Genomic DNA, 144,179 nt, shown 5'->3' on the forward strand with positions numbered 1-144,179 from the left:
GGTGTCAAAAGTGCAACAGGGTGCACAATGGACCGACATGCTCTAATGAGACCACCATATGCTACTATAGTGGCATGAGAGGTCACTTTGCTTGAGACTTCTTTAGGAAGCAGAGTGGTGAAGGACGACAACAACCTGGGAGGACTCAACCCCAACGATAACCACAACAACAATAGCAGCACCAACAACAACAACAATTCACCAGCAGAACCAGGTGCCAAGACGTGTGTATGCAGCCATGACAGATCAGATGCAGTTGAATGATCTGGTCCAAGGTACAATTCTTGTGGTCGGACAAGATGCTTTAGTCCTGATCGATAGTGGGTCTACTCACTCTTTTGTCTCAGTAGATTATGGTAATCAATTGGGATTACCGATAGAACTACTTGTTTTTGCTGTCGATGTTCGTACCCCGGTTGGGAATACTTCTTTGTGTGTTTTTCATATTCGAAATGTTAGTATAGAGTTGTCAAGGCAAGTCTTACTTGCTGACCTAGTCATACTCGATATGAAGGATTACAATGTCATATTGGGTATGGATTGGTTATTCAAACATTATGCTAGTATTCTGTGTCGAAAATGGAAGGTTGTGATTTTGAGACCCGATGTCTCATAGATTATGTTCAGGATACCCCAACTTACCTTGTGTAGTCGTATCATCTCTGTAATGAAGGCTCAGAGATGTTTGGATAGAGGACACACTACCTTCTTAGTTAGTGTGGTTGGGAAAGATTCTGAAGTTCCGTTGATAGAAGACTTTAAGGTAGTCAAGGAGTTTTCAAACATTTTTTCTGAAGATCTACCAGGACTTTCGCCAGTAAGAGAAGTGGAGTTCGGTATCGACTTGTTGCTCTGGATAACATCGATTTCTAAAGCAGCCTATCGTATGGCGCAAGCTCAGCTTAAAGAACTTAAGAAACAATTACAAGAGTTGGTGGATCGCGAATTTATTAGGCCAAGTGTTTCTCCTTGGGAAGCATGAGTGTTATTCATTAAGAAGAAAGATGGTTCGATGAGGTTGTGCATAGACTACTGCTTGCTCAACCAAGTTACCATTATGAATAAGTACCTGTTGCCCAAGATTGAGGATTTGTTCAACCAATTACACAGAGCAAGGATATTTTCAAAGATTGATCTTCATTTCGGCTACCATCAGCTTCGAGTGAAGGATGTCGATATTCAGAAGACCGCTTTTCAGATGAGATATGGTCACTATGAGTTTGTGGTGATGCCATTCAGGCTTACAAATGCCTCGACCACATTCATAGATTTGATGAATTGAGTGTTTTACCCTTACCTTAATTTTTTCGTTATTATCTTTATAGGCAATATTTGGGAATGTCTAGCTGAGGCTAGGTCATATAGGCCACATGAAAAGAAACTAGATTCAAGAATGGTTAGCTACTATTTTGTTGGGTATTCTGAAATATCTATGGGTTATAAATTTTATAACCCTGTAAATAAGTCATTTTTTAAGATGAAAAACACGTGTTTCTTTGAGGATACTGAGTTTGGTATGAGTGATCAGGTAAAAGACATTGCTTTTGAAGAAGAATTTGTTTCTCTTCCTACAGTTGTTGCTGACAATGATTAGATTTTAATTTCTGATATTGTTCAAACAAATCCAAAACAAGGCAATGTTCAGGATCTCCCTGTCCAAAATCAAGTTTTTTATTCTAGAATACGAACTCAACAACCTCAAGAAACACCTCAAGTAACTCAAGAACAAGTGTCATTAAAGAAATCTACTGGAGAGAAGAAGGACAATTCTAAATGATTATATTGTTTTTCTCCAAGAACAAGGGGGTGATAATGGCTTAAGGGAAGATGATCCAATCAACTTTCACCAAGCTATATAGAGTTCTAACTCTCAAAAGTGGATAAATGTCATGTATGAGGAGATTAAATCCATGAAAAACAATGACATATGGGATCTTGTCACATTACCTGAAGGTGTGAAGCCCATTTGTTGCAAATGGATATTTAAAACTAAGAGGGATTCAATGGATAATATATAAAGATATAAAGTCCATTTTGTTGCAAAAGTATTTACTCAAAGGGTAGGCATTGACTATATAAAAACTTTCTCTCCAGTTTCAACAAAAGACTCCTCCAGAATTATGATGGTACTTGTGGCTCATTATGATTTAAAGCAATATCAGATGGATGTAAAGACTGCATTCCTTAATGGTGACATTGATGAGACAATATATATGGTGCAACTAGAATATTTTGTCTCAGGCGATACAAAAAAAATGGTTTGCAATTTAAAAAAAAAATCATGTATGAACTTAAGGAGGCTTCCCGTCAATGGCGTCATAAATTTCATCAAGTTGTTCTCTCATTTGATTTTGAGATGAATGTGGTTGATGAATGTATATACCATAAGTTCAGTGGGGGTAAATATATTTTCGTGGTTTTATATATCGATGACATATTACTTGTTAGTAATGATATAGGCATATTGCACAAAACTAAAAGATTTTTGACAAAGAAATTTGAAGTGAAAGATCTTGGTGATGCCTCTTTTGTATTAGGAATTCAGATGCACCGAGATCATTCTCAGGATATTCTTGGATTATCACAAAAGAGCTATATCAAAAGAGTTCTTGACAGATTTGGCATGAAGGATTATAAACTAGGTGACACCCCTGTTGCTAAGGGAGATAAGTTTAGTCTCGCTCAGTACCCTAAACACCAGTTTGAAGTTAAGGATATGAAGAAGATTCCCTATGCATCTACTGTGGGGAGTCTTATGTATGCTCAAGTGTGTATACGTCCGGATATAACATACATTGTTGGAATGTTAGACAGATATCTAAGTAACCCAGTATTGATCATTGGAAAGTAGCCAAGCAGGTTATGTGATACTTGCAAAGAATAAAAGATTACATGCTCACATACAGGAAGTCAGATCAGTTAGAGATCATTAGGTATTCTAATTTTGACTTTGCCGGATGCCAAGACAGTTGCATATCCACATCATGTTATATATATTTTTTTGCCAGAGGAGCTATTTCTTGAATGAGTGTCAAGCAGACACTCATTACATTTTCGACTATGGCAGCAGAGTTTGTAGCCTGTTACGAGGCATCCAATTATAAAATATGGTTACACAATTTTGTCATTGGGCTGCAAATTTTGGATAATATTGAAAAACTGCTAAAGTTGCTTTGTGACAGTAATTTGGCAATGCTATATTCCAACAATAATCGAAGCTCGTTGAAGTTAAAGCATATTGATATCAAGTTCCTTGTTGTTAAATAACTAACACATAATGGTTAGATATCTATAGAACATATTGCACAAACTTCATGATTGTGGATCCGCTTACCAAAGGTTTATCACCCAAGGTCTTTCACGAGCATACTGCTTGAATGGGTGTCATGTCATTTAATGAAATGCTGGTTTAGTGGGAGTTTGTATTTAGACATTTTATGATATAATAAAGTTTCATTTTACTACTTCAGTATAAAGTTGAAGTTTCAGTTTTATTCTGTTCTCATTTCTTGTGATCTCACTAAAGAATAAGGCAAGACCAGTTGAAAATAGGCATATTTAGATCACATTACATATAATTTCTATGCTTCACATTCATACCTGATCTATGTCTTGGTTACGTCAATATACATAATCATTGATGGGTCTAATTGGGATGTTTGTAATAAAGACCACTTTGGTTCTATGTGTAATATAACATATTTTCATACCTAGTCATCTTTCTGGTTTTTCAAAAATTTGGTTGTCTGGGAGAAAAATTGTTTAAACCTCTATTTTAACTGATGCTTTTGAGTCTGAGCTTGGCCCATGTCTCATCGATAAGGTCGAGGCGAGCCAATTGAAGCATAAGAAAGAGTTTTGTTTTTGACCTTTAAATTTAAGCAAAATGTAAATAAAATTTGAGTTATTTTCAGGCTAAATTTAGAATTTAATATTCATGTAATATGTCATTGGATGTGTCTCAGAATTTTGAGCGCAACGATATTTTATTTTTCTTGATTCGGGCTACAGTTGGCTAAAAAAATGTAATTTTTAAAATATTGAGCAGTTTATCGATCTGGATCCGAAGTTGGATTGAATTGGATCCAATGCATATGATCCAAATTATTATGGATTTGGATCTTATTTAAGACCCATTTTTATCTAGATCCCGATCTAAATTTATTTTGTGTATGGGTTTAGATTTTGGATTCGGATCCAGACCCAAATCTATGTCCAATAAAAATTTAGCTTTAAATTCAATTTAAAGCTTTAAATTATAGCTAACTGGAGTTAGGAAGACTCTTAAAGTAATTAAACCAACTTTGAAAATTTGAAATTTATTTAATTAATTATTAAATAATTACTAATATTTATTTATTTAATTAAATTATATTAATTCCAAAAAAATGATTTAGGGCTGATTAGGACTTATTAAAAGAGTCCTCATACTTACCTAAGAAGACTCAAGAAGGATTACAAAAGGATTTTTAGAAATTTGAAAAGTTTTGAAAAAAAGTCAACAAGAGGAGTTTTGAAAATTTTGGAAACAAGGAGAGAAAGTTCCAAAATTTTGGAAACTCTCATTCTCCAACCCATTTAGGGAGGGCTGGAGAAGAGGGGGCATCATCCCCTTTCACTCTCTATATATAAAAAAAAGAGGGAAAAGGAAAGAAAGAAAACAAAAAGAGAGAGAAGAGAGAGAGAAAGAGAGGAAGGAAGAGAAGAAAAGAGAGGAAGGAGGAAGAAGAAGGAGGAGCCCTCTTCTCCAGCCGTCCGATATTTTCCACCATTGATTTTGTTTTTTTTCTTGATTCTCGCAAAGGTATGGGTTTCCTCTATTGAATCAAGTGGAAAATCCAATGTAGATAGATTTTTCATGCATGATTTAGATGTAAATCCATGGAAAATGGAGTAGATCCATATGCCTACTCTATAATACATGAAAATGAATTCATGGATCCTCTTCCATGGATTCATTTTCGATGACATTCACCATTTTTAAAATAAATTTTTGCGTATGTATCTTTTATCCTAAACAAAATTTTATTTTATTTTAAAGATGGCTTTTAAGCACTTGTTTCGTAGTAGATTCAAATCCTACTATTTCCCCAATGTACAAGTTGTTCGATGCATGTAGTCATGTGAAAGAAATTATAATTATGCATGCATGTCATATTAAGGAATCTAAATATGCATACTTAAATAAAAATATTAATGAGCATATGGTAGCATACTTGTCTTGGATCATGTATGGGAATGTATACCTCTCATGTTGCATGTTAACGTGCATATGAGAATACATTTGATGCACGAAATCAATCATGCCTAAATCTGAGATTTATTAGTACATGGATACATTAGAGTAAATCTGCTGACCTAAGCATACTGTTGTTTAAAATTACATATGAAAGTATATTGTATGGACATATTCATATGATTGTTTACTTGGAATGAAATACAGTATATGTATACGTTGCTTCAAGTAAATAGGAGTAAATCTGCATGTGTGGAGTGTGAGGTTGTATACACATGCTGTCTCCAGTTATAAAAGGGGATTTCTATGTTTTTTTTAAAAAAAAGGAAAATTTTAGTTGGATTGTCGGGTAGGCTGACTGTCAGGCCAATCGAATAAGGTCTGACAAGCCCTACTAGTTTTGGCTGGGGTTTGGTCGGGCTGGACCAGACCCGACCTCATGCTGGGTAGGCACTTGGTAGCCTAGCCGAGTAGCTTGGCTGGGCATGCCGGGCCCTTGCCTGCCCAGTCCAGCCTGCGGCTGAACCAGCGCAGGCTTGGTAGTTTTCTGCCAAGTCTGCTCAGCTGGTTGGGTTCAACTGGGCCTGAACCGAACCCCAATTAACTGGGTCTTCTGGGTGGAGTGGGTTGTTTTAAAAAAAAAGCAAAAAGGTTTATTTGGAAGGTTTGGGGGGCTTTATGGCCAGATCGGGCCAGCTTGCCTAGCATCGTCAGGCCTGTTCTAACAGGTCTGACTTGGTGCTGCAGGGCCCAGCCGAGTGGGCTAGGCCAGACAACAGGTGGTTACAAAAAAAATATTGCGTTGTGAATCATGCATAACTAAATAGATATATGCATACTCATGCACACTTGACATATGATTCAGTACAAGCATGCAAGACAGAGTGGAATCATGTATTTATATGCATGCTTGAGTGATGAAATTTCCATATACATGCAACCTAAGTTGAACATGTGTATGCGTGCCTCATTGAATCTAAATATGTATATGTTTGCATGTTATATATATATATATATATATATATATATATATATATATATATATATATATATATATATATATATAAGGGTTCTGATGGGCTGGCTGTCAGGCCAGCCGAATCTGGACTGACATGCCAGACCCTGCCAGGCGTGGCTGGGGTCTAGTCAGGCTGAACCAGACCCAACTTGGTGATGGTTGGGCACCTGGCAGCTCAACCGAGTGGCTTGACTGGGCATGCCAGGCCGTGTTGGGCCCAATCCAGCCTGCGACTGTGCTAGTGCAGGCCTGACAACTTACTGCCAGGCTGTGTGAGGTTTGCTCCAGGTCAGACTCAGCTGATTAGGTTAAGCTGGGCCCAAATTGAACCCCAGTCGACCCAGTCGGTTGGGTACAATGTTTGTTTTATCAGAAAAAAATAAATAAAGAATATACACACACATACATACATACATACATACATATATATATATATATTCTTGTGAGCCCAATCTAAAAGTCAGGGTTCTTTGTTTATAAAACATTTTAGAATTTCATTACGTGTATGCATTACGAGTTTTATACGTGCTGAGGGTGGAGTTTTCGTATACCTCGACGTGGTATGATATGCTAAAACTATGCGTTATTACCACTTGCACTTAAGAGCATGTTTACACATGGTATTGATTTGTTTTTGGCATGTGTAAACATCTAAATGTTCATATGCTCTAATTGAGACGTAGCGTATTTGAAAGTACGAATGCAGATGGTTAGATAATATGCATGTTAAGAATTTTTAGATTGTTCATTTATGACAATGGGGCTGGTTTTAGGCATGTAAAAGAATGATATGTCTTGCATACTTATGTTGTCCATGGAATGCACATGTGTATTAGTAGTGTGTATTGTTTTTGTGCGTGTGCATACATAAAATCGATGAGTGCTGGCATGTAGTTAATGACATGCATTGGTCCCCATGTTTACTTGCATTGATTCATGAATAAAAGCATGCAATTGACATGAATACATGCATTAAATGAAATCATGTATTGGACATGAACATGAGTATTGAGTGAAAGTATGCTATTGACTTGATTATGCATAATGAATGGAAGCATGTAGTTGATTGAATATGTGCATTAAATGAAAGCGTGCACTTGTCACTATCATATGAATTGAATGTAAACATGCTGCTAAATATTCTTGTTTCATGCGCATAGTTGAGATTCGCATATATGAACGTGCATTTAGAAAACATATAATTTATTTCATATATGGCATGTTGTTATGGTTTTTGCATATGGTGCATCGATGATCAAAATAAATCATCGTAGGACTCGAGCTTTGGTTTGCTATCTCTTTATTTATTTTACATGCATCATAAAAATCACATTAATATTGTTCCACTGTATTACACTGTTCTATGCTTTTCCGCAGGCGGTAGTCCCGTGATGGTTCTCACAGGAGAATATGCGAGCTTGTGCTTTTGTTTGCATATTGATTTATAAGTTAAAGAATTAATTATTAATAATAAATAAAAAAATAGTATAATATACGTTATGAGATCTCTCATCATTAGAATGAGAATCTTAGAATTTTAGTTTTGGGGGACCACGAGGATACAAAAGCTCTGTATGCATTATTGATTATCCCTGAACCCGATATTGATGTTCTTTCTCTTGACCACGGTTTTAGGGAGAGTCTATCACTTTACCTAGGGGTGGTGTGTAGACACAACTGTTGTTTTGGTATGCCAAGAAAAGTGACACTTGTGGATGAGTGATCCCTGATGTCCTGACATTAGATGGGTGGTCTAATGTTACAAAAGCTATTTCTATCGATGGCTAAGTTTGGAACCAAGTAATAAAATACAACTTGTGTGCTAAGTTACCCTAGGAACCCTACTTGACCTTGTAAAATTTTACCTGTTTGGTGTATCAACGAGTAACGGTAATTAAAAAGAGAAACTTAAATTATATGCATTTAATAAGGGTATGCATATAAAAAAAAACTCTAATAAAAGATAATAATTTACTTATGCATTACACTGAAATTAAGAATGTTTCTACTATGCATTAGATCATGCATATTTACTTGTGATATATGGATAAATGCATTATATGTATTTTCTTTTGCATAACATCATGTCTTTAATGCTTAATTAATGTTTCCTCTTATTTAGAAATTGTTTCAAGTTACTTACATGATTGCCAAATTATGAAACTGTCATAATTGCATTTCCTCTAAATTATTGCATGAATTCTTATTTATATTTTTTATGCTCATTTATTTCATTAAAGAGATTTGTATATAAAATTTCTTTGATTTCTGAGACTCCTACTTTTGTGATTTTCACAGTCACAAGGGATCAGTGAAGTAACTTGCTTCTAGGGAAGCTACGAGCGCTACACGGTTGCTAGATAACTTCATAGAGGGATAACATGACTCTGTTTTTCTATACTTTTTTCTTACATTTAATTGTCTATGCACTCTGATTTCTTATGCAGTTGTCTCATGACTATTATTTCTTAATTAATAAAATTTGGTTTGCTATGGTTTGGACGATAAGTATAAGATCTCTTGTGGTTGGTTGAGTTATCCAATTGTGAGTGAAACTGTAAAGGCCGAGTCTCTGGAAATATTTCTGCAATGGTTAAAAAAAATTTGTGCACTTTTTCTTGGGTATGAGTTGGGGTCGTTACACTATGTTGACATAATCAATTGACCAGATTGTTAGAGATGTCATCTAATAAGACCGTATTTTTTGAGCTCATAATGTTATAATGCATGATTGTAATGTGACATATGCGACCCAAATGAAGATTATTAGATAAATCGTGCAGACCTACCTATGTTTAATCATACATTATAAATTATCTAAGGTTAAGGCCCATATAAAGTGATCTTATACGATTAGGCCATATGACATCTCATAGAGTATGTTTATATCATGTGTAAAGACCTCATGTGCCCTCATTTGTCAAATTTTGATTTTTATGACGGGCTAAATTGAAAATAGACTATAAGGTTGTTAAAATTAGGTTATGGTCCCCAAAATCATATATAGTGACTGATCTCTTTTTCTTCCTCATCAAGGAAGAAAACTGTTTCTCTCTCATTAGATTTAGAGAAGAAGTAAATGCCACATATAGAGGTTCTGAAAGATCAAACCTGTCAAGATCTATCAGAGCAACAATGGATTCAGGTACACTTCTGCATTACGTTTCGTTTATGTTCTTTTTAATAATTTATCACGAACAAGTTTAACGATCAAATAAAGTATTTTCTCGAATTTTAAATCCAACAAAAAGAACATATAAGCTAAGTTTGGTTGTCCGAAATGGTGACTTGAAATGTATTTACCTCTCACCGAATCATTGTTTATCTTTGATCTTGCTTATGTATGAGTCCCTTGCTTTGTGCTTACAGTCTATGATGAGAGTTTTTATGCTTATTTTGTATATTTATCTGAATGTGAATATATAATTGTGATCTTGCTTATTTTGTATATTTATCTGATTGTGATCAAAGGCAATATCTGAAGTATTTCATACCCCAAGTTTGACGAACAATGTCATCAATTACAACTGACTTCTGTGTGATAATTAAGAGCTATTTGGTTAGTATGTCGTAGCTGAAACTGATAGAATACTAGATAGCTAGGTCGGAATTTCATACTGAGTCCGGTCTGACAAGTTTCTTGCTGCACATGCCTTTGAAGGTTGCAATGTGATCTGCCCTTAGTGAAGCCTTGGCTGGTTGATATATAGATTAGCTTGTGCTTGCCTTTTTTTTATTAACAGGACTATAGTGTAGACCTAGTGTTTTTGATTTGTCTCTTTGATATCAGTCGTGGTCACCTATGTGTTTTTAGTTTTCTTTGGTTGTTTGTCATCAACTAGTGTCATACTGTTTCACGTGCAGTTGCAGGCACTAAAAAGAACATAAATCAGTTAGCGTGGGAGAAAAAATAAGTGATGGGTATGCTAGTGGTGTCAAACAGATAATTCCAAATCGATATTCAGGGTAAAAACTCCATTTTCAACAACAACAACAACAACTACGCCTTCATCCCAAAACAATTGGGGTCAGCGATATGAACCAAAAAAGAAATTCATTTTGGGTCTTCCACATGAATCCTTTTCCTCCAATCATTTCTATCCAACGCCATGTCCTCGGTGAGGTTCAAAGCATTCATATCCTTTCCTATCATCTCCATCCAAGTCTTCCTAGGCCTACCCCGACCTCTTTTAACTAATATATTTTCCCATTTCTCCAACCTTCTAACTGGAGCATCATTAGGCCTTCGCCGAATATGTCCAAACCACCGTAAACGATTCTCTCGCATCTTATTTTCAATGGGTGCAACACCTACCTTCTTACGTATCTCTTCGTTCCGAATCTTATCTTTTATTGTATTTCCACACATCCATCTAAGCATCCGCATCTCAGCTACACTCATTTTTTGAATATGATGTCTCTTGGCAGCCCAACATTCCGTACCATATAGTAAAGCGGGTCTAATAGTCGTCCTATAAAACTTTCCCTTCAACCGCAATGGCATTCTACGATCGCACAGCACTCCAGTAGCACTTTTCCATTTCATCCACCCAACCTTTATCCTATGATTTACATCTCCATCAATTTCTCCATACTTTTGAATGATGGATCCCAAATATTTGAAATAATCATTCACCGGTATATCTTGCTCACCAAGCTTCACTACACTCCCATCACTACTTCGTTGCTTACTAAACCGACATTCCATATATTCAGTCTTACTCTTACTCAACTTAAAACCTCTAGCTTCCAATGTCTGTCTCCATAATTCTAACTTAGCATTAACCCCAGCTCTAGACTCATCAATCAAAACTCCATTTTATTTGAGGTAAAAATCCAATTTCAAATTCAGGGCAAAAATTCATGATTTTAGATATAATTTCTTAGTTGAATCATATCTGGGCAAAAAACCATAATAAACTTGTTAAAACATGTAAAATAATGAATGAATAGCATAGCATTTGAGTACGGTCCATGACTGTCCAATAATGAATGTAAAATATGATCCAAAATGAAGTAATTCAACCCATTATCCATGACTGTCCAATTTATCCGGCATCAAACAACTGATATTTTGAAACATAGCATAGCATTTGAGTACGGTCCAAACAAGCATTGGATTTAGAACAATTATTAGGGAACTAATGTTCTGTTTTATCCTTTTAGTTCATTTCGTCCAACCCTGGACAAGCCATCAAACATACCCTTAAACCCGATCTGCTCTTCCGAAGAGGTCACGACCATCCGGTTAAATACAAATTCTTTTTTTTTTAGCATGCAGTGGATATGGCGTCATGCGCGGTAGCAGAAGCTTTGGGCGCGTTCTATGCAACTCAGCCAGGCAAACCATTTTACTACTCATGCAACAAGGTGAGTGGGACAAAGCGGCAGAATGAGGAGTAGGAGAGTTACAAGTATACAGATAGACGAGACCCACGGCCCAAAGGGCAGAAAAATGTCTGCATGATTAAAAAAAAAAAACCCGTGGCTGTTCCTCTATTTGGTGGGTTGGTTGGTTGATTGGATGCGATGATGACAAGAGAGGGCGCTGAACTAAGCGAAGCGAGACATGGCAGGTCTTTCGGGCGTCTTCTCGCCGTCATGCCGCGCAACGTGCAGCCTTCCCTCCGTCTTGCACTTCTCGCGGTGGCCCGAGCTATTGAGCGCCACGAGCACCCGCCACCCTCTTTCGCTTCTCGTCCGCGCCAGTGCCACAACCGCACTCGAAACGCCTGTCAGTCTCCTTCTCCTTTTCCTTTCTTCTTCCTCTTGTAGCATTGCTCTTCACGTTCTAATTGCGCGACAAAGTGAAATTCTGTTGGTTTCATTCGTTTTAGTTTAGATTGCTGTTTTTTCCTTTTTCTCTTCTTTCCTTTCTTCTCACCTTTTTGCTTTCTCCATATGATCATGTTGCTCTTTCATCCGGACTTTGATTTGAACGAGTTCGAGAACATAAATATGTTTATATATAGGCATTGGGTTACTAGAGTTCGTTGCAGTTTGCGTAGGGCTTTGTTGCAATTTTCTCATGGAGGATTGGTATATGATTCGTGTTGGAAATGATCTGAATCTCGAAAAGGTATTTGTGGGGTATGTTTCCGGGGTTGATGGATGGGTGGGAATTTGTGACTTTGTGAATGCGTTGGTTCATAATTCAAACTCCCCAGGAAGTGGGTCTGTGAAGGAGTTCAGGAGTTGGCTTTTCTCCATTCCAAATATGAGAGATTCCAAGAATTGGGCCCTTAGCTTATCTCCAACACCAAATTCCCACCAATTCCTGTCTCCCAAACAGGCATTTGGTTTGCAAACGGCATAGAAGTAAGCAAAAGTTGGAACATGGTGTTTTGATGAAGTATAACGATTGAAGGGAATAAGAGGTTAGGTTCGTAATGGGAGTTCTTTTTGGAAGCTTTAGCGAAGTAGGAAGAATCAGTTTTGGTATAACTTGGTGAATAAATCATTCATGGTTTCAAGTTATTCTTGGGTAATTGGTGTTTGGTGAAAGTATTGCACGGGAGACTTTTGCTGTGGAAGGGTGTTCTTTAGTGTTGGTAACGATAAAATAATATATCTTGTGGATCTTATAAACAAAAAAACTTGGTGAGATGAGACTTTTGACAAACTTATTTTTGTTTATAAGTTTATAATTATAAATATGGTTCACTTCTTTGTAAGGATAAGCCTCCTCCTTAGAACCATGATGATCACCTCACACTTGATGCCTCTATTCCTGGTAGTGTAATTGTGCTAGTTATTGCTTATGAATTTATGCTGTTGTTAAATCCTCAATTCGCCCTTGACATTTTAATTTTTCTGCAATGCAAAGGTTTCAGCACTTCATGAGCGTATTGATCATTTGATTTCAATTAATCACAAGTCGTATAGATATTTCACATTTCAAGTGGATCTCAACGATGATCCATGGTCATGGGCATGGTGTAATGTGAGATGCAGGCTATGTCACATGGCATGGAGTGGCTAAAAGGACACAAACACACTAAATTTGTTTGTGTAATTTATTATTTAGTGTTACACAAGAGGACACAAAGCAGTAGTAAATTGGAGTATCCTTGTGAGTTAAGTCACAAGTTGATGGGTGCTGCACACACACATGCACGCATGGAGGCATATGCATATAGGCAAGCCTCTATGTCAGAGGCTAGATATGCAGATTGGTTACCTTTGTATGAATTGGTAACGGTGCAAAGATCAGGATGATGATGGTGGTGATGATGATTAGCAGCTTTGAGATTATGATTCTTGAAATTTTTCTTCAAAGAAGCAAAAAATCCAGTACCAATGCCAGTTGTTTTCTTGTCAACATTCTCATTTACGGGACCATGCTAAGCTCCATTTCCCATTAGGTTATATCTTCCAAATAGCTTCAGACACCATTCTCTCACACACCAACTTAGGATTGCTACGACTTTATCCTTCTCATGTCACCGGCCAATCCTCTACCCTTTTTTGCCGTTGGAAACTTTCTCTTGCCTGCTACTTCTGGTTTAACCTCCTGGAAGAGGTCAAATAGTTTCTTTCTTTCATTATTTGCTTTCCTTTGTACAAGATGAGCATTTGGTTTAGATAGCACGATATACCTCATCAATTACAAATACTTCTTCCCCTTTATTGATTTTATATATTTTGTCCATGGTTTTAAATTCTTTGGCTGCATTCCTTTTCTTGTAATGGGCCTTTCCTACCACATTTAATATCACATAGGTGTGGGTGTGGACACGACACCTTAAAAAAATTGGGTGCGGGGAGGGAAAGGGGACCGTCTAGCACAAGGGCAGTCCAAAATCAACAGGTGATTTTGAACCGTCCGATTGTTCTCCCTCTCTCTCTCTCTCTACACTATCCTCCCTTTCGAACTCACTCCCACCTTGTCCCTCCTCCACTTGTCAAGAACCACCATGGTAATAGGTGGCCACCTATGATCAGCCGCCTAGCGATGTCCGACCACCAGCTACTGCTTGCCAGAGATAGATTTTCACCCTTTTTCTTTGTTGGGTCTTAGGGTAGCCACCATGGGCGGTTGGTGGCTTGAAACAACTTTTTCTCACTCAAAACAAGAGAAAGACCCTTACCTTAACCGTAGAATCGAGAAAAACCGAAAAACGATGGGTTGATTGGAGAAGAAGCCTTCTTCTTCTTCCTCCTTCCTCCTCTCTTTCTTCCTTTTTTCCTCTTTCTTTCTCTCTCTCTCTCTCTCTCTCTTTCCCTCTATTTTTTTTGAACCTTATATAGACCATTAGGGGGTGATGCCCCCCCCTCTCGAGCCCCTTCTAGATGGGCTGGAGAGAGAGAGCCTTCCCTTTTTGGGACTCTCACTCTCACTTTCCTAAATTTTTAAAACATCTTTAAGTTGACTTTTCAAAGTTTCTTTCTTAATTCAATTAGACTTTCTCAAACTTTCTTTAGCTTTCTAAAGACCATTTAGGATTCTACTAAGGAGTCCTAATTAGTTTCTAAAAATTGAAATTCGGAATTAGACAATGCCGCAAAAGGGATAGACATAGGATAGATCCTAGAATTAAGTGGTGGGCACTGAAAGGAGCTAAACAAGGAATGTTTGTAGAGCAGGTAGTTAAGGAAGTTGATTGGTGTCTCGAGGAGGATTCAGAATCAATGTGGAATAAGATAGCGGGTGGTATGAGAAAAGTAGCTAAGGAGGTATTGGGTGAGTCTAAAGGCGGTGCACCACTAGGTAAGGATACATCATGGTGGAACGAGGATGTCAAATTAGCTATTAAGGTTAAAAGAGAGTGTTATAGAAATCTAAGTAAGAGTCGTGATAGTGAGAATTTGGAGAAGTATATGATAGCAAAGAAGGAAGCTAAAAAAGTTGTTCGAAACGCGAGGGCTAAGGTATATAAGGAGGTTTATGACAAGTTGGATACCAAAGAAGGCGAGAAGGATATTTATAGGCTTGCAAAGATGAGAGATAGGAAATCGAAGGATTTGGGTATGGTTAGATGTATCAAAGATGAAACGCAAAGGGTTTTAGTCAAAGATGAGGAGATTAAGGAGAGATGGAAAGATTATTTTGATAAGCTATTTAATGATAGTCATGCTCAAGATCTTGGAGACTTCTCCATTCCTTTTCATGAGATAAATCGTGACTTCATGCGCAAGATTCAAAAGAAAGAAATTGCAGAGGCTTTGAAGAAAATGAAATCAAGAAGGGCAGTTGGCCCATATGGTATACCTATCGAGGCTTGGAAATGCTTGGGAGAGAAAGGTTTAGAATGGTTGACAAATCTTTTTAACTTGATTTGGCGAACAAATAAGATGCCTAATGAGTGGAGGAAGAGTACTTTGGTGCCTTTATATAAGAATAAGGGTGATATACAAGATTGCACAAACTATCGTGGTATAAAACTCATGAGTCATACTATGAAACTTTGGGAGAGGGTGATTGAGTCTAGGTTGAGGAAGGTTGTCATGATATCGGAGAATCAATTTGGTTTTATGCCTGGAAGATCAACTATGGAAGCTATACATCTTCTTAGACAACTTATTGAAAGATATAGAGAGAGGAACAAAGATTTGCATATGGTTTTTATTGATTTAGAGAAGGCATACGATAGAGTACCTAGGGACGTTCTCTGGTGGACAATGATGAAGAAAGGTGTTTCTCTCAAGTACATTAGTATAATTAAAGATATGTATGAAGGAGTAGTAACCAATGTCCGCACTTGTGGAGGGGTGACAACCAATTTTCCGATAACGGTTGGGTTACATCAAGGATCTGCTTTAAGCCCTTTCCTATTTGCGATAGTGATGGATGAGCTTACGAGATCAATTCAAGAAAATGTACCGTGTTGTATGTTGTTTGCTGATGATATTGTTTTGATTGATGAGTCTAGAGCTGGGGTTAATGCTAAGTTAGAATTATGGAGACAGACATTGGAAGCTAGAGGTTTTAAGTTGAGTAAGAGTAAGACTGAATATATGGAATGTCGGTTTAGTAAGCAACGAAGTAGTGATGGGAGTGTAGTGAAGCTTGGTGAGCAAGATATACCGGTGAATGATTATTTCAAATATTTGGGATCCATCATTCAAAAGTATGGAGAAATTGATGGAGATGTAAATCATAGGATAAAGGTTGGGTGGATGAAATGGAAAAGTGCTACTGGAGTGCTGTGCGATCGTAGAATGCCATTGCGGTTGAAGGGAAAGTTTTATAGGACGACTATTAGACCCGCTTTACTATATGGTACAGAATGTTGGGCTGCCAAGAGACATCATATTCAAAAAATGAGTGTAGCTGAGATGCGGATGCTTAGATGGATGTGTGGAAATACAATAAAAGATAAGATTCGGAACGAAGAGATACGTAAGAAGGTAGGTGTTGCACCCATTGAAAATAAGATGCGAGAGAATCGTTTACGGTGGTTTGGACATATTCGGCGAAGGCCTAATGATGCTCCAGTTAGAAGGTTAGAGAAATGGGAAAATATATTAGTTAAAAGAGGTCGGGGTAGGCCTAGGAAGACTTGGATGGAGATGATAGGAAAGGATATGAATGCTTTGAACCTCACCAAGGACATGGCGTTGGATAGAAATGATTGGAGGAAAAGGATTCATGTGGAAGACCCAAAATGAATTTCTTTTTTGGTTCATATCGCTGACCCCAATTGTTTTGGGATGAAGGCGTAGTTGTTGTTGTTGTTGTTGTTGTAATAATTAAATATCTGGAAACTTCCAGAGGGTACCTTATCCCTTTGGGAGTCTTTTTAACTCTAAATTAACTTTAGTTTAAATATAAAAGTGAATTTAAATCTGGACTTTCATTGGGCATGGGTTTTGGATCCTGATTCGGATCCAAGATCCAAATCCATATCCAAAATCTAAAATCCAAAATCCAAAATCCAAAATCCAAAATCCAATTGGGTCCTGGGCTGGATCAATTCCAGATTAATATGGGTCTTGGATAGAGTCCAGATCCATATTAATTTTGATTAAATACACTGGATCCAATCCGATCCAAATCCGGCCCCGACCCGTCGATGTAGTCCTTTTTTGAAAAATTGCGATTTTTGGGCCAACCGTAACCCGAATTCAGAAAAATAAAATATCGTTACACTCATAATTTCAAGACGCATCCAACGATATATAACTCGAATTTCGCTTCTGAATTTTGCCTAAAAATAACCCGAATTTCGCTTGAATTTAAAGGTTGAAAATAAAACTTTTTCTCACATTTTAAGTGGCTCATTTAGGCCTTGTCGATGAGACCTAGGCCAAGCCCAGACTCAAAAGCCTTGACCTAAAATCGAGAATCTACCGATTTTTCCTCTATACTTAGCCAAATTTCTGAAAGATCTCAAAATAACTAAGTGTCAAAATATGCGATATTACATCTCTACCCCCTTAAAAAAATCATTTATGTAATTAGAACGTACCTAAAATGTGTGGGTAGTGTTGACGCATATTCGCCTCAGGCTCCCAGGTGCACTCATCCAGTCCGTAATGCTGCCAACGCACCTTTATGAACGGAATCGTCCTACTACGAAGCATCCTCTCCAGGCGATCCACTATCTTAACTGACTTTTGTTCTGTTGTCAAGTCAGGCTGTATCTCGATCGCCTCATAGTGAATCACATGTGAGGGGTCAGGTATATACTTCCTCAACATCGAGATATGAAAAACGTCGTGGATCATCGAAAACTGAGGAAGTGCCACACGGTACACGATCTCCTCAACCCGTTAAAGGATCTCAAAAGGTCCCACATACCAAGGACTCAACTTCCCCTTCTTCCCGAACCGGAAGACACTTTTCGTAGGAGAGATTCGTACGAACACGTGATCGCCTACGTCGAAACTGAGCTCCCTACACCGTTGATCAACATAGCTCTTCTGCCTGCTCTGTGCTGCGACTAACCTCTGTCGGATTAAACATACCTGGTCCGCATAATGCTGGATGAAATCTTGAGACTCCACTGCTTTCACTCCAACCTCATCCCAGCACATGGAGAATCTACATGGTCTGCCATACAGAGCTTCGTACGAGGCCATACCAATACTGACATGAAAACTGTTGTTGTACGAGAACTCTGCAAGCTTCACATGATTGTCCCAATCCAAAACGCACACTCTCAACATGTCCTCGAGTGTTTGAATCGTACATTCCGTCTATGGATGGAAAACTGTGCTGAACTTCAACGTAGTGTTAAGGGTCTTCTGAAGCTGGCGCTAGAACCGAGACGTAAAACGAGGGTATCGATCTAACATTATCGAACACGACACCCCGTGAAGTCTAACTATCTCATCCACGTAGAGATCAGCCAAATTCTCTAAGCTCTGACTAATCCTGATAGAAAGAAAGTGGGCACTCTTCGTTAGTCTGTCCACTATCATCCAGATGGCATCGTGCTGTCGTCGGGTTCTCGGCAACCCTACAATGAAATCCATCGATATATCATCCCACTTTCACTCTGGGATATCTAGTGTCTGTAGAAGTCCACAAGGCCTCTGGTGCTCGATCTTCACCTGCTGACAGGTGAGACATCAGGACACAAATTCATCGATGTCCCGCTTCATCCCATTCCACCAATAAGTTCTCTGAAGATCTTTTAACATCTTGGTGGAATCAGGGTGACAGAATATCTAGACCTATGGGCCTCACTCATCAGCTCCTCCTGCAGTGCCTTCAGGACTCACCATCTGTCTCCGAACATGATGGTCCCATCCTCCCCTCGACGAAACTGCGCTTTTGGCTTCTAGGCACGCATAACTTCTCAAAATCTGGATTGACTAACTGAAGCTCCTCGATCCGATCTATAATCTCTGGTCGAGCCTGCGTCCCAACACAAACGATGTGTCCTGAGTCATCCACAAATGGCTGTCATCTGACAAACTCCTTGATCATATCCCAACTATGCTCTATCAGACTGGCTGCCGTGACCGACGCCTTCCTGCTAAGCGCATCCGCCACCATGTTCACTTTATCAGGATTGTAGGCGATAGAGAAATCGTAATCCTTCAGGAACTCCAACCACCTACGCTGCATCAAATTCAAATCACGTTGAGTGAATATGTACTTGAGGCTCTTGTGATCGGACAAGACCTCGAACTGCTCTCCATATAAGTAGTGGCGCCAGATCTTCAGCGCGAAGACCACTACCGCTAACTCCAAGTCATACGTGGGGTAATTCTTCTCGTGCACCTTTAGCTGCCGAGAAGTATACGCGATGACCTTTCCGTGCTGCATAAGAATACAACTAAGTCTGGTCCCTAAAGCATTGTTGTATACTACGAATCCACCCATCCCAGAAGGCAACGTCAAAACCGGGGCCGTGGTCAACCTCTTCTTTAGCTCCTGAAAGCTCTCCTCACATCGAGGTGACCAGTCGAACTTCACCTTCTTCTACAATAGTCAAGTCATCGAGGCAGCTATACGCGAGAAGTCTTGGATGAATCGACGGTAGTAACCCATCAATCCCAAGAAACTCTTGATGTTAGACACGTCTTCGGTTGCTCGCATGATAATACGGCCTACACCTTGGTTGGATCGACCTCAACGCCTTTCACAGAAATCACATGATCGAGAAATATCACTCTATCGAGCCAAAACTCACACTTCAAGAACTTAACATAAAGTTGATGTTCTCTCAGTGTCTACGCTCTCGGTGCTCCTCCACGCTCTCTGAGTATATAAGAATATTGTCGATGAACACTATGACAAAAGAATCCAACCACAAACTAAAGACCCGATTCATGAGGTCCATAAATGCTGCAGGGGCATTGGTGAGTCCAAAAGACATCACCAGGAACTCATAATGCCCATATCTGGGGCTGAAGAAGCAGCTGCAGGAGCTTCTTGACAAAGGCTTTATTAGGTCAAGTGTATCTCCTTGGGGTGCACCGGTCTTCTTTGTCAAGAAGGATGGTTCCATGCGGCTTTGTATTGATTACCGCATGCTGAACCAAGTGACGATGAAGAACAAGTACTCCTTGCTTAGGATCGATGGTCTGTTTGATCAGTTGAGAAAACTTTCAGAGGGTACCTTATCTCTCTGGGAGTCTTTTTAACTCTAAATTAACTTTAATTTAAATATAAAAGTGAATTTAAAGCTAGATTTTTGTTGGGCATGGGTTTTGGATCTGAATCCGGATCTAAGATCCAAATTCATATCCAAAATACAATTGGATCCTGGGCTGAATCAATTTCAGATTAATATGGGTCTTGGATAGAGTTTAGTTCCATATTAATTTGGATCAAATACATTGGATCCAGTCTGATCCAAATCCGGATTCAGCTCGTCGAGGCGGTCCTTTTTTTGAAAAATTGTGAACTGTATTTTGCCCGAAAATAACCTGAATTTCACTTGAATTTAAAAGTTGAAAATAAAACTTTTTCTCACGTTTTAAGTGGTTCGTTTAGGCCTTGTCGATGAGGCCTGGGCCAAGCCCAGACTCAAAAGCCTCGACTTAAAATCAAGAATCTACCAATTTTTCCTCTATACTTAGCCAAATTTCTGAAAGATCTCAAAATAACTAAGTGTGAAAATATGCGATATTACAAAACATGTTCTTGCCATTATTGCACAACACCTCATGATTATGTTTGTGATGCCTAAGAAGACGGTTAACAGATTGCAAAAACCATTTCAAAAATTTCTATGGGCTTGTAGCAAGGATGGTAACACAAGAGGTCTAGTGAGTTGGCAAACAGTCTCACTACCTATGGAAATTGGTGGGCTTGGCATCCGAGATCTCCATCGCACCAATACAACCTTTATTATTAAGTGGTGGTGGGTGATAATGTACAAAAGATAGCATGGTAGCCAAGTGCCTGAAGGAGAAATATGGCATATACAGATGGCCATGGGAATCGATACAGGATACAAGATGGAAAAATGGTTTGGGTTTTTTGAAGGGGCTTGTCTCAGTTTTACGGTCTTTTCTAGAATACATTAAGCTGTACTTGGGTGATGGAGGCTCTGCGAGCTTTTGGTGGGATGTTTGGTTGGAAGACCAGACCTTGCGAGATTGTTTTCCCAATCTATTTCGTGTGGTGACTGAAATTAACCAGTCGGTTGCCACTATGTGGTCTGAGAATGTGGGTTGGTGCTTTGATTTCAGAAGAACACCATCACCTGCAGCAATTTGTGAGCAACAATCCTTTATTGCACTCTCCTCTATTGTATCTATGCGAGATAAGGATGATAAGGTCCTTTGGAAGCTTTTTTCCGATGGGAGCTTTTCGGTGAAGTTTTGTTACCGAGCACTTTGTCCAGCTGCAGTAGGTTATCTCCCTAAGGGGGCTCTTTGGGGTGAGGGCCTCCCGCCGAGAGGGTCAACATTTGCATGGTTAATCTTGTTGGACAAGGTTAAAACTGATTCCTTTCTAAAATCAAGGGGATTCCATCTTGCGAGTAGATGTAGAATGTGCAACTTTTGTGAGGAAACGACAAATCACTTATTTAATGATTGCGAATTCATAAGGGTCATACAACAAGAAGTCTGGGGGGAGCCAGATCGACCTTTAGCAACCAACAATTCCTTTAGAGATATTCTGTTCCCATGTGATTTCCATGGGAAGGGCTCCAAATGGGTCCATGTGCGTCGTTGTTGGCTCTTGATAGCATGGTGGGCAATCTGGTTGGAGAGGAACATGCTGTCTTTCAACGGATGCTCCAAGCCATTGGGGGTCGTCCTTGGCATGACACAATGGGAGCTAAGACGTCACAAATTGAAATGGCCTGATTCGGATTTGAGCTGGATTAATCTCCCCCAGTTCAATTGTTACATGACAATGAGAATGATATTCGCATGTTTTTAATTTTCTGATTATTTGTATTACTTGGCCTTAGGGTGACACCTCGTCCCTATGTATGCGATGTACTGATTATTCTTATACCAATGAAATGTTTATTTTCCTTCAAAAAATATGGATCTACAATCTCAGTCATACCCTAACTCGAACCTGTACCTAGATGAAATTGGGTCAAGTGTGGGTCCAGTATTCAGATTCAATTTAAACAGGTCTATTTAAGTCCCGATTTGTTGACCCAATTTATACCCAAAACTGTTAACCCGTGTGGATCCGCAAGTTTGGTCATACCACACTTGGACTTGCACTTGAATCAAGTTGGGTCCAGTTCAGATCTAATTTGAAACCTGATTCTAAATTGGGTCTGACAAGATGGAGTCCAAAGCTGGCCGAGAGAGAGCACGTGGTAAAGCTACTTTACTGTCATCTTTTCATTTGTAATTTTGGTAAGCATACTGCTTCCTTTTTGGGATGGAAACCCCAGATTTTTTTTTTATATTTTATATTTTATATTTGGCTTTTTTGTCATGTTCTTTAAATCAGCAGACTCCTTCAGTTTGGGGTGACAACCCTGGAAAGAAAAAACGGCGTAAACGTTCACGCTTGTGTGTGCGTGTGTGTAGATATAGATATAAATATTCATGTTTGATGCTTTCAAATTTTAATATTTAACATTTCATGTAGCAACTCTTTTCCATTTCAGAATCTCAAGTTGAATGGAAAGACCAATAGGAGCATTGATATTTTAGCTTGCCCTATATGCTATAACAGCTTTAGAAGAGAAGACAATGTTGATCGAAATACGTAAGTTGTTTATGTAATAAATAATCGTACAATTCAAAAGGCTTCTTTCTCTGCTAATATTTTTAGAAAGTCAAACATCAAGAATGTTTAAGTTCGTTTTGCATTGATAACACCCAAATGGTTCTTGGGAGAGTGCAGGATCTCCTCATCAAGATCTAGTGCTTATTGCGAGAAGTGCAGAAAAGCTTATTCTAATGAGGATGTATTCCTAGACTTGGTCGTTGCTAGCGATTCAAGTGAATATAGTGAATTACAGCCATTATTCTCAGAGATTTTCCGGTATGTTGTTACAAGTTACACTTCAATTAGGATCATGTGCCTGCACAATTTTGTGCTTTACAAATTATCATTTATTAGAACATGCTGCTCTGCTTTTGAAAAGGAAGCAAGTGATGTGCAAATATGGTGATCAAGGCATAATTGTAGTAATGGAAGGACAAAATTACACAATTTTCCTCTACGCTTTTAATGTTTACAAAGAAGATAACCAGTTCTTTTTCCTCTTTTCTCTTGCCTTTTCAATGCCAAAATTTGGCATTTCCTTATAGGAGCATCATATATTTGTCTAAAGACTCTAGACATTTACTTTTAGCTCTTGAATCATCTTAGGATTTGTTGCTGACATAATTGTTATAATTTTGTCTATATATACATTCTTACCTCTGGTGCATGTAATAAATTCAAAGGCCACTCTGTCATAGAGAAACAAACACAAATGCACCCGTTTTTTGGATAAAATCTTTTATCTGGACAATAGTCCTCTTTGGATAAGATCCTTAACAAATTTAGTAGAACCACAACCACACTGAGTATCAAGAAAAGACCAATCTTGTTATTTAGTGGCAGGTTGTAGCCAAATTGTGAGTGACCTACTTGTGTAAATTTCTCTCCATTTGTTTTTTCTGCATGGGCACCACAAGGCGTTCAACGTGTTTTGGTTAAAACAAAGCCACATTATCACTGCATACAAGAAAATTACAGTAACAAATAAGTGAAATGGTTTGGTCAAATATATTAATATAAGACTTATGGCTACATTAATGTTGTAAAAGTTGTAATTGTGTATTAGAAGGGTCTAAGATATGGGTTTATCACCATATTGTATCGTATTATAAAATATATCACAAAAGAATTTAAAAAATTGAAAACAATAAAAAATAAAAAATTTAGAAAATCATAAAATTAAAAAAAGAAAGCATATTTCAACATTGAAACTACTAGAAGTAGAACATCAAATAAATCAAATGAACCTACATATAGACTACTAGAACATATTGAATAACAAGTAGTAACTACTAAGACAAAGTAATATACTTACTATAATAGTCACATTAAATCATTAACAAGTCTAAAGTATGAACTTTGGATACAACAGTAACAATGTTCTAGTGATTTATTAATCAAATAACAAAAGAAAAAAAATCCTTCAATTCTACATTGCTTCATTAGTCATGACAAAAACAATACTAGAATGAGCAATCTTCTTCTTCTGAGCCATTCCTTTCCAACTCCTCCTTTAGCTCAGGCCTTGCGTAATCATTCCCCTCTTTTTCAAGTTCAACTGGAAAATTAGCTTTCAGTTGCCTCTGATCAGCATTGTCTTTCAAGATGCCTGACTCTTCTTGCACCTAATCATTCAATCTACCTGTATTGTCAATTTTGTTGTGGTCACAACAGCTCCTATGGAGTCTCTTTGATTCTTTTTGTATGTCTACAAAATGCAAATAATGTATGTATCTTAATGTTACTGATATAAACATTAAAACATTATAAGTTTACCACAACAACAACTACGCCTTCATCCCAAAACAATTGGGGTCGGCGATATGAACCAAAAAAGAAAATCATTCTAGGTCTTCCACATGAATCCTTCTCCTCCAATCATTTCTATCCAATGCCATGTCCTTGGTGAGGATCACAACATTCATATCCTTTCCTATCATCTCCATCCAAGTCTTCCTAGGCCTACCCCGACCTCTTTTAACTAATATATTTTCCCATTTCTCCATCCTTCTAACTGGAGCATCATTAGGCCTTCACCGCATATGTCCAAACCACCGTAAACGATTCTCTCTCATCTTATTTTCAATGGGTGCAACGCCTACCTTCTTACGTATCTCCTTGTTCCGAATCTTATCTTTTATTGTATTTCCACACATCCATCTAAGCATATGCATCTCAGCTACACTCATTTTTTGAATATGATGTCTCTTGGCAGCCCAACATTCCGTACCATATAGTAAAGCGGGCCTAATAGTCGTCCTATAAAACTTTTCCTTCAACCGTAATGGCATTCTACGATCGCACAGCACTCCAGTAGCACTTTTCCATTTCATCCACCCAACCTTTATCCTATGATTTACATCATCAATTTCTTCATACTTTTGAATGATACAAACAAACAACAAACAACAACTACGCCTTCATCCCAAAACAATTGGGGTTGGCGATATGAACCAAAAAAGAAAATCATTCTGGGTCTTCCACATGAATCCTTCTCCTCCAATCATTTTTATCCAATGCCATGTCCTCGGTGAGGTTCAAAGCATTCATATCCTTTCCTATCATCTCCATCCAAGTCTTCTTAGGCCTACCCCGACCTCTTTTAACTAATATATTTTCCCATTTCTCCATCCTTCTAACTGGAGCATCATTAGGCCTTCGCCGAATATGTCCAAACCACCGTAAACGATTCTCTCTTATCTTATTTTCAATGGATGCAACGCCTACCTTCTTATGTATCTCCTCGTTTCGAATCTTATCATTCATGTATTATACTTTTGAATGATAGATCCCAAATATTTGAAACAATCATCCACCGGTATTTCTTGCTCACCAAGCTTCACTACACTCCCATCACTACTTCGTTGCTTACTAAACCGACATTCCATATATTCTGTCTTACTCTTACTCAACTTAAAACCTCTTGCTTCCAATGTATGTCTCCATAATTCTAACTTAGCATTAACCCCAACTCTAGACTGATCAATCAAAACAATATCATCAACAAACAACATACACCACGGCACATTTTCTTGAATTGATCTCGTAAGCTCATCCATCACTATAGCAAATAGGAAAAGGCTTAAAGCAGATCCTTGATGTAACCCAACCGTTATAGGAAAATTGGTTGTCACCCCTCCACAAGTGCAGACATTGGTTACTACTCCTTCATACATATCTTTAATTATTCTAATGTACTTGAGATAAACACATTTCTTCATCATTGTCCACCAGAGAACGTCCCTAGGTACTCTATCGTATGCCTTCTCCAAATCAATAAAAACCATATGCAAATCTTTATTCCTCTCTCTATTTCTCTCAATAAGTTGTCTAAGAAGATGTATAGCTTCCATAGTTGATCTTCCAAGCATAAAACCAAATTGATTCTCCGATATCATGACAACCTTCCTCAACCTAGACTCAATCACCCTCTCCCAAAGTTTCATAGTATGACTCATGAGTTTTATACCATGATACTTTGTGCAATCTTGTATATCACCCTTATTCTTATATAGAGGCACCAAAGTACTCTTCTTCCACTCATTAAGCATCTTATTTGTCCGCCAAATCTTGTTAAAAAGATTTGTCAACCATTCTAAACCTTTCTCTCCCAAGCATTTCCAAGCCTCGATAGGTATACTATCTGGGCCAACTGCCCTTCTTGATTTCATTTTCTTTAAAGCCTCTGCAATTTCTTTCTTTTGAATCTTGCGCATGAAGTCACGATTCATCTCGTGAAAAGGAATGAAAAAGTCTCCAAGATCCTGAGCATGACTTTCATTAAATAGCTTATCAAAATAATCTTTCTATCTCTCCTTAATCTCCTCATCTTTGACTAAAACCCTTTGCGTTTCATCTTTAATACATCTAACCATACCCAGATCCCTCGATTTCCTATCTCTCATCTTTGCAAGCCTATAAATATCCTTCTCGCCCTCTTTGGTATCCAACTTATTATAAATCTCCTTATATACCTTATCCCTCACGTTTTGAACTACTTTTTTAGCTTCCTTCTTTGCTATCATATACTTCTCCAAATTCTCATTATCACGACTCTTAGATTTCTATAACACTCTCTTTTAACCTTAATAGCTAATTTGACATCCTTGTTCCACCATGATGTATCCTTACCTAGCGGTGCACCGCCTTTAGACTCACCCAATACCTCCTTAGCCACCTTTCTCATGCCACCCGCTATCTTATTCCACATTGATGTTGAATCATACTCAAGACACCAATCGGCTTCCTTAACTACCTGCTCTATAAAACTTTCCCTAAAACAATATAAGTTTGAGAATATAAAATAGTAAGATTACCTTTTGTCTTTCTTATAAGTAACAAATACAAGATCATTTAATTATGAGTACCCCAGCTGATTTGTTGACTTGGTGTGGATGTGCTAAAAAACCCTTAATTTTTCTAGTACCCATTAGTATTGCATGTCTGGCTCAATGTACATTAAGCAAAGGGGCACAACTTGGGAACATCTGCACCAAATCTATTCCACCATTGATTTGAACAAGAAAAAAAAGATCATAAATTCGTAATTCAAGGCACATAGCACACAAAAAAAATCAAACATAGTTACATTGCATTTTAAATTCATATTATATTTCATTCCAAATGCATAGATGGTCGCATTAAGTCACAAGATTGGAGAAATAGTCACGTAATGGATTGCATTTTACCTTCTAAAATCCCTTTACCTTTGGTTATAAGTGTATAACTATATATTAAATGGTTTTCTGCACATTTTCATTTGAATTCAGATCTTCAGTGGTATTTAGGTCTCCTTCACTTTTTGTATCTTCTACATATGTGAGGGAGAATCTGATAGAGGGGTTCAAGTAATAGGTTGCATTGTAAAATATCCTGATGAAGCTGGTCCTTCCATCTTCTATCAATTGATCTTCCAAGATGGCTCATAATATAACTTCTTGCCCTTGAAATTATCTTTGATTTATTCTTTTGTTTTATCCATATATTCATATAAGTAGGCATTGATGGACTATCATCACTATGCACTTTCCTCAACAGGTTTATAAGTGACATAGTCTTCTTTAGAAACATGTTGCACCCCTACCAAAAATATAAAGAGAACATTAACTCTACCATCTCAATCCCAATTCTTCTTTTTTATTATGGACAAGTACTCCACTCTTTTATTGCAAAGATATATTTCAATGCTTAAGTGCAACACAAGGTTTTGCACTATCAGAACATTTATAGTAAGATTGTTAATAAAAGACATTAACTCAGTGCCATTGGTAAACCTTATCATCTAGTTGAGTACCAATCACGATTGTATATGAATTTTGTGATCTTCTTGCACATCTCAATGACATCGTGAAATCTGTTTCTCCAATGTCTTCGAGCATAAGATCCAAACAATGCATTACATATGGACGCAAAACAAAACACATTGATTCTGAACCTTTTTCTAATAAACTTGAAATTTGTTGCATCATCAATAATGAATTGGTACAACATTAGAAGACCCAACATCTTCTATCACTTTTTAGAATATCTCAGTCAACTTATTTATCTTGTATTTGTTTAGCACACCAATTTCCTTCAAAAACATCACTCCCTTAGGACAAGAGACCAGAAACTTCATCAAATTTCGCTATTTTTTCGCTGTCCAACCATCTGCCATAATGATGTAACCTACAGCTTGTCAAGACTCTTCAAACTTGCTCCTAGGAGACCAGAATTTTTTCCTTCAATGCATGTTAAGAGATATCTTATACTAGGCCCCATCCTGGTAATGTAACGTAACCTATAACTGAAAAGATTTTTTTGCATTAAATGATATGCTTTTACATCTCCACATAGTCATTGAAAAAGAATGTTGGCAAGTTCGGGTCGGTTAACTCAAGCTAACAAGTTTTGGGTTACTGACAATTGTGAAGTCTCATGAAGGAAACACCCAACTGCTAGGTTCACATGCTCGATGATGTATTTGGAAGTTATGATAAAACATATATCAAGTTGTATATTTAGGGTCAGTTTAGGTGAGAAAAATCAATACCTACCAATTACACACCTTGAAGATTGGTAAACCATTTTCCTAGAGTAGCTCCTTCCTTCATTCCTCTAAACACTCCTAGTACTACTGCTACAGGTAATAACCATGCCTTTGCCTCTTTGCTGTTGAAAAATCTACACTTCATCAAAGCCATTGACACTAGCTCCAACACTTCCACCTGTCTCAGGGCCCTTGTACTTCTTAGGAGTAGCAGACATATATTCCAACTTCTAATTTCTACAATTTTTTGTTTTTTATTTTTCCTTTGACTCTCCTGTAACAATTCATTTTTCTGCGACTTTGCGGTGTCTCATAGTTTTCTAGAAGCATGTGGGGCGACATTTTGCTTTGCACCAGCCAAATGATTCTTCATTATAGATATTCCCTCATAAATCTCCTTCTCATAATACTTGCATCAGTTAATCGACAATTATTCTTTTACATTGAATGCAATGCATCCAAGTTGAGTCTCTTGATTTTTTTTTTCAAAAACAAGATATTTATGCAAAAATGTTTTCCAAAAGAAAGTATATCAGACTTCTTAACTCGCAGTTTCTAGCCTTAAGATCATCTTTCTTAGGTTGGATGAGTTATCCAAGGGCGTTTTAGAGATAATTTTGCAAAAAATACTTTTCTAGGACAGATGAGGGTAGATCTTGCAAAAAACCTATTTTCTAGGGCTTAGATTTAGATGAAATCATGCGAATCCCCTAAATTTTAATGTGATCTAATGTAAAATCGGCAAAGTTTTTTTTTTGTTTGGATGTGAAAGGGGGTCAAACCTTACCCTTTTTGGCTTTAAAAATTTGATCAGAAAAGGCTGGATGTGACTTTTCAGGTCCCTGGAACTTTAGGTAGACATCTGTAATGAAATATGCGGAAATACAAAAGAAGGGTCTCTAAGGGTTTACAAGATCATAAACACAAAGTACACATGCACAACACAAATCCAACTAAGGGATAATACAAGAGCACAAAAGCATTACACAAGCATTATGTGCATTCAAGACAACAAAAAGTTTAAAAGATGAACACAAGAACATAAAAAATATATATTTTATTGAGCGTAAATGCTTAAATAGAAGCAGTATCTTACAAAGAGAAGAAAAACTCTATATAAAGCCAAGATGAGCATTTAAGAGAGGCATTTACTTGGAACTGTCCCATAGGCAGTCACTGTTCCAATAATCATATTTATGACTGTTGAAACAATCCAACTAGCTGTTGGACTGTTCCAACAGTCATGTAGACCCCTTACACTATACAATAAAGACGAATAAAATGAAGAACAAAAATACAATATTGTCCCTAGTGGACAGTCACTATTTACATGAAAATAGCAAGACCAAAATGCCTCTAGAGAGCATTACCTATTACATAACATACAATATATATATATATATATATATATCCCCCCTCAAACTTACGGTATGATAACCAAAAGTTTGAAACTATAAGTCCTTGAAGGTCTTAATTAAATAAAGTCTTCAAAATATCTTTATGATGCATCAAAGAATTTTGCAAATACAAGTCTCCAAATGTCTTCATTGGTGATCGTCCCCGAACGCCTTCGTCGATTATCTCCATCTTCACTCAATCCATCGCATCTTTAAGAACATGCACAGAGAACAAAACAAAGGTTCCAACTACAAAAAGAAAAATATCCTAACCCAATAGTTTTAAAACAAATATATTTTTGAACAAGACAAACATTAGATAATCATTAAGAAAGGTAAGAGGAGTATACCTCAAGGATAATTTTTTATGAAATCAAATCATCAACCGAAAATCAACATATTTTTCAAAAAAACATAAATACTGATCATAAGGGAATTTGATCATTAATGGACATATAAATCATTAAGAAGAGATAAATAATTATGCATAAATAATATCCCAAGGATTTTTAGACAAACATTTCAAATGAAATAACAAATTATCAACGACAACATGCATATATAAAATATTACAATTAAAAAAAAAACCCTCAAGAAAAGAGGAGATAATTAAATTTACACATACAACAATGCGAACAGGATAATCAATATGAAACACATATATATCCAACATGCAATTACAACATATTTAATGCACATAATAATGAAAGAGAACAATTTCACAAATCACAACCTATTAGAATTTATTCACACAACCTAGAATGGGTTTAAGCACAAAGGCCAAACATCAATCTTAATATATATATATATATATATATATATATATATATATATATATATTAATGAAATGCACATAAGATGCATGGAATTTTATCAATAAACATTTTTCCATATAAGTAAAAAATGTTTAAAAATTTTATGGAGAGATTTTAAAAAAATTCCACATAACAAAAGGAATGATATTTGCAAATCTCAATAATAGTTTGACCACCATATGCAATCACCTCACTAGACCTCAAAACCTCAAAATTCAAGTGGATCAACGACTAGAACAAGTGTAAAATCACAATGCCACTAATGGGCTAAAAAACACACAAAAAGTATTAATAACAAACATGTCTTGTCTACATACAATGACACTTAAAATAAGTCTATCAACGACTAGAACAAGAGCATAACCAATGGGTGCACATAACTCACCACATTAAAAACAATATCTCTTTGTCTACATATAATGACACTCAAAATAAGTGTATAAGCTACTAAAACAAGAGTATAATCACAGTGCCACTTATGGGTTAAACAAACACACAAACATGCGAGTAAACATCTCTTGTCTACATATAATGATACTTAGATAAGAGGCATAATAGGAGTTAATACTCGAGGTAAGAGAGTTTGTAATGAAAATAAACTAATATAACTAAGAAGAATAAAGATATCAATTTTAACAATCTTTCGAAACACCATGGTTTAAAAAATAGATAGCCATTATAGATAAACACAATTATAAGCATCTAACATAATAATAGTGGCCAAATAAACAAATGAGTGATATAACACACTCATAGAACCAGAGATCAAACAACCGTCAGTTAGAGTAGAACTATATGCCAACAATCTAAATTAACAAAAAATGAGGTGCATACGACTCACCCCAACAAACATCTTTGGTTCAACAAAGCCAATATGGATGCAGAGGCCAATCAACTATCAATCAGACTCAAGTCAAGTGACAATACATCACTCATAACCCTTAAGAATCTAAACTGATAAGTGCTAAATTATGTAATCAAATCATGTAATGTTATATATATATATTATATATATATATAAGGTAATACATATACATATATTAATATATATGTATCTACTTATTATATATATAATATATATATTTCTATTATTTAGCCATAGGGGTAGTTTAGTCTTTTTTCATTTTTGCGCATATTCATTTCTTGAATATGTATTGTAATTTTTCCCTTTTTATTTTTTCTCTTTTTTCCTTTTTTCTTTTTTATATAATCAATGTACTTTGTACCTTGGGGGGCCCACCACTAGTCGTTGGGCCCCTCCAACGATCACATTTGTGACCGTTGGAGGGGCTCCAACGACTATGTGGGAGCCCCTCCAAGGGGCTCTCCAAGTCTTATAAAAGGGGCTCTCCTCCATTATATTTTGCAAGGCTTTGGGATTATAGCCCAAGCTTGTGTTAGTGGAACTTATGACTTTTGGGTTCGTATTTGTGCATTTGTGAGTTTGTGTTGTGCATTGTGTGCACAAGTGTTTCAAGTGTTCTTGTTGGGCGTTTGTATACGCATTTATTTTCAAGAATATTGTAATATTGTTTGTAGTAAATTGTTGGAGATACTTCATATGGTATTAGAGCCTCGTTTGAAGAAGAAGGATCATGCGTTTCTTCTCTTTTGAAGTGCCTCGAAAAACGTGCCTTCAAGCTATTGGAGTTTGGAGTGGATCATCTCCTTCGGGCAATATTTTAGAAGCCTCTTTTGTCAAGAAAGAGTTGAAAAGCCTTTAAGGTACATATTGTTTTTCATAATCTCTCCTCTCTACAAACAACAACAACAACAACAACAACAACAACAACAACAACAACTACGCCTTCATCCCAAAACAATTGGGGTCGGCGATATGAACCAAAAAAGAAAATCATTATGGGTCTTCCACATGAATCCTTCTCCTCCAATCATTTATATCCAACGCCATGTCCTCGGTGAGGTTCAAAGCATTCATATCCTTTCCTATCACCTCCATCCATGTCTTCCTAGGCCTACCCCGACCTCTTTTAACTAATATATTTTCCCATTTCTCCATCCTTCTAACTGGAGCATCATTAGGCCTTCGCCGAATATGTCCAAACCACCGTAAACGATTCTCTCTCATCATATTTTCAATGGGTGCAACGCCTACCTTCTTACGTATTTCCTTGTTTCGAATCTTATCTTTTATTGTATTTCCACACATCCATCTCAGCATACGCATCTCAACTACACTCATTTTTTTAATATGATGTCTCTTGGCAGCCCAACATTCTGTACCATATAGTAAAGCGGGTCTAATAGTCGTCCTATAAAACTTTCCCTTCAACCGCAATGGCATTCTACAATCGCACAACACTCCAGTTGCACTTTTCCATTTCATCCACCCAACCTTTATCCTATGATTTACATCTCCATCAATTTCTCCATACTTTTGAATGATAGATCCCAAATATTTGAAACAATCATCCATCGGTATTTCTTGCTCACCAAGCTTCACTACACTCCCATCACTACTTCGTTGCTTACTAAACCGACATTCCATGTATTCTGTCTTACTCTTACTCAACTTAAAACCTCTTGCTTCCAATGTCTGTCTCTATAATTCTAACTTAGCATTAACCCCAGCTCTAGACTCATCAATCAAAACAATATCATCAGCAAACAACATACACCACGACACATTTTCTTGAATTGATCTCATAAGCTCATCCATCACTATAGCAAATAGGAAAGGACTTAAAGCAGATCCTTGAAGTAACCCAACCGTTATAAGAAAATTGGTTGTCACCCCTCCACAAGTGCGGACATTGGTTACTACTCCTTCATACATATCTTTAATTATTCTAATGTACTTGAGAGAAACACCTTTCTTCATCATTGTCCACCAGAGAACGTCCCTAGGTACTCTATCGTATGCCTTCTCCAAATCAATAAAAACCATATGCAAATCTTTATTCCTCTCTCTATTTCTCTCAATAAGTTGTCTAAGAAGATGTATAGCTTCCATAGTTGATCTTCTAGGCATAAAACCAAATTGATTCTCCGATATCATGACAACCTTCCTCAACCTAGACTCAATCACCCTCTCCCAAAGTTTCATAGTATGACTCATGAGTTTTATACCACGATACTTTGTGCAATCTTGTATATCACCCTTATTCTTATATAGAGGCACCAAAGTACTCTTCCTCCACTCATTAAGCATCTTATTTGTCCGCCAAATCTTGTTAAAAAGATTTGTCAACCATTCTAAACCTTTCTCTCCCAAGCATTTCCAAGCCTCGATAGGTATACCATCTGGGCCAACTGCCCTTCTTGATTTCATTTTCTTTAAAGCCTCTGCAATTTCTTTCTTTTGAATCTTGCGCATGAAATCACGATTCATCTCGTGAAAAGGAATGAAAAAGTCTCCAAGATCCTGAGCATGACTTTCATTAAATAGCTTATCAAAATAATCTTTCTATCTCACCTTAATCTCCTCATCTTTGACTAAAACCCTTTGCGTTTCATCTTTGATACATCTAACCATACCCAGATCCCTCGATTTCCTATCTCTCATCTTTGCAAGCCTATAAATATCCTTCTCGCCCTCTTTGGTATCCAACTTATCATAAATCTCCTTATATACCTTATCCCTCACGTTTTGAACTACTTTTTTAGCTTCCTTCTTTGCTATCATTTACTTCTCCAAATTCTCATTATCACGACTCTTAGATTTCTATAACACTCTCTTTTAACCTTAATAGCTAATTTGACATCCTCGTTCCACCATGATGTATCCTTACCTAGCGGTGCACCGCCTTTAGACTCACCCAATACCTCCTTAGACACCTTTCTCATGCCACCCGCTATCTTATTCTATATTGATTCTGAATCCTCCTCGAGACACCAATTAGCTTTCTTAACTACCTGCTCTACAAACATTCCTTGTTTAGCTCCTTTCAGTGCCCACCACTTAATTCTAGGATCTATCCTATGTCTATCCCTATGTCACATGGGTGCGGGTGCGGGTGCGGGGATGCGGCACTTCCAAAAAACCCGGGTGCGGGTGTGCGGCAGGGGCAAAAATGTAAATTATATATATATATATATATATATAATTTTGAAGGTTTAACAGTTTAACATTTAACAGTAAACATTGTCATAATATGATTCATCATGCATGCAGTATATCAACCTAAATATCAAATTATCAATCAAATAGGTAAAGCAATTACATAAATCAACCTAAATATCAATCAAATAAGTATTGTATAAAAGAACTAAATTACATACCAAAGTATATCCTGATGAAGTAATGGATGTTAATAATTTTCTTCTTCATCATCAAATGCATCATTAGAAGGAATACTGGGCTCAGCTAAATCATTGTTTGTTATGTTGAAATCATGTTCTCCCTCGAAATCACACTCTTCTGGGTTTACATCCCAAAATTTTGATGTTCCTTGTCTGCGTTATAAACCCAATTTGAAAATGATAAATATAATACAAGTATATTTAAATGAAAACTAAGAAATAATCAAATAACTAAGAGAGCAAATTAGTACCTGTATTCATCATTGCTTCGCGAAAGTAATCGAAGATTTGAATGAACATATACTAAATCCTCTGCACGCTTGCTGGTGAGTTTGTTTATCTTCATGTTGTGGATTTGAGAATATGTGCTCCAATTTCTTTCACAACAAGATGAACTAGCAGGCTGCGATAGCAATCTTAATGCAAGACGTTGCAGAAGAGGTGTTTCTGATCCAAATGTTGACCACCATGTGATAGGATCTATATTATCTTCTTCTCTCGCGAATAATGCCGATCCATATAATCTCGAAGATGAAAATTTTCCAAACTCTTGTGTGACTTGATGTAGAAGATATGCTTTTGGAAAAGTCTTGTCATACACATATTTCTATGTCTTGATAGCTCTGGGTCTAAATTTGGAGGGACACGACAAATACCACCAGCCCGCCACTTATTTGCATAATATTTTGGATTAAGAGAATGTGTCATGCAATGCAAAGGAGTGTTGCTCTTATCTCATCTTCTGACTAAAATTGAATGAATATGATTAAAAAAATCTGAATCATCCAATGCAGGATTTTTTTCTTCATGCATGAAAACTATAACTTGTATTTTTTCAATCATATTATCCCACATTTCATAAACTCTATGAAGCATGGGCTCATTCTTATCAACTTCTCTTAACATTTCTCAAATAGGTTGCGTAAATTGAAGAAAGTATACCACTCTGTCCCAAAACTCATCATCAAGAATGAATTTCTTAATTTCTTGAGCCTTGATATCATCATCAGCACGATAGAATGCTCAATTTTCATCAGTCACCATGTTAATCAAAGCATTCTTCACTCTTTTAGTCCTCTTCATCATCACAATGATGGACGCAAAATGTGTTTCAACGACCTTCAACAATTTCAAATCAGAATGCCTATTAAATATAGCATTAGCACGATGGTGGTTAACAACAAAATTCCTAATGCTTTTGACATTTCTTTCTAAATCTTCAATCCATGAACATAAAGCATATGTTTGTTAATTTTCTTCTTCTTTGGGGTTGCAGATGCTCTTTAGGGCTAGATTTAAGCTGTGTGCTACACAGGGAGTCCAAAAAATATGAGGGTACTCACTCTTCAAACTCAACGCTGCACTTTTACAAACTAGAGCGTTGTCTGTAATGATTTGTACCACTTTCTGATCACCCACTTCTTTTATCACTTCTATAAACAATCCCTTCAAATACTCTGCATTTTTATATTCCCCAGATGCATCAACTGCTTTCAAAAATATTGGGCCACTAAGCGAACAAGCAATGAAATTGATTAATGGACGCCTTTGAATATTTGTCCATCCATCAGACACAATAGAAACTCCATTTTGATCCAATGAGTATTTTTTAATTTCTAGCAAACCTCTCCACATTTGCCCTCTCTTCTTCAAGAAGTGTGGTTCGTATTTTTTCTGAACTTGGAGGCACATAACCACTCAAATTACAATTTTCCAAGGATGTTACTAAATCCTTCCAATAAGGATTTCTAGCCGCATTAAATGGGAGTGAACCAGAATAAAAATACCTCCCAACTTTTCTATCCAATTCTTCTCTTCCATATGTATTGAATGCTGCTTGTATCGTTCCTCTACCTCCTACATTGACTTTTTTTTTTCAGCATCTTCTTGGTGGCTTGCAAATGGCACACTGACTGCAGAAGAATCGGCCATTGCCTTTCTATTCTCATATTCTTCTTGTATTGTCTTCGCATTGCCTCATCAACTTTTCTGCAAGCTGAAATGCCATGTCCTGGTATCTTCAACAAATGAGCCTTCACTCTTGTGTAAGACCCAACAAAATCTCTTTTGCAGAGCTTGCATCAAAATCTTTTGTTTCCACCACCTCCTTCTCCAGTTTTTACAAGTTTATTTACATGTACCCATAGTGGCCCCACATCATCAATCCCACTGCAACTATCAGCAGAACTCACATGTTGGGATGAGGATGACGCAAGTCCTTTCCCTTTATCCGTCATTTTTATCCTGAAAATACAAAAAAAAATACATTAAAATTTTCAAATCAATTATACTCGACCCTCTCTCCCTATCGAAAACACAGGGAGAAGGGGGGGCTCAGCCCCTCCCCTGCCAACCCAACAAGAGAGCGAGAGAGAGGGGGGCTCGACCCCTCCCTTGCTGAAAACAGAGGGAGCAGGGGGGGGGGGGCTCAGCCCCTACCCTGCCGACCCAAAAAGAGAGCCAGAGTGGGGAGGGGCTCGGCCCCTCCCCTGTCGACCCAAAAAAAAAGCCAGATGGGGGAGGGGCTCAGCCCCTCCCCTGTCGACCCCAAAAAAGAGCCAGATAGGGGAGGGGCTCGACCCCTCCCCTGTCGACCCAAAAAAAAGATCAAGATGGGGGAGGGGCTCGACCCCTCCCCTGTCGACCCAAAAAAAAATCTAGATGGGGGAGGGGCTCGACCCCTCCCCTGTCGACCCCAAAAAAAAACTAGATGGGGGAGGGGCTTGGCCCCTCCCCTGTCGACCCCAAAAAAAATCCAGATGGGGGAGGGGCTCGGCCCCTCCCCTGTCCACTCAAAAAAAAAAAATCCAGATGGGGGAGGGGCTCGGCCCCTCCCCTGTCGACCCAAAAAATAAAACAGATGGGGGAGGGGCTCGGCCCCTCTCCTGTCGACCAAAAAAAAAAAATAGATGGGGGAGGGGCTCGACCCCTCCCCTGTCGACCCAAAAAAAGAGCCAGATGGGGGAGGGGCTCGACCCCTCCTGTGCCGAAAAACGAGGGAGCAGGGGGGGCTCAGCCCCTCCCCTGCCGACCCATTAAGAGACCGAGAGAAGGGTGGGGGGGGGGGGCTGGCTTTGCCCCTTCCCTGTCGACCCAACAAGAAATAAAAAAGCGGGTACATACCTGCGAAAGGAGAGGAGGAGCCGAGAGGCGGAGCTGGGGCGGCGATGGGAGAGAGCTCGAGCTCAGGGGGAGAGAGAGGAGAGATTAGGGCAAAATTTTTTTTTGCCCTAATCCTCCTTTTCATCGGGGATTTTTTTTTACGCCCAAACAGTGGACAAAAATGACCCTGGGTGTGGTGACCCTGGGTGTCGTGTTGACTGCACCCGGTGCTGCACCTGCACCCGCGTCGCATCGCGTCGACGCGGGTGCGGCATCTGTTTTGCCGAGTCCCTGTGACATAGGTTTATCCCTTTTGCGGCATTGTCTAATTCTAAGATCTAAAATTAAGACTCTATGTTGTGTAGCTACACTTTCTCCCGGTATAACCTTACAATCGATGCAACAACCCCTATCTCTCTTTCTAAGTAGGAAAAAATCTATCTGAGTCGTATTAACCCCACTTTTAAATGTTACTTGGTGAGACTCCCTCTTCCTAAACCAAGTGTTTGCTAAGATCATATCATAAGACAAACCAAAATCTAAAATCCTTTCTCCACTTTCGTTTCTTTCTCCTATACCATAGCCTCTATGGATACTCTCAAATCCATCCCTACTAATGCATACATGCCCATTAAGGTCACCGTCGATGAAAAGCCTTTCTCCATAAGATATCCCTTGTACTACTCCATCTAAATCTTCCCAAAATTGACGCTTAATGGAATCATCTAAACCTACTTGAGGTGCATAAACACTAATAATATTAATAATATCCGTACCTAATACTAATTTAATAAGTAAAATCCTATCACCCTTCCTACGAACCTCAACTACATTATCTATAAATTCACGACTCATAACAATCCCTACTCCATTCCTATTCCTATTTATTCCTGTATACCAAATCTTATATCCCCAAGGTTCTATCACTTTTGCTTTCTCACCTACCCATTTGGTCTCTTGTAGACATAAAATATCAATATTTCTCCTACACATAACATCTACTAACTCTACCAACTTACCAGTTAAAGACCCTATGTTCCAAGTGGCTAACCTAATTTTATGGTCTTGGACTAACTTCTTTACCCCCACCCGTCCAACAAAGTGAGGGAACCCTTGCCTATTTGACACCACACCCGGGCGTCGGTGTGACGCGTCGCTTCCGGGCGACGACCTAGCAACCCTTGCCCATTTATCACTGCCTCCGGGCCTATAGAGTACAGCGCGTCGCTCAGTAGGGAACGCCCCAACGAAATTCTCATATTGGTTCATATTCATAGGGTATGACTCCCATTTCTCTCTTGGGTTCAAACTCAATGGGTCCAACTATATGTTTGGGCCGGTAACATGGAAGCTCACATCAAAGGAAAAGGGCTTTGGGGCTATGTCCAAGGCTCGATTCCCTAACCGGAACTCAAGATAACTTCCATAGAAGGAGGAGAGATCAAAATTCTTAAAGGAGATGAAAGAACCAAGGCCCTTAAAGAATATACGAAAAAGCATGAAGAATGGGAAATGAGGAATTTTAAAATTCTCTCTTGGATATTTTCATCTGTTGAAACGAGAATCGATGCAAATATCATAAAGTTCAAGAAGGCTTCTCAAGCATGGGGTTATCTTGAGAAGATGTATACCTCTAGGGATTTATCCCATAAATACTATCTCCAAAAGAGGGCGCTAACGCTTCAACAAGGAGAAATGTCTATTAGAGAGTACTTTGCCGAGCTCTCTTGTATTTGGGATGAGCTTGCTATGCTCGAACCCAAATGGAGTGGTGAAGCCATAGAGTTTCGTCACAAACAATTGGAAGAAGATAGATTTTTTAATTTTTTGAATGGGCTTAGGCCTGAATTCGAACAAATCTGATCTTCTCTTTTATCCGCTTTCTCTTCTCCCCCTCTTGAAGATGTATTAACTAAGTTAAGTGGGGAAGAAACTCGGATGTGTATAAGCAAGAATACCTCAAGTGTTTTAGCCACACCTTCAAATAATGAAGATAATGAAGGTGTAAATGTCGTTTCAAGACCGGGAAACAACTTAAAGACATACAAGCCTCCTCATTTCAAAAACCAAAATCCAAGTGGACAAGGAGGAATGAAGGACTATAGCAAGCTTACTTGCTACTTTTGTAAGGAACCAGGGCACATCAAACCCATGTGTCCAAAGTTAAAAAAGCTTCTTGCCATGGCCACTACATCTCAAGAGGGCCCGTCATCTTCAAATGAAGCCCTCTCTCTAACAAATCGTAGATGCTCTTTAACCCTTTCTAAAAGGGGCTACTTCCGGTGCGACCATGTCAACCTCCTCTCCCACCGGTAAGACTTCTTGACTTTTGGATTCAGGTGCTTCATTTCATATGACTCCAAGTTTTAATTCTTTTTTCGAGTATAAAAAAAATTCTCTTCCATCCTTTGTTTCAACCGCGGATGGAACGTCTCTTGAAGTAAAATGAATGGGTAATTTTGAAAAACAAGGATTCTTTATTCCAAAAATTAGATTTATACCCAAATTAAACTTAAATTTACTTTTCGTTTCTCAACTCTCGGATCATGGGTGTGATATAAAATTCTCATCTAACAAATGTTGGATACAGGATCGCTAGTCCGGAAAATTGATTGGGGAAGGCTCTAGGAAGGGTGATCTTTACTATGTCGATTCCCTTCAAGTTCCAAAGAATCCTTTTTGTAATGTTGTCCAAAAAAATATTAATGTATGGCACAAAAGACTTGGACATCCAAATATTGTAAAAATTTCCCATTTACCTTTTGTCAAAAGTTTATGCAAAAGTGATTTCACTTGTAATGATTGTATACTTGGGAAAATGAAAAAATTACCTTTCTTTCAAAGATCTATGTTTACAACTAGACCGTTTGAAATTGTCCATTCTGATGTATGGGGTCCGACACTAGTTTTATCAAAAGGTGGATTCACTTATTATGTTATTTTTGTGGACGATTATACAAGATATTGTTGGATTTATTTTCTTAAACACAAATATGAAGTTTTTTCAACTTTTAAAACCTATCATATGATGATTAAGAATCAGTTTAATGGGAATCTCAAAATTTTTAGAACTGACTCAGGTGGAGAATACCTTTCAAATGATTTAAAAAACTACCTTGAAAATTATGGTATTCTCCACCAAAGATCTTGTCCAAAACCCCCTCAACAAAACGGGTTAGCCAAAAGGAAGCATAGACATATAATAGAGACAACCCGAACTTTGTTGGTCTCTCAAAACATCCCAAAAGGTTTTTGGGCTGAAGCCGCTCTTGCATCTGTTTATCTGATAAATCAGCTACCCTATGAAAACTTGAACAATATCTCTCCTTTTGAAAAACTCTATACTAAAGAACATGACTATAGTCGATTAAGAATATTTGGTTGTAAATGCTTTGTTCTTACTGATAAGAACGATAAGCTCTCATCTAAAGCGATTCCTTGTGCTTTTCTTGGATATTCCGAAACCCATAAGGGGTTTCGTTGTTATGATATCAAGAATGACAAGTTGTATGTCTCCAGAAATGTGAGTTTTCTGAAAAATGTTGATGGTTTTGAAAAAGGTGAATCCTGTGAAGATAACATGGATTATTCTTTCCTATTTAAAATGTTAGCTCATGATGATGACAATGAGGATAGTGATGATGGTTTTACTCCTAATGACATCAACAAAAATGAAGATAGTTCCCATCCTCTTCCCTTGGTACCTCAACATAGTAATGAAGAAGATTTAAGAGAACCTATAACATATATCCATAGAGATAAAAGTAATTTCAGGAGTGCTATTGAAAAATACAATGAACATAGTAGTTCTAGTTCAAATGATGATCTACGAAGAACTGAGAGAAGTAGAAGAGTACCTTCTAGGTTTGTCTCATTTGATTCTTTTTCACCCAGATATAGGGCTTGTCTTAGCGCTATTCACTCTTACTTTGAACCAAGGAATTTTGAGGAAGCTAAAAAATGTATAGAATGGCAAGAAGCTATGCAAAATGAACTCACTGCTCTTAGAAAAGCATAAACATAGGAATTCCAAACTCTACCTATTGGAAAGAAAACCATAGGCTGTCGTTGGGTATTTAAGATTAAGACTAAGAACGATGGATCTCTGGAGAGATACAAAGCTCGATTAGTTGCTAAAGGGTATAGTCAAGAGTATGAGATTGACTATGAAGAAACTTTTGCGCCCGTTGCTCGAATGGTAACTGTCCGATGCCTCATCTCTGCTGCTTCTATCAACAAATGAAACATCTATCAAATGGATGTTAAGAATGCTTTTTTGAATGGTGATTTGAATGAAGAGGTTTACATGGATGCTCCACTTGGAATGAAGACTCCCAAAGGGAAGGTGCTTCGACTTAGGAAAGCCCTTTATGGCTTAAAACAAGTCCCTAAGGCTTGGTATGATAGGTTTAACTCCGTAATGATAGAAAATGGTTTTTTATCTTGCTTTACTGATACTGCTTTATTTGTTAAGAAATCTAATGCAGGGATTGTTATTTTACTTCTATATGTGGATGATATGCTTATAACCGAAAGTGATTCTAAAGGGGTTAAAAGCATAAAATCAATTTTAAAGGATCAGTTTGAAATGTCTGACTTGGGTTTTCTAACTTATTTTTTGGGTATTGAAGTAGCTTACTCTCATAGAGGGTATTTTTTGTCTCAAATTAAGCTTGCATATGAGATTATTGATAGGTCAGGTATTACTGATGATAAGGTTTGTGAAACTCCTGCTATAGTAGGAACTAAAATGAAGATTGATGATCGTGTTCTTCTCTCCGATCCTACTCCCTACAGACAACTTATAGGATCGTTGATGTATCTGAGTATTACAAGACCAGATATCTCACATGCAGTTCATACGGCAAGCCAGTTTCAACATGCACCAACCGCCGTTCACATGAGTGCTATATTACGAGACGTAAGATACATAAATGGCACTTTAAATAAGGGAATTTTCTTGTCATCTTCCTCTGATTTAAAATTAATTGCATATACTGACTCTGATTGAGGAGATGACCCAAATAACCGTCACTCCACCACTGGTTTTTGTGTGTTCTTAGGAGATTCGCTGATTTCATGGAGATGTACGAAGCAACAAAAGGTATCCCTATTATCAACTGAAGCCGAATATCGTGTCATGGCGACTACTACTATGAAAATTGTATGGATCCATCAGTTGCTGGAAGATATGGGGATCACAATAGAAGGGCCCACCAAGCTATGCTGTGACAACAAAAGTGCGATTTATATTGCTAAAAACCACACTTTCCACGAGCGAACCAAACACATAGAAATGGATTGTCATTATGTTCGTGAGGCGTATCTCAAAGGAGTCATTGACCTTCCATATGTCACATCAGAATATCAGTTGGCAGATTTCTTCACTAAAGCTTTGTGTGCTCCGCGCTTCAACTTCCTTCTTAGCAAACTTTCGATCATCCTGCCCTAAGTTTGAGGGGGGGTGTTAAATTATGTAATCAAATCATGTAATGTTATATATATATATATTTTATATATATAAGGTAATACATATACATATATTAATATATATGTATATGTATCTTACTTATTATATATATAAAATATATATTTCTATTATTTAGCCGTAGGGGTAGTTTAGTTTTTTTTCATTTTTGCGCATATTCATTTCTTGAATATGTATTATAATTTTTCCCTTTTTATTTTTTCTCTTTTTTCCTTTTTATATAATCAATGTACTTTGTACCTTGGGGGGCCCACCACTAGTCATTGGGCCCCTCCAACGACTATGTGGGAGCCCCTCCAAGGGTCTCTCCAAGTCCTATAAAAAGGGCTCTCCTCCATTGTATTTTGCAAGGCTTTGGGATTATAGCCCAAGCTTGTGTTAGTGGAACTTATGACTTTTGGGTTCGTATTTGTGCATTTGTGAGTTTGTGTTGTGCATTGTGTGCACAAGTGTTTCAAGTGTTCTTTTTGGGCGTTTGTATACGCATTTATTTTCAAGAATATTGTAATATTGTTCGTAGTATCTTGTTGGAGATACTTTCACAATAAGATGACATGAGGTGCATGTAAAATTGTCTATGACAAGACAATACACATACGAGCACAAACACTTTAGAAAAGATGTGCACGAAGGCACTCTCACAACACTTGAACAAAGTACGCAAAAGCGTAGAAATAATAAACATGCACAATGACATGTATTTTATAGAAAGAACAAAAATGCTTGAGACTCTCAAGCTTAAGCAATTACAAGGGGAAACACCCCTATTTATACAAATGCAAGAGGGTGCAAAGGGGGGCTCCCAAAGGAGTCGTTGGGGAGCCCCCAACGGTCACATTTGTGACCGTTGGGGGCCCCCAACGACTCTATTGGGGGACCCCCAATGCACCTTTTTGAAAAAGGAAAAATAAAAAAAATAAAAAGGAAATACAAAAAATAAATATAGGAAAAATACAACATATTCCAAATGGAATATGCGCAAAAATGGGAATTTACAATAATACTCTTTTCGGGTAGAAAATAAACTATGTATAAATATATATACTTACATATATAGAGATATGTATAAATATAATATATATGTATACATATCTCGTATGCATATAAGTATATATATTTATACTTACAATAGTGATTTTTGGGGATACATTTTAACACCCCCCCCCACTCAAACTTAGGGTGCAATAACCGCAAGTTTGCTAAGAAGGAAATGAAATCTGGGCGAACATAGAGCTTTTGTGAAGAAGTCTGCAAGTTGATACTCTGACGTCACGTAAGGTAGATCAATGACCTTCTTCAAGTATTCTTCTCTGACATAATGACAGTCCATCTCTATATGCTTTGTTCGCTCGTGAAAGGTGTGGTTTTTGGCAATGTAAATTGCGCTTTTATTGTTACAACATAGTTTGGTTGGTTCTCTGATAAGTACTCCCATATCTTCCAAAAGGCGTCGAATCCATACAATCTTCATGGTGGTAGATGCCATTGCTCTATATTCTGCTTCAGTGGATGACAATGAGACCTTCTGTTGCTTTTTACATCGCCATGAGATCAAAGACTCGCCTAAGAAAACACAAAAACCAGTGGTGGAGTGACGGTTACTAGGGTTACCTCCCCAATCTGAGTCAGTATAAGCAAGTAATTTTAATTCAGACGAAGAGGAAAGAAATACTCCCTTATTCATTGTTCCCTTCAAGTATCTGATGATGCGAAGAACAACACTCATATGAACAAATGTGGGAGCGTGCTGAAACTGACTGGCGATGTGGATGACATGAGACAAATCAGGTCGTGTAATGCTAAGATACATCAAAGAACCTACCAACTGTCTGTAAGGAGTGGGATCAGTTAGAGGAACTCCGTCGTCAATCTTCATTTTTGATCCCACGACTTCAGGAGTTTCGCAGATTTTGTCATCAGAAATCCCTGATCTGTCAATAATCTCACAAGCAAGTTTAGATTGAGATAAAAAATAACCTCGTTGAGAGTAGGCAACCTCAATTCCAAGAAAATATGTCAGAAAACCCAAGTTTGACATTTCGAATTTTGAAGTCAAGACGGACTTAATACCCTTGACTCCTTGAACATCATCATCTGTTATTAGCATATCATCAACGTAGAGCAACAAAATTACAATCCCTGCATTAAATTTTCTAGTAAATAAAGCAATGTCAGTATAACATGAGGAAAAACCATTTTTCAGCATTACACTGGTAAACCTATCATACCAGGCTTTGGGGCCTGCTTTAAACCATAGAGGGCTTTTCGAAGACGAAGAACTTTGCCTTTAGGAATTATCATGCCTGGTGGGGCATCCATATACACTTTTTCGTTAAGATCACCATTTAAAAAGGCATTTTTAACATCCATTTGAAAAATGTTCCAATTTTTAATAGATGCAATAGTAATAAGACACCTAACTGTAACCATTCGGGCTACAGGGGCAAAGGTTTCTTCGTAATCAATTTCATACTCTTGCCCATACCCTTTTGCAACTAAGCGAGCTTTATGCCTTTCTAGAGAACCGTCTTTCTTAGTTTTAACTTTAAAGACCCATCGACAACCTATAGTTTTCTTTCCTATAGGTAGAGTTTGAAAATACCAAGTTTCTGCCTTCTTAAGAGCATTAAGTTCACTTTGCATGGCTTCTTGCCATTCTACACATTTTTTAGCTTCTTCAAAATTTCTTGGTTCAAAATAAGAGTGAATGGCACTAAGACAAGCCCTATATCGGGGTGAAAAAGAATCAAAAGAGACAAAATGAGTTGATGGTCTTCTATTCCTTTCAGATCTTCTATGGTCCAGAATAGGAGCAAGCTCACTATATCGATCAATTGCACTTCTAAAGGTGTCTTGGTTTCTACGAGAATAGGTTATTGGCTCACTTGGAGCTCTACTTTCTTGTTCATTGAGTGAGTTATATTCACCAATATCACCATCATTTTCCTCATCATGGTTTGATGATACATCATCATCACTAGATATATCATCATTACTAGACAGTAAGTCGAATAAGAAGGAATAATCAAAATTTTCTTGTGGATAAACATTTTTTTCAAAACCGCTCTCATTTTCCAAAAAAGTTACATTTCTAGAGACATATAGCTTATTATCTCGAAGGTCATAACAACGAAAACCTTTTTGGGTTTCGGAATATCCAAGAAAAGCACAAGGAATAGCCTTGGGAGAGAGCTTATCATTCTTATCCGTAAGTATGAAACACTTACACCCAAAGACTCTTAACCTATTATAATCAGGTTCAAGCTTATGTAATACCTCAAAGGGAGATATTTTCCCTAATATCCTAGATGGTAATCGATTTATCAAATAAACAGAAGCAAGAGCTGCTTCGACCCAAAAGTTTTTAGGAATATTTTGAGATATAAGAAGGGTCCTAGTGGTCTCAATGATGTGCCTATGTTTTCTTTCAGCCAACTCATTCTGTTGAGGTGTTTTAGGACAAGACCTTTGGTGGACAATGCCATGATCCTCAAGATATACCTTAAATTGATTGGAGAGGTATTCTCCTCCAGAATCACTTCTAAAGATCTTTATGTTACTGTTGAATTGATTCTTAATCATTGAATGAAAATTTTTAAAACACGAAAACACTTCATGTTTAAACTTAAAAAAATATATCCACGAATATCTGGAAAAATCATCCACAAAGATTACATAATAAGAAAAACCTCCTTTTGAAACAACAGGTGCGGGTCCCCAAACATCTGAATGCATAATTTCGAAAGTTTTTGAAGAGAACATAGTTCTTTGCTCAAAAGGTAGACTTCGCATTTTTTCGAGAATACAGTCATTACAAGAAAATGAGCTTTTACATAGGTCTTTTGCAAAATGTAAATATGATAACTTGGTGATATTCGGATGACCAAGTCTTTTGTGCCACATATTTATATCTTTATGTCGGGCAACATTACACAAAACTTTGGGAACTTGAAGAGATTCCATATAGTATAAATCTCCTCTTCTAAAGCCTTCCCCAATCAATTTCCCGGACTGGTGATCCTGTATTAAACATTTATCACAAGAGAATTTAATATCGCAGCCATAGTCCGTGAGTTAAGAAACAAAGAGAAGATTTAAGTTTAGTTTAGGTATAAATCTGATTTTTGGAATAAAAAACTCTTGAGTTTCAAAATTACCTATTCCTTTAATTTCAAGAGAGGTTCCATCCGCAGTGGAAACATAAGATGGGGAAACATTTTTTGAGTAATCGGAAAGTGAAAAAATGTTTGGGGACATATGAAAGGATGCATCAGAGTCCAAAAGCCAAGAGATTTCACCTGGAGAGGAAGAGGAGGATATGGTTGCACCGGAGGTAGATCCCTTGAGGAGAGCTTGGAGGGCTTACACTATTTGATTCATGGGGAGGGACTCACTCGAAGATGCCTCTTCCTTCTGCGGTACACCAGTGGTAGCCATGGCTAGGAGCTTCTTCCATTTAGGGCATACGGGTTTGATATGCCCCGGTTCTTTACAAAAATGACAAATAGTCTTGCTATAGTCCCTTTTTCCTCTTTGACCACCATATTCACTTTGATTTTATACTTTAAAATGAGGAGGACGATAGGTTCTAACATTATTTCCGGGTCTTGATACGGCATTGACCTCACTATTTTCTTCAATATTACAAGGGACCACAAGAACATTTGGTCCTTGTTTACATAAATTCATACGAGTTTTTTCACCACTTAATTTGGTGAGAACATCTTCAAGAGGAGGAGAAAATGAGGAAAGAAGAGATGACCTTATTTGCTCAAATTCGGGCCTTAGCCCATTCAAAAAGTTGAAGAACCGATCTTCTTCAAGTTGCTTGTGACGGAGCTCAATTGCCTTTCCACTCCATTTTGGTTCAAGCATTGCAAGCTCATCCCAAATAGATGAAAGATCGACAAAGTATTCCCTAATCGTCATTTCACCTTGAGTAAGAGAGATAACCTTCTTTTGAAGATAATACTTATGAGATAGATCCCTTGATGTGTACATTTTTTCAAGATAATGCCAAACTTCGGATGCCTTTTTGAATTTAATAATGTTGGCATTAATCTTGGTTTCCACGAATGAGAAAAACCACGAAAGAATCTTGAAATTCTTCATTTCCCATTCATCGTGCTTCTTGGAGTATTCTTCAAGGGCTTTGGTTCTTTCTTCTCCCTCAAGAATCTTGATTTCGCTTCCATTTACCACGGTAATCTTGGGTTCCGGTTCCGGAATTGTGCCAAGTACATATCCCCATTGTTAAAATATATATATATATATATATACTTATATATATATACATTCGTATATATATAAGTATATATATACATATATGTATATATATATACTATTTCTCATTTAGATAAATACCCGATAGGGGTATTCTTGTAAAACCACATATGTACTTTTTTCTTTTTTATTTTTTCCTTTTTCCCTTTTTCCTTTTTTTTTTTCTTTATTTCTTTTCCTTTTTGTAAAGACCACAAGGGGGCCCCACACTTGTAGTCGTTGGGGCTCCAACGGTCAGATTTCTGACCGTTGGGGCTCCCAACGACTACAAGGGAGCCCCCCTTGTGGTTCCTTTTAGTGTTTCCCTCCTCTATAAATAGAGGAGGTCTTCCCCTCTTAAATGTATGGGTTTTTACACCCCTCTCTCTCTTTCTTCAATAAATCCAATTTATGACTTTAAGTCATTTCCTATATTTGTGAGGTTTTGTGTGTGCACATTTGGTGTTTGTGTTCTTGGCTCTTGTAGTCACTCTTAAAGAGTGACTTTTGCTCTATTGGTGCTTCCGCCTCTTTTCATTACATGGTATCAAAGCTCGGTTGGTGATTGGGCTTCTCTTTTAACATCTTGGAAAGCGTGCCTCTCAAAGTTTTTGAAGAAAGGAAGTATATTTGGTGCCGATGGAACGTGACTCTAAAGTGGAGCTCTCTTTCAAGCTAAATGGGTCCAACTATCTCATGTGGGCCTCCGCTATGGAAAATCATCTAAGAGGTAAGAAACTTTGGGGTTTTGTTATGGGGACTACTCCCGAACCCTCTCTTGTTCTTACCAAAATTGAAAATGAAGTGGAAAAGGCTTTAGATGGCGATGAGCGCATCAAAGCCATTAATGAACATCAATCCAAAATCGAGGATTGGGAAAGCAACCATGCCAAAATCTTGGCATGGTTTATGAACAACGTAGATCTTAAAAATTGTGCCAATATTGCCAAGTTTAGAAGAGCCAATAAGGCTTGGTTTTTTCTTAAGGGTATGTATACCCAAAAGGATCTTGCTCGGCAATTCTTTTGCCAAGAAAAAATTCGTTCCACCAAACAAATGGATATGAATGTCCGGGACTACTTTAGCTCTCTAACTCCTCTTTGGGATGAGCTTGCCCTTCTTGAACCCAAATGGGTTGCTCCACAAGACATTGAACTAAGAAGGGAACAAATTGAAAAGGAGCACTTTTTTCAATTCCTTCATGGACTTCGCCCGGAATTTGAACAAGTGAGGGCATCTCTTCTCCATAGAAGCAAAGCCCTACCTATTGAAAACGCTCTTGCCGAGGTATGTCAAGAAGAAACTCGACTTGGCTTGAGCATTAGGAATGATGAAGTTTTGGCCGTTAATAGGCCCGGATCAAATGTTAAAGCATATAGACCTCCCCACTTTAACAAAAATATCAATGGTCCTAGAAGGGGAATAATATGCCATTATTGTAATGAACCGGGTCACATTAGACCGGCTTGTCCAAAACTCAAAGGTAAAGTTGCCGTGGTTGGGGAAACTTCTCCAAAGAAGGAAGAAAGTACCAAAGAAGGAGATATCAAAGAAACTCTAAATCACATCTCCGAAGTTCTTCAACATCTTCTCAAGACTTCTCCTTCAACATCCGGGGCCGCCATTGCCTACTCTTCATCTCCTCCAGGTATGTGGATACTAGACTCCGGTGCTTCTTTTCATATGACATCTCATAAAAATTCTCTTTCAAATATTTTTTCCGAACCTATATCTTCTTGTGTTTCAACGGCCGATGGTACATCACTAAAAATTGAAAGTATTGGATCTCTTGATTTCAAAAACTTCTTTGTTCCTAAAGTAAGAATCGTTCCTAAAATAAATTTAAATCTTTTTTCCGTATCTCAAATCACCGATCATGGATGCCAAGTCTCTTTCTCACCTAAGGATTGCACCGTGCAGGATCTCCAGTCAGGGAAGCTGATTGGGCAAGGCCATAGAAGGGGTGACCTCTACTTTATGGATTTTTTGACTCTCCCATCTAAGGCATCATGCAATCTTGTAAAAGACAAAAGTATTGGTATATGGCATGAGAGACTTGGCCATCCAAATTTTGTAAAAATGTCTCTTTTTCCGTTTTTGAACAATACTTGTAAAGACAATCACATGACTTGTAAAGATTGCATTTTTGGGAAATCTAAAGCTATTCCATTTCCACAAAGAAGTTACTTTACCACTCGACCATTTGAACTTATTCATTCTGATGTGTGGGGACCTTCCCCTATTTTATCTAAAGGAGGTTTTTCGTATTATGTGGTATTTATTGATGATTTTACTCGATTCACGTGGATTTACTTCCTAAGTCGCAAATCCGAAGTTTTCTCCTTCTTCAAAGAATTTCATGCAATGGTCAAAAACCAATTTTTGGGAAATTTATCTATTCTTAGATCCGATTCGGGAGGCGAATATATGTCCAATGATTTTCAAAAATATTTAAAAGAAAATGGAATTTTCCACCAACGTTCTTGTCCCAACACTCCACAACAAAATGGACTTGCGGAAAGAAAGCATAGACACATAATAGAGACTACAAGAACGTTATTAATCTCAAGAAACATTCCAAAATCCTTTTGGGCCGAAGCGGTTCTAACCTCTACATATCTTATCAATAGGACTCCTTCGGCCTCTTTAAAAAATCTTTCTTCATTTGAAAAACTTTACAATATGTCTCCCGATTACAAAAGACTAAGAATTTTTGGATGTAAATGCTTTGTTTTAACTCACAAGAATGATAAACTTTCCCCTAGGGCTATTGAATGCATTTTTTTGGGATATGGCGAAAAACAAAAAGGGTATAGATGTTTTGACATACTTAAAAATAAGCTTTATATCTCTAAAGATGTCACATTCCTTGAAGAGGAAAGTGGTTTTTCGCACCAACCGAATGAAAATATTGATTATTCATTCTTATTTGACTTATTGCCTAACGAAAACATCATAGATAATCATATTGATTCTAATGAATCTCTTAGTGAAGATCTTGTTGAACATCCAAACGATGATCAAAACCTTGAAGAAAATGTTTCAAGACAAATTCAAGTCTACTCTAGAAGGAATGAAAGGAATCCTCCTTGTGCCCTTGAAAAATTTTCCCAAAATGAGATCACCGAAGAGAATTCTCAAAGAAGATCAAATCGGATTTCCAAAATACCAAATAGATTTGTTTCTTATGATTCTTTTTCACCTAATTTTCGAGCAAGCCTTCTTGCTCTTCACTCTTTTCATGAACCATCTCATTACAATGATGCTAAACAATATGCTCATTGGAATGAAGCTATGCAACTTGAACTTAATGCTCTTAAAAAGGCACAAACTTGGGAAATCATTGATCCTCCCAATGGCAAGAAACCCATCGGATGTAGATGGGTTTTTAAAGTAAAAACTAAGAGTGATGGTTCATTGGAAAGGTATAAGGCTAGGTTGGTAGCCAAAGGATATGCCCAAGAGTATGGGGTAGATTATGATGAAACCTTTGCCCCCGTTGCTCGAATGACTAGTGTTCGAGCTCTTATTGCTATAGCCGCAGTTAAAAAATGGCCAATTTTTCAACTTGATGTTAAAAATGCATTTTTAAATGGTAATTTAAATGAAGAAGTGTATATGGAACCACCTCCAGGTATGGATTTAAATGGAAAAATTTTGAAATTAAAAAAGGCTTTATATGGACTTAAGCAAGCACCTAAAGCTTGGTATGATAGGTTTAGTAACGTATTAATAAATTTAGGATTTTCTTCTTGTTATATTGACACTGCTCTTTTTGTGAAAAGAACAGGTGACTCCATTATTATGCTTCTGTTGTATGTTGATGATATGATCATCACTGGGAATGACAAAAAGGGAGTAAATGATGTTAAGTCTATACTGAAAGATACTTTTGATATGTCTGACCTTGGTTATTTGCGATATTTTTTAGGTATTGAAGTGGCTTATTCCGAACGTGGATACATCTTATCTCAGATGAAATTAGCTTCTGAAATTTGTACCAAATCAGGAATATCTGATGAAAAGAAAGTTGAGACTCCCAAAGTTATCAATGCAAAACTTAGACTTGAAGATGATGTTCTTCTTGAAGATCCAACTCCCTACCGTCAATTAATTGGATCCCTCACTTATCTATCCATCACCCGTCCTGACATAGCTCATGCGGTTCATGCAGCAAGCCAGTTCCAGCACGCACCTACCACGGTTCATATGGCGGCCGTAATGAGAATTGTGCGATATATCAAAAACACCATCTCAAAGGGACTCTTCTTATCCTATTCCTCATCTCTTGAATTGACTGCTTTTACTGATGCTGACTGGGGAGGCAATCCCAATGATCGTATCTCAATTACGGGTCTTTGTATCTTTTTAGGTGAATCTCTCATCTCGTGGAGATGCAAGAAGCAGCAGAAAGTCTCCTTATCATCTACTGAAGCTGAGTATCGGGCTATGGCGATGACAACTATGGAAATCGTATGGCTCAGAAGTCTCCTCGCTGACATGGGCGTCCTCATTTCCACTCCTACCAAGCTCTGCTGTGATAACAAAAGTGCGATATACATTGCCAGCAATCACACCTTTCATGAACGGACAAAGCATATCGAGATGGATTGCCATTATGTTCGAGACGAATATCTCAAAGGGACTATCTCATTACCATATGTTACTTCAGAATATCAGCTGGCTGACTTCTTCACCAAAGCGCTTCCAACTCCACGATTTATGTTCCTCCTTAGCAAACTTTCGGTCTTCTCCCCGTAAAGTTTGAGGGGGCGTGTTAAAATATATATATACTTATATATATATACATTCGTATATATATAAGTATATATATATACATATATGTATATATATATACTATTTCTCATTTAGATAAATACCCGATAGGGGTATTCTTGTAAAACCACATATGTACTTTTTCCTTTTTTATTTTTTCCTTTTTCCCTTTTTCCTTTTTTTTTTCTTTATTTCTTTTCCTTTTTGTAAAGACCACAAGGGGGCCCCACACTTGTAGTCGTTGGGGCTCCAACGGTCAGAATTTCTGACCGTTGGAGCCCCAACGACTACAAGGGAGCCCCCCTTGTGGTTCCTTTTAGTGCTTCCCTCCTCTATAAATAGAGGAGGTCTTCCCCTCTTAAATGTATGGGTTTTTACACCCCTCTCTCTCTTTCTTCAATAAATCCAACTTATGACTTTAAGTCATTTCCTATATTTGTGAGGTTTTGTGTGTGCACATTTGGTGTTTGTGTTCTTGGCTCTTGTAGTCACTCTTAAAGAGTGACTTTTGCTCTATTGGTGCTTCCGCCTCTTTTCATTACACCCATAGCCCCTTCCCTTTTATATGAGCTTCCATATTTCTGGCCCAAACATGATAGTTGGACCCATTTAATTTGAAACCAAGAGCAAAATGCGACTCTTTTTTGCCCATTAGAGAGTAAAGGAGGGAGAAAAGCGTACCAACACAATATTTTCAAAACGAACTTTGCACAAGATTCTTCTAAAATATTTGAGAAAAAAAGTCCACCACTTCAAACTTCAAGGATCGGAAGGCACGTTTTCGAGGCACTCGAAAAAAGAGAATCCCACAATCTTCAATAATCAACCATGCTCTGATACCATGTAAAATTGTCTATGACAAGACCATAGACATACGAGCACAAACACTTTAGAAAAGATGTGCACGAAGGCACTCTCACAACACTCGAACAAAGTACGCAAAAGCGTAGAAATAATAAACATGCACAATGGCATGTATTTTATAGAAAGAACAAAAATGCTTGAGACTCTTAAGCTTAAGCAATTACAAGGGAAAACACCCCTATTTATACAAATGCAAGAGGGTGCAAAGGGGGGCTCCCAAAGGAGTCATTGGGGAGCCCCCAACGACTCTATTGGGGGACCCCCAATGCACCTTTTTGAAAAAGGAAAAATAAAAAAAAAATAAAAAGGAAATACAAAAAATAAATATAGGAAAAATACAACATATTCCAAATGGAATATGCGCAAAATGGGAATTTACAATAATACCCTTTTCGGGTAGAAAATAAACTATGTATAAATATATATACTTATATATATATATAGAGATATGTATACATATAATATATATGTATACATATCTCGTATGCATATAAGTATATATATTTATACTTACAATAGTGATTTTTGGGGATACATTTTAACAATGCATAGATAACTCACCTCAGTAGCTAACCCTGATCCAATAATAACTGTAAGAAAGTGAAAAATACACTACAACAAATGTCTCTCAACAAGTTCTCACAAATACACCATAAGAACCACAAAGGCTCACAAAGAGAACATGGATACTCATTAATAGATTAAAATTCATGTATATGCAATAATATTAATAACTTAAAGCCACATATCCTATACAAAAGCTATGAAGAATCACATAAGATATGTATACGAACATATTTAAGCATATATGCAAGTAATAGATTACTCTAATGCAAGATATATATGAAAAGTAACATATGATACGTGGCATAATTATCCATAAGGGATAAACACAAGGGCCACAAAAGAAGGACCAACAATAACATAACTATTTTTATTAATTTTAAAAACATTTATAAAAGTGGATAACTCCCATAAGAATTGTAACGCCCCAAAATTTCGAACCTTATAAATTCCTTGAAATAGTTGGAAAATACCTTTTCTTTACAGAGTTTATTTCTAAATCAGCGGAAACGATTTCTTTTAAAAGAAAAAAGACGGGTTTGACAACCTTGGGCACGTTAGCGAGAAAACAAAGATTTACCATGGACGATCTGCAATAATACTTAGGAAACCATTCCTTCTATTTGAAGAGAGTATCAAGTTTGTACAAAATTTGGGTTTCCTCAAGGGAAAACCGTATCAAAAACCAAAAATGTCCAGGAGAAACACTACGAGCAGAAACAATGGATCCTTAAATCATCTCGCAGTCGCGCCATCGCCTGATGCACCTAATCGTCACCTGTGCCCATGAAATGGGTTAGTTTTGCGAAAAACTAGCAGGAGAGTACAAAGACCGAAAGAACTAAATTAGGCATAGATAATTTATGCAACAGGTAGTAACGAGCAAACTAAGCAGATAAACTGGAGGAATAAGCTAAGTACAACAAACTGAAAAGGGTGTGCATGCTCAATTTAGTTATTACTTGATAACCGACCATGCGGGTACATACATGGCACATGAGTCGAAACAGTCGAGTCCAAGCCGAGTGTTCATTATGTTAAGTATTTTAATATACCTCGGTTGTCTGACTGAATCCTATTCCTATGGAGACGACCGATGGTCGAGAGAGTAAGTCCCCAAGGCCTGATAGGGATGCATCCAACTTCTGCAGAAGTGTTAGGCTAACTTATGTAGCCCCTATCCCTCCCCCTAACCTCCGATGACTGGGGAAAAACGGGTCTTTTGCCCTTTTTGAAAGCCATAAATGGACTGTCTATCGGAGTTGGTACCCTTCGTCCTCTCTCTTGACGAAGCAAGGTTGAATTGAGCGCGACGGCGTTTCTTAGCCGTTGCCTCATTCTTCATGCTCTGGTCCATTAGACCGAAACAAGCATCTTGCCTATGAAGGCGATCCCACTCTTATATGTGTTTTCAACAACCTGCACTAAGCATTAATCGAGGTCATAAGACTCTCTCATCCAATCGTCGTAGTACTAACATGTCTCGCATGTTTAAGAAGTACACTTACGAGAAAAGGGATACAGGTCCTTAATAGGAGCCTCGAGAGTGTGTTTCGCAAAGATATAATGTTTTATAAAAACTATTTTAACATATCAAATCTTTCGAAACGACACACAATCTTGCCAACATAAGGCATGTGATTTTCTCGAATCTGACATCCGATGACGCAGTGTCTGGGTGCTACGTAAGTCACGACACTGGTTTTGGTAAATGGGTTTTACAAGGGAATCTATCACCCAACAACTTGGTCTTGCTCCCGATCAAGGGTTTTCCCAAAACGTATCGGGTGGAAAGAGGAATAGGCAATCCTCTCGAATACACTGAGTCTATGGCAAGGAAAAGAAACAAAAGATAATATTGCGAAAAGGAAGTGCCTGGGCGCAAAGCGCGACGGCAAACAGGAACTGCGAAAGCAAGGGACAAGGATCGCGAAACCGCGTCCTTGAATTAAAATACAGTAAGTAGTAACTATGAAAGCAAAAGCCTGGGCGCAAAGCGCGACGGCAACAGAAACAGAAAGTGCGTAAGCAAAGGACAAGGACCGCGAAACCGCGTCCTTGAATTAAAAGACAATAAGCAGTAAATACGAAAGTAAAAGCCTGGGCGCAAAGCGCGACGGCAAACTGAAATGCGAAAGCAAAGGACAAGGATCGCGAAACCGCGTCCTTGATTTAAAAGTGTACTTATATACATATAAGTATATAAATATATCATTAAGTCCTTTCGATTATCAATTATTTAAGCTTGATTTAATTATTTAAGTCCTTGTGCATCTTCTCCTACCTTGGGGTATTGCGAGGATGGAGTCTTCTACGAACGTAAGTGATTGTCGGTTTAGTTCGCGGGGAGCGAACGGACTCCGTTGCGTAAACTGCAAAAATACGTAGTTTAGCATGCATAAAATGAATATAGGTAGGGAGAAAGCTCGGTTTCTCCGCAACTCAATGCAGGGGTCATCGGCCCCTACCGTTGCGAAAGAGAACGGGGTAGGGTCCATTGACCCATGCCGTTAAAGGAGATGGGTGCAGGGGCCAAATGACCTTTGTCGAGTTTTGCTCGACAAGAAAATGGGACAGGGGCCAGAAGCCCCTGTCGGTCTAGAGAGGGGCAGGGGCCATTGGCCCCTGCTGGGTTTTTAAAAGGAGGGGCAGGAGCCTTCGGCTCCTGCCAGCCTTCGGCTCCTGCCAGCCTTCTTAAAAGAAAGGGGCAGGGGCCGATGGCCCCTGCCAATGGAACGAGTAGGGAGGAGGGAGCGCAGGGGCCAAAGGCCCCCCTGCAGCTCAACAGGAGAGGAGGTAGGGGAGTGCAGGGGCCAAAGGCCCCTGCCGAGCCCTTGCTCGACAGAAAAGAGACAGGGGCCTCTGGCCCCTGTCGGTTTAAAAGAGGGGCAGGGGCCAAATGGCCCCTGCTTGGTTTCCGAGGGGTGGGGCAGGAGCCTTCGGCTCCTGCCCCCCTCTCTCTAGGGGAAGGGTAGGGGCCATCGGCCCCTACATGGAAAGGGAAGGGCAGGGGCCATGGCCCCTGCCGGGAAATTAAAAGGGAAGGGGGCTCCGCCCCCTGCCTGCTAAGAAGAGGAAAGCAAGGGGGGCGGAGCCCCCTTGCTTGTCGAAAAAGAGGAAGGCAAGGGGGCGGAGCCCCTTGCCTGTCGAGATAAGAGGAAGGCAAGGGGGCGGAGCCCCTTGCCTGTCGTGAAAAAAAGAGGAGGAAGGCTCGGCAGGGGCCGCCGGCCACCTGCCGGCCTTCCGGCGAATCAGGGGGAGGAAAAAGGGGGAAAAAGAGGGGGGAAAAGGAGGGGGCTACCTGGGCTGCCGTGAAGGGGGGTTCGCCGGAGAGGGTGGCGCCGTGAAGAGGGGGGGGGGGGGGGTTGTCCTGCGTCGGCAAAAAGGGAGAGGGAGATGGAGTCGGGGGAAGAGAGAGCAGAGGGGAGAGAGACGAGAGATGAGAGAGAGAGAGTCGGGGGGGTCGGGGGAGGCTCGTAGGCCCTCCCCTCTCCCCTCTCGTCTTTTAATAGGGAGGGGGCGCACACAGGGCTCGCCCCCTGTGTCGCCGGAGGCTCCCCTCCCCCTGTGGGCTGCCAGTCCCCTCGAAAAGGGTTTTCGAGGGCCTGGCACAGGTTGGATCCGGGTCGGGTCTGGACCCGACCCGGGTCCGATCTTAATTTTTTTTTTAACTGGTTTTTACATCCAACCCTCCTTAAAATAATTTCGTCCTCGAAATTAAATTGAACTTAACGATCAAAGTACAAGTCAGGGTACTTCTCCCTAATAGCAGAGTCAGGCTCCCAAGTACATTCCTCTATTCCATGGTGCTTCCAACGGACCTTTACAAGAGATATTGTCTTAGATCGAAGCACTTGATCTCGACGATCAACGATCTCGACTGGTCTTTCCTCAAAAGACAAATCCTTCTGAATGTCTACATCATCATAATGGATGATGTGTGATGGGTCGTGAACGTATTTCCGAAGCATGGATACGTGAAAAACGTTATGGATCTGAGCGTACTGAGGAAGTAAAGCCACACGATAAGCTGCTTCACCAATCCGTTCCAGGATCTCGAACGGTCCGACAAATCTAGGGCTTAGCTTTCCTTTTTCCCAAAACGAAAAACGCTATTTGTGGGAGATACCTTAACAAAAACCATATCTCCTATCGAGAAGGTGAGCTCTCGACGACGACGATCCGCGTAACTTTTCTGCCGACTCTGTGCAGTACGGAGTCGCTCTCGTATCATTTGCACCTGCTGAGTGTAGTGTTGTAGCACTACAGGAGATTCCATCCTTCGCTCGCCAACCTCGTTCCAGTAGAGAGGCGAACGGCAGGGCTTTCCATACAAGGCCTCGTAAGGGGCCATCCCGATGCTAGCGTGGTAACTGTTGTTGTACGCGAATTCGGCCAGACTGGTATGAGAATCCCATTCTCCCTTCCAGTCCATCATGCACGCACGCAGCATGTCCTCCAAAGTCTGAATTGTGCGTTCAGACTGTCCGTCAGTCTGAGGGTGAAAGGCGGTACTGAACTTTAAATTCGTACCCAAAGCGATTTGAAGTTGTCCCCAAAACCTCGAGGTAAACCTCGGATCACGATCGGAGATGATAGATACCGGAACACCGTGCAACCTCACAATCTCACGAATGTAGAGATCCGCCAAACTGTCTAAGGACTGACTAATACGGATAGGAAGGAAATGAGCCGATTTGGTGAGTCGATCAACGATCACCCAAATCGCATCGTTCTTTCTTCGTGTCCTTGGCAAACCGACGATAAAGTCCATAGTGATGTCTTCCCACTTCCATTGTGGGATCTCCATTTGTTGCATCACTCAGACAGGTCGTTGATGCTCGATCTTAATCTGCTGGCAAGTCAAACACTTAGAGATGTATTCGGCCACGTCTCGCTTCATTCCGCTCCACCAAAATCTGCGCTGCAAGTCTTTGAACATCTTCGTGCCTCCCGGGTGAATCGTATATTTGGATTTATGGGCCTCTACGAGAATTTCATCTCTCAAAACGGGATCATTTGGGACCCAAAGACGATTTTTGAGCCAAATGCTTCCATCGTCCTTAAGTCGGAAAGGAGTATCGGTCTGTTGTGTACGAGCCTTCAACTTCTCGTACTGCGCATCAGTCTTTTGCCCAGCAAGGATCTTGGCTAACAGTTCAGGTTGAGCTATCAGATTAGAAAGACTGATAGAATTTGATGAGACTGCAAACGGTTTCCAGGAAACCAAATCCTCAATCAACTTCCAACCAACGTATAATAGGTTGACGGAAATGCTAGAAGCCTTACGGCTGAGAGCATCAGCTACCACGTTCGCCTTTCCTGGATGGTAGGAAAGGGTGAAATCGTAATCCTTGAGAAATTCTAGCCACCGTCGTTGCCTCATATGAAGCTCATTCTGCGAAAACAAGTACTTGAGGCTCTTATGATCCGTAAAAGCCTCGAATTGTTCCCCGTACAAGTAGTGTCGCCAAATCTTTAATGCGAAAACCACTGCCGCTAATTCCAAGTCATGAGTCGGATAATTCTTCTCATGAATCTTAAGTTGACGCGATGCGTAGGCGATTACCTTACCATTCTGCATTAGGACGCAGCCCAAGCCTGTCCCGGAAGTGTCAGTATAAATTACGAAGCCGCCTTGTCCCGAAGGCAAGGCTAAGATAGGAGCGGTAGTAAGTCGTTCCTTCAGCAACTGAAAACTGTTTTCGCACGAATCGTCCCACACGAACTTAGCCTCCTTCTTTAGCAGCTTTGTCATAGGCAGAGAGATTTTGGAAAAGTCTTGGATAAATCTTCGATAATATCCAGCTAATCCAAGGAAACTTCTGATGTCACGAACATTCCTCGGTTGCTGCCAGCTTAGTACGGCCTCCACCTTTGCAGGATCTACGGATACGCCTTTCTCGGATATAACATGTCCCAAAAACATAACCTCCTTGAGCCAAAACTCGCTTTTAGAGAATTTAGCAAACAAACGCTCCTTCCGCAAGGTTTCCAAAATGATGATCAGGTGTTCGCGATGTTGATCCCAGGTCTCTGAGTACACCAGGATGTCATCAATGAACACGATGACGAAGGTGTCTAAAAAGGGTTTAAACACACGGTTCATGAGGTCCATGAAGGCTGCAGGAGCGTTGGTGAGTCCGAAAGGCATGACAGTAAACTCGAAATGCCCATACCTGGTTCGAAAAGCCGTCTTGGAGATGTCATCTCCCTTAATTCTGAGTTGATGGTATCCTGACCTAAGGTCGATCTTTGAGAAAATCTTGGCATTCTGCAGTTGATCGAACAGATCTTCGATACGCGGTAACGGATATTTATTCTTTATTGTGGCCTGGTTGAGCATTCGATAGTCGATGCACAACCGCAATGATCCATCTTTCTTTTTAACGAATAAAACAGGAGCTCCCCAAGGCGAGACACTGGGGCGAATGAATCCTAGATCCATCAATTCCTGTAGCTGCTTCTTGAGTTCCTCGAGCTCGGCTGGCGCCATACGGTATGGAGCTTTAGAAATTGGCGCAGTACCCGGTAGCAACTCGATGTTGAATTCAACCTCTCGTGGTGGGGGAAGTCCTGGCAGCTCCTCTGGGAAGATGTCTGGAAAATCCCGAACCACCTCCAGATCTCTAATCGAAACTAGTGTCTGTTCGGACTGGACGACACTGACTAAAAAGGCAGTGCATCCCCTTCTCAGGTAATGTTGTGCCTTTAGTGAAGAAATCATCTTGCTTGCACGGACCGCCTTCACGAACTTGAATTCCACCCTAGGCATCCCTGGAGGAGATAACACAATTTTGCTTTCATGGCAAAAGATCTTGGCATGGTACTTGTGCAGCCAATCCATGCCTAGGATGACGTCAAATTCGGTCATATCTAGAAGGATAGTGCAGGCCAGATAATGTCGATCTGCCAAGACTACGTCCAAAGCTGGCACGTAGGTCGCACAAATAGTGCTCTTCCCAATCGGGTTATAGACGTTGAGAGCATTATCTAACGAACTTACAGGTACGTGCAAGAGTTCAGCAAATTTTACAGAAATAAAAGAATGAGTGGCACCGCAATCAAAGAGTACGAAAGCTGCTTGGTTAGCAATCAAGATGGTACCTTGCACAAGCTCGCCCTTGGTCAGCTGTTCGACCGTGGCAGTGTAAACGCGCCCCGGTGCTTTCTTCTGGCCGCTGGACTGAGGTTGTTGCGCCTGATAAGAATGTTGCTGTGGTTGCGGCGGTGGTCGGGGGAGCAGAGGTGCTCCATTATTCCTTCTGAGGTCGTCAGCCGCCTTCTTGCGGCACTCGCGTGCAAAGTGGCCCATCTTGCCACAGTACAGGCATCCGCCTGTAAGAAGAGGGCATGCTTGCCCGGGGTGAGGTCGTCCGCATTTGGGGCAGACATCGCCCGCCTGCTGCCGGGCGGGAGGGTTGCCCTGAGGACGCTGACGTTTGGAAGGAGGATATGGCTTTCTTCCACCTTCCTTGTTTATGAAAGAGGGCGGTCGCTTGGCTTGACCGCCAGAGGGATATCTCTTTTGATCGTTACCCGCAACGGGTGGCTTCTTGCTTTGGGTGCTCTTGGAGCGTTCCCAATCCTCAGTCAGGAGAGTGGCTGCAGCAACAGCTGCGGAGAGAGTTGATGGCATGCTGTTTAGGACCCTTGGTCGGAGTCCTTCCTTTAATCCGCGGATGAATATACCCGCCCGCTCCCGATCATCTGCAAATAAGTTGGGGCAATGACGCTCCAACTCCTGGAACCTGGAGATGTAGTCCACCAGACTTGACGAACCTTGGCAAAGTTCCAAGAACTCCACCTTTTTCCTCTCCCTCACATGAGGAGGAAAATAGTTCTCCAAGAAAGCCTTCTTGAAAGCCTCCCAAGGAATAAACGAGTCTGTCGGGAACTGTATGTTCCGAGTCGTGTCCCACCAATGGCGGGCGGCACCCAAAAGTCTGAAAGTACCATAAAGGGTCTTCTTGTCTTCTGGGACTGTCAAAACTTGGAAAACTCGTTCTATTTCGAAAATCCAGTTTTCAGCTGCATCGGGGTCGGGCTTGCCTGCGAAGGTTGGAGGATCGAGCTTTAAGAACTTTTCATATGATACTGTCGCAGGGTGGCTTGGTTCTGGGGTAGGTACTTGGCTGTGCGCTTGATTTCGCATGGCGCTAGCCAATGCGCTCAACGATTCCATGATGAATCCCCGTTGATCTGACCATTCGTCAGACGAACCTTCGTTCGACCCTCGAACCATCCTTAAAATACCCAGATGATACATAAGTCAATACTTGAAAGAGAAGAGTAATATCAAAAAGTTTATCATATTTCCGAGTAATAGAGATTACAAAAAGCCCATCAGTGCTGGTATAAGAGGGCACTTACAAAAAGTTAAAACAAAAATTGTCCACGGGTACACAAACCAACGAGTTTATATCTTTTAGGGATGATGATGAGAGTACTTCCTCAAGTACTCTCTTGCGATACCCGTGCGCCTTAACCCGCGCAGAGGGGGAAAAGGATGCAAATCCTCATTCGGGACTTCTTGCCCGTGAAGAGGAGTAGTGGGGGAGTAATGTGGCGAGGCATCCGGTGCATAGGGCGGCGAAGCCGGAGTGTACACCGGAGAATCCGGTATGTACAGCGGTGGAGCTGGTGTGTACACCGGGGAATCCGATATGTATAGCGGTGAAACCGGAGTGTTTACCGGAGTATCGGATATATACTGTGGCGAGTCTGGGGATGGTGTGTAAATTGGTGAGTTGGGGGAAGGCATATGAGTGGGTGGAGCGATGTCCTGAGCACTCTCTAGGGGTAATATTTGTCCATCACACGATGGTGTGTCATAAGTACCCTGGACAGAGGATGCTGTGTCTTCCAGATCTTGTGCTGCAGTCCCCCTTCTATCGTATGCTTCCCTGAGTTGACAATTATCCATCGTATGTCCTTCGCCGCAGAAATTGCATCCCATCTGGGCTTGCCAGGGGGATTCTGCTTCAGAGGATTCCCGAGAAGTGTGTCGATTAACTAAAACATGATTTGGCACACGACTTCCTTCCCGAAAGTGCACTGCTGCCCATGTCGCGGCTAGCGGTGCCTGGTAGGTATCCGGAAGCGTAAAGCCCCAAGAATCCGCAAAAGTGGGAGGGGGCGGCCCGCTGGTCCAATGATCTGAACCGATAGAAGAACGCTCAAGTCTTCCTACCACAGAGCTTCTGCCCCTCACAGAACGACAGCGCGTTCTTCTTGCGCCCCTTCTGCGTCCCAATCTTTCACCATCCGGAGGGTTCATTTTCTTTGGACAAGAAAAAAAAATCTCAAATACTCATGTAAGGTATACTCTAGTCTAATAGTATAGAAAAAGAGAAATTAAATTACTTACAGCGCGATGCGGATGCTCGATGACCAAGAATCACTGTTTCGATCTGCTCTGATACCAAGTTGTAACGCCCCAAAATTTCGAACCTTATAAATTCCTTGAAATAGTTGGAAAATACCTTTTCTTTACAGAGTTTATTTCTAAATCAGTGGAAACGATTTCTTTTAAAAGAAAAAAGACGGGTTTGACAACCTTGGGCACGTTAGCGAGAAAACAAAGATTTACCATGGACGATCTGCAATAATACTTAGGAAACCATTCCTTCTATTTGAAGAGAGTATCAAGTTTGTACAAAATTTGGGTTTCCTCAAGGGAAAACCGTATCAAAAACAAAAAATGTCCAGGAGAAACACTACGAGCAGAAACAATGGATCCTTAAATCATCTCGCAGTCGCGCCATCGCCTGATGCACCTAATCGTCACCTGTGCCCATGAAATGGGTTAGTTTTGCGAAAAACTAGCAGGAGAGTACAAAGACCGAAAGAACTAAATTAGGCATAGATAATTTATGCAGCAGGTAGTAACGAGCAAACTAAGCAGATAGACTGGAGGAATAAGCTAAGTACAACAAACTGAAAAGGGTGTGCATGCTCAATTTAGTTATTACTTGATAACCGACCATGCGGGTACATACATGGCACGTGAGTCGAAACAGTCGAGTCCAAGCCGAGTGTTCATTATGTTAAGTATTTTAATATACCTCGGTTGTCTGACTGAATCCTATTCCTATGGAGACGACCGATGGTCGAGAGAGTAAGTCCCCAAGGCCTGATAGGGATGCATCCAACTTCTGCAGAAGTGTTAGGCTAACTTATGTAGCCCCTATCCCTCCCCCTAACCTCCGATGACTGGGGAAAAACGGGTCTTTTGCCCTTTTTGAAAGCCATAAATGGACTGTCTATCGGAGTTGGTACCCTTCGTCCTCTCTCTTGACGAAGCAAGGTTGAATTGAGCGCGACGGCGTTTCTTAGCCGTTGCCTCATTCTTCATGCTCTGGTCCATTAGACCGAAACAAGCATCTTGCCTATGAAGGCGATCCCACTCTTATATGTGTTTTCAACAACCTGCACTAAGCATTAATCGAGGTCATAAGACTCTCTCATCCAATCGTCGTAGTACTAACATGTCTCGCATGTTTAAGAAGTACACTTACGAGAAAAGGGATACAGGTCCTTAATAGGAGCCTCGAGAGTGTGTTTCGCAAAGATATAATGTTTTATAAAAACTATTTTAACATATCAAATCTTTCGAAACGACACACAATCTTGCCAACATAAGGCATGTGATTTTCTCGAATCTGACATCCGATGACGCAGTGTCTGGGTGCTACGTAAGTCACGACACTGGTTTTGGTAAATGGGTTTTACAAGGGAATCTATCACCCAACAACTTGGTCTTGCTCCCGATCAAGGGTTTTCCCAAAACGTATCGGGTGGAAAGAGGAATAGGCATTCCTCTCGAATACACTGAGTCTATGGCAAGGAAAAGAAACAAAAGATAATATTGCGAAAAGGAAGTGCCTGGGCGCAAAGCGCGACGACAAACAGGAACTGCGAAAGCAAGGGACAAGGATCGCGAAACCGCGTCCTTGAATTAAAATACAGTAAGTAGTAACTATGAAAGCAAAAGCCTGGGCGCAAAGCGCGACGGCAACAGAAACAGAAAGTGCGTAAGCAAAGGACAAGGACCGCGAAACCGCGTCCTTGAATTAAAAGACAATAAGCAGTAAATACGAAAGTAAAAGCCTGGGCGCAAAGCGCGACGGCAAACTGAAATGCGAAAGCAAAGGACAAGGATCGCGAAACCGCGTCCTTGATTTAAAAGTGTACTTATATACATATAAGTATATAAATATATCATTAAGTCCTTTCGATTATCAATTATTTAAGCTTGATTTAATTATTTAAGTCCTTGTGCATCTTCTCCTACCTTGGGGTATTGCGAGGATGGAGTCTTCTACGAACGTAAGTGATTGTCGGTTTAGTTCGCGGGAAGCGAACGGACTCCGTTGCGTAAACTGCAAAAATACGTAGTTTAGCATGCATAAAATGAATATAGGTAGGGAGAAAGCTCGGTTTCTCCGTAACTCAATGCAGGGGTCATCGGCCCCTACCGTTGCGAAAGAGAACGGGGTAGGGTCCAATGACCCATGCCGTTAAAGGAGATGGGTGCAGGGGCCAAATGACCTTTGTCGAGTTTTGCTCGACAAGAAAATGGGACAGGGGCCAGAAGCCCCTGTCGGTCTAGAGAGGGGCAGGGGCCATTGGCCCCTGCTGGGTTTTTAAAAGGAGGGGCAGGAGCCTTCGGCTCCTGCCAGCCTTCGGCTCCTGCCAGCCTTCTTAAAAGAAAGGGGCAGGGGCCGATGGCCCCTGCCAATGGAACGAGTAGGGAGGAGGGAGCGCAGGGGCCAAAGGCCCCCCTGCAGCTCAACAGGAGAGGAGGTAGGGGAGTGCAGGGGCCAAAGGCCCCTGCCGAGCCCTTGCTCGACAGAAAAGAGACAGGGGCCTCTGGCCCCTGTCGGTTTAAAAGAGGGGCAGGGGCCAAATGGCCCCTGCTTGGTTTCCGAGGGGTGGGGCAGGAGCCTTCGGCTCCTGCCCCCCTCTCTCTAGGGGAAGGGTAGGGGCCATCGGCCCCTACATGGAAAGGGAAGGGCAGGGGCCATGGCCCCTGCCGGGAAATTAAAAGGGAAGGGGGCTCCGCCCCCTGCCTGCTAAGAAGAGGAAAGCAAGGGGGGCGGAGCCCCCTTGCTTGTCGAAAAAGAGGAAGGCAAGGGGGCGGAGCCCCTTGCCTGTCGAGATAAGAGGAAGGCAAGGGGGCGGAGCCCCTTGCCTGTCGTGAAAAAAAGAGGAGGAAGGCTCGGCAGGGGCCGCCGGCCACCTGCCGGCCTTCCGGCGAATCAGGGGGAGGAAAAAGGGGGAAAAAGAGGGGGGAAAAGGAGGGGGCTACCTGGGCTGCCGTGAAGGGGGGTTCGCCGGAGAGGGTGGCGCCGTGAAGAGGGGGGGGGGGGGGTTGTCCTGCGTCGGCAAAAAGGGAGAGGGAGATGGAGTCGGGGGAAGAGAGAGCAGAGGGGAGAGAGACGAGAGATGAGAGAGAGAGAGTCGGGGGGGTCGGGGGAGGCTCGTAGGCCCTCCCCTCTCCCCTCTCGTCTTTTAATAGGGAGGGGGCGCACACAGGGCTCGCCCCCTGTGTCGTCGGAGGCTCCCCTCCCCCTGTGGGCTGCCAGTCCCCTCGAAAAGGGTTTTCGAGGGGCTGGCACAGGTTGGATCCGGGTCGGGTCTGGACCCGACCCGGGTCCGATCTTAATTTTTTTTTAACTGGTTTTACAAGAATTCATGCTCAATACCTTTTGCATAAGGATCATATATCAATATAAAAAAGAACATTTATTCAAATTTCAAAAATGACAAAGTATCCATATCACTAATATCCTAACCACAAATTTTTTTAATATATAACCATAAAATGTTCGAATAAAGCATCTAAATGCCAACATCACATGCTTAAGAATACTAGATCATATACATACATATAAAATAAGTTCAAAAATCTAAGATTCAAACTAGATCTCATAAAAGCATACACATGTATCATTTCACAAGATCAAACAAATTTTATAAACCTTTTAAAATATTTAGTAAGAATAAATGCAATAATAATTTTGAAAAACATTTAAAGATTTTAGTTTTTAACAAAAATTACCAATAACTTTTCAAAGATAAGAAAAATAAGTGCTTTCTCATGCATAATGCATGAAATAGATAACTCAAGTAACACTAAAGATTTAAGATACATACGGGGTCAAGATTTTCCTTGTATCCAAGCCACACAACGATCACGAACCTTCACGATGCACAAACTTGAACAAAAGAACCCCAAGACCCAAAAGGCAAAATGTCCAGAAAGATTTTTTGGCTCTGATACCATGTAATGAAATATGTGAAAATACAAAACAAGGGCCTCTAAGTGCTTACAAGGTCATAAACACAAAGTACGCATGCACAACACAAGTCCAACTAAGGGACAATACAAGAGTACAAAGGCACTACACAAGCGATAAATGCATTCAAGACAACAAAAAATTTAAAAGAGGAACACAAAAACATAAAAAATATATATTTAATTGAGCATGAATTCTTAAGAGAAGCATTATCTTACAAAGAGGAGAAAAGCTCTATTTATAGAGCCAAGATAGGCATTTAAGAAAGACATTCACTGTTCCAACAATCATATTTATGACTATTGTAATAGTCCCATAGGCAGTCACTGTTCCAACAGTCATATAGACCCCTACACTATACAATAAAGACAAAAATAAGATAAAGAACAAAAATACAATACTGTCCCTAGTGGACAGTCACTATTTACATGAAAATAACAAGACCAAAATGCCCCTAGAGAGCATTACTTATTACATATCATACAATATATATATATATTAACAACAACATCGACTCTTATGATATCATTTGCATTATATGATATAACACGATATAGATTCATATCATATAATACAGGTTGGTACGACTCGATAATCATTTTATGCCAATGCAGTACGATACATCGTAGTTTATTGTTCAATATAATATGGTGTCTACAACATTGGGCCATACTGTTTTCCACCATTAGGAATGTACTCGAGTTTTTGAAAAAAAATTGTAGCTTGTTTTGTCCTTTGTTGTAGCACAATGAACATTAGCTATATGAGACTATTGGTCATGCAAATGAAGGATTTGTACTAATGTTTTCAAGAGAAAAATTTGCGTGAGAGCAGCTTGTTTTCTTATTTATTTTCATGAAGCAGGAGCCCATTAGTGTCATTTGTATATGAGAGAGGATGGCGTCAAAATTTTGTATGGGGTGGTTTTCCTGGCCCAGAAAAAGAGGTGAGCAGTATATATTTTTTGTTTCTTGTTTAATTGGTTCTATGTGAAGTAAATATGTCTGTTTTTCTTTTTATGTTCCTTATTCTCATCTGTAACCGTTACCTATTTATTCTACTGATACTTATGTGATCTAAGGAAACCATTTTGAGATATGACCCTCTTTAAAATTGCTAACATGTTTTCAATGTCTACAGTTTGAGATGGCTAAAGAATACTTAAAACCCACTATGGGGGGTAAAATCATTGATGCTAGTTGTGGTAGTGGCTTATTTTCCAGGCGCTTTGCCAAGAGCAGGCTGTATTCTCTCGTGGTTGCTTTGGACTATTCAGAGAATATGTTGCGCCAATGCCATGAATTCAACAAGCAGGAGGGCATTTTGGCTGATGAGTACATATTGTTTCTTGTTTCATATTATTCAAGGGACTTTAATGGAAATATTTCTGAAGTTCTATATTTTGTTCTTACCCAGCAGCTTTATCCTTGTGAGGGCTGATATATCTAGGCTTCCTTTTGAAACTAGCTCTATTGACGCCATACATGCTGGTGCTGCAATGCATTGTTGGCCTTCACCATCTAATGCAGTAAGGAATATTTACTTTCTGCTTATTTACGCACATGCATACTGTTAAAAAATGTAATATGTAATATCATAATATGCTTCTCTTTTTAGTTTTTTATGTATTCTAGTTAGAAACTAGTTAGGCTAGTTAGAAGCTAGTTAGGTTAGTTTTTTAGCTTTTATTTTTGGACCCCTTTAGACTTTACTTTTTGACCAAAGTCAAAAAGTCTACCGTTGGGAGCCCAAGACTCCCTCTTGAAGTCCTCTTTGTGTATTAGAAATATGGGGCTATTTTCCCTTATTATGTAAGCTTTTAGTGCAAGTGTTTTCCCATTTGAATAAAGATTATATTTTTCCATTGCTTTACATACCCTTTTTGGGTATATTGTATGGACCCTAGTGGTTTTTGTGAGTGTGTATTCTTTATGAACCTTCGTGGTTCTTGTGAGAGATCTTTTGTGAGTATCATTTGAAGATTCAATTGTGGGTCTCATCTTTTTATATAGTATCAAAGTAAGGTTATCAAGTTAAGTTTGTTTTTTGGTGCATCGGGAAACATGCTACTCAAATTTTTGGAAAAGAGTGAAGTTCCTTTCAAAATCGTGATCGTGTAAAGAGCTTGGAAGAGCACTTGTACTCACTATCGGTGGTGGAGTACTTATTACCTTCTCTTTTCTATCTTTATTTTTTCTTTACTTGTTTCTTTTCTAAAAAAAACCTTATAAAATGGATGACAATGATAATGTTACCATTAAACCCATCAAGCTTAATGATTCCAACGGGCTTTAATAATGAAACACCTCATATGGGGAAAGAGGTTGTGGGGATTAGTTGATGAAACCAATTTGGAACCTAAACTAATTCTTAAAAAAGTGGAAGGAGAGAAAGAAATACCTCTTACGGAGGTTAAAAAAACTAAAGCCATTATCACTTACGAGAAAAAGTAGAAAGAATAGAGAATGGGACACACAAAGATTATGTCTTGGCTCATAAGTAGCGTGAATATCAAGAAATGTTCAAGTCTCACAAAATTTGAACATGCCAATGATGCGTGAGACTATTTTAAGAGAATGTATTCTCTTAAAGATATTGCACACGTGTGCAATTTACAAAACCAAGTTCAGAATATGGTTCAAGGGGACAAAAGTATTAGAGAATACTACAATAATTTGTCTGAATTATGAGAAGAGTTGCTCTTCTTGAACCAAAATGGCATTGCCCACAAGACATAGAGCTACACTAAAATCAAATAAATACGGAACACTTTTTCCAATTTATTAATGGACTAAGTGTAAAGCGTGTTAAAAAAAAAAATCCCGTGTCGGGCACGTGTCAGCTTGATGTACTTTCTCTTCCCCTCTTGCCCAGGAACCGAGCCTAGCTCGACTTCTTTCTTTCTTGCATAGGAATCGAGCCTAGCTCAGCTGTGGGCTGCCCACTGCCTACGATAATGACCCTGCCACGGTGGGTAGGCCCGACCGAGTTGAGCTCGGTCAATATTGTGCCCATATTGGTCCCCGCCTTCAGACTGAGCCCAAATCCTCCTGTTTCCCCTTCTCCTGCTCTTTTGGCATAGTACCAGGTGGGCTTGTTTCGGCCTGGCCACTAAGCCCACCTCCTCCCTCTTTGTTAGCACGAGAAGCAACAATTTTTGCTGCATGCGTATCTCTGTCGAGCTGAGCTCGGCTGTAACCGAACTCAGCTCAGTCCATGTTTTCAAAACTGAGTGCGGCTCAGTCATGTCTTGCACACTTGGCAGGCTGGTCAGGCCCAACCGAGCTGAACCCGGCTAGCACCGAGCCCAGCTCGGTTCACCCTTGGCATGAGCCCGACTCGGTCTTCTTAAACTGAGCTCGACTCGGTCAAGAGGCACCATTGGGCTGCCTCTTACTTGGCTCAGCCAATCTGAGTTCGACAAAGGTCGAACTGAGCTTGATCCATTTTTGTGTTAACGAGTCCAGCTCGGTCAAGCCTAATAAACTCAGTTCCTTATTGAACCAAACTGACTCTTTTTATGACCACCTGGTGGTCAAGCTCGGCTTCTTGTACCGAGCCGACTCGGTCCAGTCGGCTCGAATTGGGTTTGGGTTTAACCCTTGCGATGCAATCATCGTCACGATAAGGTTTTAATATCATCCTTTATGCAGTATAACGTAATCTTTTTAGTGCTCCACGTCGGCACAACAGATGCGACATGCTTACCAAGGCACGAGCCCTTAAGAACCTATGCTCGGAATCGTCGGTGAGTCCGACCATCTCCGAGGTAGGGAAAAGTTGCATAAGAGAACAAATGACGGAATACTTCTAACTAATATATATATATATATATATATATATATATATATATATATGCTTTTAACTCAATGATGCAGTTTTGCGTATTCTTGTCCATTTAAAATTATGTCATTTACTTTGTCGTCGCGCTGTTATGTGCACTGGCTACTGCTTATACAATTTATTTAGTCAATGTATGGTTTCGTATATCGTGCATTGCTTATGCAATTTATTTAGTCATTATACGGCTTCATATATCATGCACTGCTTACACAATTTATTTAGTCGATGTATGGTTTCATACATCGTGCATCGCTTATGCAATTTATTTAGCTCGATGTGTGGTTTCACATATCAGGTCTTGCTTTATGTCATTTACTTTGTCACTACGCTGTAATGTGCACATGCTTATGCTTTAATATATATATGTATTCTATATACATATATAACTTTATAAAGTATGCAGTTTTGCGTACTCCTGCCTACCTTATATTACGCCTGCATGTGTTTAAAGATGCAGATTTGCGCATCCTCGCCAAGTCTTTGTTTTTAAAAAGGGATTTCACATGCAAGATTTCAAATCTCGTATTATTTGTTGTCTCGAAAAGCAAATCAAGTATTTGGTGTTTGCATTTTTGCAATTGAGTTTTTCCTTCTAACCCGTGTAACGGAAAGTCATCGACTATGTAGCCCTAGGTGGTACGTACGTTCGATCATTTTTGGTATCCGAAATGACTCGAATATTCTCCGGTCTAAAGCACGAAACTTTGGAAACTTCTAAATAAATATTGTTTTTTTTTTTTTCTGAAAAATCGATATCCCTTTCATCGTAGTGGTACTATCATACATGCACGACATGTTAATACTACAATGATTGGATGAGAGGTTTATAGTAACCTCGTAGTGTGAAATTGTGCGATGATTAAAAGAAAATCACATAAATGATGATGATTGGCCTTTACAAGCAAGATGCTCAATTTGGTTTGAAAGACCAGAGCATGTAGAATGAGTCGTCAGTTAAAAATAGAACCTAACATACTCATTCGTCTCTTTGGTTCCGTCAATAGAGAGGATGAGATAGTACAAAAACTCCGATGGACAGGTTAACAACTACACCGAGTAGCAATTGACTCGGTGTACCCGGTCATCGGAGTTAGGGGATGGGACTACCAAAAATTATCCTAAGTGGTAGATCTCATGGACTTCTATCGAAGTTTGGATGCATCTCTTGCCATGTATGCCTCTGGAGAATTCTCTCTCGGTCACTGGCCATCCCCTTAGGAGCGGACTTCGCTAGTTGTTCGAGGTATCAAAATACATAGAATAACAAACCCCCGGGCAGTCTCAGTTGTTTCTACGTTTCTCCAGTGGGTACCCTAAGGACAGTTAATATCGAAACAACATTATCATGCTCATTTTACTTATTCTGAACTACACATCACGAAAGAAACAACATATATGTTAGTTTTGTTCTGAATTTTAATATCTATGCACCTACCAGATTTTTATAAGTCTGACCCGTTTTATGGGGTACAGGTGATGAATAGGTCGGTACGACAGGCAATGACACGATGACATAATGATATCAAGATCCCACTCTTTCTCTAATGTTTCGTTCCTGAGCACGTTTTATAATTTTTCATATGGGTTTCTTTGAATCTATATGGTTTTAATGCTTATATAGAGATACAAATCTATTGTATAAAGGAAAGTTCGCCTGTAATGCGCTCAAGATCCATTGACTTGTTATTTTAAACACTATTTTTTCGCTGAACTGTTATTTTAAACTTTGAAAAATGATTGATTGCAAAGCATTTAAATTTTTTTCTAAAAAGATTACAAGTTCAGGATTTTGGGGCATTACAAATATATATATATATATATATATATATATATATATAATAGGTAAATACCCATTATGGGTATTTTGGTCATTTTGGTCCTTGTAATAGACTGTGCCTATTAGGGGCACATTAGTACTTTTACTTTTTTTTTTTTTCATTTTCTGTTTTTATAGGGATTATTAGGTCAAATACCAAATAGAATTGGGTTCTTTTTTGACTAGTCAATAGAGCTATTGGAACAGTCCAACAACTATATTTATAGCGGTTGAAGCAGTCCAACAGCTCTATTGTGGTCTCCCTCTCTCTTTATGTGTTAAATAAGGGCTTTTATCCCCTTTCATTTCTTAATGCTTCTCTTAAGCATTCATGCTCAATAAGCTGAATATTTTTTATGTTTTGTGTTATTCTCTTTAGTTCTTTAATGTCTTAAATGCACTTAGCCCATTTCTGCATATTTCTTTAAGGTGCTCACCAGGAGGAAGATCTTCATGGCCACATATCAAGGCAAAGTTTGGCTGTCTTTTCTGGTGGTGCCTTTAGTTAAGGTTAGGGGTGATGGTTTTGTGCAGTTCATGGGGCACTTCAGTCAGCTGCTGTTGCTCAGCTGCATCTTTACCCCAATCCAATTTTTGGTCTAATTCCTCCTTCGTACCACCCAAAAATCGGATTTTTGCTGATCATTGTATTTGAGATGAATTGCTTAGTTGATGGTGTTGAGAAATCTTGGATAACGTTTTGTTTTTATTTTGAAGTTATTAGGGCATGACATGGAAAGGCCATGTGTTCTGATAGTTGTTGTAGACGACTTTTAAGTGGTAAAGGGTATGTTTTGTCTCCTTTATTTTTTCCTATGGTCAGCTGTTTAGGACATGGGAACCATCAATCTAAACTCGTGATCAACTTTTTTGGGATACTTCCACTAAATTAAATTGTCTTGTTCCGGAAAGCAGATGAGCATAAAATATTAGCAATTTTTTCATTATATACTGGCCTCTCTGGATATATTTTTTTACGTGTTTGGTTTAGTTTCATATCTTTCATGTAGCATTAAAAAGGCAATGTTTATCAGCTATTAGCTAGATAGGATTGAATTGTGCTTGATCGTGTGTTGCTGGGTACTTATTTTATCATCTTTGAAAACTGGTAGCATGTTTTTGCAGGTGGCTGAAATCAGTCGTGTACTAAGGCCTGGAGGTGTGTTTGTTGCAACAACTTATATACTTGATGGTTTCATCCCGACACAAGCCAATAAAGTGCTGCGCCAGGTAAACCTTTTCTTGGCTCATCCATGGTGCCTTGAATATTCTTAGCCATGATTGCTTTTCCTGGTCTTCATGTTGTTCTTAGTGGCTTGGTCAGTGAATGTGGTCATCCTGGGAAGTGGGCACTATTATCATTAGGAACTTTAGTTCTGAGTGATTTACAAAAAGCTACCCAACCTCTTGATATTACATTTAGGCTTTATCTGCATGCATTTCAAATACCTGCCTGAAGTGTAAAATGGACTTGTCCTTTTCTGATCAAATAACTCAATATACACTCTTTCATAAGGAAACAGTGAGGGCATTTTTGTTTTTTGGTTTGAATAACAAAGGTCAACATAATCATTTTAGGGCCAAGCTGTCTTTGAAACATAAATGGAAAAAGTGGTGGCTAAATGTAAAAATCAAAATGTTGTGTGGTATTTTGGAAATAGATGACTAGTTAGGCAGTTTTTTGTAAATTATTCCTTTAACTATTTAATGACCCAGTTTTGCTACTGAAAAATTAGTTGACATGGTTTCGGCATTCCTCAAGATTTTAGGATGTGAATAGAAGTGTTCAAGGATACATGTCAAACTTTGGTAATTGGGACCAAGAACAACTGTATGTTAATTTGCTGTACTTCTGATCGATCCCTAACTCTTGGTCTCTGAATGGTTGAGTGGCTCCACTTTGTATGCATGGCCACATGTAGATCAAGCAGTTTGGTGTTAGTTTGCTATTACTTGGACCTTCAGTGCAACCTAACAGTGGAATCACGATTTTAATATTTGTTTTTTTTCCTATTTGCTAGTACATTGCACAATTTTTCCAATATTACACTTCTGAAGGAGAATTGGAGGATCTCTGCAAAGCATGTGGATTGGTTGGCTTTACATGCCAGAGGAGGGCAAGTTTTGTTATGATCTCTGCCACCAAGCCCCTCTAAATCAACTGAATTTCATTAGTATGGAGCCATTCCCCCCCCCCCCCCCCCCCCTTTTTTTTTTACGCAGTGCAATTCACAGTTTATTTTTCTATGGTGATGGCTTCACCTATTAGGTGGAATTAATGTTTATTTGGAGCATAATCTAAATTCCAGGCTTATTCAATATAATTAAGTTCTGTAGTGGCATATCCTGAAACCACATTAGGTGTCCCGGGCTTTCTAGATATTGTTTAATTTACACGCTAACCGTATTTTCTTCTATGCAAATCATGATTAATGCTTAAAAAAATAATCAATGAAGAACGCATTTCAAGCGAGGTAATGTCAGCCTCCTAATGAAGTTTCCACAGAAGATGGTAGCTACTCTCCCTACAATGCATTTTTAGGATATTGGTCCAGCAATGATGGATTCTCCTCTTTCAGGTATGCTGAAAAATACGGTGATACAACCTTTTTCAATAAAGCATTTTAAAAAATATATTTTCAATAAAAATATTTGTGCAAACTGTGCATAAAATAATAAAAATTGGCTCACACGAGTGGTGGAGTCCGGGTCAAACTAAGGAAACGAGAAAAATACTCTGTATTCGACAAATAACTAAGCTACTCTTTATTGCCAAAAATAAAAAAAAATTAATTGAATAAGTAACTAAGAGAGTGCGGCCCTCTGCGGAGGGCTTAAACAAATAAAAATAATAAGTGCCTTATTACAAACTCAATTAATTGAATAGAATAAAATAAAAACCTAAGCTAAAAAGAAAAGAGTTTTTAGTGCTATGAGCTTCTAGTCCCTTGGTGTTTCTTCAATTGCTTATTGTCCTTTTTCTATTTTGAGGGCTCCCTGACTGGCCTTTTGAGAGAACCTTTTCGGGATCTCAGAAGGCTCTTCGGAGATACTTTCCAGAGTTCATCGCACGTCTGAATGCTTTTCTGCAAATAAAAAATTACAGAATACAAAAAATGAAAAAGAAAACTACACAAGAATCAAAGGTTAGCATGAATAAAAATCATAAAAACAAACATGAAATGACTAACTATACTAATCAAACCGTTACATTAAAAGACAAAATAGTGAAACTAACTGTTAATAAACAACTATTCAATGTAACAATTAATAACAAATTAAAACTACGTAACAACTAACTAATTAACAACTATGAAAATAACTAATCAATTTGAAACAACTATCATTCAAGAAAATGTTAACATGAACTTGAATAAACAATCTAATTAAATTTAATTAACAATGAATTAAACCAAACCAAACCCACAAAGTCGTTAATAAACTAATAAATTTTTTCTCTAACTACTTGAAATAAAGCTAAACTAATTAAATCTAGCTAAACACATACCTAAATTAATTAACGGATTACTTAACTAATTCCTAACTATAGGAACACGCAACAAACAAGGACGCCCAACTACCATGCAATGTTATGTTAGATAGAGAGATAACACAGCACACAATGTGATCAAATTAATTCAGGCTCACGATTTGAATATCACCTTGAACGTAACATGAGATGAATCGTTCAGCAGCTACTAGCTAATTGATCAAGCACGCAATGGGTGCTTATCAGCTACAGACCCAAGAATCAAGAATATAAGTTTATTTTGGATGGTGGATCTTTATTTTCAGGTTTGGGACAGTGACAACGGGCAGGATCTGTTAGATCATGTATGCGGTTCGCTATGGCATGTTAGTTCACGATTGATCAAACCTGCCCTACTCAGGATTGGCTGTACAAAAATTATTTTTTTATTAAGAATGAGTTGATCCGCAGACTGATTCAACTTGACCAACTTGTGATAAGAATCACAATCCAAACTCGCTGAAGATGGCAGGTCTGGACGGTGTATCTAGATCATGCAAAAAACACATGAACTGATTGTATCCATATAGACAAACTCACCCAAATAACATTCTCCTGAATGCAAATGTGCCATATGGACAAGTGAATGTCATCTTCTCCTGGTCCTCGAGGTGAACGACCACCTGATTATATCCTGAATAACCATCTAGGAAACAGAAATAATGTTGGCCTGCAAGTCTCTCCAAAATCTGACCGATGAATGACAACGGGAAGTGATCATTCCTAGTTGCACTGTTCAACTTCCTATAATCAATGCACACTTGTCACCTCGTAGTAGTCTTCATGGGGATGCTTTCTCCTTTCTCATTGACCGTAACGGTGAGCCTAAACTTCTTGGGGACAACCTGGGTGGGGCTCACTCATTGACTATTAGAGATAGGATACATGATTTCTGCATCCAACCACTTGACTACTTCCTTCTTCACCACCTCCTTCATGTGGGGATTCAACCTCCTCTGCATCTCTCTTGAGGGCTTGACACCTTCATCCATGATAATCCGATGCATGCAAAAGGAGGGATCTATCTCTTTGAGATCTGCTACCGACTATCCAATCGCCTCCTTATGCTCATGTAGGACCTGCAGAAGCTGACACTCCTGAGTGTCAGTCAGGTCTGCAAAAATAATGATGAGGAGAGTCCAATCCTTGCCTAAAAAGGCATACTTAAGCGAAGTCGGTAAGAGCTTCAACTCATGTTCGGACGGACTCTCAATGGAAGGTCGGACAAGTTTCTCTGCCAACTCAAGGAGTGATTCAAAATGTCAGGTCCAATTCAGCTCACCTGACCGTCTATCAATCAATCCAAGGCAATCTCCCTCGAGTGATTCATCCTCCTCCTCCTGCGGTGGATCATGCAACGTCCAAACGTGCTCCGCTTCTATGAGGTCATGAATGAGATCGACCTCGAAAGAAGCCTCATCACCTACAGGGCCCATCACAACATAAAAAATGTTCAACCTCATCTTTCTATTGTCGAATGAAACATCCATTGCGCCTGTGCGGCAATTGATGCACACATTGACGGTGGCCAAAAAGGGGCGACCTAAAATAATGGGGGTCTGCCTCGTATCATCCACTCCCTCCATATCCAAGATGATGAAGTCAACAGAAAAATAGAAGTCTCCCACCTTGACCAGAACATCCTCAAGAATCCCTCGCGAGACCTTGATCGATCTGTCTGTCAGCTGCAGAGTCATAGGTGTCAAATTCATCTCCTTTAGTCTGAATTTATCATAAATGAAACCGACAAGATATTCACTTTCCCCAAGGTCGAGCAAAGCATGCTCAACAGTGATGTCTCCTATGACACACGAAATAATAGGAGTCCTTGGGTCCTTGAGCTTTGGTGGGGTTTGGTGTTGTAGCACCACACCCACTTGCTCAGTAAAATAGATCTTCTTCGGTATATGGGACCTCAACTTCCTTTTTTGTGTACAAAGCTCTTTCAGAAATTTTGCGTATGCAAGGACTTGTTGGATGACGTCTAGCAAAGAAAGGTTTATCTGAACATGCTTGAATATCTCAAGCATCTCCTGCATGTTCACTCCCTGCTTGCCGAACGACTTTACTCTCTCTAACGCCTCAGGAAAGGGGGCTTTGGGAATATAGGACTTGGAAGGCTTAGATGAGAGAGCCCTCTCGCTTTCCTGAGGTATGTCTGTAGGGATTGATTGCTTTTCACTAGGTCTCTCGCTTTCTTCTGCAGCCTCCATCACTCTATATTGCTTCCCACTCTTAAGGGTTATAACCGCTTTAGCCTGCTCTTGATAAGCTTCTATCATGTGCAGGCCATGCATCGGCTCCTTACCCCTAGGGTTAACCAACGGCTGGCTAGGTAATGCCCCCTCGCTTCGCTTGCTAAGCACCTCGATGAGCTGTCCCATCCGCGTCTCAAGTTTCACAATAGAGTGCGTGTGAGAACTCAAGTTCGCCTTTGAGGTCCGAGAAAGCTTGCTACATCTTGTCCCCGAAGGACTGGCTAGAAGCAGGCTCTTGGACGGATGCTGACTATAGGAAGGCTGAGATGGTGGGTAGCTAGATCTCTGAAAATCAGACGCATAACCGCCTTGCCTGGGTTGGTTCTGAGAAGGGATGGGGGATTGGACTTGTGAATTTCTCTACGAAAAATTGGGATGGTTACTCCAACCCAGGTTATAGGTGTTGAAAAATGGGTTGGGTGCGGGCTTGACGAAACCTTGCACCATCTGAGCTTGCTCTTGGACAAACGCGAGATATTGCGGTGCCACGGGGCAGTTAAAAACATGGTGTGCTGGGCTAGCACACAACGCACACACCTGCATGGCTAGAGAGGAATTCGATAAAAGCTAATCAATTTTTTGGGTCAGCAGGTCGACCTTGTTATGCAACTCAAGGTTTGTCCCTAACTCGTAGATACCAGCCTTCTTGGCTCCAACGGGGGCATGTGTAGCCCTCTCAGATTGTGAGGTGGAAGCGTGGTGCATCAAATTCTTACTCAAGGTCTCAAACAAAGCTCACGCCTCATTCTCACTCTTCAGCATGAAAGTGCCCCCACAAGCAGCGCCAATCATTTGATGGTTCTTCTCAGTCAGCCCATCATAAAAATATTGCACGAGTTGCCAACGGGGCACCTGGTGGTGGGGACACTTTCTGAGAAGATCTTTCATCCACTCTCACGTCTCATGAAACATTTCTTTCTCAATTTGTGAAAAGCTTGTGATGACTTTTCGATATTGGTTCATCTTACCAATCAAGAAGTATTTTTTAAGGAACTCTTTTTGCATGTTTTCCCAAGTGGTAATCTGAACCGTATCTAGAGCCTTCAGCTAGTGCTTGGCTTTGTCTTTGAGGGAGAAAAGAAACAACGTTAACCTTAACGCGTCATCCCCAGAATTATTGATCCGCACTGTAGAGCAGATATCGAGAAACTCATTGAGATGGCGGTAGGGGTCTTCGTTGTTTAGGCCATAAAAGGATAGTAGCATTTGAATGATACTGACCTTGATCTCAAAATGATTTGCTCCTACATCAGGTCTCGTGATGTAGGAGGCGAAAGTGTAAGCATTGGGAATGAAGTACTCCCTAAGAGAATGGGTCAATTGCTGATCCTCAGCCATGAGGTCGGGTCTACGAGCTCTCCTATTAAGGGACTCAGGGTCCTCAACTATCTCAGTAAGCTCGAAATCAAGCGAGCGTCGCCCTTGCATGCACATGAGGGTCGACTAGTGCAACAACCATCCTAAAGACTGGTTTTCTATCTACTTAATGTGCAAAGTGGTCAAACCACAAAGCAGGTAAAATAAAATAAAGCAAGAAAACAATAACCACCACCACACACTTGCACCCACAGAGGGCTCTTCGAGGGTACTTTCGAGGGCTCACCGCATGTCTGAATGCTTTCCTGCAAATAAAAAATCACAGAAAACAAAAAATGAAAAAGAAAACTATGCAAGAATTGAAGGTTAGTATGAATAAAAATTACAAAAACAAGAAACAAACTGACATGAAATGACTAACTATACTAATCAAACCATTACACTAAAAGACAAAGTAGTGAAACTAACTATTAATAAACAACTATTCAATGTAACAATTAATAACAAATTAAAACTAATTAACAACTATGAAAATAACTAATCATTTTGAAACAACTATAATTCAAGAAAATGTTAACATGAACTTGAATAAACAATCTAATTAAATTTAATTAACAATGAACTAAACCAAACCCACAAAGTCGTTAATAAACTAATAATTTTTTTCTCGAACTACTTGAAATAAAGCTAAACTAATTGAATCTAGCTAAACACATACCTAAATTAATTAATGGATTACTTAACTAATTCCTAACTACAGGAACACGCAACAAACAAGGAAGTCCAGCTATCATGCAATGTTATGTTAGATGGAGAGATAACGCAGCACACGAGGACACGATGCTGATCAAATTAGTTCAGGCTCACGATTTGAACATCACCCTGAACAGAACATGAGATGAACTGTTGAGCAGCTGCTAGCTAACTGATCAAGCACGCAGTGGGTGCTTATCAGCTACAGACCCAAGAATCAAGAATATAAGTTTATTTTGGACAGCGGATCTTTATTTTCAGGTTTGGGACAGTGACAGCGGGCCAGATCTGTTAGATCATGTATGCGGTTCGCTATGGCAGGTTAGTTCACGATTGATCAAACCAGATCAACCGCCCTGCGCTACTCAGGATCGGCTGTACAAAAAATATTTTTTTTTATTAAGAATGAGCTGATCCGTAGCCTGATTCAACTTGACCAACTTGTGATCAAGAATCACCTATATGCGATGCTGTAACAAATTTTTATGCATTCAAGAATGTGAAAAAAAAAATCTAATCTATATGCAAAAATGTAAAGAGGAGGGGGAGAAGAGGTTTACCTCCATGGTTTGCTTTCAATGGACGGGTTGAGAAGAGAGCGGCTTTCCACGATCTATGCCTGTTACGCTGCACCCCTTGATGAAAGAAAAAGAAGAGGACACCGGCAAGAAAAAAAGAGTAGAGGAGAGAAAGAAAAAGAAGAAAAGAAGTAGAAGAAAGAAGAAGAAGAAGCCGGTTGGGAGAGAGGGAGGAGAGAGACAGACAGGGGGGGTGAGAGATGCCCCCTCTTCCTCAAAACCTCTTATTTATAGCTTCTTAATTAGGTTTTTGGAAATTTTTTCAAAAAAAGTATATTTTTTCAAATATTTCAAAAAACTTCATTTTCTTAAAGTATTTTTCAAAAACTTAATTAATTTCACAAAAAGGCTCAAAAATTGCTCAAATTGTAATTTGATAAAAATATTTGAAAACCTTCACAATGTAACAATTATGCATGATCATGGGGTCTTCAAAAATCTACTTGGTAATATTGATATAATGCTTATGTTTGATCATCACTTTCAACGAGTTCTCTAAGGACAACCAGCTCTCATCAATGACATTGGTGGATTGGCATGTCGATGATCGATCTGAAAGTGGTGGATGAGTTCTGAGTTCTGGTCGAATGACCATTCATTGTCTCTCTCTCTGTCTCTCTTTATTTGTGTTATTATGTTCTAAATAACTATAGGGAATTAGTTGATTATATGTGTATCAACATTAGAATGATAAGAAAAATATTTCAGAAACTTGAAACTCAGACTTAAAAACATAATAAGGCAAGGGGTGCGCCATTAGTGTTAGCGCTTTGCACTACTGAGGCAAAGGGATATGCCCTTGGTCAACCGAAGCTTGGTGATTCCCTGGGAGCAAGGGGTGTGGTATGGGTGAGGGTGATTTTTCCATCCTTCATGAAATAAAAGGGGAGAGGTGCAATGCGCCTTTTTTTTTAATTTTGCACGAAAGCATGCCAGCCCCACCATCCTCTTCTCATGGCGTGATTCTCTCACCCAGTGCGCTTGTTTCCCACATTTTGTTGCGTTTAGTGCATCTATTTACCACAATTGTGGGAAAAGTCCCATTTTCACATAAAAGGGCCGTTTTCTGCCATGGATGAAACAAATTGTTCGTCATGTGGTAACTTGTTTCTTGTGAAAACATTTTCATACCTCTCGCTAGGGAAAATGGCGTGGTTTTTTCAAGGTGTGAGCCCTTTCTCACACGTTGAAAGGAACACACCCTAAATAATCATGATATGCCAAGTTTTCTATAAGGCATTGATCGTCTTTTATTTTTTATTTTTTGATAGTCTAGCTGGACTTAGTCTGACCCCAAACAAAATTACATCAAATGTGTATCCTCGATGGTCCTTACATGACTTACGAATCCCCACTCTAGCATAGTTTGCTAGGAATCTGGCCAAAAATTTAGATCGGCAAAAAAATTGAAAATGATAAACTTTCCTAAAATCGTAAAGTAAATCTTTAAGAATTAGGGTAAAATCTTGCACCTTCCCCCCACATTTCAAACACCTACTTATACTGTTTACCATATCTACTTATACTGTTGATATTCTCTGTACTGCATCTGCCTGCCCAAATTTTCCCAAACCCCCTAACAATTCATAACAAAATTTCCATGGGGGGTTTGAGTTTGGGTTTGGGGGGAGGTGAGATTTTTCTGAGAAGCCATAGTGCTCAAGGTTGTTAAATGCGATGAGGCGAAGCGAGGCGTTGAGCCTGCGCTTCGCCTCACTGAGGCGTACGCCTCTCACAACATGAGACTCTCAAGTATCCGTGGTATTATCTAAAATATCGTAAAAATATGTGGCATCACACTCAACGCCTCGCACTAGTGAAACATTTCATCATTATTATGGTGAACATGGCTGCTTCTAACCCAGAAATCCCAGATTTGGGTTAGAAACTTTTTATATTTACTTTAAGCGCATCACAGCAACGCCTCAGTACCTTGAGCGTGTGCCTCGCCTCTGAGGCGTACACCTCTCACAACACTGATAGTGCTCTCCCCTTTTGAAGCGAGCCCTATTTCTCTAGCTGGCTCAGGTTGATGAGAAGGTTGGTCCTTCCGCAGTTGCTTGCTTCTCTTCTGTAAGTGGGATTGCTTCGCCATTTGCTCACTCATGTGTGTCAGGTCTCTTGAGAGTTCTTGTCTTGTGGGTCCTCCTCTTCGCTTGGAGGAACCATTTGGGGTTGTAAGGAAAGTTCTATTTTCCTTCCCAATACCTCTATGTTTGGGGCCCAAGATATTGGATCGAGATTCAGGATCCAATTTAGGTTGTGGGACCAAGAACAATTTGTTTGGAGGGACTTGGATGTCTAAAAGTGAGCACCCAGGGGTACTTCTGGGCACTTGTGGGTGGAAATGTGTAGTTCTGTTTGGATTATATTTGGTTAGAAAGGTTGGTCACTGGGATGGAACAAGGCATTGTGCCAAGGGAAGGAACATCATTAGGCTAGGAGGGGTACCATTTATTTAAAAGCTATGGGTCTAATGATGACGAAGAGACAGGTTGCAGCTTTTGAGTGCCATGCAGCTTTGGCAATGCCCAACACGTTAATAGTGAAATGACACAAGATCCAGATTATTGCCTAAAGAGAAAAAACATTAGCAAGGCAATATGCAGCAAATCGAATCTCATCAAGGCAACTTGCAGCAAATCAAATCTCTACAGATAAAGCCTTAACAAGGCAACCTTTAGGAAATCAAATCTCAGTAAGGCAACCTGCAACAAATCAAATCTCTTTCAGATAAAGTTAAGGCTGATTCCAAATATGAGGGAGAATTGTGAATAAATCCTTCTTTTGTTGAATGAAAAGGTAGAGAGGATTGTTTCTATTATGGAAAATGATATGTTCAGCAAAAATGACAGTGTTTTCTGAACTACCTTACAATTTTTGAAATTAGCCTCGTGTTCAAATTTATAGATGTCCAACTTTTTTAGAACTATTTTATTTTTCACACAAGCGAACTTTTTGAAGTTTGTGTGATATATCGATATGCTCTATGGTTATCACAAATTTTCACTAAAAGCCAGATTCACATATTTTTTTGCGTACGCGTACCTTACTAAATCCATATAACCATATCTATGAACTTTCTATAACTATTAAAAACTTTGAAAATATTTTATTAAATTCACATGTATAGTATGAAATTCTTATAATCAAATCTGCGAACTTTATGAAACTAAAACATAGGCACTTTATAAATATTCCACTAAATTCATATACATAGTACGAAGTTCACATAACTAAATTTATGAATTTTCTGTAACTAAAATTTATTGCAACTTCACAAATATTTTACTAAATTCACAAATATAGTACGAAATTCACATAACCATATCTGCAAGCTTCCTATAACTTAAACTAGTCAAAACTTTGCAAATATTTCACTTAATTTGCATATATCGAACGAGCATAATTGAATTTGCGAACTTTCTATATGTTATAACTCTGATTTATAACTCAATTTTTTTATGATTTTTTTTTAAAAACACAGCGAAAACATGCAAAATCAAAATTATTATAATTGCTATACCAAACTATTCACTAACTAAATTACAGAAATGAAAGTACATCATTATAAATTGAATTGAATTGAATAAAAGTTCAAATCATCCATAATAGTCCATATTCAGAACCATCACTAAACAAAATATCCAAGCTAAAACCAAATCTTTCTAACATGAGGAACCAAAACCACCACCTCGACAAGTAGCAAGCACAATCCACGAACATCTAAATAGGTATAAGATCACTCGGCATCCTCAAAACCTAAAAATTGTTAAAGTAGCGGGGTCAGACAACCCGAGTTTGAGTACAAAATAACATACTTGCATTAAATCCAAAATATCAGAATACATTCAAACACAACCTTATACATCAATCATACAATACATGTCTTAGCATGCAATAAACATAAAATCATACTAAATAACAAAATGACAAAGACAACTTAGTGCACCCTAATTCATGCTAAGATTTGCAATAATACAACAAATCAAGGACATGCACAAATATTTACAGGAATGCATGAACTTAATATTTCAGTGATGTGAGTCCTTCATGCATGAGTAGATTTTTATCTTCAGTTATCATTTTCTTGCTTAAATGATGCATGCAATGTTCTATCTATATACATTTTATATTTTGGTTAAATTTGTCAATTACACATTTATGGGTACAACACAAAGTCTCTCAGTTTGAAGGTACGACACAGGCTTATACATTCATGCAATTATGTTTTATTAACTTGCGTGACACCCCTTCACTGGTCATATCTCTAAAGATGTACAGTAAATTTGAGAGAGTTCCCAAACTCATGCAACATGATATATCAATATTTTTTCATGAGTCTTACCTATCACATCGCAGACAATCATGGTAATTCCCCCTAGCACTAACTCTGTAAATGGGGGACAACACAATCTTTTATGCTTAAACAACATCCCTACAAAGTCAATAGTTATACCATGCTTACACTCTCAATAAGCTACAAGATAATTAATTTTATTTTTATTTATACAAGAGAATTAATTTTATTTTTATTTCTTAATTAACTCTCTTGTTAAGTATGCCACATAAACATGCAACCACATTCTTTGTTCATATACAATAATATTCATGGCACCATATGTGTCACTGGCCTATTTCCTTCAATAGGCCAGCATGGCGCGACGGTCCTTCCTTACCGCTGCAAACCTACCTGTCAGCTCGCTTGTCAGTCGCGGAAGCTTGTAATCAGAGTGCAAGAGAGAAGAATTGCAATCACAAGAAGCAATCACAACGAGGGTGAACAAAAGAAAGCTCAACGCATTTGATTCATTCATAATTTTGCCCACATGCTATTACAATTTAAGTATACGGGCTGCCCCTTTGGGGTATTGATTCACCTAAACCGTGCAACTTACATCAAACTCAACAAAAGCAAAACAGACTCTAAACCCAACTTTATAATGTAAGTCACAAGGGAACATGCTTTCTTCTTCAAATCATGTGTCTTCCTCGGTGCCATTTGTTTCATGGTAAGCTCTATCTTCAGCCGGGTAGCGGATGTTCATTCAGAATACTGGCTCTCACGTAGGTTCCGTTGTTTCCTCCCACTGCACTAAGTATTTCTTTACTTCAACCAAGTAGTTGACCTTGTGGCGAATGATCTGACTGAGGTGCTTCTCGGCCCGTTGTGCTGCTGGGACCCTCTGCATGATGGGAGCGCATTGTGTCACACTGCGTTCTGGATCTTCATTGTTTGGATGAAACTGCTTGAGGTTGCACACGTGAAACATCGGGTGCACGTTGAAGTCTGGGGCAACTCCAGCTTGGCCACCTTCTTTGTTATGGTGATGAGTCCTTCATACTTTCTGAGCAGTCAGCGGTGCCGCCCGCGGAAGATGCCTGTGACCAGGATATAACTTCAATAACACTTGGTCCCCAACTTGGAACCCAACGGGCCGACGATGTTTGTCCGTCCACTTCTTCATTCTCTTTGCCGCCTTGTGTAACAAGGCCTTCGCCATTAATTCATGTTCTTATTTTTTTTTAATTGCTTAAATTAGTTTTATTCAATTATTAGATTAAATTAGATTAATCGGTAGAATAATTAGATATTATAATTAATTTTTATTTCCATCGAATAGGATATTTAATTTTTCTATATTTATCAGTAGTTAATTACACTTTTAGTTCTAGAATTTTTCAATTCATTAATTAGATTAGAATTAGATGTTTCAATTATTGTTTTAGATAGATTTGATTATTAGCTGATTAAATAGTTTTGATTAAAATTTTTAGCAGTTTTCAAATTCATGCCAATTTATGTTTTTAGGTCAATTAGATCAGTTGTAATTAGTTAATTTCATTATAGCAATTCGATTAGTTGCTTAGAAATTAATTAGATCAAAATTATTTAGTTAGTTGTCTTCATTTAATTAATTAGCATAGGTTAGTTTTTATTCTTGTTTCATGTTTGTTATTTGTTATTTAGTTTGTAACTTCTGTACAATAGTTTAGTTGTTAATTTGTTATTTAGTTTTTGTCTTTTAGCTAATTAGTTTTAGTTCTTGTAATTTGGTTAGCATAGTTTTCTTTATTTGTTTTAGTTAGTTAATGTAAATCAAAGTGGTTAATTTTTGTCTTTTAGTTGTCAATTGGTTAGTTAGATTCTTTGAATTAACATTTTTACTTATTTGATTAATTTAGTTAATTTCAATAGGGTAGTTTGCTTAATTGTAATGTCCCTCTTTAAGAGCCCTTTATAGTTTTCCAAAAATTTGTAAACTTTTTATATGGTCCCCTTAACATAGTTTTCTTTTTTATTTCATAGGCCCTTTAGTGGCCCCTTTATTTTATAATCCCCATAGTTTTCTTAATTTTGTAAACTCTTTGGTAGTAGTTCCCTTGGCTTTTTATTTTTTCTACTACAAGTCCCTACTGTGCCAGCGTAAGGAGGAAGGGTGGGCTGAGGTGGATACAAACGAAGAAGATGGATATAAAGCTCTTTGAATTTTAGCTGAGGGCCCAAGTATAATCATGATTTTTATTATTTGTGTTCCCTTTTTATTTTTATTTAGCATTATAATTAAGAGATAGTATAATTTTCTTTTCTAGTTATTAATAAAGTGAAGTTTAGTAAATTTATTTTTGCCTAAGTTTCGTTCCTTGTGGAGACGATCCGACTTGCTACTCTGCAACGAGTACAAGAACTGGTTTTTAATTTATTATTTGATGTGCAGTTCTTGATTTAAAAATATTATTTTTAAAATCATCACCAAATGCAATAGAGGCCTATGCATGATTGTATGTATTATGATGCATACATATGCAATTACAACATACATACAAGAATTATGTTGTATGTGTGTACCTAGGGTGTATTTTTGTTGCACTCATTTTCAAGAGTCGAGTTCTTGTCTGATCTGCTCTTTTTGCAAATTGGTTCCTAGGGTGAGCTAATGTATGTTTGTACATGCGCTAAGCGAGACCCCTAGTACTTAGTTTAGTTGGTGTGTTACCATTGATAAGGCTTGTGCCATTGAAAAAGTAGAGTGAACGATAATATTCACGAGTTACATGTGATTGGGTGGTTTGTATATACCAAATGTCGATATGTGACACATGCATATGCAACTGATGCATATGTACAAATGTTTATGTTATTTATGTTTGGTTTTATAAACCTTGGAGTATTTACCCCAAATAATATATACGAATGCGTGGTTTCATTATTTATGTTTGGCATTTGTGAATGTGATAACTGGTGGGTCATAAATGTGATGTGTTTATCTTTGTACACTTTCAAATGCGAAAGTGATGGGTATCAACCCAATGATTTCATTGAATGCGAAAGTTTTGCTATTCATGTGGTTTAGTGCATCGTATACTTTCAGATGTGAAAGTGATAAACATTGACCCATATGATGGATTCAAATGCGAGAGTCATTATTCGAGTTTGATAATTGGCTATTTGAAAAATGCATGGTAATGTGTGTTTGTTGTCATGGATGTTTAAGGGTATCAACCCAAATGATTTTTTTGAATGTGAGTTTTTGCTATTCGTCTTAAACATTCGCAAGTTTGGCAAATGATATGTGATATGATGCATAGATGAATGACATAAATTATAGGTGTTGACCCAAGTATTTGCTTGCTTTATGTAAAAATTTTGTATGTTAATTTACAATTATGACAAATGTGATATTCATGAGATGCATGATAAATAACATGAGATGTATGGGTATTGACCCAAGTGCGACTATGAATGTGAAAATATCTGAGCATGTGTATTCCTTATGAAAGGGTATGCATCGAAGAAAAGTCCTCATAAGGGGATTTGTACTCTAGAATTGTATTAGAATTGAGCTACAGTAGTGTGCCTCGATGTTCCCGTTTGAGGGATGATGTGATGATATATTTCAAAATCTAGTGCAAGTCGCTTGTGCTCCCTAAGGTTAAAATGTGAAAAATACAAATTGGTTGAATGGAATCCCCCTTGCGAGATCTTGAGTACCTATAGAATGGTCAGGGGTGGTGCACCAGAGTAACATAAGAAATATTTATGCATTAACATCCTCTTTACTTCTCTTTTCTCCCTCCTTCCTCGTTACTTCATTTATCTTTCTTTCTCTCCTTTTTCTCTCATTTGCTTAGTAATGTATGCTGAATTTCAAGTGAGTATGATTGTACATTGAATTCAATGTGAACATGATTGCATGTTTGAATTTCATATAGTGCAATTGTATGCAGAACAGAATGTTATTGTGATTATATGCCTATTTTAAATCAATTGCATAATGATATGCTTAAGTGATTTGGGTGCAAGAGTGTATATAGGCTACTCGTACACATGAGTTGGTTTTTGTGCATGCGTTGAAGTATGAATATGATGTGTGCTAAGATCTACGCATAAAGATATATATAGATTTATACAGATCTTGCATAGAAGTATGCATGATTGGTGTGTAGTAGCATACTGATAAATATATATGTATGTATTGGTTATGTAGTTAGATATGTAACCTATTGTGGTTTTAAGATCGTGTGGTTGGCATACACGATCGAATAACATGAATCAGATGAGTGTTTGACTCATAAAGTTTTGTGAGTGTGAAAGGCTTGTCCGCTGATTGTATATTCGGGCAAATTATGCTTAAGGGTATGCATGATTCATCTGCAAGTTGATTGTATGGTTGATTGATATGAATTTTGCATGAGCGTGAGTGTATATTTGAATAATTTGTATGAATAAGTGAATGCGTCAGTATAGGTGTTTATGATTATACATGTTTGAATGACTTATGCATGTTAAAGTATACATGGATTGTGTGTTTAATTATGCAAGGGTGTGCATAGTTTTTATGTACATATATGTATAAAGGTATGCATGCATAGTATGTTTGATATACGCACGAAAACATTTATAAATGGTTTGCTCTTGTATGAATAAAGGTATACATACAGTGTATGCATGGATTGCATATTTACATCATCATGAGATAATGTATGAGTTATGTAGGTTACATCATAACCACTATCTCTTGTGCGTCTTGGGGTAACAAGAAGGAAAAACATGTATAATGGGATGCACGAATTGCTAGGAGAATTTGCTGATATAATTATATAAATTATTAACATAATTATGTGCATGTGTGTTCATGAGCCTAATGGTAGACTTGAGTGAAATGAATGTATAACTATATGCATGAATTGCATGTAAGTATAAGAGTACAGTCGAATGACCTGTGTACATAAGTATATACATAAGTATAGGTATGTGGGATTATATGTTTGAGATTCTTATGCATATGAAAGTATATGCGATGTGCATATTTATTTACGCATAGTTGTATCTGAAAGTTATTTGCTTGTGTATGCATAAAGGGTATGTGTAGATTGTATTATTATCCATGTATAATGATATGTGTGTCTGATATTTCTTATATCATTGCTGGATGATATAAATGTTATGTAGTTATATCATAATCATAGAATATTTGTATTGCTTGTGTATAGGCGAGACTTGGTAAGGGTCTGCAAAATTGTGGGCCGGGCTATCTGTCGGCCTGCAGACTTAAGTTATTTATTAATTTTGTAATAATATAAATTTTTAAAAAATTAACTATTGCATAGTTACTTGATAACTATTACTATTTACCATTAATTTTATGTAAACTAGTAGTTGAGTACCTGCAAAGTTGAGAACTTGTTAATTATTACTATTTACAAATAGATTTGGGTCGAGCCAAACACGGTCCACTTCACATTGGGCCAATGGGCTGATCTTTAAACTCGAGCCCATTAAAATCCGGGTCAAAACCCGAATCGTTAGTAAACATGCCCAGCCATCTTCGGTCCAGCCCCATGCCCACCCCTAGCTGCACCTGAACACTCACCGTCTTTAGGCTGTGGGGCTCATCTGCAGACTGCAGGCGATCAAGGGCAGCAGCACAATTGAAGTATGAAATCACATCGCACCAGATCTCAATTCAGTAATCTTGGCATTTATAAATATATGGAAGGGGATTTCAGGGGGTTGGGGGGGGCAGAGTTCCTTGATTCCACAGGCTTTTCGTAGCTTTGTCGCTATGGCACCAACAACTCTGCCGTACTCGGGGGGTTTATAAAGTTCAACCAAAGAAGATCTCACTTCACTCCAAAAAAATATATATATATATTACAGACACTGGTGACTCATAGGGTGGATTTAAAAGACAAGCCCACAGCTTGAGACTTCAAGCGCCAGGCAGTCAGTGGGGGTTTCCAGTCTCCGGTCTTTCTCTCTCCAAACGAATATTCCTAAATTTGCACCGCTTGCTCAGACAGCTGGGTCTTGATTTACAAACTCAATACATAATATGAAAAAAAGAAAAGACGGAGAGTCCCCTCAGAAATAGGAAAGGAGGAGGCCACGACGACAGAGAAGGTGGCTGAAGAGACGAGGAGGGTTGTTGGCAGTTGGGTGTCTGGAGATGAAGGGAGAGACGTTGACGATGCTGCTGATAAACCTGGCGGGGATCATGGAGAGGGCGGACGAGGCGCTGCTGCCGGGTGTTTACAGTGAGGTAGGGGTGGCGCTGCACGCCTCACCCACCGGCCTCGGCTCCCTCACCCTCTTCAGATCCATCGTCCAGTCCGTCTGCTACCCACTCGCCGCCTACCTCGCCGTCCACCACAACCGAGCCCACGTCATCGCCCTCGGCGCCTTCCTCTGGGCCGCCGCCACCTTCCTCGTCGGTATCTCCTCCACCTTCCTCCAGGTCACTGTTTCTGCTTCCCTCTCTCTCTTTCTCACGTTGACTCGTCTTGCCTTTGTTTCTGATTCTTTTGTTTTTTTATTCTCTCTTCAATTATGTGATACGGGTTTTTGCCCAATTCGGTTGTTTGTGTGTTTCTGTGTTCTGGTGCGGGAGAGTTTGTTCGTGATCCGATTGGTTTTTCTTTTTGGAAATTAGGAATTACGTAAAGGGCCTTGTTTTTTAGCTTTGATCTTCGATTCTAGCGGGAACACTGTCGATCCGATTCGATTTGGATTTTGTAGTCTGCGATCGTCTGGGGCTACTGCTGAATTCTTTTGATTTTGTAACAAGGCTGCTTGGATGTATGGAGCTCTGGAAGCAAGTTCTGTGTTTGTTTTCGGTAACAGCTAATAAAACGTCTGGATCCATTAGTTGATCTATTCAAGGATTTGATCTGGATGTTTGGACGTCCAAGAAAATAAAAGGTGGGGATGTTGAATTATAGTCCGCTCTACAATTTCCCGTGTTCAAACGATCCCCACTTAACGAACTCGGTAGCTTTAAAGCTTAAGTACTGAATGCATGCTTCTATTGGTAAGAGATTGGCTGCGTTTAATGGGAACCATCTGGATAGCTATATCGCAAGGTTTCTGTTTTCTGATAGACTGTCTCCAAATTCTAGTTATTGCGTGATGATGATCGCCAGGAAAACAAGAAAAAAAAATGAGGAAAAAAATAGAGGAAGGGAGTGTACTTGTTTTCCCCATAAGAGCATAGTTGCGAGATGTTTTATTATTAGTTATTGATGCATCTTTTTTATATGTATGAATCATGCATATTGAATTTCCTAAAGAAAAAACTAAATATTCTCTTTTCGACAGATCTCTACCTGTGCATTTGAGTTACTTTTTCAGTACTATTCGTTATTTTGTTGGATTTAATAATTCTATTTTTTTTCTCCTTTCTGAGGCCTCAGGGATTCCTACTATGAATCTATGAGGAATAAGCCATGTCATGGTGCTTTTATAAGGGGGAGTTTGCTTCATGCCCTCTCCAAAGAAAGCGCCTCTCTTTCATAGGAAATGGAGCCTCTTTTCTACAAAGGGTGAAACAAACATGCCCATGAGTAAATATGTGGTGGAGCCCACATAATAAATCAAAAAAGCAACTTTCCTGTCAAAATGGGTTCATACCTCCCCCCATGGGGAAGCACTTCCCCTACAAAGTGGCCCTTTCAAGTGTGGGAGTGTAACAAAACTCCCTAAAAGATACAAGCATTTGGCTATTGGTTTGAAGTGTCTTCATTTTATATCAATTACTTTGCTTCCTGCTTTATGACTTTGCTACAAAGTCTGTTCCAGTGATTATAGGCTACTTATATCAATTAGTTTGCTTCCTGCTATGTGACTTTGCTGTAGAATCTGTTCTAGTGATTATAGGCTACCCAGATTATAGTTTCAACATATGAAACATATATTTTGCAAATGTTCATTTGTTAGTAGTCAAATTGCAGTTTATTGATAATTTTGAGTTTTAGGAGGATCCTGTGGCCATGTTGTTACATCGTATTTATTATTTATTGTTGTTATTTTTTTTTCATTTTTTTGGTGTTAAAAATTTTGATTGGTTATTGCAAACAAACTCGATTGATACTGGAGTTTCGATGAGAACAAATAATAGAACAGATTTTACATGTGACAGCCTTGCAAGAACAAATCAGAATGTCAGTAAATAGAATTATATAAGTTGATTTGCCCTCATGGCCATGGGGTTATCATCCTGCTGTGATCTTCTACTCATGTTGCACTTGTAGTCTCTAAAGGATGAAAACAAACTATGAAGCTGAAAACTTCATAAAATGGTGTTGTTCATCATCAAGAGATATGCTTTATTGATCTTTCTTCACTTAAATTGTTATTTGAACAAAATGTTCACAAAGTAAGTATTTCCTGACTCGAGGCAGGATCAAATTTCTCCTGTTAATGTGCATGATATTTGGAGACGTATATGATAGCAAAGAAGGAAGCTAAAAAAGTAGTTCAAAACGCGAGGGATAAGGTATATAAGGAGGTTTATGACAAGTTGGATACCAAAGAGGGCGAAAAGGATATTTATAGGCTTGCTAAGATGAGAGATAGGAAATCGAGGGATCTGGGTGTGGTTAGATGTATCAAAGATGAAACGCAAAGGGTTTTAGTCAAAGATGAGGAGATTAAAGAGAGATGAAAAGATTATTTTGATAAGCTATTTAATGAAAGTCATGCTCAGGATCTTGGAGACTTGTCCATTCCTTTTCATGAGATGAATCGTGACTTCATGCGCAAGATTCAAAAGAAAGAAATTGCAGAGGCTTTGAAGAAAATGAAATCAAGAAGGGCAGTTGGCCCAGATGGTATACCTATCGAGGCTTGGAAATGCTTGGGAGAGAAAGGTTTAGAATGGTTGACAAATCTTTTTAACAAGATTTGGCGGACAAATAAGATGCCTAATGAGTGGAGGAAGAGTACTTTGGTGCTTCTATATAAGAATAAGGGTGATATACAAGATTGCACAAACTATCGTGGTATAAAACTCATGAGTCATACTATGAAACTTTGGGAGAGGGTGATTGAGTCTAGGTTGAGGAAGGTTGTCATGATATCGGAGAATCAATTTGGTTTTATGCCTGGAAGATCAACTATGGAAGTTATACATCTTCTTAGACAACTTATTGAGAGAAATAGAAAGAGGAACAAAGATTTGCATATGGTTTTTATTGATTTGGAGAAGGCATACGATAGAGTACCTAGGGACGTTCTCTGGTGGACAATGATGAAGAAAGGTGTTTCTCTCAAGTACATTAGTATAATTAAAGATATGTATGAAGGAGTAGTAACCAATGTCCGCACTTGTGGAGGGGTGACAACCAATTTTCCTATAAGGGTTGGGTTACATCAAGGATCTACTTTAAGCCCTTTCCTATTTGCTATAGTGATGGATGAGCTTACGAGATCAATTCAAGAAAATGTGTCGTGGTGTATGTTGCTTGTTGATGATATTGTTTTGATTGATGAGTCTAGAGTTGGGGTTAATGCTAAGTTAGAATTCTGGAGACAGACATTGGAAGCAAGTGGTTTTAAGTTGAGTAAGAGTAAGACAAAATATATGGAATGTCGGTTTAGTACGCAACGAAGTAGTGATGGGAGTGTAGTAAAGCTTGGTGAGCAAGAAATACCGGTGGATGACTGTTTCAAATATTTGGGATCTATCATTCAAAAATATGGAGAAATTGATGGAGATGTAAATCATAGGATAAAGGTTGGGTGGATGAAATGGAAAAGTGCAACTGGAGTGCTGTGCGATCGTAGAATGCCATTGTGGTTGAAGAAAAGTTTTATAGGATGATTATTAGGCCCGCTTTACTATATGGTACGGAATGTTGGGCTGCCAAGAGACATCATATTCAAAAAATGAGTGTAGCTGAGATGCGTATGCTTAGATGGATGTGTGGAAATACAATAAAAGATAAGATTCGGAACGAGAAGATACGTAAGAAGGTAGGCGTTGCACCCATTGAAAATAAGATGAGAGAGAATCATTTATGGTGGTTTGGACATATTCGGCGAAGCCCTAATGATGCTCCAGTTAGAAGGATGGAGAAATGAGAAAATATATTAGTTAAAAGAGGTCGGGGTAGGCCTAGGAAGACTTGGATGGAGATGATAGGAAAGGATATGAATGCTTTGAACCTCACCGAGGACATGGCATTGGATAGAAATGATTGGAGGAGAAGGATTCATGTGGAAGACAAAGAATGATTTTCTTTGTTGGTTCATATCGCCGACCCCGTTTGTTTTGGGATGAAGGCGTAGTTGTTGTTATTGTTGTTGTTGTAACGTGCATGATATTTTGAAAAGTCCAAACATATTTGAGAAATGTAGAGATAGAAAGTTGTTAGACGAACCTTCTGTATATACTTCAGTTGTCCATTGATGTAAAAGGGCTGGGAAAAGCTTGAACCCAATTCCTACATTGATGGATATGAGCTTAGAATTCTTGGGAATCTCTATATTTGTCTATTGATAAGACCATTCACTATTTCTTGAAGCTTGATCACTTCGCTGGGTGAACCATATGGCCATGAGAAATCATATGGGACCCGAGTCCCGCCACAACTGATGTGATGGGACCCGTGTCCTGCCACACCAGCATTGCGTCGACTTGGGTATGACAGCCCCCTAAAAGTCTCTATTTTACATATTCTACATCATGTTCTACTACAAGAGCATCTTTTACCTTCTTACTGCAGGCATAGGAGGCAATTTTGCTTAAGCGGGAAAAGCATTGCATGGCATGTAAGTTAACAATATGATATCTGTCTTTTAGAAACCCACCTTTTGTATCAAGCCAACCCAAAAAGCAAGCTCTGATAAACAGAGCAGATATATGGTCATCTTGGACCACAATGTGAACAGAGAATCTTCATGCTACCAAAAATCATGTTCTGGCATCATAATAAAAAGCTACTAACTGCACTGTTTCAATTCCAAACAGGTTCTATCCAATGTTGTCAGTATTGGTATCTGCCCTGTATTGTTTGGCCAACGATTCAAGTGAATCGGCCGATACCAATACTCAAGTGAATCGTTCTGAATCGGCTAAAAAATATTATGTGTCAATCAGAACGTGACACATGTTAAATCCATTAAAATAATATTAAAATAATATTTAATATTAAAATAATAATAATAAATTAAGTATTTGTTTACATTTATTGAAAAATAGCCGATTATACGTATCGGCTGATACAGGCCAATACACACCGGTACTGACAACATTGTTCTATCATTTGGCCATTTAACTTAGTATAATGAAAATGCATTTAATCCATGACTGCCTAAGACTTACTTTTTGATGCTTGGAACTCTATGTTCTTTTATTATGATGTTATCAGGAACATCAGTGTCAAGCCACTGAATTCAGCCTTGGTACAATACAATAGTATGCTGCTGGCTCTAAATAATCTTTACAGTGTTTGGGCCACAAAGTTAAGAGATCAACAGATTAGTGAATTCCCTTATCTTCATGCCTTTTGAACAACCTTTGTATGAAAGTGCTAATTTAACTTATTATTTTGTTTGAAAAGCAAGTCAATATGAATTTGATCTGACTACCTGCTTTTGCTATGCTTGATATGCAGGTAGCAATATCAAGAGCTTTGAATGGAATAGGGCTTGCCATTGTGACCCCCTCCATTCAATCTCTTATTGCAGATTCAACAGATGAAAGTAATCGTGGTACAGCTTTTGGATGGTTTCAGCTCACTGGCAACCTTGGTTCTATTCTGGGTGGTCTCTTCTCTGTATTGATAGCATCAACAACAATAATGGGGATCCCTGGTTGGAGAATTTCTTTCCATCTTGTTGCAATAGTGAGTGTTGTTGTAGGTATATTGGTTCGGCTGTTTGCCAATGATCCCCGCTTTTGCAATGATACTAACAAGGGTGATGCCCCACCTTCACGATCATCAATATGGCTAGAAGTTAAGGCACTTATTCAGGAAGCAAAAGGGGTCATAAGGATTCCATCCTTTCAAATAATTGTAGCTCAAGGTGTAACAGGTTCCTTTCCTTGGTCAGCATTATCATTTGCACCAATGTGGTTGGAGCTGATGGGGTTTTCTCACAAGCAGACTGCACTTCTCATGAGCATGTTTGTTGTTGCTAGTTCACTGGGTGGACTTTTTGGAGGAATGATGGGTGATCTTCTTGCCAAGAGATTACCAAACTCTGGCAGGATAATTCTTTCACAGATTAGCTCTGGTTCAGCCATCCCACTTGCTGCAATTTTGATGCTTGTTCTACCTGATGACCCCTCCTCTGGCTTCATGCATGGTTTAGTCTTGTTCATCATGGGCCTTTGCATTTCGTGGAATGCTCCTGCCACTAACAAGTACGTTCTTTACTGCATGCTGCACAAAGTTCTGTTCTAATAACTGTCAAATCAGCTAGAAGTCTAATCTTACTCATTTATCACACAATGAGGACACCTTTTCCTCTTAGTGCTTGAAAAAAATGCCTTTAATTGCATAAGATAATATTTGCCATTGGCTTCTTTTCCAACGTTATAAAGCAGTTAATGCTTTGATGCCACCTAGCCTGTGTTTGGATTTAAGATCTAAACATTCAAGATGGGTGAAACTTTGTTAGTCCAAAATTGTTGAACCCTAATAGAAGTACAAGGCATTTGTTCCAAATTCAGTTTTGATGGTGAAACTGGGCAAAGCGTTAACCACCTCTGAGTCCCCTCTGCTCTAATGTGCCACTCCTCTTTGCTTGCTTTTTAGGTTGTCGGATCAGGGCAACTTGCTATTGTTATTCTTCTTTCTTCCGATCTTCACACTATTCTAAACGAAGAAACAGGGCCATAATCAGTTTGTGGGTTCTCTACTATAGGCTGTGAATTGTAACCCATTTCAATCATACTGTGGTCCTTTTTAGTTCAGATGTTTCTAAACCAGAGGAAGGAGTCCTTGGTCTGTCATGACCTGCAACCCACATCCCACAGCTCTTGTAACTATTTGCCATTATTTTCATCATACAAATGTTCAAAGTTCAAACAGATGCATTATGTTGAACAGTTTTAAATTCCATTGTGCACTTCCCAAACACGATCTAGAACTCAGCATAAATAATCTTTGCATTTATGAATCATACTTGAAGTCTTCATGTTGCATGTTTTGAGAACCCAACCACAACAAAGCTCACTATTGAAAGTTTTTAGTTGGACATTATGTTTTGAGAACCCATGGGAGGTAGTGAATCTTTTCAAATTGTATTTTCTCTATATATTTCTTTATTTATTTACATTATGGGTATGATGAGCTTTGTTGCTTGGCAAGTTTGTTCTATGCATTTTTTTTTTCTGAATGGAATTGGGAATTGGGTTTGTTATTCTCTTCTCTTTACTTACATTATTGATCCCTGCATGTTGGATATGCACAGTCCAATATTTGCAGAGATTGTCCCAGAGAAATCAAGGACAAGCATTTATGCGTTGGATCATTCGTTTGAATCCATACTTTCATCCTTTGCTCCCCCTGTTGTTGGAATTTTGGCTCAGCATGTTTATGGGTATAAGCCAGTTCCCAAAGGATCAAACAGTGAGGTTGAGGTGGAAACGGACCGCAAAAATGCTGCTGCACTATCTAAGGCACTGTACACTGCCATTGGTATCCCAATGACACTCTGCTGTCTCATCTACAGTTTCCTCTACTGCACCTACCCCAGAGACCGCGACCGAGCACAAATGCAATCACTGATAGAATCAGAACTGCAGCAGATTGAGTTGGACAATACCCAGAATGGAGGGTTCTCTGAAATTTGGATAACGGAACAAGATGAGATGGTTGAAACGGAAAGAATTGCAACTGGATTTGTATATGACAAGGTGGAAAGCTTTGAGCTTGATGACAATGATGAGAAGGGCTTGCTTCCTTCTGTGAGAACATTGTGACCCTCCACATTTCCCTCTTCTTTCAAATTTGTGAACTCTTGAAGCAAAAGATGAGTTGGTTTGTGCTTTAGAACCAGGAGTTCTCTTGCATCTGCTGGCCAAGTTTCATTGCCTGATGACAAAAGAAGCTGCTTATGCATCTTTTCAAGTTCGATTATTGCTGAGGATCATTATTGAAAGTTGGTTCGTTAAAGTTCGGCTGAGTTTTTCAAACATTGATGCTTGTAGCTAGGACCCAACCATAAGAAGAAAATTGTCAAATTCAGAAAAAAGAAGGCTGTTAACAATGGGTGGCATGTCATGTATATCGCCGCTGCAAATGATGGCTTATTGATTTTCTATTCTAGTCTCAGAGTAACACGGCCATGTACCATGAATGTAGTAGAGAGACTTTAGTTTGTAAATTGGAACTGTATCATGTAGGGGACTATAATTTATTTTCTTGATTAAAGTTCAAGCTTGTAATATTTCACAAATAGCTCCAATCTATGGATAAACAGCTGTAAGGATCTTGCGTTTTGGCTTTCTGGCCCAGTTAACTTTTATGAACTTCGCAATGTAAATAACATGCTATCTAGGCCATTCTACATAAATAGGAATTACGGGGTTGGAACGGATCCATTCACACCAGGCCTATGCGACCATTTTCATACCCAACCCATGGCTAGCTGACAGGCTGCTGGCCGGTCAAATGGATTCTGGTAACCGTGATCTGAAGTCCAGATCCGAGTTCAATAAACAAGAACAATCTAGGCTATTTGCTTGGGTTAGAAGGCTGCCATGGATCTTAAGATCCGAGAGCCAATAGATTATCCCATTAACCAGGAGTTAGTGCTTCTCCCATCAGATGATTTGTATGATTAGATGGAGAGTGTTCAGACAGATCCAGAAGACAAGGATGATGAAGTCCAGTTTGTCCCTGAAACTTCCAAAAAAATAAAAGAATCCAATCTCTTGAGAGCAGATTTGCATTCTTGGATTGAGAAAGTGAAAATGCTACCCTGAGAATGATGATTCGAGAGATACAGCAGAAACTAGCAGTTAATGAGATCCAATTTTCAATGTTTCAGCAACAACAATAGAGGCAAGCCAAGCAGAATGTCCCAATCAAACTGATACAGACCCCCTGCCGTCAGGAATTTGTAGTTCCTTAGGTTAAGATCCAAACTCCCCAGTCCAACAAGTATGATGGTGGGGTTCGTAACCTGAGAAATGAACTAAGCGATATGAGCTAGCATATTTAGTGTGTCATAGGAGAAAAGAGAGCCTACACTATCTGAGATTTCATACTGGATGGATAGTGTAAACACACACACACACAAAAAAAATTTGATCGCGCTATCCAATTTTGATCAGACTTTTTGGGTGTTTGATGATTATATATATATATATATATATATTATGTGAGAAGAGGGATTGTGTTGCCCATTTTTTTTCGTTAGGTCACATTAGGATCCTCAAAATCATAATTTTAGGTGTTTTATGTTAGATCTGAACCATTAGATGAGTTTATCATTGCTTATTTACTAAGAAGTAAGCTTTGTTTTTAATTGATTTGATGTAAAAATATAAATATTTTATCATCGAATTTATCAACCATTGATTTTTTACTTCTTTAAAATACACATCTGAGCATAAAGATTTAATAAAAAAACATACTTTCTATTGAATAAACAATGATAAACACATCTAACGGTTCAGATCTGGCATAAAACACCTAAAACCATGATTTTTGAAGGGTTCCAACGTGACCTAACAAAAAAAGAAGGCAGCACAATCCCCATTCTCTCTCTCTCTCTCTCTCTCTCTCTATATATATATATATATATATATATATATATTGTTGAGTGATGATTTCTTTAGACAAGTTTGGAAATATATGTTCAAGAGAAAAATCAAATATTTTTTCTTGATTTAAAGAATTCAATATTTTCATTTGAAATGAGAAAGGAAAAACTACTAAATGCCTAAGATCTGATAATGGAGAAAGTGTGCTCTTGAAGAGTCCATGGAGTTCTATTTACTTTGGTTGGAATAAAGGACTTTGTTCATTTTTTCTGTGGGTTCTATTTCATTCCATGTTACTTTATTCTGTTTTACTTACAAACCTAGGTTTCTCTTGTTTGAATGATAATTTTTATGTCGAATGCATCAGATGAACAAGGTGGATATGCAAGAAGGTGGACATCCATGATGTACAATAAAAATGACATTGCCTCATAGTGAGGTATATTACTGACTTGCTAAATTTCTTTTAAAGTACAGTTATCTATAAATTGCCAGGAAGTGTACTCTCTCTCTCAAATACAAAATTTGCTCTTGGGTATTGATGATCATGGCTCTATCTCTGCAGCTTCTAACCAAATATAACCTAGATCAAAGAAAGGAACATGCTCCCTAAATATTGTCTAGAATGATTGTTATCAAGCTTCCATGTGATAGTTCATATAAATTTGGTGCTAATGATTTTCTATGGATGGTTTAACTAGAAAAGTGATTACAGTACCTATGTTTGGCCTTTCAAATGCTTTGGATGTATTTGTTACTCTTGTGAGGTAAACACCAAATATGATGATGGTGGTGGTGATGATATTCTTTCTGTTTCTTTCTCTCAATAATTGCTTTCAACTCTTGGGTGAAGCCTATATACGGCCGTTAATGACTATCTGAATTTGTGAGTTTCTTACTATCCGAATTTGTGAGTTTCTTAGGTTGAAAATTTAGAGGGCTCACTGTATAATAGTTAAAGAGCATAATTTAACGGGAATTGTGATAAAAAAAAAGTTGAAGTTGAAATGTTCTCTTTTAGGGTCCTCATGGAGAGCAGATCAGGTGATCTGTCAAATCACTTTAAGCTTCACCGTCAATTGCTTCATCCCACAAGGACCTCATAGTCCTTGTGTACATTGTGGACGGTGAGGATGCCAAATAACTTTTATTAAAGTGATTTGACAGATCACTTGTTCTGCTCTCGTCCTCATGCATATATTTAGCAGTAGTTATGAAGACATTGTGTACGAATAAGAGACTGAATATAGTTGAAAAACCAAATGTAATTATTTGACAGTAGTTATGAATATGGCATTGTGAATGCATAACAGAGTGTTACGTAGTTCTTGGTTTTGTTATTGGAAAATGGGTGCTTACAGTTAGTACTAATTTGGAGAATGTTTTTTTTTGTGCGGATTAGGAATTTTAGTTAATATAACAACTAATCAGTTCTTTATTAGTTCTGAACCAGCAATCTTGAATTGGAATAATAATTTTCTCATATGCAGATCTGATACTATGAATGCTGATTAAAGTTGGATAAGAATCATATTTCAAAAATAGTTCAAAGGTCTAATTTCCATAGTTAGAAAATAGAAGGCTCACTCTGTAATAGTTAAAGAGCAAAATTTAATGGCAATTATGAAAAAAATGAACTCTTTTCTTTTATGGCCTCATATACATATTTGACAGTAGTTATGAACATATCATTGTATGTGAATAAGAGGGTATTATCTAGTTGAAAACAAAACACTCAGAGTCTGCTTGGTCTTGCCAAATTGATCAGTTGATCTTGGTTTTTTAATTGGAAAATGGCTAAACTGTGCATGATGTTGAGCAGTAGCTTCCTTCTTCAGCGGGATGGATTAAAATTTCAGTATACCAGCAACAACATCAGTATAAGTACAATATTGTTCCAATTTGTTGGAGCAAAACATGTGCCAACACAAGAACCAGTGCTGGTGTCAGCATCTGCACTAGCATCGTCTGTTGGGGGCGTAGGACTGTAATTGTCATTAATCCTGTTGCAAGTGCCCCCCACTATGCACAACTTGGAACAACCAGATGCATGCCATGAAGCAGTTCGGTTCCACTCATCCCCTATGTCATCCCCCATCTTTATACCGCTCCACAAGATGCATGCCATGTAGGCCATTGGTAACTCACCATTTGCAAGAGGATGTTTTTGGTAAGTTCATCCACAACACCATTTTTAGCAACACAAAAATGGTGTTTGCATCTCAATGTAAGGCTCCTAAACAAAGCCTAAGATAAGATGCTAATAATTAAGAAATGCAAAGCCATCACCAAATAAGACACCCACAATATCTCACTGGAATATATACAGAGCAAACATATGTTAATCTTCTTGAGAGAACAATGAGGGAGTGAAAAGAAAAGAAAAAAAGAAGGAATATATGGAAGATAGCTGCTAAGAACACGAACCAGAAACCATCTCTATTACATGAAGACAAGTAAAAGAAAGGAGGTCACTGCAACCATTGTTCTTCCAATGCAGGTCAAGATCATCTTCAACAAGGCTTCACTGGTGATTGTTTCTAAATCCATTCAAAGCATTCATCATCTGAATATGTGTCATCTTCAACAGACCTTAATGGTGAGAGCCACACATCTCTCTTTGGCAAGTTTAGAGAGTTTTGAAAATTTCAAGCATCTATGAGGAGATAAATATAGAGATAGGAACTTGATGAACCACACAACTTCAAGAGTTTATTGGTAGAGATTGAAAAAAACTCAGTGGTCTTCAAAAAGGAAAAACAACGTTTCATCACAAGTCAACCACATTATATTCCAAAGTAATAAAAATCTCAAGCATTATATTCCAAAGTAATAAAAAATAGTACAAAAAATCCCTGTACAAGTACTATATTCATGTCACATTACAAAAATCCCTATCACAATCATTATACTCCAAAGTCTAACCAAAATCAAAGCACACAATATTCATGGATTCGTTCCTTAATGATAATTGAAAAGAAAATAGTATAAAAAAAACCTAAAATCCTAATTGCATATTCATGTCATTTGAAAAAATCCAAACCAATACCCTAAATCCTAAAAAATCATAGATTTATGCTAATTAAAAAACAAATAAAACCCTTAATATTCTAACCGAAATCAAAATCAAGTATTCATTATTCATGCCTAGTGCTAATTGAAAAAAAAACCTAAAACCCTAATTACGCATTCATTATTCATCTGGACTTGGGGCAAAGAAAACCTCAACCAACTCAGTTAAAGTTGTCTCCCTTGCGAAACCGACTCGAACCAATGTTCAGTCTCAGGTGATTTACTTGGAGAAAGTTGTGTGATTCTCATTCTCAATACTATAACTTTCCCATGTTTGCAAAAGAAAGTTGTAAAACAATAATCACAAAGCCATTAAGAAATAAAAAACGAAAATCGCAAGCATGTGACTATCTTGTTCTGTTTGCAAAGTAGCTTGAGATTCATTTTCTTAGTCATAAAGCAAAGGGCCTAGATGAGCCCCCTCCCCGCTTAGAATAAGCTGGCTGAAAATCAGTTGTTTTTCCATTAGCAAGCTGGGGTTAGGCAGAGAAAATCAGTTGATTCAAAAAGAAAAGACGAGAGGGTTGCAGAGAGAGAGAGAGAGAGAGAGAGAGAGAGAGAGAGAGAGAGAGAGAGAGAGAGTTCAAACAACATGCTGGTTTGCCTAAATTTCATACCAACAGTAGCTTTTTTTTGGTAGGCGGTCATACAATGGGAATCTTAATTTTTTGATGGATATAAAACTGATGAAAGCTTTAGTAACAGTTTCTTGTTCATATCAAACTTTGCAAGATAGGGTAATATGGAAGGATCCAAGGACTCTATATGATATGAGCAAAGCAAACCTTCGATACATGTCGAGATCTCTAGATATAGTATTAGAACTTGGATCCTTCTCAATTAGAACCTATGTAGGAGGAAAATAATGTAAATAAGCAGATTCTTCTTTAGAAAGACCATTCCATGAAAAGATTACATCAGTAAGTTGAGCTGAATGATATGAAGTTTAACCTAATTTTTTTTTGGATTTGAAGTAACTGCAGCAGGAAGATTTTGTCACCAAACAATCCTCTGCAAGGTGGACAGGTTGGACAAAATAGAATTCATAATAGAGCTATATTACTGCTACGATCTCATTCATTTTCTTATGCCACCAAAAGATAAGAAAATAAGTCAGATAGTAACCTTGATACCATCTTCTAAGAATTACCTCCAGCCATGCCACAATCTTTTTGATTTTATGATGAATGTTTGGATAAAATAGATGCATCATATTAGTTCTCTAGCTAGCCAAATTTGCATTCTGTTAACATATTGGTCTAAAGGTACAAACACACAACCGCCTTTAGATATTTGGTTGTGTCAGGTAAACCTCAAGAAGAGAGTATTTCAATCACTCAAGAGAAAATGAGTTATTGAAATACAACAAAAATATCACTAACAATTTTGTGTTTTAAGAGAAGCGAACATGCATCGAGATTTATGATAAAACAAGTACCAATATCAAATGTTTCACAATTCTAATTGTCTTTTCTAGTTGCTGGTAACAGCTTGTATAAGACAGAGAGAGAGACGAGAGGGTTGCAGAGAAAGGGAAAGAGGGCTCCAGAGAGAGAGGGAGGCGGGAGAGAGAACGAGAGCGAGGGCTAGAGAGAGGGGCATACCTACGAGGGTGTCGCGGCGTCCGAAACTAGAGGGAGGGGAGAGGGGTGGGAAACGAGAGGGAGACAGGGGAACGAAAGGGTCCCTCGTGAATTTGGGTTGAGTGCATTTAAATAACTTCATTGTTGGCCGTTGGATCTAAATGAAATCTAACAGACAACAAACGTATGTTTTTTGTTAAGCAGGTAACGATGAAGATCAAGAAGCTCTCTCTCTCTCTCCATATATATATATGAAGAGTAATGGGTCGGTGCTAAACCGCATGCTAAATAGGTTTTATGGTTTTTTTTTTTAAAATTTTAAATTCTGACCATACAGATGTGAACTATTTTCTTAATTTTATAGGGATCATTTGATTCCAACACAAGGGTGGGTTTTTATAAAGTTTGAAAAATCAATATTCCAAATTATTTGTAAATTTTAAGGCTCCAAACATCATTTTTTCATCGAAAACACATGATCCAGGTGTAGATTCTTAGTAAATCACCCATGCCCAGAGAAGCCTGAAAAACCCATTTGGCATACGATTTAGCACCAAATGAGTTTAGCACAGACCCATTACTCTATATATGAGTGATTGGTAGCTTCTCACACTTTAGGTGCTAAATAAGATTTTAGTCTTTTATTTTATTTATGAATTCTGACCGTACAAATGTGATCTGTGTATACCTCTTGAAGTGTTCTATTTTGATACATGAGTAAGTTTTTATAAAGTTAAAAAAACTAAATGTCCAAAAACTTTGTAAATTTGAGAGGCTCTAAGTACCATTTTTTTATCCAAAACACATGAAGGTGTAGATTCTTCGTGAATCAACCATGCCCAACATATTTATGGGGTTGAAACTAAAAAAACACTAGAAGGCCAAAAAAACCCATTTAGTTTGTATCATTTGGTACATCCTGTGTGAGCAGCTACCAATCCCTCTCTCTCTCTCTCTCTCTCTCTCTCTTATATATATATATATATAAGAGAGAGAGAGAGAGAATATGAGAACAAGAAATGTGGGCATTTTCAACAGTTTTTCATCCATGTGGATGTGCTTGATACAGTGAATTTGCTAGGAATAAACTATTGGATCGTGTACTTTTGATGAAAGATATGATTTTTGAATGCTTGAATATTTATGAAGATCATGAGCCATTGATTTTAAAGCCTTAAAAAAAAAAACTCATTTATGCATAAAAGATTGAACGATTATTATAAAACCAAGCACATATATATATAGTAATGCATTCCTTAGGCCCCCTTTTTCGTTAGGTCACATTAGGTCCCTTCAAAAATTGTAGTTTTAAGTATTTTTTCTTACCTCTAACACTGTAGAAGTGATGTATAGGTTTTGTTTAGTGGGAAGCATATTTTGGATTCTGACCTATATATAGTTTTTCTGGTGATCCAAAATCAATGGCTATGAAGATACCAATTTTTTTGGCTCATAAAATGATGTTTTTTCATCAAAAAACATGATCCAAGAGTCTATAACGTTAAAAACATCTCACGGTTCAGATCTATCATAAAAAACTTAAAACCTATAAGGCAAAATGGAACAGAATGAGAAATGGGGCTTAATATGTTTAGTTCTCAGGCACACATAGTCATTAGAATATGAGAACTAATGTGTGAACCACAATTTTCATGGTTTTTTTGATATTTTTTATTGATCTTAATGCTTGGTTTTATAAGAACCCGCTCTTGAATGGTCTGATTTCGATGCATAAACAAGTTTTTTTTAAGGCTTTAAAATCAACTCATAATCTTCATAATATTCAAGCATTCAAAAATCTCATTTTTTCATCGAAATATGGGATCCAATAGTTGATTCTTAGCAAATTCACCATGCCAAGCACATCCACATGGTTGGATTTGCAAAAAAAGTGTTGAAAATACCCATATTTCTAGTTCTCATATTCTTGCTCTCATATTTCAGTTTTCATATTCTAGTCATTCTGAAAGTGTAGTTGTTGTTGTTGTATATTCTAGTCTCTCTCTCTCTCTCTCTCTCTCTCTCTCTATATATATATATATATATATATATATATATATATATATATATATATATATATATATATAATCACTAGAATATGAGAACAATGTGTGAATCATGATTTTTATGGATTTTTTTTTTCTTTTCTCTTGAATCTAACCAGACAGATGTGATCTGCATGCTTGATTTTATAAAAACCTGCATTTGAATCATTTGATTTTGATGCATAAACAAGATTTTTTTAAGGCTTTAAAATCAATGGCTCATCGTCTTCATAAATATTCAAGCATTCAAAAATCATATTTTTTCATTGAAAATACACAATCCAATGGTTGATTCCTAGCCATTTGGCCATGCCAAGCACATCCACATTTGTGGATTTGCAAAAAAAGTGTTCAAAATGCCCATATTTTATAGTTCTCATATTTCATTTCTCATATTCTAGCAACTATTTATATCAATCCTCTCGTTTTGTGTCTGTTCACTATGAGTTTTTTCTATATCATTAACAAATGCTAGACCACTAGACCAAGAGGGTGCAGCTCACCCTTCTCCACATCCTTGAATGCATAAGTTTCATTTAGTAAATGTTGATGGATGTTGTCCCTCTTTACCCTCTATTGACCACTGGGAAGTCGCTAGAAACGTGCAAGGCGCCATTGTCAGCCAAAAAGCTCATCCTTTCCAGGTTTATCTCAGAAATGCTTCAGTACTGAGCTGCTCAAATTCTGACTTGAACCTTCAAGATTTTCAACCTGTTGGGCCTCGTCTTCCTAAATATGAAGTTGTTGTAAGCCAAGTTTTTTTGTTTTTAGATTATATATGTATGGATGCAGATGCATGGATTGGATATGAAACAGATATTTTTTATCCAAATCTGATTTTTGAGCACTAGATTATAACTTGAGTATGAGCCTATGGTGTAGGATTGAAACCAGATCCAAATCATATATGGGTAATACTGGATCCAACCAAATAAGACTGCAATCAGTGGTTTTACATGTAAAAACTGCAAATGGATTGGATTAGAGCAAATCTAAACTTATATTTTATTCAAAATATTGATTGGAATCCTGAAAAGTCAATATATGTAGAACCATAATCCAATCTGATTCAAAACATTGACCCAAATCTAAAAAAAATTGGAATATGTAAATCCATAATCCAGTCTAAATGCAATTTTGTATCTTGTTTCAAAAATTTGCATCCGGGAGTAAAGTGCTGGATTCAGGTTGTAGATCTGTTCATACCCGATCCATTTGCACCCCTAGGTGACAGTAGATCAATCTTTCTTCTTTTCTCGTATCTTTACAGCAATGCAGCCAATGATGCTGGTTGGTTGCTAGAAGGCAGTACATGGTTGATAATTACAAGTAGGGCCAATTATTTCTTCTGTTTTCTCTTACCTAATCCTTCATACCTAAAAATGAGGGGAATCTAAGTACAGATGCCAAATATATGTCAAAATTATATTTTCTTAATAAGGCAGCAAATTTACATTTAATCGCCTATATTTTAAAACTTTTAAGATAGACTTGTCCTTTTTTTTTTTTTTGGCTAAACTTATTTGTTTGGCCTTAACTGTACTCTACATCTACAAAAAATGACATTCAATTATTTAAAGAAAAGAAAAAGTTAACATGTCATTTTTAAAGAGTTAACCAGAGTGAAGTGACATAAAAACTAAACTTATTAGTCGCTTATATTTTAAAACTTTAAGATAGTGATCTGCTAAAATTACTTGTTTGGCCTAAACTGTACTGCAACTACAAAAAAGTGACATTCAATTATTTGAAGAAAAGAAATAGTTAAAATAGAGTGCAGTAACAAAAAAAAAAGTAACTTAAGGTGGTCATACGAGCAATTTGTTGGAAAGAAAGGAGCCTCTTTGAAAAGCTTTAAAAGATAGATGGTTAAATGTAATTTTTACCAAGCATTAGGCGCTGCCGTAAATTATCCAAAATAAAAAAACCAGGAACTTAAATATATAAAAATCTAAGTTTAATACAGAAATGCAGTCCAATAACGGGGGTAGATGCATGACATGCTGACCAAACTGGATGTGGGTCTGAGTCCAGGGTCCCATTTTGTGGGTCCTTAGGATTGAGCATTCGGCCTCCACAAAAGAGGTGGCATGCAGGTTTGAACCCTACTCCCTCAAAAACATGTAACAAGCTATAATAACACGGGGACACAGAAATTTTGGCTGCATGTTATTGGTGACACGAGGGAACACACTGATTCAGACACGGATTTATGTAGAGAAATTATTTTCATATTTTATAATAATATCATTTACTTTGTAATAATATTTCAATAAAAAAAACACCTTTCTTAGTGATGCCCTCCCCCCAACACTTAACTTTGTGATATGTGCTTGGAAGTGCATCCCAAATTAATTTTATATTAAATATAAAAAATACTAAAAATTAATATTTTAAATATTATTTTATGGTCTTAACACATGTCATGTTGTGATTGACACGTAATGTTTTTTTTTTTGGCCGATACAAAAACGATAGTTGGCCAAACGATTCATGACCGATACTGACGACATTGCCCTAGACACACATAGCATGCAGTATATATAACAACGACTGCATAACAACCCAAGTTAAACAAATCTTACCAAGTGAAGGAGGGATCATCTTTTTGACCCATTCCAGTTACCAATTTATGGTCTCTATTGGTGACTCTTAACCAAATAATACAAAAGGAAGATTAGTTGTTTTGGTGCACGAGAGCTGACAGCCTCCAGCACTCCCCATCCCTTTTCTTTCCTCATAAAACCACTTTTTTATCCCCCTGAGCTATTTTCTTTTATATTATTGTTCTTCTCTAAATTTTTGGTACTTTTCATCAACCACCACCACCGCCACCACCACCACCACCACCGCAACCCAATTTGGTCGCCTGCCCTGCCCACCTCATCCTTCCAAGTAATTTACTTTACCTCCTCTACCCCCTCAGCAACAAATCAAATCAACCTCTCTCTCTCTCTCTCTCTCAAACATTAAGAAAGAAAACCAAGCTATCATGTCTCTTCCTCCTCTTTCTTTGACCAAGTGGCATGCTCTCATTAGCTATTATGTGGGCCCCACTTGTTAATTTCTGCCAAACCTTTCAAGTGGAAACGTGAGAACGATATGCCCTCCTCTCTCTCTCTCTCTCTCTCTCGTTACAGTACCATTTTCTTTCACACCCCCAAGTTCTGGTCTTGGGAGGGTTGCAAATCCAATGGATTCCGGCAACAGCGGGGACGTCCGGCTCTCAAGAGACGTAGATCTGGTCGGTGCAGCATACGATGACTACGACGACCCTCGATCGAGATCGTCGTTGTCGTCATCCTCCGGCTTCTTCTCCACCAACTCTCAAGGGGTCATCAACCCACCACCTTCCTCCTCTTCTCCCTTCTTCTTCGACACCCTCTCCTCCACTTCTTCCTATCTCGATCCCACCTGGCCGAGGGACGCCAAGAGGCCAGCCCCGTCTCTGATCGGAGGCCTCCCCCCTTCTCCCTCCTCGCCTTTCGCCGGTGCAACCTCCAATCCTGCCGGAGCTCACCAGTCCTCCGACGCCGCGGGGATCATGTACCAGAGGCCCGGTGACGGAGGGGAGGGGGCTCCGTCCATCCCCAAAAGCGGCAAAAAGCGTTCCAGGGCATCGCGGAGGGCTCCGATGACCGTCCTCACGACAGACACCACCAATTTCCGGCAGATGGTCCAAGAATTCACCGGCATCCCCGCACCGCCCTTCGCTTCCACATCACCCTTCTCTCGGACGGGCCGGCTAGATCTGCTCTCCCTGGCCGGCGGAGCAGGTGGTGCCCCTCCGCCTCCTTTCCTCCTCCGCCCTTTCCTTCGGAAGCCTCAAATCGTCAATCTGCTCAACAGCGGCACCACCACCACCAACAATAACAGCGCCGCCGACGTTCCTCTTTGCAACCCTTCATCCTCTACTACCGCTTCCGATTCGGCCCCCGACTCGCTGTTCCGCTACCACAACGACGGCCACTTCGACCATCTACCTGCGCCCAACCTGTCCAACAGCTTGTTCAGCATCCACCAATCCCTCATGAACCCATCGCCCAAGTTTCCGTTGCCCAATTTCCTCCCCGGAAAACCAACGCCGGTTCTATCGCCGTCGTCGGCTCCAGTGATGTCGTCAATTGGTGCACAGATGAAGGTGGGTGGTGGAGCTTTGGACGAATTTGGTGGCAACCCATGTCAAGTGGGCCTTGATACTACTGCTCACATGAGGAATAATATGAATATGAGCAGTAGTAGTACCCTCTCTGGTGTTGGGCCTTCTCGAGTGTTTATGGGTGGGGTTAGTGGTGGAGAGAGTGAGGATCAGGTGTCTATTAAGCCCCCTGGTGCTGGTGGTAATCCGCAGAAGGGTGGCAGCAGCTGCAAGATGTTCTACAACACTTCCTCGGGGGACTTTCACGTGGAGATGGGATCATCAGAGGGCGTGTCGAGAGGGGAAGGCATGGTCGACTCCTGGCTTTGCTCTTCTGATTAGCGTCTGTTTTGTACGCTGTGCTCCTCATCGGTTTTATTGACGCAGAAGGAGTAGATAATGGGCACAGAAGATTGAGGTTTTAGTACCGTACATAAAACCCTTTTGGTTTGTTTTTCATTTGTAGTTTTTTTTTCTCTATGAAATCCCTTATTATTAAACACGCATACCTTCAGCAACGTTAAAATTTGAGTTTTTCTTTCGTCTGTTGGGCATTTCCCGTCGCCTTCTGCACGATGGCAGCTTGTTTTGTTGGTAATTTTAGTGAATTAAGGCAATATATAAGGAAAGATGGGAGGGGAGGGATTCATGAAAAATAAGGAGGGGAGAAAAAGAATCATGGAGAATTATATTGATAATGTTGTAGATAGTGTGGAACTTGGAAGGAGGGGCATCCACATGAGAAGAGTGAAACGGCAGTGAGGCAAACATGGGGAGAAAAGAAATCATGAGAATTAGGAAGAACAGGGTTTTGGAGGGGTTTGAGGTAGGGTAGGAGATCAGTCATGGCTGCTTTTGTGCATTGTTGGGGGGTTCTGGAGGCGACTACATGTGACTCTTACTAGCAATCATGGTGGCCCATGCCAGTGAACAATCTGGTGTTTAGTAATGATGGCATTGTCCAACGTCGCTTGTCCTTTAGGTCAAGATTAGGGGGATACCCCCGACTGCATCCTTCCTGTTCCTCTTTCTCTCCCCTCTGCATCCCTTTCTTCTCCCTTCTCCTCAAAAAGATCATTGCCTTTTTATATGAAAAAAACAGTCTGACAGTACGTATCTTCTTTTAAAAAAGAATAAGCACCAAAAGAATAAATTTGCTATTGTCAGGAATAAAGCCTGTTATAGAGGTTGGGAGAGACAGAAACATGCTAATGCTAAGCTTCTCTTTACTTGCATTTGATTAATATAAATGCGATAGCCTAAAAGGAATGCATTATTAGTTAATAGAGCAAATCAGAGCTAATAATCACTTCATGATCGTTCCACATTATTAATCTCTTTGATTCCTTTTTCTTATACTGGGATCTATTTTTTGTTTTCATTGAATGCTGTGGACTATTTTATGGTTAATTTGTCAGCGTCGCCTCCATCTTTCCTTGCCTTTTTTTTCTATTGACAGGTAAACTACCCTACGTGTGAGAAAGACCTAGATGGCACCCTGGGATGAACCGCTGAAAGGGTCAACCACCATCTTTGTAAGGCAGTTAGCTAACTCTGCCTCAATTTCTCTGTATTGGTCACGTACAAATCGGTATCCATGGGGACATTATCTTAATGAATTGATTATCCCCCGATCGACCATGCTCTCTTTCTCAGCCTTTTGTATGATCAACTCTCTCTCTCTCTCTCTCTCTCTCTCTCTATATATATATATATATATATATATATATATATATATATATATATATATATATATAGAGAGAGAGAGAGAGAGAGAGAGAGAGAGCTGCTAAATTCATAGGTATTAAATCCGTCGTCGAAAGCCCTGACCGTCCAGCCAGCGCAAAACAAAACAAAAAAATTGCATTTTTGACAAGTATTTTGCCAATGGGGCATTACCCACAAAATTGTCGCTGCTAATGCACTGGGGAAAAAAATGAGCATTAGCAATGACAAAAATCAATGCTAATGACATTATTTTGTCGCCGCTAATGCTTGTTTGATCATTAGCGGCGACAATTTTGTCACCCCTTTGGCCGCTAAACTTGTCATTTTGACGCTATTTTTTTTGCATACCAACTTGACCATCGATTTAGTATCTAAGCATTTCACATCTCTCTCTCTCTCTCTCTCTCTCTCTCTCTCTCTCTCTCTCGAGAGAGAGAGAGAGAGAGAGAGAGAGAGAGAGCATTCTTTTGAATTATAAGATTTCAAACTAGAATTATAAGATTTCAAACTAAAAGAACTGGGCTTGCGAAAAAATTTACATTTTTTGATGGCATGGGTGACCATGAATTCTTAGAGTTCAAACTAAGGGCATGTTTGGAAGTGAGAAAAAAACCTGACAGGAAGAAAAATATTATGTCTATGAAAAGTTTTGATATGATAATTTTTCTAAAATAAAAAAAAATTATGTTTGTGTGTATGAGAAAAACTCTTCCGCAACCTAACCCCTCCCCTCTTCCTCTCCCTTCTCGCCTCTTGCTCATAATGGTTGTGTGACACTCAGCACCTTAAGAGACAATGATTGCAGCGTTGTAAGGTGGATGTCTGGGTGGTAAGCACATTTTAGACTTTGTTGGGTCGTCAGGAGAGACAAAGCGAGGACAAACGAAAGGAGATCACTAGATATGACGACATGCCAGAGGTGGTGCAGTCAAGAGGGGTGGAAGCTTGTGAGTTCACAAGATGGAGGTCGCTATTGTCAGAGATGTGAACCGCGAGGGAAGAAGGAGATAGGGGAGAGGGAGAAAGAGCAGAGGCAATAGGGGAGAGGATATAGTTCAAGATTGGGTATTGGGTGGCGGGATCTGGCAGTTTACCAAAGATGGGGCCATCAATGGATGGTTTGATGATGAATGGTGGTGGTGAGATGTGTTTAGATGAGTGGTGAGAAGTGGACCTCACCATATTCTCTTGGTAGGAAACATTCCTTCACCTTTCTTTTTGAAGAAATGTTTTCTATCAAAAAGTGTACTTAAAAAAAAAAACTCTCTTAAGGTACAAATTTTTTCACTTTGTATTACTTTTCCTACATCTTTCTCACTTCCAAAACGTACTTGTGAAAATTTTTTGCTTCTTGTTATACAAAATTTATGTCAGCCACTTCAGGTTCGATCAACAACAACAACTACGCCTTCATCCCAAAACAATTGGGGTCGACGATATGAACCAAAAAAGGAAATCATTCTGGGTCTTCCACATGAATCCTTCTCCTCCAATCATTTCTATCCAATGCCATGTCCTCAGTGAGGTTCAAAGCATTCATATCCTTTCCTATCATCTCCATCCATGTCTTCTTAGGCTTACCCCGAATTCTTTTAACTAATATATTTTCCCATTTCTCCATCCTTCTAACTGGAGCATCATTAGGCCTTCGCCGAATATGTCCAAACCACCGTAAACGATTCTCTTTCATCTTATTTTCAATGGGTGAAGCACCTACCTTCTTACGTATCTCCTCGTTCCGAATCTTATCTTTTATTGTATTTCCACACATCCATCTAAGCATACGCATATCAGCTACACTCATTTTTTTAATATGATGTCTCTTGGCAGCCCAACATTCTGTACCATATAGTAAAGATGGCCTAATTGTCATCCTATAAAACTTTTCCTTCAACCGTAATGGCATTCTACGATCTCACAACACTCCAGTTGCACTTTTCCATTTCATCCACCCAACCTTTATCCTATGATTTACATCTCCATCAATTTCTTCATACTTTTGAATGATAGATCCCAAATATTTGAAACAATCATCCATCGGTATTTTTTTCTCACCAAGCTTCACTACTTCGTTGCTTACTAAACCGACATTCCATATATTCTATCTTACTCTTACTCAACTTAAAACCTCTTGCTTCCAATGTCTGTCTCCATAATTCTAACTTAGCCTTAACCCTAGCTCTAGACTCATCAATCAAAACAATATCATCAGCAAACAACATACACCACGACACATTTTCTTGAATTAATCTCGTAAGCTCATCCATCACTATAGCAAATAGGAAAGAGCTTAAAGTAGATCTTTGATGTAGCCCAATCGTTATAGGAAAATTGGTTGTCACCCTTCCACAAGTGCGAACATTGGTTACTACTCCTTCATACATATCTTTAATTATACTAATGTACTTGAGAGAAACACCTTTCTTCATCATTGTCCACTATAGAACGTCCCTAGGTACTCTATCATATGCCTTCTCTAAATCAATAAAAACCATATGCAAATCTTTGTTCCTCTCTCTATATCTCTCAATAAGTTATCTAAAAAGATGTATAGCTTCCATAGTTGATCTTCCAGGTATAAAACCAAATTGATTCTCCGATATCATAACAACCTTCTTCAACCTATACTCAATCACCCTCTCCCAAAGTTTCACAGTATGACTCATGAGTTTTATACCATGATAGTTTGTGCAATCTTGTATATCACCCTTATTCTTATATAGAGGCACCAAAGTACTCTTCCTCCACTCATTAGGTATCTTATTTGTTCGCCAAATCTTGTTAAAAAGATTTTTCAACCATTCTAAACCTTTCTCTCCCAAGCATTTCCAAGCCTCGATAGGTATACCATCTGGGCCAACTGCCCTTCTTGATTTCATTTTCTTCAAAGCCTCTGCAATTTCTTTCTTTTGAATCTTGCTAATGAAGTCACGATTCATCTCAGGAAAAGGAATGGAGAAATCTCCAAGATCCTAAGCATGACTTCCATTAAATAGCTTATCAAAATAATCTTTCCATCTCTCTTTAATCTCCTCATCTTTGACTGAAACCCTTTGTGTTTCATCTTTGATACATCTAACCATACCCAAATCCCTCGATTTCCTATATATATCTCTCATTTTTGCAAGCCTATAAATATCCTTCTCACTCTCTTTGGTATCCAACTTGTCATAAACCGCCTTATATACCATATCCTTCGCGTTTTGAACTACTTTTTTAGCTTCTTTCTTTGTTATCATATACTTCTCCAAATTCTCATTATCACGACTCTTACTTAGATTTTTATAACACTCTCTTTTAACCTTAATATCTGATTTGACATTCTTGTTCCACCATGATGTATCCTTACCTAGCGGTGCACTACCTTTAGACTCACCTAATACCTCCTTAGCCACCTTTCTCATGCCACCTGCTATCTTATTCCACATTGATTCTGAATCCTCCTCGAGACACCAATTAGCTTTCTTAACTACCTGCTCTACAAACATACCTTATTTAGCTCCTTTCAATGCCCACCACTTAATTCTAGGATTTATCCTATGTCTATCCCTTTTGCGGCATTGTCTAATTCTAAGATCTAAAATTAAGACTATATGTTGTGTAGCTACACTTTCTCTCGGTATAACCTTACAATCGATGCAACAACCCCTATCTCTCTTTCTAAGTAGAAAAAAATCTATCTGACTCGTATTAACCCCGCTTTTAAATGTTACTAGGTGAGACTCCCTCTTCCTAAACCAAGTGTTTGCTAAGATCATATCATAGGACAAACCAAAATCTAAAATCCTTTCTCCACTTTCGTTTATTTCTCCTATACCATAACCTCTATGGGTACTCTCAAATCCATCCCTACTAATGCTTATATATGTCTATTAAGGTCACCGCCGATGAAAAGCTTTTCTTCATAAGATATCCCTTATACTACTCCATCTAAATCTTCTCAAAATTGCCGCTTAATGGAATCATCTAAACCTACTTGAGGTGCATAAACACTAATAATATAAATAATATCCATACCTAATACTAATTTAATAAGTAAAATCCTATCACCCTTCCTACGGACCTCAACTACATTATCTATAAACTCAAGACTCATAACAATCCCTACTCCATTTATATTCCTGTATACCAAATCTTATATCCTCAAGGTTCTATCACTTTTGCTTTCTCACCTACCCATTTAGTCTCTTGTAGATATAAAATATCAATCTTTCTCCTACACATAACATCTACTAACTCTACAAACTTACCAGTTAACGACGCTATGTTCCAAGTGGCTAACCTAATTTTATGGTCTTGGACTAACTTCTTTACCCCCACCCGTCCAACAAAGTGAGGGAACCCTTGCCTATTTGACACCACACCCGGGCGTCGGTGTGACGCGTCACTTCAGGACGATGACCTAGCAACCCTTGCCCATTTATCACTGCCTCCGAGCCTATAGAGTACAACGCGTCGCTTAGTAGGGAACGCTCCAACAAAATTCTCATATTGGTTCATATTCATAAGGTATGACTAAGTTTTTATGCTGGCTGTCACTTGCCTATCGCAACCCTCCTCCTTTATCCGGGCTTGGGACCGGCAGTGTATAACTAAACCGTTATAGCGGAGTTAAAATAACCTGCCTAACTTTTTATGAAATTGCTCAAATGACTGCTGGAGTTATTTTTTATTGGCCTAACTTTAGTTGACTCTTGAAAGCAAGAGTTTGAATTTTTTTCCCTACAAAAGGGAAAATAGTTAATTTCAGAAAGTAAAAAAGTAATGCCGACAGACAACTGAATAATTTTGAAAAAAATAAGGCATTTTCTTTAAATATTTGGAACACGAGGCAGCTAAACATAAATTTACCATACGTAAGTTACGACAGAGAAGACTTGAAAGAACTGCCAAGTTCAAGAAATTGTGAATCCTTATTTTGACAGACAGATAACCGAGTAATTTTGAGAATTTCAAAAGAAGCAACGCATTTTCTAATATTTGAGGCTGGAGGCAGCTAAACACTACTTGTTTGGCGCCTATATGTAAGCTAACCATAGAAACTAAGTAGCTGGGATGGGAAGAGGCATATCAGGAAGTGGCTACCCTGTCAATTCCATGCTTTAGTGTAAATACAATGCCACTTCCCATCCTAAATGCATCGACTCCCATCCCAGCTACCAGTTTCCAAACAGCCACCAGGTGGTAGTTTGACCAACTTTTTGCTAAAATGCACCAACTCCTATCCCAGTTCCTAGATTTCAAACAGGCCCTAATTAAAAAGAAATACCAAGTTCAGGAAATTGTGAATCTTTTTGTGACATCTTAGATGCACCATGACCCATTTTAATTGGATGTTCCTGAAAATGCAGAAACTTTTAGATTTGCAAATCCACCTGCTGGCAAACAGCATGGAATTTGGAAAATCAAGAATTCTCTTAGACAAACAAGCATGCCATGAAATTAGGTAACGAGTGACAATGAAACGCCAACTTCTTGACTAAAACCGGGAGGCATGTTATCATGGTTTCTGACTGTCACTGCATACCTAACAATATCATGCATGGTTGGATTTCTGGGCGAGTCAACTCGTGCGGCAATCACATTACAAAACTTCTGCTGGTATCTGGATGATTATTGACTAATCGAACAACTCTTTGCGTGGACAAAGTTTTGCACCAACAGTTGCTTGGGATAGAGTTATTGGTCAAAGAAATCCTTGATTGACTAAAATTAATAACTTAAATAAAAACTAAGATATATATATATATATATATATATATATATATATATATATATATATATATATATATATATATATATATATATATATATCAAATAAATGATTTGGTATCAATTACCAAACTTACACGACTAGGGCTCACAGACCGTTATTTTTCTTTTTTTTTTTGTCCTTTTGTGATCAAAGTGGGAGCAATACTCTCTTTGTTTTTATCATATTATTTCTCAATTAGCTAATATGCTGACACTTAAGGGAGTGTTTGGATGCACCCCATGACTTCGAAAAACCAAGACAAGTTGGAAGATTGCACTTTGAATCTCAATATCAGATCCCAATTTATCCTGGATATCTAGATAAGTGGGTGTATCCAAATTAATACTCCCTAAATGAAGAAAAAAAATCCTTGGAAAAATCAAATTTTAACGATTCTCATTTACAGTGTCCCTCCACACGGGCCCCTGGAGACTGAACGATGGCATTTTGGAAAAACTGAAGTCTACTCAATTTTTGATAACGTGAAATGAGAGAATTGTTTTTCGCAAGAGAAAAGAAAAAATCACGAATTTGTTGGAGGCTGCAAGCTCAAGGTGTCTCTCCGTCTCCAATGCAAAACACTGGCAGACAAATTCTAGTGAGAAACTGAAATTTTGTTGCTGTTCTTGCACTTTTTTTTTTTTATAAATATACAATATTTTGAAAATATCATGCATGCATGCGTGTTACTGTTTGTATGTGTGTGTATGTGCATGTTAGTGAGTGTGCACGTGCATGTGCGCGTGTGCATGCACAGACTTGCATGTACAGCTGTGGACCGCTAAAATGGACAGTATCATGGAAGCATGCAAATAAATTTTATTTGGTTGGACTTCTGACCTGAACCTAATTCATTAATATATTTCAATATAGATTTTAAATGAGAACCTAAATGTACCTTTTTTTTGGGGTTATAGCCCAAAGAAAGGGTTGTGTATGTTCGCCCCCGATGATTCACTGAATCCCACGTCTGTGTTCGGGGCTTTGAATGAGCACCACGTATACAAGCACATGGGGCTCGTATTCCCGTGTATGTTGACATAACTTTGCAAAGGACTCTGGTGTTGTTGCAAAGACTTAAGTACCCTTTCTTGCTATTCTTCTCATAAAGTGATGGTTTGAGAAAATGACAAAAATGCCCTTCATTCAAAAAAGAAAAAACAAACAGTTCAAAAAAAGGACAAACATGTCCTCCATCCAGAAAGTCGAGGATGATGTTGACTCTTCAAAGTCTTCTTCTTTTTCTGTTCAAAAAAAGGACAAACATGTCTTCTTCTTTCTCCGTAAAACACTGTAAAACCCTCTTTCTCTCTAGAGAAGAAATCAAGGGAAACAAAGAGTTCTTCCTGGAGAAGGCCATGAACATCAACCCTCTCACTCTCTCTCCCTTCTCTCTCTACTTCTGTGCACATCCAACAGACGATCCTACATTGCTCCATCGTCATCTTCTTCTTCTTTCTTCTTCGTAAAACACTGTAAAACCCTCTCTTTCTCTAGAGAAGAAATCAAGGGAGGTAAAGGGTTCCTCCTGGAGAAAGCCATGAACACCAACCCTCTCACTCTCTCTCCCTTCTCTCTTTACTTATGTGTCTGATTTAGAGTTTTTGCCCTTACAGGAGGGGGGTCCGGGGGCTCCCCCCCGGCGCGGATCCCGCTGCGCGGTCAGCGGGCGGGGGTCCAGGGGGGGCCGCCCCTGGCGGGGGGCTCGGGGGGCAGCGCCTTCCGGACCAATTTTTTTTGGGCCTTCCAACAATGATTTGTAGTATTATCGGGCTTTCCTACAGCAATTTGTAGTATTTTCGGGTCTCCAACGAAACGCTATAGTGATTTGCAGAAGACACTATAAATCGCTATAGCGATTTGCGGAAGACACTACAAATCACAAATCGCTATAGCGATTTGTAGTGTCTTCCGTGAATCGCTATAGCGATTTGTAGATTCTTTCGCAAATCGCTATAGCGATTTGTAGTGTTTCCGCAAATCGCTATAGCGATTTGTAATGTTATTCAGTAAGCAAATCGTTGTAAATCGCTACCCGAATTAGGACCAACTTGTCAGGGCCATATCTCCCTAACCAGAGGTCATGTTCCAAATCCGTAAAAAGTGGGGTCTTCGTTATTGAGTCTAGTTTATTTCTGTAAATTTTCAGCAAATTTTATTGTCATTTCATTCCCCATTTTAACTTCAACGATACATTACAACCATAATCATCAAAAGAAAGATTGCCCAAGCTAAGAGTCACCGTTCTCGCCCTCCTCCTCGACAGCAACCCAGTCGGTGCAGTCGCGCTGAGGATGGCCAGCAGAAGCTCCACCACGTCGTCTTCCTCTCCCTAGCGAGGAGGTCTCAGCGGAGCCGTCGTTCCGGTGACGGGTGTTCATCTCGTTCCGGTGACGGGTGTTCTACGAAATGTAAATCCCCCCTCCTGTAAGGGCAAAAGGCCATGAACACGCTGGAAGGAACCCTCAGACCCCCCTTCTGTAAGGGTAAAAGCTCTGAATCAGACTCCATAACTCTTCAAGTTGAATGATGCTACCCACACTGGTGATGATACCCACGCTGGGAGGAGCCCCCAGACCCTCTTCCTGTGCAGGTCAGTCGGTGCTTGATGGAGCAATGTATGATCTTCTAATGGATGTGCATAGAAGCAGAAATAGAAGGGAGAGAGAGAGAGAGTAAGAGGGTTGATGTTCATGGCCTCCTCCAGGGGAGATTTCTTTCTCGGATAATCCTGCAGTGCAGAGACTGGGTCTTAAATAATCATCTTCGGGGCACTTAAGTCTTTACAACCACTCCTTTTCAAGAACCGTCATTTTTTTTTGCACCAATGGAGGAGAGGGTACTTAAGTCTTTGCAATCGCATCAAACTCCAACGCTAATTAATGCTGACAAACATGGGGATACGAGACACACATGCTTACATACGTGGTGCTCTTTGGGACCCCCGATCATGAGATGTAGCTAACTGCCCTGTTCGGGGGGGGGGGACATATAACCTGCTTCGAAAGAAATCGCACCCGGCACGAAGACCTGGTTGGGCTGACTCAGCCTGCCATACCTACAGTCGTCGTGCTGGGAGCGTAAAACTTTGAGGCTAGGACCCCTTCCCCCGGGGCCTATGCTACATGTTGGCTTTCGCAGAGGGGTGACGCCCATGAAAATCGAACCTTGACCACCTGTCTAGCAGTCAAGGCCGCACCCCACTACGCCACCCCCCTTTGGGGCAACCTAAATGTACTTCCAGACAGGATTTAGAATTTTATGGTCACTCTTTCAGTATTTGAGAGATGAATTGGCATCAACATGCTATGTCAGATCTGTGTGTGAGTCCGGATGGGCCAATTTAAACTGATGTAATAGCACCATATAACTTTCAATTGAGGATTCAAACGTACTTTATCAGATCTTTTTCAGGCTCGGATATAGATTTCGGCTTCTTGCTCAATATTAAGATAAGGGTTCGTGCCTCTGATCCATTGTCACCCGACTGGCATGCACACATGGCTACCATATGCCTCACCAACACTAACAATGTAGATACCAAGGGAGGCTCCGCTTCTCTGGCAGGAGCAGTTAGTGCACGTCACCTTGTGTTGGGACGTTGCATGTTTGAATCCCAATGGTATAATTGTATAACTGGTAGCGGTCTGCCTAACCCCCAGTCGAAAAAGACTAATATAAAGTAGACAGTGGCAATATAGGCTTTCTCCTGAAGGGGGAAAGCAAGCAGTAGTGAACCTAACTGAACCATGAAACTGCACTGCCTTGGGGACAGTGCAATCTCAACTTTTCTTTCGAAAAAAAAAAGACAGTGCAATCTCAACTTGGATTGTGGAGTGTAGTGAGCATGATCAATAGATGGAATGACCACCAACTTCCATTTTCTCCTTTGCTTTTGCTTGAAATAAAATGAGGCTAAGTGAGTATGGAAAAAGTATTGGTTGGATGTTTGGATTAATTATCAGAACTTTTCTTACCTGTTGGAACCCATTCGAAAAGCGCACGTACACCCACCCACACACACACACACACACTGTAATATTCTTCCTACTTATAAAAAATTGTTTTTTTGATACGGGACTACGGCTGGTTACACACGCATGCACATAGACAAGAGAATATATTCTTCCTATTTATTCAAACTATTTTTGATAATGAGCTGCCAGTAAGGCTAATTCCTTTTTAGGGGAATCCTATATACGTAGATTCCTCGGCACGCACAAATCCATATCAAGATTTGTAGAAAAAATGGCTCACTCTTTAGTGTCATATGACTATTGAGATCCTTAGATAACAAAAACTTGCTAAATTACCCAAGCTGGACCTCTGTTCATACCTGGATACGAGCCCAGGATCCATACCCAATTTAGGCTTAAGATCTACATCCAATTTGTGCCTAGGGTTTTAACCCATTGTCAAACTTGAGTCAACTTAACCCTATCAAGAGGCTATTCAAGGTGGTCCGTGTCGAGATTATCGGTCTAGACTGAGGCAAATTCATCCCTTTTTTATGAGGTTTTTACGTACAAAAAAAAAAAAAAACTGAGTCAAATTCACCTTTTTTTAAAACCTTTTGTTTATAATGGATGACATAATATCATCGATAATCAGCATATTGATGATGATAAATATCATCGGAGATATATTTTAGGTCAACGATATTATCATCGTTATTATTCATAAAAAATAATATAAAAACCAAAAATAATTATTGTTGACAGTTGATTATAACCGACAACCTAATATTAGGGATGGCAGTGGGGCGGGGCGGGGCAGGGGACAAGGTTTCCACCCCCGCCCCGCCTCCGCGGCGGGGATGGATTTTATCCTCCACCCCCGCCTCCATCCCCGTTTCATACCCTTCATCCCCGGTCCAAACGGGGATGAGGCGGGGCGGGGCGGGGATATTGCGGGGAAAAGTGGTCGGGGTGGGGTTGGGGCGGGGATCGTGGCGGGGACGGGGCGGAGAAAAGTGCACGTCCACCCCCGCCCCGCCTCCGCGGCGGGGATGGATTTTATCCTCCACCCCCGCCTCCATCCCCGTTTCATACCCTTCATCCCCGGTCCAAACGGGGCGAGGCGGGGCCCCGCTTTCCCCCGGTCCACTGCCATCCCTACCTAATATCGATTAATTAAGCTATAACTGACGATAAATATCATCGTGTTTATATTTAAATTTGAAATATTAACAAGCCTTTTGATTATAACCGATGACATAATATCATCAATAATCAACATATTGACAACGATAAATATCATCGAAGATATATTTAAGGTCGACGATATTATCGTCATTCTTATTCGTTGAAAATAATACAAAAAACAATGATAATTATGTTGACTATAAGCGATGATATAATATTGTCGCTGATTAAATTACAAACAATGATAAATATTATCGCTTATATATTTAAATTCGATGATTGTTATCGTTGTATATTTATGTCAGAAATAATAATTTATACGATGATAATTATCATCGTTTATATTATGAAAAGTATAAAAGATAATGGGGGATGATTAATTATCATCATATGGTAAAGTCAATGATAATATCATCAACAATATCTAGTCCCGAGATAAGAGTGATGATAAATATCATCGGCGATAGATATTTTTACTTCGACATTATATGTGGTTAAGATTAATTTATTATTAATGATGATAATTTATCGTTGTGATATTTATGGTCATTTATTACCCATTTTCTTGTAGTGTCTTACTCAGTGCAGGGTGTGGTTTGATCTTTGCGAGAAGGCGAAAGTTTGATTGTATCCTAAGAAGAGTGTAGTTGCATGAATACCCATTGCACTAAGGAATTGATCTTAAGTGGGGCAACTATCTCTTGAAAGATAGTTGCACGTAATGCGTGCCTCTGAGCACACCTGATTCAAGTTCAATTGTCTGATCCATTGAGTGAAATAACTTTGGAACAACACTATCCTACAAAGAGGGCAGTTGATCACGGTAGAAATAAGGAGAAGTCCACCACTGGCTAGGATGGAAGCGATGGGGGTGGGATTGCTGGGTGTATCTCTAATGATGCCTCAAATGAGACTCCTCCATCCTTACTTGGATATTTTAAATAATGAAAAGATAATCATCTTTACTGATATTTTAATATGGTATGGGTATGCCTAATCCCATTTCTATTACTCCAAAAACAAAAAACATAAACAAAAATGTTACACACACACATATATAAGCCATTCATACTTTAAAATATACAATTTTCATGCATCATCCTATTAATATATTACACTTAAAATATATATTACACATAAAATATATGTATATATGAGCTCACTTGAGCTGAGTGGAACCAAACATCTTATGTTAGGCCTTGACTCATTTAAGCTAAATGAGTTGCTCATGGCTATGCTTTTCTGTCATATGACCTGATCATGAACAAGTTTGTGATGAGCTTAACCGAGTCGAGTCATGACCTGCTCAGTTCGTTTACTAATCCTATCCCCAACCACCATATGTATTTGTAGGAATGTAAGATTGAATATGAATGATGAATGTTAGCAAATAAAATGATATTTTGAATGTTTTTTTTATCTTGAACTTCTATTTTGTGTGAGAATGGGAACATAAAATTGAATATAGGGATGGCAATAGACAGGGGTAGGGGACAAGGTCTCCATCCCTGCTCCATCTCAAAATCATGCCCTCCATCCCCGTTTCATGTCCTCCATCCCCGGTCCAAACGGGGCGAGGTGAGGCGAGGCCTTGTTTCCCCTCAATCCTTTGCCATCCCTATAGAAGGATTGGGGATAGGATGGGGCAGGGCGGGGCAATGTGGGGATGGGGCGGGGTGGGGGAAAGCGTAAGCCCATCCCTGCCTCCATCCGCTCATGAGTTTTGATTTTAACCTCCATCCCCATTTCATGTCCTCCATCCCCGGTCCAAACGGGACGAGGCGGGGCAGAGCCCCGTTTCCCCCCAGTCCACTGCCATCCCTAATTGAATAAGAATAATGAATGTTAGCAAATAAAATGATATTTTGAATGTTTTTTATCTTGATCTTCTATTTTGTGTGAGAGTGGGTGTGCCTCTATTTCTATCACTACCAAGCTATAGTTGTTACTTTTGATAGCTTAAAACTTCAAAGCTGCCCCTTTTCCACCGAGGAGTCTCCTACTTCAACCTTGTGACAAGAGATGTGCACCTAGGTTTTGAACTTGTGATGTCACTTCAGCTTAATAACATTCACAAGTCGCCTCTATCAAACAACTGAAGCCCTAGCCTAAGACTATCTTGATAATAAAAGGAAGTTAAATTTATACTTATCCCTTATCCTTTGGCTTAACCCCTCCCTCGTAGGCTTAAGGAATGCCAATTTCTTCTCATGGCCTCCAACCTCACTCAAAGTACCTCCTAGAGTACTTTTCATGAAATAATATTCGTAACGTAAGCCAATGTAACAAGTATTGCCATATTTGAAAATACCATCATTTTATTATATTATTTTCAAAGGCAGATATGTTGAAAATATCATGTTTATATCATAATATTAATTCGATAAGAATGGTTTATTGTTCTAGATAAGGAATTTTGTTGTAAAATAGATTTCAAAAAGCTAAACAAAGTTTTTAGAATGATTTGAAAAATGACTGTACCGTACGACAAAAATGATGTGTTTCTCGAAATGACCCATAATTTTTAAAAATCTTCCTAATGTTCAAAACCACAAATATTTGAATGTAAAATGACTATTTTATCCTTCACATGTATGAATTTTCTTTAGATTTATGAATTTATTCTCAAATATATACTCGAGTATTGCATCAAAGATCTATAATAGACTTTGTCAGTGATTTTTTTATCCAAAAAATAAAGGATTTCAAAAAATATAAAAATAACAAAGAAACTAGACAAAAATACCTTTCCAACGACACCTAATTCGTTGAAAAATTATAAATGAGCGTTGAGATATAGTCCCAAAAATGTTTTTAAAATAAAAGATAAACATACATGATTGCACTTATCCTAATTATTCTATATTACTTTCTGATCACTTACACCAAAAATCTAAGAAAATAATAAAAAGGACAAAGATATATCGAGGTGTTAGTTTTCTAACTCCACCAAAATCCTTCTAGGATTTTCAATTCTGACTCAAAATAGTAAAGTTATAGGTCTATATCTCAACTTTTTAATGACTATAAAAATGCAGGTTTTGACGTCAGATAAAAGATATACAAATATGAGAACAGAAACTGTTCGACAAAAAATAGGCGAATATGCGAATTTCTCTAAACATATGGATTTCGTCCTAAACATGTGAATTTTCTTGTATATATGTCGATTTTCTTATATATATAGTTTTTCTCCTAAATATATGTGAAGTTCCTCCTATATATATGAATTTTCTCTTAAATATATGCGAAGTTTTTCCTATATATGCGGATTTTCTTCTAAACATGAGATTTTTTTCCTAAAATATGTGAATTTGCAAATTTTCTCATATATATGCATATTTTCTCTTAAATATATGTGATGTTTCTCATATATATGTGGATTTTCTCTTAAACATGCAAATTTTTTCATACATCTGAGATTTTCTCCTAAATATATATGAAGTTTTCCTATATATGTGGATTCTCCCTAAAAACATGTAAATTTTCTCTTAAAATATGTAAATATTCAAATTTCCTTGTATATATATGGTTTTTCTTCTAAACATGTAATTTTTCTCCTAAATATATGTGAAGTTCTTTATACATATACGGATTTCACATGTTTAGGAGAAAATTCACATATATAAGAAAAACTCCAATATATTTAGTAGAAAATTCATATGTTTAAGAAAAAATCTACATATATATAAGGAAATTCACATATTTATGAGAGAATCCGCATACATAAGAGAAACTTCACTTATATATGAGGAAACTTACATATATATAAGAAATTTTACATATTTTCTGTAAAACAGTCTCTGTTCTCAGATTTGTAATTCTCTAATCTGATGTCGAAAACCTACACTTTTATAGCCATTGGAAAGTTAAGACACATGCCTATAACTTTATTGTTTTGAGTAATAATTGAAAACTCTTCTAGGTTTTTTGTTTTTGAGTTCTAAGGTCGAAACAAAAATATGATCTATAGACAAGAACAATCGAATAATTTATCTTTAAGATGATGTTTCTTCCCAACTTCTCATCGAATCAAGGTGATCTTGGTGGTATTAAAAAACTAACACCCAAATTGTCTTTGTAATTTTTATTATTTTTCTAAAATCTTAGCACAAGTGGTCGAAAAATAGTATAAAATAATCATGATAGGCCACTACAAGAAAAATGTTAATTAGCGATGGATTTTTTTGTCGCAAATTTACGACGGATTAGCTAGAGAAAACTATCGATCGCTAACATTTGAATGATTTGTGAAATTAGCGACGGAAAAAATTCTATAATGAATCCATTGCTAATTAGCGATGAAAAAACTTTCATCGCTAATCTGTCGCTACTTAGTGACGGATTAGCGACATCAATTTTTCATCGCTAATTCTCAATACAAGAAAAATATTTTAGTGACAAAATTAGCGAGTGAATTTTTTCGTTGCTAATTAGCGATGGATTAGCAACGAAAAAATTCCCTCACTAATTTTGTTGCTAATATTCGATTTAAACTGACGCATCTAGAGCGCGAAATTTTCCCTCTCTCCTCGTGTGAAATTTAAATTGACCTCTTCGTCGCTCAATTTAAACCGACTTCTTCATGGAGGGCGCAAAGCAGTTTGCTGTGGCCGGGTTGATGCCATCACCAACGAGGTCATTGACGTTGCAGAGGTTCTTTTGGTGGCCGTTTCCTCAATCGTCATCGGTGAAGCATATCAAGGCATCCCTAGCCAAGTGGCAGGGGAAAGGGAAGCATAAGCGGAAGGGCTGATACCGGAGGATGGCGACGAGGCATAGCGATCGCTGGACAAAAGTTTCACGGCGAAGTACGAGCCAGACAAGCGGGGAACCAGGTCGGGAGGGCACGCCGGAGAGTGCATCTGTTCTGTGTAGAAGACCCTGCAGTGGCAGGTTGGGCCGCTCGGGTCTAAGACCCTATGCAATGCCTGTGGGGTGCGGTACAAGTCCGACCTATTGCTACCGGAATACCGCTCGACAGGAAGCAATTTTTTTTAAAATTTAGCAACGGATAATGTCCATCGCAAAATCAAATTTATGCTTATTTAGCAACGAACTAGCGACAGATCATGTCCATCGTTAATCTGTCGCAAATTAGCGACGAAAGTAGCGACAGATAAGTTTTGTCTCTAATTAGCGACAAAAAATTTACGATGGACGCTATCCATCGCTAATCCGTCGTCAATCTATCGCTAAACAGTTTAGCGATGGATTAGCGATGGATATCGTCTAATCCACGATTTTCTTATAGTGGGCACAACTGCGCCTATTCATCTCTTATTTTAGAAACACTATCAGAGTTGTATCTCAACGGTTGTTCATCATTTTCTTGGAAATCAAGTATCATTGAAAATGTATTTTTGTCTAGTTTTTTTATTCTTTTTTGTGTTTTTCTGAAATCATTTATTTTTTTGGTCAACAATCAGTGACAGTTTCTTATAGATCATGGATGTAATACTTGGGCACATATTTAGGAGAAAATTCGCATATCTGGAGTAAATTAGAACATGCAAAGGCACTACAAGAAAACCGTGGATTAGCGACGGCCTCTATCCATCGCTAATCCGTCGCTAAGCCGTCGCTAAACTGTTTAGCGACGGATTAACGATGGATAGAGGCCATCGCGAATTTTTGCTCGCTAATTAGCGGAAAAAATTATTTGTTGTTAATTTCGTTGCTACTTTGCGACAGATTAGCGACGGACATTATCCGTCGCCAATCTGTCGCTAAATTTTAAAAAAAAAATAAAAAAAAATTGATCCTTGTCAGGCGGTATTCCGGCAGCACTAAGCCGGACTTATACCGCACCTGACAGGCATTGCATGCACAGAACGATCACTCCACCTCATCGCGAACCGGCATCGCCGTCCTCCATGAACCGGTGCTCTCCGGCGTCGCCGTCCTCCATGAACTGGCACAGTCATCTTCCATGAACCGGCGTCGCCGTCATCCTCCGTGGACTGGCGTCATCGTCCTCCGTGAACCGGCGCCGACGTCCTCGAGCGATCGCCGACCGTCCTCCGTGAACCGACGTTGTTGTCCTCCGTGAACCGGCGCCGACATCATCCAGCGATTGCCGACCGTCCTCCGGCGTCGCCGTCCTCCGTGAATCGGCGTTGTCGTCCTCCGTGAACCGGCACCGACGTCCTCCAGCGATCGCCGACTGTCCTCCGACGTAGCCGTCCTCCACTCTTATGTACATGCTCTCCAACGTGCACTCCGACGTCGCTCGGTTTAAATCGAGCGCAATCGATTTAAATTTCGAACGGGGAGAGAGGGAAAATTTCGCGCTCGGTTTAAATCGAAAATTAGCGACGGAAAAATTCCCTCGCTAAATCCCTCGCTAAAATGTTTTTCTTGTATTGAGAATTAGCGACGAAATAATAGTTGTTGTTAATTCGTCGCTAATTAGCGACGGATTAGCGATGAAACAACTTTCATCGCTAATCCGTCGCTACTTAGCGACGGATTCATTAAGAAAGTTTTCTCTAGCTAATCTGTCGCTAATTTGCGACGAAAAAAATCCGTCGCAAATTTCTGTCGCTAATTAACATTTTTCTTGTAGTGAGGTTAAAATGATCCTTTTACATCTGAATATTTGTCATTTTGGTCATCAGACGAATTTTGACAAATTGTAGAGTTTTTAGAAAAATGCATCATTTTTATCATACAATATGATCATCTTCTGTTTAAAAATTATGGGTATTTGGCCTATAAATTGATTGTCTTTCCTCCCCCAAGTGGTGAAGGATCATCTTCAACAAGACTTCAATTGTATCTATTGGCTCTTATGTGTATTTGAAGCTCATGTATGTCTTTTTAATCTCCTAAAACAAAAAAAAATGAGGTCTTGATGGTAATGGATACCACCAAGGCTCAAGAAAAATGAGAAAACATACGAAATATGCAATAAGTTAGACGATTATATTCTAATGCAATATAAATAAATGCATATATATATATATATTAAATGAGACTAAAAGAAAATGATGCTCACCATGGGCTTAGGCAAACATCATATGTCAATTGGCCAATGCAATTAATGCGATTACATTACAACAAGCTCTTGGCAAGGCTAGAGCTGAGAGACTTGGGTCTGGCATAATGGACCCAATAGGCTTGATCTTGACCTAAGTATGTTCGACAAGATGACGGCACATATGCTAAGTCTAACTCTCGCAACAACATTACTCTCACACTCAGGGTCTAGATGTTGGGTGAATGTGTTTAAGTCCCTATTTGTAGAATTTATAAGGGATTGTGGATCTAGGTTCATGAGATTCTATGCCAAGATATCCAGATTCCAATGTTATACTACAACCTGAATACGATTGGCTGAAAGAACGAGGTGGGAAGCCATGATTGCTTGGGCTAATTTTTTAAGACTAAGGCTTTGTTTTGAGCATACTTGGAAGCTAAGAAAGTAAATTTGGAAGGCTTAGGTTGTGCAAATCTAGGATTAAGAACGGTTGACAGGGTGATTTCCCCTTTCTTGCATGGTTCAAGGCTAAACAGGTTTGGTTCTAAACAACTTTCATTGTTTTTATCACATCCCTCAAAATATAATGGATATTCACATGAAATTTATTTTGCTTGACAAATAATAAATTTATGTTCAGCTTTTATTTTAGGCTTAAGACAAAAAAATGTAATTTGCTAGGTCAAAACTGCATCTTAAGTGGGCCCCAATTGAAAATCAAGATCTATCTCAAATAGTCCCAAGTATTTTGACCATAAACCCTTTGAGTATCCAATTGGATCCAAAACTAATTTATTTGGAAGGCAAGACACTCTAGAACCTTTGACCTTTTAATGTTGAAAATGTCCTCTTGAAGGTCAAAATCCTATTGTAAGTCAATTCATTTCTATTTTAGACCCGAAACACCCTATTTGCAAAATCTGATCCAAGATCCAGTTTACTCATGATCCAGATATGTCAAAATTGGGGTATCTACATTGGTATATTATCTAGATTTTTTATTCAATGCTTTTTATATATCTCTTTTACACGTTTTATAATTTACATATCATTTGTATATATTTTAAATTTATATATACAATATTTTTTCATGAAACACCAAAACTTTCTAAATATCATGATATTTAACTCCCCAAAGATTTTCTAGAGAAGAATTGAGACCTTGAGGTAAACAAGAGCAAATTTACTGGTCATTGGTTTTAAAAGGTTGAAAAGGTGGAGTTTGTGACATTGTGGAGGTAAAAAGGGTAAAATATGCTAACAAAGAGTAAACTAACCTGATGCGTCCATGTCAAAGGCCTGTAATTCAGTAAAAGAGTAAATGACAGGAAAAAATACGTGCTATCCTCCTGGGTAAGGACATGTTTTTGACTAAATCAGACTAAGGATGGCAGTGGACAAGGTCTCCACCCCCACCCCATTTCAAAATCAGAACCTTCATCCCCGCCTCCATCCCGGCACTGGGATGGATTTTAACCTCCATCCCCGTTTCGTGACCTCCATCCACTGTTCAAACGGGGGTGAGGCGGGGTGGGGCCTCGTTTCCCTTAGTTTATAGTCATTCCTTAAAAGATTGGGGATGGAATGGGGCAGGGCGGGGCGGGGATTAGGATGGAGATAGGGCAGGGCCGGGAAAGCATAAGTCCATCCCCGCACGGGAATAAATTTTAACCTTCATCCCCGCATCCATCCCCATTTCATGCCCTTCATCCCCAGTCCAAACGGGACAAGGCGGGGTGGAGCCCCGTTGTCACAGGGTCCATTGCCATCCCTAAATCAGACCCATAAATGTTTTGAGCATGGTCAGAATAAGAATAATTAGAATCTATACTTAAAAATCGTATCTTTTTTATTTCAAAACATGATATTTTGAGATGAAAATTCAGTATATTATAGGTCGTCAATTTTGGATCCCCCAAAAGTCTAATAACATAAACATGGAAAACACATTATCAAAGCCCTACTCATCTCAGTTAACTTACCATTGTAAGGTCAACTCCAGATAAGTCATCTAACTTTTTTTTTTAAAGGCAAGCTGGTTAGGCAGACCCCACCAGTTATTCAACGTACCATTGGGTTTTGAACCTGCAACATCTCACCAGGACGTGCACTGACAGCCCACTTTGCGAATGAGAAACAAGGCAAAAACCAATGTTGTCAGTATCGGCCGTGTAGTTTTGCCAACGATTCAGGTGAATAGGTTGATACTGATACTCATGTGAATCGTTCTGAATCGGCCAAATCAATCAGAATATGACAAGTGTTAAAGCTATGAATTTTTTTTTGAAATAATTTTAAAAAATAATTATTTTTTTACATTTATTAAAAAATAAGCGATTCAAGAGTGAAACACATCGATTTTCTGCCATAAGCACTGATACTGACAACATTGCAGAAAAACTAAAAGGAAGCATCAGAGAAAGCCACGGACAAACTGGGAGCACAGAAAGCGTGGGCTTGCAGGCTCATTTATTTGTGCATTCTATGAGTGATATATAGTTGAATCAGGTTTTGTGGGGAGGCACGCATGCTTTCTGTCTCTGCTTTTGCACCATCTTAAAGTGCGGTTCTTGGTAGCCCTGCTTTTCAGTGGATTCATTTTGCTTTTGACCTGTTGAGCCAAACTCAAGCTGACTCGTTTTTATAAGAAAACTACACGGTTTTAAATGTTCGAAGCAACTCTACACGACGACAATTATTGTTAACATTTGAACTATTTATTTGACATCAGAAAATATGTGATGTAAAATATATCTATTGATATATTTATTGCTACTTAAAGAGCCTGTAAAAGCCAAGCATAGCCAAGCCAAAACACCTAGTGCTCATGTTCGACTTGCCGGATCAATTTCACTCATTTGAACAAGTTCTTTTCGAGCAAAAAAAAGAAAAAGAAAAACATGAGCCGAACTACAAGCCGCTCATCTCGTTTATCTGCCCTAGATGGGAGGAGTGCTATTACAAAAATGTAATTTCTTTTAAAAATAAACCACAAATATATTTTTCATATAAAATTATATTATGTGTTTTTGACAGATTACTCGTATCGGCAACCTGCAACGTAATCCATTGGCCGGTGCTGTGAACGACACTATTTGGTGGTCCGATTCTATAGCGCATCGGCCTATGGTGAGCATCAGGTTGGGGTGCACCCTGTGCGGTGGCCAAACCAATCCCTTGGGATGGACGCTTCCTGCACACCAGAATCAACACATCGACCCACCACCAGTTGGTTTCAGCAAGCAAGCTGCACACTCATTTTGACTACGAGTTGTGCGATGGGATCTCTGTGGGTCCCTTTTCTTTGCAACAGGCCATCCAGGCGGACAGGGGTATCCCCGCCGGCCAGCACTTGGCTGGCCAGCAAGATCCTGGTCAGCTTGCCGGAAGGCCGCCTGGTTCTCCTAGCTTTCCCACCACTCTTCCCTATCCCTTCCCTCTGATTCCACATCTTCTTTTCCCTCACCATCTTCTTTCACCCAACCTCCACCGCTGCCGACTATCCCTGACCAGTGGAAGCCCTTGCCGCCGGCCGCTGGCATTCAAGCAGTTTCTTCTCTACCTTCTCCGCCTTTCCTATCCTCTTTGTTCCCCTCTTACTCAGCCGCCCAAGGAGAGGCATGGGCCGGTAGGAACCCGACCGGCGATACCTCCCACCACCGGCTGGTGGGCCTGCTGGACTGCTACCAAGCATGGAAAGGGTGGTGGATGTTTCACAAACCCTAAACTCCAAGCTCCTCCACCCATTGTGAGTGCCGATGGGTGCGAGCGAACCAGCTCGTTTCATTAAACCCAACCCTTCTCTCCCACCGGTTCACTCTCCTTTGCAACACTTTGGGAACGGATCTTGTAATTCAAACCTGTTCCCAACCCAAGACCATGCCCAACCCTTTATTTTGGATCAAAATTAAGTCCAAAACCCTATAAAACCGATTCATTTATGTTTGGATCTTGGGTTTGGTTTAGGTTTGGGCAGTTTGGGTAAGGGACTTAATTTGGATCATGATCAAATTAGGATTTAAATGCAATATATATTGGACCCATATTTGGTTGGAATGGGTCATGGATCAGATTTGGGTGATAATAAACTTGATTGAGACTTGTTCCATAACCAAAATAATATTGGGTTTGGTCTTGACCCAGTCCAAACACAAACTGGGGCTTCTTTCGGGTTGAATAAAGTCCAGTTAGGTTTTGGGTTACATTAAATGAGTGGGTTTTGGATCCAACCCAGAGGTTTGGGGATTTAAAATTGGTCAATCCGAGTTGGACGGAAAGGGTTCTCAGGTGAACCAATTCCAAAAACTGGGTTCTGGAGACAGAAAATCACTACAACAAAGCAGTAGATTAGCGACGACCACATTCCGTCGCTAATCCGTCGCTAACCATGTTAGCGACGGATTAGCGACAACGCGGCGACAGTATGCTTACGTCGCGAATATTTCGACGCTAACTGGCGACGGAATTATTCCGTCGCCAAGTCCGTCGCTAATTGCGACGGAATAACGAGCGCTATATTCCGTCGCCAATCCGCCGGTACTAAACGGCGACCACGGCGTGGCGACGGATTTAATTCCGTCGCTAAGCCGTCGCTAGATTAATATGAATAGCGACGGAATCATCCGTCGCTAATCCGTCGCAAAAACAAAAAAAAATAAAAAAAAATTTATTTAAAAATTAATTACCGAGAACTGTACAATTTATATTTCCTATACAATTTATATTTCCTGTAAATAAAAAACAAACCACACAAAAAAATTCATATAACAAGTATCTATAATAATTAATCGTTCCACCTTAAAACTAAGAAGTTTAATTATTTACAATTCAACAATTACAATTAGGAAAAATAAAAAAAATAGAACTTCTTCAACAAGTCCTCTAATCATCGCCAAGATTTTGTGCGTCTTCTTGTTCATTGTCTTTATCTGTCCCTTCAGCTCCACTACCCTGATTATCGCTAGCAGCCTACACAAGAAAAGAACAGTCAGTATTGATAAACAAAATATAATGAAATAAATTACACACTATATGTGATTCTATCATGTGCTCATGTGTGATCTAAGGCAATAAAAAAACTCTATATGTTATTCTATCATGCTCATATGTGTGCTAAGGCAGTCAAAAAATTGAATATGTGATTATAGCATGTTCATATGTGTTCTAAGGCATATAAAAAAACTCTATATGTGATTCTACCATGCTCAGATGTGCTTTAAGGCAGGCAAAAAACTATATATGTGATTCGATCATGCTCGTATGTGTGCTAAGGCAGTAAAAAAATTGAATATGTGAATATAGCATGCTCATATGTGCTCTAAGGCAGGCAAAGCAAAAAATTTTATATGTGATTCTATCATAAATGATATATAACATGTTCATATGTGTTCTAAGGCAGTTAAAAAATTCTATATGTTATTATAGCATGTTCATATGTGTGCTAAGGCAGTCAAAAAACAGAATATGTGATTATAATATGCTCATATGTGTTCTTAGGCAGTAAAAAAACTGAATATGTGATTATAGCATGCTTATGTGTTCTAATGCAATCAAAAAAACTTTATATGTGATTCTATCATGCTCATATGTGCTCTAAGACAGACAAAAAGTTAAATATATATATATATATATATATATATATATATATATATATATATATATATATATATATATATATATATATATATATATATATATATGTGATTCTATCATGCTCATATGTGTGCTAAGGCAGTAAAAAAATTGAATATGTGATTATAGCATGTTCATATGTGTTCTAAGGCATCTAGAAAAACTCTATATGTGATTCTACCATGCTCAGATGTGCTTTAAGACAGTCAAAAAAACTATATATGTGATTATACCTGAGAGGGACCTGGAATCGAAGATCCCCTATCCTGAACAGCGGCCTTGATCTCATTTCGGAGAAAGGGGGCGACGGTGTATTGGAAGTAGTTATTCAGTGATTCATTAATGATCTCGCGTACATCATCACCGGAAAGAATAGTCGGCTGCTTGGAGCTTATGTCGGCGCAAGAAGTTGGTGAGCCGTAACTGGAAGAACCAATAACTGGTGAAGTGTTCATATTACTCCCAAACCCGAACACGCGACCTTTTTTGGGTTCACCTGCTGCAGTCACCCATGCTGTAGGATCAAATGATGGATGCTGAGTAGCGTCTTCGCCATATCGCTCTACCATTTGTTGCTCATATGCCTCCTACAAAATAATGTTTAAAGTATTCATTAATAATTAATGATAACATTATGATGACTTGCATATATATTGCAATGATTATTAATAGAATTAATACATACCGTTGTCGTTCTCGCCTTCTCTGATACGAAGACACCCGTGGTCTTCCGTTTATGTGTTTCTACAAACACATCCTTATATGGTACACTGCCTCCTTTTTCTGCTTCCTGCGAAGTTAAATGACAAAAGATTTAGTACACAAATTTGCAACAATACTTATAAAATTAATATTATATATTGATGAGTTACCATTTTCTTTAGGTGGCTCCCAAATGTCTTAGATCCACCTGTGTGTAGATGGGCTTCGGGCATCTTCGATCGATTTTGTGAAGCCTTCGCAGAGCGATTTTTAAATGCATCTCCCGCCCACATATCGCACATTTCATCCCAGTAATCTCTCCTGATAGTAATAGGACCATGGCCCTTCCACAGTAATGGATCATCTACTACGCCAGATGCTTTTTTTGCTGCAGTCTTCATAGTGTGCAGCATGTCTGCAAATCGATTGGCAGCCACCTTCTGCCACACCTTCCTTACATCATTTTCTTCCACCGTAGTTGCAAAGCGATTCGAAGCCTACAAATATTTTCAGAAAGTTAGTAGACATTGCTTAAATAAATTAAATATGAAACACATTAACTATGAGGAACAACTGTATACCATGAATGAGGACCACAATCTGTCTAACACCTCCTTTGGGTACTCTTTCCATTGAGCAACTGGTCCTGGTAGATGTTGAAGAAGTGAATTCCTAATCTCCCGTACTACTTCTTGTGGCTCAAACCTCGTGCTGCACATGAATTGTTACACAGTAAATATCAATATAAAATATTTAAAAGATATGCAATAATTGAAAACAAAATACTTACGGTCGATTATCGATATACACTATTCGAACGAGTCTTCTTGTGCCAGCCTGAGAAGACCCTGTTTCCTGTGTTGGCTGTTGACTTGTGCGATCAACTGGTGTAGGTGGGTCGTGTACAGGCGCAACATCATCTGTAAAAAAATACACACCAAGTTCTCAGAATGTGCATTTGAACTAATCAAGCATCTAATTAGTTATATGATATACCTATCACAGGAGCTCGTGAAGATGAAGGTTGAGCCTGGCTACTACTGGATGAGCGACCACTATAACCTCCACGAACCATATTCTAACAAATAACATATGTCATACAATACATTCAAATAATTCACATCAAGTATTACAATGCATTCAAGTCATTCACATCAAGCATTGCAATGCATTCAAATAATTCAAATCATTGACATCAAGTATTGCACTAATTCAAATCATTCGTTAATTGCATAAATTATAATACATTCAGATAATTGAAATCATTCACATCAAGTATTACAATGCATTCGAATCATTCGTATCAAGTATTACAATACATTGAAATAAAATTTTTAATCATTCACACCAAGTATTGCAATACAACTCACATCAAGTATTACAATGCATTTAAATAGAGGTTTGTAGTATAAGATTTTGCTCACTAGCTTGAGAATTCTTCCTCGTCACTAGTTTGACTTTCTTCTTCTTCTTCTTCTTCTTCTTCTTCTTCATTGTTTGCCCATCCACTTGGTACATCATTTGGATCACATTCCTCTATGAATGTTTCATCAGCCAATGGAGATATGACATGCATATCATGCGCAACATCGTGACCATAAGCGAAGTCACAGACATCATCTGATTGATAGTAATCACTGTCTTCAGCTAACTCATCTTCTTGTAACTGATCATACTCAGGGTATAGTTTGGATTTCACCTTGCAAACTGCCCACCATTCATTTCTATCTGACTTTTTTATACTCGGATATGAAGTATAATAAACTTGTTGAGCTTGCGAGGCTAATATGAATGGTTCATATGTTCCAAACCTGGATTTATGATTCACCTCCACAATGCCTGAAGCTTTGTCGAGTCTTGTTGCAGTTGGATCAAACCAATGACACTTGAATACCGTAACCCTGTTATTCATGCCTAAGTAAGTCAACTCCATTATTTCCTCTATAACACCGTAGTAATCATGTTCATTTTCACCGTAGCTGCTACCCTTGACACACACGCCACTATTTATCGTTGATTTGTTTATACCGTAGTCTTTTGTATGGAATCGATAACCATTTACGATATACCCGTTGTAGCATTGCACAACTTTGGTCGGACCATTTTCTAAATCACATATTCCTTGATCTTTAACATCACCATGGCGAACCTACGCACAGACATAAACAATTATTGTGATCACGATCAATTAAGTAACTTAGTGTTGTTTATAAGTACAAAATTTATGTTAGCTTCTTTACCAACTGTTTCAACCACTCCACAAACTTAGTTTCACGTTCTTTTTGTACTTCTGCATTAGTGAGATGTGAAACTTTGCTTTGCAACTCCAGATCAAATCGTCTGCAAACCACAAATACTTATATTACCGAGCCATGTATCCACATATAGAACATAAAAGGATTTATAATTGAGTTGCATATACATATACTTACTCGATGTATGGGTCGATCGCTGAACAATTAAAAAGAATATAGATATGTGCTGCATCTTGCTCTCGATCTGTCAATAGCCTTGATCGACAACTACCAAATGCATGCCCAAGTCGTTGAAATATCGACAGCTTGTCAGCTACAGTTACTTGTTCTCCATCATCGTTACGGGGCGGGCATGTGTAACGTGTTGAAATATGAGGTTCGAAGTACATAGATGAGAAATTTGAAATCTCTTCTAAAGTGTACGCCTCACAAATAGAGCCTTCTACTCTTGCTTTATTACGAACCTTTTTTTTTAGGTCGAACATGCATCTGACAAGAATATACATTTCAAATTTTAAATATCTGTCATTAAAGAGACAAATATAAAAAAACATATACCTTTCAAATGGGTACATCCATCGATATTGCACAGGGCCACCAACCCTTAGTTCATATGGCAAATGTATGATCAAATGTTCCATAACATCGAAAAATGCTGGCGTAAATATCTTTTCTAACAGACAAACAGTGGTGATGACAGAGTCCTCGAGATTCTTTACATCTGATACAATGACCTCCGATGCGCACAATGTTCTGAAAAATCCGCTCAACTCAGACAATACCCCCCATATAGGTTTGTCTAACATATCATGGAATGCTAGGGGTATCAATCGTTGCATAAAGATATGACAATCATGGCTCTTCAACCCATATAACTGTCCATCGTCAATCTTCACAGCCCGAGCAATGTTAGAGACATATCCATCTGGAAATCTCAGTTGTCTCAACCATTGACATACATGTTTTATTTGATCAGATCCGAGCACGTACTTCGCCTTTGGTTTCAGTACTTTGCCATTATACTCTTTGAGTTCCAATTCTGGTTTTTTAAATATTAATTTTAAATCCATACGGGCCTTCGGATTATCCTTCGTTTTTCCTTTAATATTCATTACTGTATTGAACACATTATCAAACACATTTTTCTCTACATGCATCACATCCAAATTATGTCGTATCAATAGGGTCGGCCAATACGGTAGTTCCCAAAAAATAGATTTTTTCGTCCAATTGTGTTCCTTCCCAAATCCACGGAAGGGTGTAGGACTGCGGGCATCTGTTAATACATCTGGAAAGTATCGCAATCTTCTTAAAATCTCTATGCCAGACAATCTTGAGGATGGACCTTCCATTTCAGTTGTGCCTGCTGTAAATGCATTCTTTTGACGTCGGAACGGATGATCGCTGGGTAGAAATCGACGATGGCAATCAAACCAGCAAGGCTTCCTTCGATGCCTCAATCTAAAAGCTTTGGAATCCTCCATGCAGTACGGACAAGCCAACCTCCCATGTGTGCTCCAACCAAATAACATACTATATGCAGGGAAGTCACTGATTGTCCATAGAACAGCGACCTTCATGTTGAAATTTTGTTTTTTGTGGGCATCATACGTGGTAACACCGTCATCCCACAGTACTTTTAATTCATCAATCAATGGCCTTAGATATACATCAAGATTTTGGCCAGGTGAGGTCGGACCAGGGATCAACAGAGACAAGAAAAGATTTGGACGTTTCATACACAAGCTTGGTGGAAGGTTGTATGGAGTTACAAATACTGGCCAGCATGAGTATGGAGTTGATCTACCCCCAAATGGATTAAATCCATCTGTACATAGACCGAGTCTAACATTTCGCACTTCCATTGCGAAGTTCTGATGAGTACGATCAAAGTGCTTCCAAGCTTCAGCGTCAACAGGATGCGTGATCTTGTTTTCATCGTGTCGAACTTTATTTGCATGCCATCTCATGTGTTTAGCTGTCTTTGAAGACATATACAATCGCTGCAATCTAGGAGTGATAGGAAAGTAGCGGAGCGACTTGTATGAAACTTCCTTTGATCTCGTGCTACCATTGCCTCTTGTCTTTGGCTTGAACCGAGGATGCCCACATGACGGGCATGATATGTCGTTTTCCTGCTCCTTGAAATACAACATGCAGTGATTTGGACAAGCATCAATCTTTTTGTAACCCATACCTAGAGCGTTGACCATAACTTTCGCACGATAGAAATTTTGTGGCAATTTCTCATCTTTAGGCAACATACTCTTCACAATCATGCACAAACGGTCAAAACATGATTGACTCAAATTATACTCGGACTTCAAATTCATTAGTTGAAG

The 144,179-nt window shown here is 38.8% G+C and overlaps 2 protein-coding genes across 3 annotated transcripts; both read left to right on the forward strand.

The window, feature by feature from the left end:
• Positions 1 to 11,698: 11,698 nt before the first annotated feature.
• Positions 11,699 to 76,703, forward strand: LOC149846964 (putative methyltransferase At1g78140, chloroplastic). 2 transcript variants are annotated; one of them, XM_089998234.1, is made up of 8 exons: positions 11,699 to 11,988; positions 22,742 to 22,842; positions 22,981 to 23,121; positions 69,573 to 69,654; positions 69,849 to 70,042; positions 70,125 to 70,236; positions 75,493 to 75,597; positions 76,389 to 76,703. In XM_089998234.1, exons 1-8 carry the CDS (start codon positions 11,824 to 11,826, stop codon positions 76,521 to 76,523), a joined length of 1,035 nt encoding a protein of 344 aa, XP_089854360.1. In that variant the 5' UTR covers positions 11,699 to 11,823; the 3' UTR covers positions 76,524 to 76,703. The 2 variants fall into 2 exon arrangements, with proteins under 2 accessions (XP_089854360.1, XP_089854361.1); XM_089998235.1 differs by having other exon boundaries at positions 11,700 to 11,988; positions 70,128 to 70,236.
• Positions 76,704 to 93,182: 16,479 nt separating this feature from the next.
• Positions 93,183 to 101,523, forward strand: LOC149846965 (uncharacterized). Its single transcript, XM_089998236.1, has 3 exons — positions 93,183 to 93,541; positions 98,700 to 99,451; positions 100,504 to 101,523. Exons 1-3 carry the CDS (start codon positions 93,254 to 93,256, stop codon positions 101,012 to 101,014), a joined length of 1,551 nt encoding a protein of 516 aa, XP_089854362.1. The 5' UTR covers positions 93,183 to 93,253; the 3' UTR covers positions 101,015 to 101,523.
• Positions 101,524 to 144,179: the final 42,656 nt, after the last annotated feature.

Source organism: Nuphar pumila, chromosome 2 (genome assembly GCF_984573655.1).
Source record: "Nuphar pumila chromosome 2, dmNupPumi1.hap1.1, whole genome shotgun sequence".
NCBI classification, from domain to species: domain Eukaryota; kingdom Viridiplantae; phylum Streptophyta; class Magnoliopsida; order Nymphaeales; family Nymphaeaceae; genus Nuphar; species Nuphar pumila.

Excerpts from the sequence above, each read along its gene's own strand:
- LOC149846964 (XM_089998234.1), top strand. The coding sequence starts at position 11,824 with ATGGCAGGTCTTTCGGGCGTCTTCTCGCCGTCATGCCGCGCAACGTGC. Across the intron at positions 22,843-22,980 it reads GACAATGTTGATCGAAATAC|GATCTCCTCATCAAGATCTA; the intron begins GTAAGTTGTTTA and ends GGGAGAGTGCAG. Across the intron at positions 23,122-69,572 it reads TTATTCTCAGAGATTTTCCG|GAGCCCATTAGTGTCATTTG; the intron begins GTATGTTGTTAC and ends TTCATGAAGCAG.
- LOC149846965 (XM_089998236.1), top strand. The coding sequence starts at position 93,254 with ATGAAGGGAGAGACGTTGACGATGCTGCTGATAAACCTGGCGGGGATC. Across the intron at positions 93,542-98,699 it reads TCTCCTCCACCTTCCTCCAG|GTAGCAATATCAAGAGCTTT; the intron begins GTCACTGTTTCT and ends CTTGATATGCAG. Across the intron at positions 99,452-100,503 it reads AATGCTCCTGCCACTAACAA|TCCAATATTTGCAGAGATTG; the intron begins GTACGTTCTTTA and ends GGATATGCACAG.